This window comes from Macrobrachium rosenbergii, chromosome 13 (genome assembly GCF_040412425.1).
Source record: "Macrobrachium rosenbergii isolate ZJJX-2024 chromosome 13, ASM4041242v1, whole genome shotgun sequence".
NCBI classification, from domain to species: domain Eukaryota; kingdom Metazoa; phylum Arthropoda; class Malacostraca; order Decapoda; family Palaemonidae; genus Macrobrachium; species Macrobrachium rosenbergii.
In genome coordinates, this window is record NC_089753.1 from 54,823,552 (window position 1) to 54,947,866 (window position 124,315).

At 36.5% G+C, this 124,315-nt stretch overlaps 14 protein-coding genes and 1 long non-coding RNA gene across 23 annotated transcripts; 2 read left to right on the plus strand and 13 right to left on the minus strand.

Moving 5' to 3' along the window:
* Positions 1–4,298: 4,298 nt before the first annotated feature.
* LOC136844691 (uncharacterized) lies at positions 4,299–5,240 on the minus strand. The gene is made up of 2 exons (XR_010854970.1): positions 5,186–5,240; positions 4,299–4,640 (listed from the first exon to the last, which is right to left on the minus strand). It is a non-coding gene; the product is annotated as an uncharacterized lncRNA (long non-coding RNA).
* A 9,764-nt stretch (positions 5,241–15,004) lies between these two features.
* Positions 15,005–22,725, minus strand: LOC136845326 (keratin-associated protein 19-8-like). Of its 3 annotated transcripts, none has more exons than XM_067115551.1 (2): positions 22,685–22,708; positions 15,005–15,395 (listed from the first exon to the last, which is right to left on the minus strand). In XM_067115551.1, exons 1-2 carry the CDS (start codon positions 22,691–22,693, stop codon positions 15,165–15,167), a joined length of 240 nt encoding a protein of 79 aa, XP_066971652.1. In that variant the 5' UTR covers positions 22,694–22,708; the 3' UTR covers positions 15,005–15,164. The 3 variants fall into 3 exon arrangements, with proteins under 3 accessions (XP_066971652.1, XP_066971650.1, XP_066971651.1); XM_067115549.1 differs by lacking the exon at positions 22,685–22,708 and adding an exon at positions 15,597–15,638; XM_067115550.1 differs by lacking the exon at positions 15,005–15,395 and adding an exon at positions 21,936–22,291 and having other exon boundaries at positions 22,685–22,725.
* Positions 22,726–31,317: 8,592 nt separating this feature from the next.
* On the plus strand, positions 31,318–32,297 carry LOC136845328 (keratin-associated protein 19-8-like). The gene is made up of 2 exons (XM_067115553.1): positions 31,318–31,371; positions 31,905–32,297. The coding sequence occupies exons 1-2, from the start codon at positions 31,363–31,365 to the stop codon at positions 32,133–32,135; spliced, it is 240 nt and encodes a 79-aa protein (XP_066971654.1). The 5' UTR covers positions 31,318–31,362; the 3' UTR covers positions 32,136–32,297.
* Positions 32,298–38,282: 5,985 nt separating this feature from the next.
* On the minus strand, positions 38,283–39,035 carry LOC136844692 (keratin-associated protein 19-8-like). Its single transcript, XM_067113938.1, has 2 exons — positions 38,966–39,035; positions 38,283–38,622 (listed from the first exon to the last, which is right to left on the minus strand). Exons 1-2 carry the CDS (start codon positions 38,972–38,974, stop codon positions 38,392–38,394), a joined length of 240 nt encoding a protein of 79 aa, XP_066970039.1. The 5' UTR covers positions 38,975–39,035; the 3' UTR covers positions 38,283–38,391.
* A 4,948-nt stretch (positions 39,036–43,983) lies between these two features.
* On the minus strand, positions 43,984–44,730 carry LOC136844693 (keratin-associated protein 19-8-like). Its single transcript, XM_067113939.1, has 2 exons — positions 44,689–44,730; positions 43,984–44,351 (listed from the first exon to the last, which is right to left on the minus strand). Exons 1-2 carry the CDS (start codon positions 44,695–44,697, stop codon positions 44,121–44,123), a joined length of 240 nt encoding a protein of 79 aa, XP_066970040.1. The 5' UTR covers positions 44,698–44,730; the 3' UTR covers positions 43,984–44,120.
* A 4,450-nt stretch (positions 44,731–49,180) lies between these two features.
* On the minus strand, positions 49,181–93,590 carry LOC136845321 (keratin-associated protein 19-8-like). 4 transcript variants are annotated; one of them, XM_067115542.1, is made up of 2 exons: positions 93,550–93,590; positions 49,181–49,571 (listed from the first exon to the last, which is right to left on the minus strand). In XM_067115542.1, exons 1-2 carry the CDS (start codon positions 93,556–93,558, stop codon positions 49,341–49,343), a joined length of 240 nt encoding a protein of 79 aa, XP_066971643.1. In that variant the 5' UTR covers positions 93,559–93,590; the 3' UTR covers positions 49,181–49,340. The 4 variants fall into 4 exon arrangements, with proteins under 4 accessions (XP_066971643.1, XP_066971642.1, XP_066971641.1 ...); XM_067115541.1 differs by lacking the exon at positions 93,550–93,590 and adding an exon at positions 60,144–60,180; XM_067115540.1 differs by lacking the exon at positions 93,550–93,590 and adding an exon at positions 49,935–50,066.
* Positions 53,443–54,206, minus strand: LOC136845327 (keratin-associated protein 19-8-like). The gene is made up of 2 exons (XM_067115552.1): positions 54,165–54,206; positions 53,443–53,800 (listed from the first exon to the last, which is right to left on the minus strand). The coding sequence occupies exons 1-2, from the start codon at positions 54,171–54,173 to the stop codon at positions 53,570–53,572; spliced, it is 240 nt and encodes a 79-aa protein (XP_066971653.1). The 5' UTR covers positions 54,174–54,206; the 3' UTR covers positions 53,443–53,569.
* On the plus strand, positions 65,356–86,437 carry LOC136845325 (neuropeptide-like protein 33). 3 transcript variants are annotated; one of them, XM_067115547.1, is made up of 2 exons: positions 65,356–65,410; positions 86,030–86,437. In XM_067115547.1, the coding sequence occupies exons 1-2, from the start codon at positions 65,402–65,404 to the stop codon at positions 86,258–86,260; spliced, it is 240 nt and encodes a 79-aa protein (XP_066971648.1). In that variant the 5' UTR covers positions 65,356–65,401; the 3' UTR covers positions 86,261–86,437. The 3 variants fall into 3 exon arrangements, with proteins under 3 accessions (XP_066971648.1, XP_066971647.1, XP_066971646.1); XM_067115546.1 differs by lacking the exon at positions 86,030–86,437 and adding an exon at positions 66,046–66,445; XM_067115545.1 differs by lacking the exon at positions 65,356–65,410 and adding an exon at positions 85,242–85,350 and having other exon boundaries at positions 86,030–86,435.
* Positions 70,234–71,048, minus strand: LOC136844694 (keratin-associated protein 19-8-like). Its single transcript, XM_067113940.1, has 2 exons — positions 70,961–71,048; positions 70,234–70,593 (listed from the first exon to the last, which is right to left on the minus strand). The coding sequence occupies exons 1-2, from the start codon at positions 70,967–70,969 to the stop codon at positions 70,363–70,365; spliced, it is 240 nt and encodes a 79-aa protein (XP_066970041.1). The 5' UTR covers positions 70,970–71,048; the 3' UTR covers positions 70,234–70,362.
* On the minus strand, positions 73,792–74,596 carry LOC136844695 (keratin-associated protein 19-8-like). The gene is made up of 2 exons (XM_067113941.1): positions 74,548–74,596; positions 73,792–74,185 (listed from the first exon to the last, which is right to left on the minus strand). The coding sequence occupies exons 1-2, from the start codon at positions 74,554–74,556 to the stop codon at positions 73,955–73,957; spliced, it is 240 nt and encodes a 79-aa protein (XP_066970042.1). The 5' UTR covers positions 74,557–74,596; the 3' UTR covers positions 73,792–73,954.
* On the minus strand, positions 79,759–80,525 carry LOC136845324 (keratin-associated protein 19-8-like). Its single transcript, XM_067115544.1, has 2 exons — positions 80,476–80,525; positions 79,759–80,149 (listed from the first exon to the last, which is right to left on the minus strand). Exons 1-2 carry the CDS (start codon positions 80,482–80,484, stop codon positions 79,919–79,921), a joined length of 240 nt encoding a protein of 79 aa, XP_066971645.1. The 5' UTR covers positions 80,485–80,525; the 3' UTR covers positions 79,759–79,918.
* LOC136845322 (keratin-associated protein 19-8-like) lies at positions 88,937–89,832 on the minus strand. Its single transcript, XM_067115543.1, has 2 exons — positions 89,694–89,832; positions 88,937–89,327 (listed from the first exon to the last, which is right to left on the minus strand). The coding sequence occupies exons 1-2, from the start codon at positions 89,700–89,702 to the stop codon at positions 89,097–89,099; spliced, it is 240 nt and encodes a 79-aa protein (XP_066971644.1). The 5' UTR covers positions 89,703–89,832; the 3' UTR covers positions 88,937–89,096.
* A 7,089-nt stretch (positions 93,591–100,679) lies between the features above and the next one.
* LOC136844816 (trichohyalin-like) lies at positions 100,680–101,720 on the minus strand. Its single transcript, XM_067114053.1, has one exon. The coding sequence runs from the start codon at positions 101,718–101,720 to the stop codon at positions 100,680–100,682; it is 1,041 nt and encodes a 346-aa protein (XP_066970154.1).
* Positions 101,721–106,660: 4,940 nt separating this feature from the next.
* LOC136844697 (keratin-associated protein 19-8-like) lies at positions 106,661–117,431 on the minus strand. Of its 2 annotated transcripts, XM_067113944.1 has the most exons (3): positions 117,340–117,381; positions 107,393–107,531; positions 106,661–107,022 (listed from the first exon to the last, which is right to left on the minus strand). In XM_067113944.1, exons 2-3 carry the CDS (start codon positions 107,399–107,401, stop codon positions 106,792–106,794), a joined length of 240 nt encoding a protein of 79 aa, XP_066970045.1. In that variant the 5' UTR covers positions 107,402–107,531; positions 117,340–117,381; the 3' UTR covers positions 106,661–106,791. The 2 variants fall into 2 exon arrangements, with proteins under 2 accessions (XP_066970045.1, XP_066970044.1); XM_067113943.1 differs by lacking the exons at positions 106,661–107,022; positions 107,393–107,531 and adding an exon at positions 116,517–116,968 and having other exon boundaries at positions 117,340–117,431.
* LOC136844696 (prismalin-14-like) lies at positions 111,288–111,936 on the minus strand. The gene is made up of 2 exons (XM_067113942.1): positions 111,895–111,936; positions 111,288–111,661 (listed from the first exon to the last, which is right to left on the minus strand). The coding sequence occupies exons 1-2, from the start codon at positions 111,901–111,903 to the stop codon at positions 111,410–111,412; spliced, it is 261 nt and encodes an 86-aa protein (XP_066970043.1). The 5' UTR covers positions 111,904–111,936; the 3' UTR covers positions 111,288–111,409.
* Positions 117,432–124,315: the final 6,884 nt, after the last annotated feature.

Consider the following 124,315-nt stretch of genomic DNA (forward strand, 5'->3'; position numbering starts at 1 on the left):
AGGCTTGTACTAATCACGCGGCAAAAGTGGATACATACCGGTATAAAAAAAAATCCCCAACAGGCTTGTACTAAACACGCCGCAAAAGTGGATACATACCGGTTTAAAAAAAATCACCAACGGGCTTGTACTAATCACGCGGCAAAAGTGGATACATACCAGTTTAAAAAAAATCCACAACGGGCTTGTGCTAATCACGTGGCAAAAGTGGATACATACCGGTATAGAAAAAAATCCCCAACGGGCTTGTACTAAACATGCCGCAAAAGTGGATACATACCGGTTTTAAAAAAAAATCCCAAACGGGCTTGTACTAATCACGCGGCAAAAGTAGATACATACCGGTATAAAAAAAAATCACCAATGGGCTTGTACCAAACATGAGGCAAAAGTGGGTACATACCTGTTAAAAAAAAGATCCCCAACGGGCTTGCGCCAAACACGCGGCAAAAGTGGATACATACCAGTTTAAAAAAAATCCCCAACGGGCTTGTACCAAACACGCGGCAAAAGTGGATACATACCGGTTAAAAAACAAAATCCCCAACGGGCATGTACCAAACACGTGGCAGAAGTGGATGCATACTGGTTTTAAAAAAATCCCCAACGGGCTTGTACTAAACACGCAGCAAAAGTGGATACATACCGGTTTTAAAAAAATCCCCAACGGGCTTGTACCAAACACACGGCAAAAGTGGATACATACCGGTTTAAAAAAATCCCCAACGGGCTTGTACCAAACACGCGGCAAAAGTGGATACATACCGGTTTAAAAAAATCCCTAACGGGCTTGTACCAAACACGCTGCAAAAGTGGATACATACCAGTATAAAAAAAATCCCCAACGGGCTTGTAACAAACACGCGGCAAAAGTGGATACATACCGGTTTTAAAAAAATCCCCAACGGGCTTGTACCAAACATGCCGCAAAAGTGGATACATACTGGTTTAAAAAAATCCCCAACGGGCATGTACCAAACACGCGGCAAAAGTGGATACATACCGGTTTAAAAAAAATCCCCAACGGGCTTGTACCAAACACGCGGCAAAAGTGGATACATACCAGTTAAAAAACAAAATTCCCAACGGCCTTGTACCAAGCATGCGGCAGAAGTGGATACACACCGGTTTAAAAAAATCCCTAATGGGCTTGTACCAAACACGCGGAAAAAGTGGATACATACCGGTTTAAAAAAATCCCCAACGGGCTTGTACCAAACACGCGGCAAAAGTGGATACATACCGGTTTAAAAAAAATCCCCAACGGGCTTGTACCAAACACGCGGCAAAAGTGGATACATGCCGGTTTAAAAAAAATCCCCAACAAGCTTGTACCAAACACGCGACAAAAGTGGATACATACCGGTTTAAAAAAAATCCCCAACGGGCTTGTACCAAACACGCGGCAAAAGTGGATACATACCGGTTTAAAAAAATCCCCAACGGGCTTGTACCAAACGCGCGGCAAAAGTGGATACATACCGGTTAAAAAACAAAATCCCCAACGGCTTGTACCAAACATGCGGCAGAAGTGGATACATACCGGTTTAAAAAAAATCCCCAATGGGCTTGTACCAAACACACGGCAAAAGTGGATACATACCAGTTTAAAAAAAATCCCCAACGGGCTTGTACCAAATACGCGGCAAAAGTGGATACATACCGGTTTAAAAAAAATCCCCAACGGGCTTGTACCAAACACACAGCAAAAGTGTATACATACTGGTTTTAAAAAAATCCCCAACGGGCTTGTACCAAACACGCGGCAAAAGTGGATACATACTGGATTTTAAAAAATCCCCAACGGGCTTGTATCAAACACGCGGCAAAAGTAGATACATACTGGTTTTAAAAAAAAGGCTTTGTACCAAACACGCAGCGGCAAAAGTGGATACATACTGGTTTTAAAAAAATCCCCAACGGGCTTGTACCAAACACTCGGCAAAAGTGGATACATACCGGTTTAAAAAAAATCCCCAACGGGCTTGTACCAAACACGCGGCAAAAGTGGATACATACCGGTTTAAAAAAATCCCCAACGGGCTTGTACCAAACACTTTCGGCAAAAGTGGATACATACCGGTTTAAAAAAATCCACGCAAAAGTGGATACATACCGGTTTAAAAGAAAATCCCCAACGGTCTTGTACCAAACACGCGGCAAAAGTGGATACATACTGGTTAAAAAACAAAATCCCCAATGGGCTTGTACCAAACACGCCGCAGAAGTGGATACATACCGGTTTAAAAAAAATCCCCAACGGGCTTGAGCCAAACATGCCGCAAAGGTGGATACATACCGGGTAAAAAAAAAAATCCCCAACGGGCTTGTACTAAACACGCCGCAAAGGTGGATACACACCGGTTAAACCCCTTGGGAGTCACTATCTAGGAAAGATTTTTGTGACTTTTTTCCTGTGATTTTTTCCTGTGACTTTTTTCTGTGAAGTTTTTTCCTGTAGCTGTTTTACCTGGATTTACTTATTGACAGATATGTCCATCTCAATAGAGCAATGATCGGAAGTGCTTACATACTCGCAGACCTCAGACTTGACAATAGTTGGAACATTTGTCAATATGAGGTCTAATCTATCACCGGAAATGTGCGTGGGTTCCTCAATTTGCTGGACAAAATCTGAGGATACAAAGGACCCAAGAGCAGACCGGCCATGTTGATCTGTGGAATTTGAATTAAGCCACTCTCTGTGCTTTGCACTGCAGCCTCACAAGTAACGAATGAAGCTTTTGAATCTTGTGACTGAGCCATACTAATCCTCTCCAAGAGACGGTCATATATAGAAGCGTCGGTATTTGGATTGCGGCAAACAGATTATCTAAAGTCGAAGTCGGAAGGTCTGGTTGAAAACAATTTGTTTTCTAGTTTGCAGTTTACGTACTTGTGATGCTCCTACTGAAATTCACTCTGTTGTATTGAAATTCCCAGATTCTGGTCATGGAGTTCTTGTGATTTGTCTTGACACTGATGTTGATGGAAATTAGGGGAATTTTTCTAAGCATTGCTATTGAATTTCTAACAAATAGATTACAAGGCGCAATTTGTTTATTGGCTTTATAATTACTACAGAAATGTAAATTCGAGTGCTCTGGGCCAAATAGTATTTGTATTATGAAATAATGACGTTGCCGTTCCATTAATGCACATGTAATATGAAATGTTTCATGATTCTGAATATCCTGTGCAATTAGATATTCTTAGATTATACCACCCACCACGCAGTAACAATTATGTTGTTAATTCTAATGATCTTGCCTTTCTTATATGTGATGCTCAATACCAAAGAGCTTTTAAGATTTTTCATTCCTGATCTGAATAAATTGTGGAATGACTTTCCAAATGACACGTTTCATAGTTTCATATCTTTAATCTAAATTGTTTTTCTGTCTCCTTTCTCTCACATGGTTTTTCTTTCTTTTCCATACTAGGCTATTTTCCCTGTCGGAGACACTACTAGTAGGCGTGTAGCATTCTGCTTCTCAGATTAGGGCCAGTAGGCTAACAGTAATAATACAGCGTAGATGATACTTATAGAAAATATGACTAATTTATTATCGACTGCTCTGGATAAAAGCTTTTTGATTGTCAGCAAAATCCGATACCCAAAATCCAAACTCCAAAAATCCTTAATCTTAAAAAAATTCTCAGATCATGAAGAAAACATTACCTTTTTGAAGACCTAATGATATCGTAGTTTGGAAATAACCTTCATGCATTAGAAATGAAGTAATGTTATGTCGGGTAATATTTAATCATTCAGAAGGACAACCCTCTGCTAAATATCACCAAATTTGCTTCTTCAAGGGACGGTAGAGAGATCAAAGACATATTTCATGGTTTGCATGTTACTGAAGGACTGTTGTTGTTCTTGTTCAAAATGGATTTGGAAGTTTTGAAAGCAACTGTGAAAAACCAATCTCCCTTCTTCTGGCCTCAGTGTGACATTATTTGAACATCTGGCCACCTGCTTCTTGTCCCTAAGCCTTGTTCAGTGGAAGTGGTTAGTATAATGGACGTCATTTTCGATCGAACTATTTGTGTGGAAGATAACCTTGACAACAGACATGAGTTCAGACTTGTTCTGGCTGAATTCAATTCTGCCTTCGATCTGGTCAACAATAAGCTTCTGTACTGAAGTTATGTACTTGACTCTAATTCACAATAGTCACTAGAGCAATAATTCCTAAATATAAAGTACGTTACTGCTATCCTTCTTAAGACATTTCAAACTGGATTTTTTGACTGAGAACGCTAAGTTTTGTAGAGGGATAAAGTATTGAAAATTATCTTAAGAAGTAAAAAGTTTTATTAAAATTTTAAGAAGAATTTACTTCATATTTAAAAAAAATGAGATATTTCATGAAAGATATCGATGTTCTATCTTCCCGTTATTTCGAGGAAGATATTTATTAACCAAAGAATCCTCCAAGGCCACCAAAGCCTCCTAAGCCACCGCCGTATCCGCCGAAGCCAAAGCCGTATCCGAAGGGTCTATAGCCGTAACCACCGAAGCCGTAGGGACTGTGTCCAAAGAAGGAGCGTCGGTTAGGTTCAGGTGCGGGCAGGGCTCCAGTGACCTCCATCAGGGCAAAAAGGGCCACCAACACCAACAGGGCAACACTAATCTGTAAATGGAATAAAAATCAATAGGTTTGCCAAACCTTCACATGATTTTCAAGTTGGATTCACCGCATCGAAGAAGAAGAGTTTAGAAGGAGCATGAACCATGATAACATTCTAGGAAGTAATGCTACTCCCATTTATTCGGTATAGATTTAGACTTGAATTATCTGGTAATGAAACCAATGTTTCAAAAGGGGAATAAAAGATAACTATATGCCTGTAGCGCATGTAGATGTGTGCGAATGATTTTTCATATGTCTAAGAAAAATCCATCGTTGCTTGTGCACTTTACAAACATGTTTCCATACATACAGATCCTATTAAAAGTAATTAGCTATTTGTTGGCAAAGCATTAAGTTTTCGGTTGAATATTATCGTGACTTAAAGAATAAACGCGTCTTCAATAAGAGCTAAATTATTTTAATTGTAGATTATATGTCTTTATGTTTAAATTGCAGAAGAATATATTGTCTTTGAAACACAAACCGCATACCCACCAGGTTTCTTGAAGTCTTATTAATAGCTCACCGTTTCAAATGGAACTTACCGATTTCATGATGAACTGGTTGTTCGTGGCTTCCTCAGGAGCTCCTGGAAAATGTACTTGAGATCCTTTTTGAGCTCGTATTTATACGCAGTCCGTTCTTTTGTGGAGGGTTGCCAACAACCGCTTTTAAAAACTGGATTGTGAAGTGGCCTTTTGCATAGAAAGATTGGTAAAACTTTTAGTGCTGATATCGATATTCGTTATTTATTGTAATTGTTGTTAACGTCAGTATTTCCTGTGGGATATCATTATTGAAAGAAATGAATTTTCTTCTCTGTCCATGCGCAAATAACGATATTTATATACTATATTATGGAAAATTCCTGTCGCCAAAAAGTGGAGGATAGGTAAGGCATCAGCTAACCTGCCCTGCAAGAATTGGCTGCGACACAAAGCAATTCAAAGAGGTTGGCAACCTTCCGTCCTTCAAAAAATCTGCTTTTTCTGCGTCTGTGACTTCTTATCTTGTGGGCGTGAGGCGGGTGTCTCTAGGACCACAACTCGTACTCGAATTAATGGTGTAAAGATACGAGTTAACACAGAGATACTTTTTCATGAGGTTTGGGTGCATTGGTGTGTGCACATGTGCGTGTGATGTGCAAATAAGAGAAATTCTAAAATGACTGGACACATCAATGGCAACAGGTGCTATGGCACATAGTAAAAGCAAAAGACAAAATGGGAGGAGTGGAAACAGGATAAAAGTTACAGACAGAGATATCTTCTGAAGGATATGCAGTATCGTGCTATTTCATTTTGTTGCTTATATAAATTTGATTTTCAAATATATTGATGATTTTCACTTACTTTGTCACTGTTCACCCTGTCCATCCTCCTGAACAGCCCTGTTGATTATCTCCACTGTTCTGCAACTAAACTTCTAATAAAACACTTTTCATTATCTCGTAATTGACCGTTTTTGGTTCCTTTATCCAGTGTATTTCAGCCCTATAGGATTCCCTGCTGGCCTAGTGACCCCAAACTTGCATGTTGAGTACTCCTCATAAACTCCTTTCATTTATTCTGATATTCGCTTCGCTCACCCTTAACTTAATTATATGTACACTCAGTTGATAAAGTTCAACGACCATAAACAGATTTATTATATTGATTTCTCGTTATTTTAATTCTAGATCGGTATTACCCCGTCGCTGTTGGCGACGCTTTTGTCCCATTTGAAGGGGTTGTTGCTAGGCCAGCACCTGAAACTATCGAGTATATCTTGTTTGGGCACGGGTCCTATGGTTTCGGCGGTTATGGCTACAGCGAATAAACCCTTTAGATATGGATGCATTGGCCACTTCAGAGGTTAAGGTAACCATAGTAGATTCATGGATGATGAAATATTCCATGCTATTTCATCATTACTTTTATGAACAACATCCTGTTAGAAGACATCTAGAGAATTAGAAATTACATAAGTGCTTTGAAGAGCAAATAAAGTCTGTTGTAACATATAGAAAAAATTACATTTTCACATAACCCCCTCTGTATTATTTATCTAAGTCAGATGGTTTGTAAACTACCATGAAGTTAACTTTTTCTAGGTCTAAGGTTCGCACCTGGCCTACCACCCACTAGTCCACCTAGCTGTAAATAGGCACAGGTGTTTGTTGGATTCAATGAAAAAAGAGGATGTAATAGTAGCTGCTTCATCCCAAAAGACTTGCTGAGATTTGGAAAGCTTTACCCTTTTGAAGACACTTCCTCCAAATGGGTAAATGGCACTTGGAAAAAAAATGATTAATATTATTTATCAACATATTTCTTTCTAACAACCCTAAAAGGCAATTAAATTACATAATAAATATACAATAAACAGAATGCCAATAAAAGACAGAGAAAATCAGAATAATAAAAACACAAGTACGTAGGTAAACACCAACAAATCTGTAAATTGCAATAAAATATACTTCAGCTGTTGCTGATACAAGAACAAAAAAAAAAAAAAAAAAATTAAGGTCATGAACTTCGACATTAAAAAGGAGCATTACAGCGTTCCATAATCCTTTGTACATCACGAATGATATTGCCAGGAAGACTGTTCACTAATCTCCAGTTTTTCAGTATAGAGAATAAAAGAGCTTCGATATTCCTCTGTATGAAATCATGATACCTTAACAAAATACGAATGCTGATGTCCTGCTGAATGCTGAACCTTTGGCATACACAAATTCCTTTTGGCCCAGACATTAAAGTATTCGAAAGTGGTAAAATACGTAGGTTTCGTGTTGAGAAATAAAGTCCTCAAAGCAAGCTGAAGTAAAAGCAAGAGGTCTGTGGTCCACAGAGCTTACCTCAGTCATCCAAATCTTCTTCGGTTTATATGACATGAGGATTTTTGCTCATGAAGCCCACAATTTATAGACTTATTTTACTTAAGAAGGTGATTTGTAATGATTTTTCAAGTGAAATTCAACGTACGGATTTCGGACTTACATTGGTGTATCCTGTCAAAGGAGCTTAAGTTTCAACAAGCTAAAGTCTACCACTTGTCCTACAAAGATACCTTCATGCAAGTTTTGGAATTTTAGAGAAAAATGACATTTTAATAATATAAATTCTTTATTGATTCTGAATTACCTCGTCTTGCTAGCATGCGTGGGGGTTCATATAATTAAATTTTTGTGCACTCTTTATCCAAAATGGAAAAAGACTCTGTGAGTCTTGAGAATTTTTAAAATGTGGACAGAGAGACAACAGATAAATATGAGAAAGACAGACACAATCAGATGGATGACGGACAAGTATTTATCAGAAAAGCTCATGCTCGTTTGGTTCAGTTGAACTAAAATAAAGGATCAAATAAAATCTGAGGAGAAAGAGACTCAGATGAGCATCTTTAGGTGGAAATTGCACTGTATATGTAGGGAAGCTGCCGCAAGAGGACATGAAATTCCGGTTCCTCTCGTGGAAATTCAACGCGTTTTGGCTTGCATGACCACCAGGCTCCAGTTCTTGTCAGGACGATTGCCCTCAAGAACGACAACTATTTGCCTGTTATCTTCGGCTTATTTTCATCTTTGATTTTGCTTGAATTTGCAGTCTTCTTGTAATCTTTATCATTCAGACGTAAATTCTTGCATGCAACCTTGATTTTGAGGAGGGAAGAGCCAATAGGAATGCAAGGTTGTCTGCTACTTATTCAGTATGTGGTTTCTTATACATAGGTGAGTGAATTTGTACAGCTTCTTTAATAGGATGAAGACCTGTGCGAAAAACTTCCTCTGACTCACAGATAGTTTTTGAAAGTACAGATCATTTCAAAAGTCAGATGCATGAAACTGCTTTTATTAAGAGGTCTGATATCATGAACCAGACCCGATGGACTATATACCTGTTCGGATGTATAACTAAATTCCTTGTAGAGTAGAAACAAGTCACACACGCTGCCTATAAAGTCCTTTTCTAGAATATGAGCTGGTGCTCGGTAGCAGGATTTGTGTAGTAACATTAATATAGCTTTAGGTTTTAGTCTTTCCACACTTGCCAATGACATAATTGTATATTTAGGGAAGGTTCATGTTAAGACGTTACCTTTGGTTAGATAAGGTAATTGTTGTCACACAGAGGAAATATTTTCTTTTGCTAAGAACTGATGCCAAAATAAATCGCTATACGCCATTTGTAGATGATGCGGTCCTCATTCTTGTGAAAAGAAAACATTCTGATTATTTTCTTTCTGGCTTTACCTCCCGTTATGCAAAAAATACCTTTAGTTCAAAAGTTATAACTGAAAGTGATTTTTGCCACGATGTCCCACAACTTGTTAGGAATAAGAAGAGGATTAAGAAGAGGACTCAAGGAAAATGACATCTTAAAATAGAAGGCAGACGGAGATTTAAAGTTTGTCTTGGCTATTTAAGAGCAGCATTCGTATCACACGAATGATCATTCAGACAATGAATGATCCTTTTGCCCTGTCATCTACAAACAAGTTGCCATAACAACAGGAGAGGTTCATAAATGGAAACATAAAATTTCGACAAATTTCTTTATTGCTCATCTTATGGAGAATTGTTCAGGAAAAGGAATTATAGGGTATTTAAGGAAACCAGTTAGAACAGAGAATCACTGACCTTAACCACGAATCTCTTACACATTCACACGTGTTCAAAAATACAGACACACACATATATTTACATATACTGTATACACGTATATATATATATATATATTAACTTTATCACATACACAATTGTTCTGTGCATTAGAATTACTAAAAAGGACCTCATTCAAACTGGATGGTATTTAATGGAGTTTTTATTCAAAAAAGTTACAAGCTTTTTGGACAAACAGTCCATATTATCAAGTATCCGTACAATGAGCAAACGCATAGTCCGGCTGTATTTATATGGGTACTTTTAATCCTATTTAGCTCTTCCTGTGTGACCTCCACCTCTCTTGACCTTGGTCTTTCTCTGATCCTGGTTCCAGATGTCCGTTTTCCGTGCGTTCTCTTGCGTTTTTTCTTCGTTTCCTTGCTACTGTGGAGTATATGATTTTTCTAGATATGCTGTCTTCAAAGCCGTTTCCGGTGTTCCTGCCATAGTTATAGGCGTTCTCTACAACCAGTCTAGATACAGAAACTATATTTTCCCAGTCTATTCTGTGATCATTTTCCCAACAGTGTTTGGCAACTGCCGATGATTATAATGCCTTATGTTCTGCAGATGTTGTTTGTTTCTGCTCTTTACATGATTTGCCAGTTTCGCCATAGTACCCTTCTTCACAGTCTAGACATGCCATATAAACCCCCTCCTGACTTTTTTTGTTTCTAACTATTTTATTCCTAATGGTGTTTTTGTATTATCAATTTGAAATTATTTAGCTTCCTGTTGAATAATAGAGTTGTTGTCCGGAACTGTAATTATTTTCTTTCCTACCAAATGTTCCTTTTCAATCCTTTCCCTCTCCCCAAAATAGTTTTTCCTTGCTTTGATATGTGCCCACTCCCACCAATACTTAGGGTAGCCTAATCTCCTAAAACTCTCCCTCAGGTAATCCAACTCTTTAAAAATTCGGGACTGCAAATCCTATAAGCCCTGATGGCCAACCCTGTCATTAATCCTATTTTTATTTCTTTCCTATGACTGAGAATAAGAAACATTATGAATCTTCCTATATACCTTGAATTTTATTTACCTTCTTGATATACATCCAAGAAAGGAATTTCTCCTTCCTTCTTCTTCTTCTAATGTGAACTTGATGTGTTCATTTTAGTTTATTTATGTTTTCTAAAAATAGATCTTCTCCTTTCTCCCTTGTAAATGATCAAGAATCAACGTATCTTACCCATTTTGATATTTAAGTTCTTTATTTACTTTTGCCCACCTCTTCCTTTTCAAACCATTCCATAAAGATATTGGCTAGAATTGGTGAAAGACTTGAACCCATACGCCATTTTTTTGTATATAATGGTTTGCCCCACTTGAAAACATTAACGCTGAGGGCCGCTGTTAGCATTTTTATTAAAACGTCATATATCGCATGTATAGACCCTCCTCCATATTCTTTTTATTATTTCCATCGTCGTCTTTACTGGTATGATGAACAGGGAAGTTACATCAAACTTGCAAACAGTCTTTTTACGTTATATAATTGTCTATCAGGTTCATGTTATGTTTTAAATGTGTCGGATACTAAGCCTACCCATTTTCCCATTATACAAAGAAATTTCTCCAGCCTCCTCTGCGGTGATCTCGTCGAACGATCGGTCTTAGCGGGCACCCTTCCTTGTGGATCTTAGGGCTACCATAAATATATGGGATCTCTGAATTGTATGTTCGATTACAACGCTTCCCTTACTTCTTTATACGCCCCTAATGTATTGATGTTTTCATACAGTTGTTCTAACTTATTCTCGTATTCTGTCCATTACTACAACCGCCCCCTTTGTCTGCCTTACAAATCTTTATGTCCTTGTATTTTCCTAACCTATCAAGGGCCTTAAACCTCTCCGGAAACACGAATGTTCGACCTAAACATGGCCCTGCAAAAAAGCTGCTTCATATTTTTGTTCTTATCTAGTTCCTTAAGATACGTTGATGACATCTTGTCATTTACAAAGGTGAAAGGAAGATCTGCACAAGTTTTTAGAAAACATAAATAAACTAAATGGTTCACATTTAAGGAGAAACTTTCTTGGATGTCCTGTCAAGAGGGTAGGGAGAATTTAAAATCACACACCTCATACATACATAGGTTCTCCAGTCATAGGAAAGAAATAAAAATAGGATTAATGACAGGGTTGGAAATCAGGGCTTATAGGACAGTCCTGAGGAATTTTTGACGAAGAATTATGAGGGATTGAGTTTTAGGAATTATACATATGTTCTAATATTGGTGGGAGTGGGCTACATATCAAACAAGGAAAAACTATTTTGGGGAGAGGGAAAAAATTTTAGGAAAAAAAGAAAATAATTACGTTGCACCCATCAACAGGAAGCTAAATAATTTCAAATTGATAGGCAGCTACAAAAACACCATTAGGAATAAAATTTAGAAACAAAAGTCGGTAGAGGGGGAAGAGATTAGAGGGGTTTTATATGGCAGCGTGTCTAGACTGTGAAGAAGGGTAAAGAGCGAAGCAAACAACATCTGCAGAACATAAGGCATTATAATCAGACGTCGGCAGTTGCCAAACACTGTTGGGAAAATGATCACAGAATAGACTGGGAAAATATGAGTTTTCTGTACAGGAACACCAACAAAACATCTAGACTGGTTCCAGAGAACGCCTTCATAACTTGCGCCAACAACACGATGGCAGGGAACACCGGAAACGGCTTTGAAGACAGCATATCTAGAAAAATCATATACCCACAGTAGCAAGGAAACGAAGAAAAAACGCAAGAGAAACGGAAAACGGACATCTGGAACCAGGGATTGAATATGGCGATTAGGATTAAAAGTATAAGATATAAAATTCATGTTTGCTCACAAGTGATAATATACTTGTAAGTATAAATACCATCCAGTTTATAGGTCCTTTTAGTATATATATATATATATATATATATATATATATATATATATATATATATATATACACATATATATATATACATACACATATACAGAATAATATAAGAAATTCATGTTTGTATTATATATATATATATATATATATATATATTTATATATATACACATATACAGTATATATATATATATATATATATATATATATATATATATATATATATATATATATATATATATATATATATATGTATATATGTGTGTGTGTGTGTGTGTGTGTGTGTGTGTGTGTGTGTGCGTGTGTTGTGTTTGTGTACATATATATATAGATCGGGTTATATATATACATATATGTATATATATATGCGTATGTACGCGTATGTATAATCGTGTTTGTGTGGTTGCTGGTGGGTATGTGATCATTCCATAGGTTGAACATGATTCCGTACGGACAGGAGCTAAAATTTGTATGAATCGTTGCAAAACGTAAGAAACGACTTGATAATAAGGATGAAAATCGTGTGGGAAGAATATGAGGAAGAACCAGTAACCGTGCCAATCTTAAGAAACAGTTCACTGTCGGGTTTTGCCCGATGTCATCATCGGTTCGCCCGAAGTTTTTCAACAATATGAATGTCCTTGAGACAAAATAATATTCCATGGGCAACAGTAAAAATCTACAGGAAAGATGTTATTAATACGAATAAAATTTTTTGTTTAATTACCATTAAACAGCGGCTTTTTACGCTTTTTCAGCGCGTTTTTCCTAATATGGTTTTAAACTAGAAATCGTTGGCAACCTAAGATAGGTTGCATATAAAAGGAAGATGAACAGTTTTTCAGAACCCACGGAGTCAACATTTCCCTCTTCGCCATACAAAAGGTAAGAGTAATATAAGATACACCTTACATAAAAGTCAGAGAATATTACTGCAAATTAACGTGTTTATGATGTGTACTTTAACTTCCATGAAACTGTGTGTATTCGCATACGTTATGAGAAATGCATTTCTTTCTCTCAAACACACGCACCCACCAACCGCATATTCCATAACCTAAGTACATTTATACATTAGGCAGAGTAAGCTGCATAAGACCGTTTCATAACAAAATACCTGAATGTATGAACAGAACAATTCTAGTACTGACTGCCGCCTGTATACATACAAGATTCTGGATCATACTTGTTAGCAACAAAACTTGTTCTTCCGTCCAGTTCTGAAGGTTTTGCCAGTTATAACTTCTTTGATGATCCCCTTTGCAGATGGGTGTTGCCCTGTCGGTGTTGGTGGCCCTTTTTGCCCTGATGGAGGTCACTGGAGCCCTGCCAGCACCTGAACCTAACCTACCCTTCTTCTTTGGACAGAGTCCCTACGGCTTCGGCGGTTACGGCTTTAGACCCTTCGGATACGGCTTCGGCTACGGCGGATACGGGGGAGGATTTGGAGGTCTTGGTGGCCTTGGTAGATTTTATGGCTGACAAACTTCTTCAGTGAAGACAATAACAACACCGGTGACCTCCTTAAATTCTTTTCTGACAGAAAATGTAAATTGTGGTCAAAATGAAAAGTTGAGGTATATTTATAATAAAATGTTCTACCCCTTGAAAAAATTTTTCTCTGCTTTTTCTTCTTTCTGTGGTGTAAATCAAAATAAAATTAATTTTTAAATGTCTTGTGAAGTGTAGCAATTTCGGCATTTTGTATGAACGAGTAATACTACTTGAGTAGCTCAATGCCATTACTGCCGTTGTCGAGGAAATCGAGTACAGAGGCTCAATATGAAGGAGCTTTTGGAGAAATAACTCTAAAACAGAGCTCAAAATAATATGATTGAGCATAACATCATATCCATTCTCAAGGATATTTTGTATATAAACATTTTGACCGAAGATTGCGGCCTATTACTTAGCTACCCTCTTTCAAGCAGACGGTCTGGCAGAAAGGTGTCTAGATTCTAAAGACTTGCACAGAAACTTAAAATTAAAATTTTTCACTAATATTATAAAATACTAGAAGAATGCAGATAGGCCCTAAAATACAGCAATCAGACCCTGCAAATCTTTTTGAACAAGAACATTGTTGCATAATACCGTTCCTAGACTTCAATATCATTGCTGAAGAGTAATGTCAGGAAAAGGTCTCTTAGGTTGCTTCGTCTGTTCCCTGTCCCTGTTCTCGACGTTTACGTTTTTTTTTTTTATTTGAAATCCAAAATGACTTTCCTCCTCTATATGACGTGGTAGCCCTGGAGGGCGTTTTTGGCTTCCATAGTGCGCTTACTTCATCATTTCGTCTTGATAACGTCAGGATTCTTAAAGATCACATTTATAAGGTCTTTTCGGTTTTTATTTTTAACAAGAGCTTATCATGTTTATGTTGAATTTACTATTGTTGCCTGTATTTTATGGGTTGTTTCTATTCTGAAAGGGTTTAACTTATTTTGCTGCACGTTATTAAGCTCTTAATTATTTCTGGAGATCTTTAATTGTACCCCGACCTTACAGCATATTTTGATGCCAAGAAATGTAATGTATGATCTAATACACATATCAGCAAGTGAAAGACAGTTTTTCTATTGCCACAGGTTCATAGTGGGCCTGTTTATTGTAGACCAGGACCTCCCATGTATAGTAAAACATTGTGAGTGTGATTGCCCAGTTTTATGCTATAAATCTTCAGCCATTAATACTAATATTTTTGGTTAAAGAACATTACCCAAATTTGTTTGGATCTAGGGTCAAAAAATGTTACCTAGATTGCTACAAATTAAAAGACAATTGAAACTGAATTTTACTTCAGTTTGCGTCACAGGTAGAGGCGTAAAATATCAAAAGTTATTTTAAGGGGTAGAAAATTTATTATAATTTATAGAAAAATAAATCCTTCATCTTTCCATTTGCATAAATCTGTCAGGTTTACAATTTTCAAACAAAATATTTCATGGAGGTCATTGATGGTCTAGCCTCTGGTACCTTCATGGAAAAAAGGTGTTTATCAACCGAAGAAACCACCACCATATCCTCCAAATCCACCTCCAAAGCCTCCAAAGCCACCGCCGTATCCTCCGTAGCCAAAGCCGTATCCGAAGGGTCTATAGCCGTAACCGCCGAAGCCATAGGGACTTTGTCCAAAGAAGAAGCGTCGGTTAGGCTCAGGTGCTGGCAGGGCTCCAGTGACCTCCATCAGGGCAAAAAGGGCCACCAACGCCAACAGGGCAACGCCGATCTGTAAACGGAGCAAAGAAAATTAATTTTCAAAATTTCAGTTAGAAGCTTGAGAACTTAATTTATTGGAGTTATGTGGTATGTTATTGTTGTGTATGCACTGCAGATTGAAATATATAACAAAACATTGTTCGTACATTTACTGAATATCTTAGAATCTAGTTACGTCTTTAAATGATGAAATTCCTTATTTTATACTTACAGTTTTCATGGTGAATAATAGGTGTGCTTCTTCCTCAGCTGGTTCTGGAAGTGTATGTCAGTGTGCCTTGCGACCTTCCATTTATAGGAGACTCGTTCCAGAGTGGAGAGTTGCCAGCGATCTATTTTGAAACTGGATTGTCAAGCGATTTGCGTAGAAATCCTTGAAAGACGCTCGCATCTAATACCGACAATTGTCATCTAATGTAATTATTGATCATATTATTCTTCTGCCTTATTGACACGATAATTACCAATACAATAATCATCTCCTCGGTAAATCTATGGAATATGAAAAGTTCTGAGCGCTATCGAGGGAAGCACGGGGTAAAACCCGTTGCAAAACGTCCCTGCAAGGTTTAGCAACGTCCATCGCAGCTCCCTCCCCTCTCTACCTCCCATGCGAGAGAATCTTCTATTTAGGCGACAAGTACTATTAGTCTCTGACTCAACAGATGTCTTGGGGCATCGGAACTTTGATGGGGTTTCCAGGTCCATGCCTCTCTGATATGTTGCAAAATAAAGGCAAAGAAGAAGATAACTATTTTCGGGATTTTGAAACCGAGTGTGCAGTGCACAAGTATAACTTAACTAAGAAATGTTCATAGCGTAAACTCTCGATGCTTTTTACGTTCTTTGCAAACGAAATAAAATGTATCAAAGTTCGTTTGTTCGGAAAATAGACTACTAATTTAGAAGAATGTAGGCAAACAAAGAGAGCGTTGCATGAAAGACAGAGGAATAGGGGAAAGGAAATGGAATGCTTAAGAAAATAAATAAATAATGAGCGAATGTATTATGCAGAAGGAAAGAGGAAGCAAACTGAAAAGGGAACGAGAGGATTATGGTGTATTACGTTATTTCATATTTTTACCGAATGCAGTTATTAAAAGAAAAGCAGAATTTGGTGAAGAGGTTAATAATTTTTTTTGTGAATATCTGCAAAACATGTTGAAGCGATTATGTACAATCAAAGGACAGTGATGGCAGAAAACGTTGTAAAAGGGAAAACTGATACGAGTGAGAATGTACTACCTTTATTGGATAACAAGGCAATTAATTAAGCTATTCAGAGGAAGCACGAAAAAAGTGATCGTTTGTAACGAGTAAAAGGTGAAGGAGGCTCTTCTAAGAAATGCACGGTCATAATATTGATTCGTTTGCTTAAAAATATGTCAGGAAGTGACTGATCGAGCAATGCAGACAAATGGCAAAAGTGTTCTGTCAGAATAAGACGATAAACATAAAGTTGATGAAAGAATGCAAAGGTGGGAGGAGGATTAGCCCCGTGTAAAGGTATGTCTGAGACTGAAACGTCTTCCATAATTTTATGGGTGTACGGAATTGTTTGAAAATTTAGAAAACAAGAGAAATAAATATAGGGAACTATATATAGCTTCTATAAGGAGGTTTCTATGTCCTAATCATACATAAGAGACTTTCAAGAAAAGAAAAAGGTATACACATTAATTTTCTTCAGTAGCAAATGTATGCTAGAAGTTCATTGTTTAAAATATTATTTAGACAATTTTTGTAGGTCTCTTAGTTTAACTGCACACACTGAGGAAACGAAAATTTCTTTTTATAACAGCTTTACCTAAATACAAAATAAATGCAGCATTACTATACAATTTATATATATATATATATATATATATATATATATATATATATATATATATATATATAATATATATATATACTGTATATATATATTTATATATATATATATATATATATATATATATATATATATATATATATATATATATATATATATATATATATATATATATATATATATATATATATATATATATATATATATATATATATATATACATACATCAAATATGCGGGAGGCCATAGAAACGCCAAAATGTGGAAAATAAAGGCTATATTTCAGAGACCAAGCTGTTTCTCTCCTCAGGCAAGTAGTGAACAAGAAAAAGTTACAGAAGAGCGGTATTTATACCAGAAAATCCATAGGTCAACCGTTAACTTACTCCAGTTGACAATTTCTCTTTAATCCTCTTAATCGCTGGTTGGAGGAAGATTTTATCTATAATATCTGAATCCCAGGCACCTTTTGAGAGATTCATTGCATCTGGCTTTTGAACCGACAGTTGCTGCTATAAATTATACGAGACATATTCCAGTTTATTCTGTGGTTATGGTTATTTATGTGGTTAAAAATGGCTGAGCTCTGTTGTCTGTACCTAACTGAACGTTTATGCTGTATTAATCTTTGGGGGAGTGATTTGCCTGTGAAACCGATATAAGATTGGTCACAATCGAGGCAAGGGATTTTCGTAAATTCCTTTGTCTTTGGGGACTGGTTTTTGTTGGACGTTAATCAGGGATTTGGCCAAGGTATTTGGGTATGTAAATGCAAAAGGGTTAGTTTCTAAGTGTCTGTGTCAACGTCTTAGTCCTTTCCAGGTGTGGGATTTTTATCTTATTGTTGGGCATCTCTCTGGCCTTGTTATGGGGTTTTGGGGATGGTAGAAAATAGTGTTTGCTTTGTGGATCAATTTCTCAATTAAATGGTCAGGGTACTTTAAAGATGGCAGCTGCTTACGAATTAGTTCAATTTCCTTTTCCAGGAGATCCGGGGGGAAAATCCTCCGTAAGGCTCTTAAGAATAAAATTGCCGTCCACCTCGACCTCATGAAATTCTCACAGAAACAGAACACTTCTCCATCGAACGGGTAATCTGCCTCCTTGAACAAAGAAATATTCTTCATCTAACTAATATAACCTACCAACCAATGGTTCTGGCCATAATGTATCTATAATCAGCATAACATAGCACCATATGGTCTCCATAGCCTGGTGCTTGATTGAGTGATGTTAATTCAGTTAATACATATTGGCTCTATCGCAGGTGAAAAGAACTTGAAGTTATGCATAATTAAAAATTAAGAAATATTGAAGTTAAGGTACATGGTTAAATATAGGATTTAACACAGGTGAAAAGAATTTTAAGTCACAGATTATAAAAAAAAATTCTTGTTAAAGTATTGCGCGACTTTTTAATGAGGGGGTGGGGAGAGTAGAGGTCGTTTGGCAAACAAATCTGGTTAACCACATAAAACTTTGAGATGCAAAGTTTCTTTTACCAAAAACATTTAATAATTTGTTTTAACGATTTCCGTTTAGTAGGTCACTTCGATTCGATCTGAATAACCTCATAGGTCCCAGCTTTTTGCTTTTTGCCTAAATTTCATACTCCATTCAATTTAATACATCACTAGTATAGGATAATGACCATTTATTTTCACAACTATCCACGAAACCCCCGTAGGGTGGTAGTGCCGTAAGTGCACCTCATGCGGTGTACTGTAGGCATTACTTAAGGCTCTTTGCAGCGTCCCTTCGTCCCCTAGCTACAACCCCTTTCATTCCTTTTACTGTACCTGCGTTCGTATTCTCTTATATCTTTCTTTCCACCTTGAATATTGTTTCATAGTGCAACTGCCAGGTCTTCCTCCTGTTACACTTTTTAACCCTTTCTACTCTCAATTTCCCTTTCAGCGTTGAATGACCTCATAGGTCCCAGCGCTTGGCCTTAGGCTTGAATGCTATATCTATTTTATTCTATCTATGAAACCAATTTAAAGATTAATAATTCTCAGGGCTGGTTGTTTGAGATAGTAAATATTACGGATACTGTTGGCTTAGTGAGTTTGTGAATTTGACTCCGAATAGGAGATAAATGAGCAAAATAGTCGAACTTAGTAATCAAAGGCGTTTGGCGGATTTTAACATGACTGCCGTTAGAGATGGGATGCTTCATGTGGTTGTATCATAAGAAATGGTATTTGCGTTGATGGGTTTCTTTAATTGCTATCGTTTCTGTTTATAACTGAAATGAAAATTGTAAGCTACAGAAGGAATTTGTTAAATAGTGAATGACGTAAAATACAGGTTATAAAAAACTTATTGGTACATAGGCCCCATATTTTACAAATGAATTCTCAATACTGATTTTAATTGTTTAGTTAATTGTGAAGAAACGAATCTGGGAAACTGGTACCAGGCACGAACAATAAGCATTAAAGTGAAAGAAGCAACTTTAAAATTATGGAGGTTACTTACCAGGATGACTAACTTAGTTTATTTGGAAAAAGGTAAACGCCATTAAGGGTTATTTACGAAGACACAACTCGTGATGCTGCTAAGTCTGTTCTTACGCCAAGTTATGCAGTCGTTAAATATGGGTCGTTCTATAAAGGCCAATAGATTTGCTAAGCGAGCTTCATCATTACATTCTGTGAAGGGAAAAGCCGGAAGGGAAAGAAAGCGTTGAGGAATTGGAATATAGAATTTAGGCTAAAAGTCAAGCGCTTAGACCTATAAGGTCATTCAGCGCTGAAAGGGAAATTGACAGTAAGAAGGTTTGAAACATATAAAAAAAGTTAAGTATACCTTAGTTTAACCAGACCACTGAGCTGATTAACAGCTCTCCTAGAGAGGGCTGGCCCGAAGGATTAGACTTATTCTACGTGACTAAGAACCAATTGGTTACCTAGCAACGGGATCTACAGCTTATTGTGGAATCATTGCATATGCACTGTGAAACAGTTGTTAAAGAGGGTAGAAAGTTAAACGGAAGAAAGAGAATATGAAGGGAAGTAGAGGAAAGACATGAAAGAGGTTGCAGCTAAGAGCCAAAGGGACTCTGCAAAGAATGCCTACAGTGCACCACGTGAGGTGCGCTAACGGCACTACCCACCTACGAGAGAGTTGAGGAATTGCTTAATCAGTAACAAGCTCTGTCCACTAGGAAGTAATTAGGTCAATGCGCATATTATGATTATCTTTAGAGGGGATGTGTTTTAGACCCTTGCTACTTTCGCTTATGACCTTCTTATTTTCTGTGTCCATTTATTTGGTTTTCGCTTATTCTTAATCACTTTCTGTCTTTTCTCTCTACAGTGAGGCATTAGTAGAAAATCAGGAAATGCAATAACTATGTAAAACATGACTAAATAAAGAACGGGTCAGTTTTTCATTAGTGAAACATTACAACGCATTTCTGTCCCAACATTTGCACGGGATACTTAAATAATGTCAGTATTAGTCCTGGGTATTTGTGTTTGTTCAGTCACCTGTCATAGAGGATATGGTCACGAAGTTACTGCGATTTGTAGCCAAGAAGTGGACAAGTTAATGGTTTGTTAAATCTTTCTTATTTAGTGACGAACGTAATCATAGAAATTCATTTGGAAAAAAAAAAAAAGAGGACTGGGAAACGGAAATCTACGCCGTGAACGAGCTGAATTATGATCAACGTAATTATGGGTTGCAGGAGGCTCTCAGCGTTCCCTTGTTTCATACAGTCGATGTAATTTTCAATCAGTGGTTATTTTTGTCACCTTTGTCTTCACAGCCGCCTAATTTACGCGTTTCTGTGCCCTGTCGTGACAAAAGCATCAAGGTCTTGTGCTGATGTGTAGTGTACACTCAGAAGTGTCTTCCATTGCTTTGACATTTTTATGTTCCTTGAGAGATCTTTTAAACCGTTGTAATTTAGAAGCAAAAGTTGCCTGGAGTAACATTACGAAGGTTTCTCTCACGCTACTTCGTATGTTCCCTGTACTAGAAGTTTGAATTTTTAATTGGATATCTATCATTACTGTTCTCCACCACGCGACGAGTGGTACCAAAGGGCGCTTTTACCTTGAATAGTACACTTGCTTCATCATATCATATCCTCTTTAAGATTTAAGGATTTTCACATATAATTTTTAAGGGACTTTTTGGTTTTGTGTTCTCATTAAGTTGGTGTAATGTTGCCGGCAAATTTACCTGTTTGCTGGTCTTTGGTTGTTTTAATCTGAAAACGTTTTAACGTATTTTGTTGCGTGGTGTTTATGCATTTAGTTATTTCTGGTAATTTGCAATTGAACTTCGACCCTGAGACGTGTTTTGACAGCAAGATATGCAAGTTATTTTCTAAAGCACACATCAGTAAGTGAAGGCGGACCACTTAATTTCATTGCTCAACAAAGCCCCCTCCCTTTTCTGTTGCCACATAGCACAAGTTCAAAAAACTTGTCAGCGTGATGGCCTAGTTTCATAACTTGCTATTTATTAGTGCCGTAACATTTTTGGTTGCGAAGTTTATGGGATCTTTAGCAAATTTGTTTTAAAAATTTGTTTAACACAATCCCTTCATTGCACAGTGTTTTGGAATCTAAGGCCAATAAATCTTAAATGATTTCATACACATCACAAGGCATTTGAAACTTAGTGTTACTTCATTTTTCATCACAGGAAGAGGAATAAAATATCAAAAGTTAAGTAGAGAGGTAGAAAATATATTTTAATTTATAGAAAAATAAACTCTTCATCTTTTCATTTGCATAAATTTGTCGGTCTTAATGTTTCCGAATAAAAAATAATTCGTGGAGGTCGCTGGCGTTCTAACTACCGGTTTCTTGGAAGATAAGATGCTTATCAACCGAAGAAACCACCACCATATCCACCAAATCCACCTCCAAAGCCTCCAAAGGAACCTCCATATCCACCATAGCCGAAGCCGTATCCGAAGGGTCTGTAGCCGTAGCCGCCGAAGCCATAAGGACTTTGTCCAAAGAAGAAGCGTCGGTTAGGTTCAGGTGCTGGCAGGGCTCCAGTGACCTCCATCAGGGCAAAAAGGGCCACCAACACCAACAGGGCAACACTGATCTGCGAGGGGAATCAAGGAAATTAAATAACAAGGCGTAAAAGTACTAACCAACGTTATTATCATGAATAGTTACAAATATAAATAAGTTATATGACCGACATATAGAAGGGAAATAGATCTTAATTTATGGTATGTGGGTACTGCTGTTTGTCTGCACATTTACAAGAGCTAGTGTTTGCATATGCATTTTTTATATATATATATATATATACAGTATATATATATATATATATGTATATATATATATATATATATATATATATATATATATATATATATATATATATATATATATATATATATATATAATATTATATCAAATTAATATTCGTTAATTCCCTTAGTATCTTAGAATTTATGTCTATAAATAATAAATTTTTTTTTATACTCACAGTTTTCATGGTGAACAGGTCTTCTTCTTCCTGAGCTGACTCTGAATGTGTATGACAATGCGCCTTGGGAACCTTCCATTTATAGGAGGCTCGTTCCAGAGTGCAGAGTTGCCAACGATCTATTTGAAACTGGATTGTCAAGCGATCTGCGTAGAAATCCTTGAAATCTAATATCGACAATTGTCATTAGATGCAATTATTAACCATATTATTCTTCTATCTTCTTGACACGATAATTACAAATACAATAATCATCTCCTCGGTAAACCTACAGATTAGGAAATTTTCTTTTGCGTAATCGGGGGAAGAACGGGGTAAAACCCGTTGCAAAACTGCCCTGCAAGATTTAGTAGCGTCCATCGCAGCTCCCTCCCCCCCCTACCTCCCATGCGAGAGATTCTTCTTTTTAGACGACTGATACTGCTAGTTTGTGACTCAAAGGAAGTCTGGGGCATCGGAACTTTGATGGGGTTTCCAGGTCCATACCTCTCTGGTATGTTGCAAAAATATAGGCAAGAAAGAAAAGAACTACTTTCTGGATTTTAAGAGCATATTATGTGCGGTGGACAGGTAAAACTTAACTAAAATAGAAAATATCCGCAAAACTTGTTGATGAGATTATGGACAATCAAAGGAAGGCAGTAATAAGAAGACATTGTAAATGCAATAATTGACACGAGTGGGAATATACCACATCTATTTGATAATAAGGTCATCAATTGCGTATATTCACGAAAACGATGAAAGTTTGAAAGATGCTATTCTACAGAAATGCATGACATAACATTGATTCAATGACTTAAAATTATGTCTAGAAGTGAGTGATCATGCAATACATAAAAATGACAAAATGGTTGATAAGTGGAGAGTTTTGTAGGAATAAGACGATAAACATAAAGTTGATATAAGAATGCAAAGGAGGCAGGAGAATTATTTGATTGAAAAGTCTTTCATACTTTAATGGAAGAACGGAATTGTTTGGAAATTTAGAAAACAAGAGAAATATAGATAGGTAAATGAGAATATAGCTTCTATAAGGAGATTTCTATGACCTAATCACAAATAAGAGATTTTAGCAAATGTATACAATAAGTTCATTGTTTAAGATTTCATTTAGATAATCTTTGTAGGTCTCTCTTAGTGTGGCAACAAAAGATATAAAATTTAACAGGACACATTGTGGATACGTAAATGTCTTTTTATAGCACCTTGGCCTAAGTACAAAAATAAGAAAGCATACCTAAAATATCTGATGAAAATTGTTGACACAAAAAATAAGCTGCAGAATAATATACAGTAGTTTTGAGAAATGTCCCTCAGTTAATTCAATAACTAGTTTAACCCTGAAACCAGCAAATCATTCCAACAGTCGAATATATCTTTAGAACCTTTAGCCCCACTTCGGTATGAATAAAGACGAAGTAAGGCGACTTTTACCGATTTCCTGTTATTATTTATTAAAAACCGTTTCTATAGGATGATAACTGTGGACTACCTTCTAAATCTGCGATGTTCATCGATGCTAAAAATGATTTATGAAATTCAATTTTAAATAATTCTCTATAATTGATTAAAACAGTCATTGGCAACTCATTTGTACGTGAAGGGACAATAGGGTTTAACTATTTTCATAGGCCAAGAGACGCCCTGAAACTTGGTGTGTATCATTTGCTTTATAATTCCCAACGACCCTTACATAAAACCTCGTCTCAGGATAAATCAAAAGTGAACTGACTCACTATTGCGGTAAGTTCGTAGGTGTTTCAGTTTAATATATTCAACCACAATTTTCTACTTCATAAAAAGTGAAGATTCTATTTCTGGGAATAACAGGATTGAATTTATTTTAATGATATGCCTTTTGTTGTTGTTTAATTTTGCTGTAAGTAAGAACTGATGTGATTTGATTGTGTTTTTTTGTGAGACCTTGTAAATATCAGAAACATCAAGCTACAAGATACTCCCCTGAAAAGAGGATGCATGTTTTAAAAATATATAACGCTAATGAATATGCATCTAAATAAAAATGTAGAATTATATTTATAATCATAGGCACATGTACATAACTTTCTGGACACTAGAACACGATATTTGGCAGTCATCAAATTCTCTTTTATTCAACTCATTTGGATGAAAGCAATATCTTTAATAATTCAGAGTGTTTAAAGTGCTTCTGAGCTGATCATCCAAGCCTTCCTGTCGTGAAGGAAGGACGAGAGATAAAGAGAGTTTTTCATAATTGTCAACACATATCTTGCATGGGGCCCACATGCCCCTGAGGAAGGGTTTACAAAAAAAAAGTATACCTTAGTTTAACCAGCCTACTGAGCTGATTAACAGCTCTCCTAGGGCTGGCCCGAAGGATTAGACTTATTTTACGTGGCTAAGAACCAACTGGTTACCTAGCAACTGGACCTACAGCTTATTGTGGAATCCGAACCATATTTTAGCGAGAAATGAATTTCTATCACCAGAAATAAATTCCTCTAATTCTCCATTGGCCGGCCGGAGACTTGAACTCGGGCCTAGCAGAGTGCTAGCCGAGAACTCTACCGCCTCGTCCAACGAGGAACTGAAAGGTTTACAAAAAGGATGACATGGACACAACCAGAACTATCCACTGACTGTAAGATTTTATTCCTTATGACAAAGGAGGATTTCGCCCATCTTTTATAAGGAATAAAGGTAAAGAGATTATCCGTCTCATATTTGGCATACCATTTTTTCTATTGATCCTCCGAAGGGCTGATCTTTGGTCTTTGCGTTTATGGACCTCTGTAGTTCAAGCGATTCCTCCCTCAGGTTGTGCAACCGCAGAGGGAGCAGAGTCGCCATCACTAGGACTTTACTAATATTCTTATTTGAGTGTCCACCAAGAACTAGTAACAGTCTTTATGGATATTATAATGCCATCCATATAAAGGAAATAATTGGTTGTATTCATCAGTTTGTTGCTAGTTATATTGTGTATGCAATGTGCAGTGGCTGAATTGATATTGAAAAAGATAGAGTGCAGAACGATTTAGGGCATCTAAGCCAGCACCATACAGTTAATGGAGGAACAATTTATAAATAATCCAGATTCAGGCTTTTGTGTTTTTATATAGAAAAATGAGAATAATCTGATAATATTTCATTAGAGGAATAGTATTAAAAGTTTCTTCTAAATTACAAAAAATTATTACATATAAAAATAGGTCCTATATTTTCATTAAAATTATATGAGCGTGAAATCATTCCGATGAGTTCCTGAGAGAAAGTCGGTTATGGTCAATAATTCTTCATCCTTAAACATCTTCAAGGAAGCAGGTTATCAACCGTGAAAACCTCCAGATCCACCGAGGCCACCAAAACCTCCAAAGCCTCCGAAGCCACCGCCGTATCCGCCGTAGCCAAAGCCGTATCCGAAGGGTCTACAGCCGTAACCGCCGAAGCCATAGGGACTTTGTCCAAAGAAGAAGCGTCGGTTAGGTTCAGGTGCTGGCAGGGCTCCAGTGACCTCCATCAGGGCAAATAGGGCCACCAACACCAACAGGGCAACGCCGATCTGCAAAGGGAATCGAGGAATCAATTTAAGAAACCTAACAATGATTATCAAATTGGGTTCACTATATCGAAGACTAATCTTCATTGAGAACGGTCATGAATAAGAATAAATTGCAATGAATGTACTTCAAAATACTTTGACTGAGGGAAACCAAGTACTAGTGTGAGCATTTATTCATTAGATTTTATAAATGGAATGTTCGTTTGGGAAAAAAAAAACCCAATACTGTTTGAAAGGGAATCTGAGATATATACATGTTAGGGTGAACCTGTTCTTGTAAAATCCACAGAAAATTCACTAAAGCTGATGTACATAATGATGTGCTTTAACGTTTCAGATTTTTGTATTATAAAACATCTCGTATTAATCTTGCCTTTTGCTTGATGAATAGTATGTGTTGTTTCCTTTGTGAGTTCTGGAAATCTGTTCATCTTCGTATTTTGAATCCTTCATTGTATAAGCAGTCTCTGGTGGAGAACCGTTGAAAAATGTCGAAAGCAGCTTTTCATTGTCATTATCTAAAGCACCTTTTATTGATATTAATTCCATCTTCCTTGTAGATTATGATTATTATTCATGGAATATTATTTTATCTCAAAGACAATGATGTTGAGGAAAAACTTCGAGGGTTTCGATGAAGACATCTGGCAAAACCCTCAAGGTCAACAAACGTTGCTGGTTCTTCCTCACATTCCTTCCTCACTATTATTACCATAAAGAGCCTTTCTTCTGTTTGGCAGCAGGGATTCGCACCTGGCCTCACAGGATCATGAGCATCATATGGAATATTTTTATAGTCTCTCTCATACACCTGCATACAGTGCATATGCAATATATATATATATATATATATATATATATATATATATATATATATATATATATATATATATATATATATATATACACACACATGTATATACATATATATATTATATATATGTATATATGTGTGTGTGTGTGTGTTTGTGCTTGTGTCTGTGTCTCCACCTGTGTACACTGCGCACCCGTGCGTGGGAAGTAGTAAGAAATTTTTGATTTCCTTAAACATTATATTCTATAGAGCAATTTCCTTTTCTATTGTTATGAATTATTCTCCTCGTGAAGAGTAATGAAGAATTGTCTCTGAAATTAATATTTCCATTTATGAAAGTCTCTTGCTGTTGTGGCAACTTGTTTGCAAATGACAGAGCAGAGGGACCATCGGTATCTGAGGCATCAACGCTAATGCTGGTGCTCTTTAAGAATGGAAGCGAACTTCAAATCACTTCCTGCCTGATCGTTTATGGTCCAATTTCCTTCAGTCCCTTTGTTGTTCTCAACAAGCCTTCAGTTAAGCTCCTGGCAAAATGAAGGTTAACTAAGTAATTATTCGATGAAGTTCAAAGATATGAAATATTTCATTTTGATAACGTAAATGAATAAGCTCTTGCTTGTTTGTGTTAAATGAAGATTGTATTATCGTGAACTATAAAGTTTTAGTCTTTTCGTATCAACGAAGTTTTATAGGGCCGGACGTAAAGTCCCCCACTCCTCCAAACAAGTTTTTATTTCGAATAAGGCTCACAATAACAGTCTTACCGGTAATGGGAAACTCAAGTGATTTTGGGAATTCAGGATGTAAGATGGAATGGAAATTTCTGATCCAGTTTATGGAATTTTCACGTAACCTTTGGACTCTAAATACACACCTACATACATACATATATATGTATGTATGTATGTATGTATGTATGTATGTATGTATGTATGTATGTATGTATGTATATCCTTACGCCTGAAGGTGGGGGGAAAGGGCACTTACCAAAAGGATGTAGCAAATCTGACTGTATCGCCTCCAAGAGTAAAAATAAGAACGAACAGGGGCTGAAGGCCCTACTTTAGAGGGATTCTGGAGACAAACTCTTAGGATAACTAAATTACATGTATTTGCAACACAACATCAGAAAATAAGGAGAAATAAGGCAAGCCACTGTCGTCCTGCTGCAGCACATAAAATGAATAATAGACGTTAACTGGTTGCCGGGAATTACACTTCAATGGCCCAGTTCATAAGGTTGCAATGGGAAATTCCTCGGTGCAACCAACAAGCACACAGTCATGGCAGAGAGATTCACAGTGGCAAGCACTCCTTTCCGTAGTAGAGAAAGGCATATGATCACTGGTGAATTAACAGTAATAGTGAGGAAAAAAGGCTAGCCTTGAGGTCGACAGAGATCCTCTTTTCATGAAACACTGCTGAATAAACTTAGGACACGAGCTTCATATGACAGGTCAGGTCTATGTAATAATTGCACTTTGAAACAGAAATGTTTAGAAGAGAAAGATACGGGACTGGGCAACATCAAATTCCTTTTACTGTACCTTAATTCTGAAGAGATATCTCTTGTAGTCGTGCCAGTGGGGGCGGGGGGACGGGGGGGGGGGGGGTGTTGGCACTTGGGTTGCAGGTACTAGGACTAAGGCATTCAGCCACAGAGGTAAGTTGGCTCTGACGGAGCGGGTAGTCAAAAGATGTGTCCTGATTGGTGTCGGCATGGTCTCGCCATGAATCTCTGCGATGTAGGCCTATTTGTTAGCTCCGAGGATTACTGGATTTTTTATTCCAGATGCATTCTTGGTATGTCCAACTCCCTCCTTGGGCGAGACTGGCCAGTTAAATGCAGTTAGATGCACATGCTGGCCGGTTAAATGCAGTTAGATGTGCCCAGCTTTCTCTTCTTGGCGAACGCTGGCTGGTTAAGCAGTGCCTGGGCCATTCAGGCTCCTCCGAAGTGGGGCCAGTATCTGGAATAAGAGGCGTAAGGCAGTCACGGATAACAAAAGAGGATTAAAGTACCAAGGGAAATCAGAATGAGATGGGAGCAGCAATTCCACGACCGATTGTTAATTAAGTTATTTTGCAGCGACACAGATATTTGGTCATGGAATTGCTGCTCCCATCTCATTCTGATTTCCCACGGTGCTTTAATCCTCTTTGATCTCCGTGACTGCCTTAAGCCTCTTATTCCAGGTACTGGCCCCAACTTGGAGGAGCCTGAATGGCCCCATGCACTGCTTAATTGCCCAGCGTTCTGTAAGAAGAGAAAGTTGGGCACATCTAACTGCATTTAACCAGCCAGCATGCACATCCATATGTATATATATATATATATATATATATATATATATATATATATATATATATATATATACATATATACATATCCATATATATACATATATATGTATATATACATATATATACATATATATATATATATATATATATATATACATATATATAAATATATATATATATATATATATATATATATATATATATATATATATATATATATATATATATATATATATATATATATATATATATATATATATATATATATATATATATATATATATATATATATATATATATATATGTAAAGGCAAATGCCACGGAGGAAAATTGGAACAACGGAATGGTTGCTAGGCCTTTCGACACACGGTCCTTCACTAGCAGACTGAAGAGAAATATAAAAGTAAGTTTAGAAAGACCGTGTGTCTAAAGGTCTAACAACCACTATGTTGTTTCTTTTTTCGCCCATGGCATTTGTCTTTATTTATACACACATAAACACACACACACACTCACACACACACACACACACACACACACACACACACACATATATATATATATATATATATATATATATATATATATATATATATATATATATAATATATATCATTTTTTTTGGAAGAAATGTTTCTTTTTTCACTTTTTACTTTCAAAACAAACGAATCCAGTAATAGGTAATTTTTTTTTATTTCCTCAGAAAACCAAATATTCATAATAAACCCCACTAGATCCATTCCAGGAGCATTGTAATATAATCCACATTGTCCCATAAAGACACCCACAGGGAGTCATCACTAGATTTCCTGTGGGATGAAAACAGATCACAGACTCTGCTGCTCTCAATGTCCTTCCTGGAATTCCGAGTCTGTTTCCAGACACAGATTTAATATTGAGCTATTTATAGAATTACTCCGGTATTAGTCTCTCCTTTGGCTTGTTAATAATACGAAGTCTGAGATCCTTATAAGCAAGCGAGCAGTTGTATAAGTCAGTGTGTGAGTGGTCCACGGTAACATTCAATTTACTAACACTAATGGCAAACCAAAGCAAGAGAAGGGAGTATTTGTACGCTGATCAGGGTGAACTATTTCTCTTTTGGAATACACTTTAGAGTTGAATTAAGACAGAAGGGATCATTCTGAAAATAATCCTCCACAAGTTGGTGATTAACAATGTATAATTGGACGATACCACATTGTTTGTCCGAAGGCATTTCTACTTACGCACCTTCTATTGTAATGTCTTATACTTTTCATTACAGACGTCACTTCTTGTAATTCTCAACAGAGCAGTTTTCGTACTAAAAAGACGCATTCTCATTTTCTTCGAGACATTTAATTTACTCCTTCCCTGTTTTCTTTCTGTATCTTTTCTTTCTCTTCCCTATTTCACTTGAGCATCTTCATCAAATACCAAATCATTTTTTTGTTATTCCATAACTTCCATGGATGAATAATTCTTATCCATTCACCGCATTCAAAGTCCTCCGAGTCTATACAGTCTTGTTAACCGATTTTTTTTGTCACTTTAATATGAGGACAAGGCTCCTATGTCACAGGGAATCTCTTGAAACACGAGGAGAATTTAATAAAAAAAGATCTCTTGGGGACGGAGAGTAGAGACAAAAATGTTGATTTGCTGAGAATGGTTTCCAAATCTTGCAGGGCAGGTTCACGTCGGGTTTTTACCCGGCACTTCCAACTGTTACGCAAACAATTTCTCAAGCGCATCAAATGTGAAATGAGAATAAGGATAAGCATTTGTAGTATTCATGTATGTTGGAACTAGTGTAATCAATAACCTTAGCATCTAACGATCAATATCTGTTCTGATAACTTTTCAAGTATCGCTAAGTAAAAGTTCTTCCAATTAAGTTTCAAAATAGATGTCGTTGGCAACTCTTCGCAAAGGAACTCGCCTTGCATAAATACGGCTGTCGATGGGCGAAGCTGCACAGAACATTTTGCAGAATCAGCTAAAGAAGAAGTCAGCAGCTTGTTCATCATGAAAACGGTGAGATTAGTATGAGATTTCCTTCTATATAAACAGTACAACTTTTCATAAACTTACTGAATAAAAGCATTTTCTGGAAATTTACAGAGTGAGACAAATAAATGATCAACAGAAAAATGCAGTTGATAATGCTGATCGACATTGTAGACAGTGCGAGATCAATGAGTGTATAGAAACAGTAAATCTCACTGGATTTTATGCTATGCAAGACAGCGGAAGAGAGATTACATAAAAATTACATGTACACATTCCCGCACGTACACCCACCACACACACACACACATATGTATATACATACATACATACATACATACATACATACATACATATATATATATATATATATATATATATATATATATATATATGTATATGTATATATATATACCAAATAAATTTCTAATATGATAAGAATCACAACATAGATTGTACATCTCATACCATTTCTATACGTTGTTGTTAATGACGTGTAATTGAGGCGATATCTGTACCTTTGAAATATTTTCCAAATAATTCCCCTGTTCCCTTTGCAGATCGGCGTTGCCCTGTTGGTGTTGGTGGCCCTTTTTGCCCTGATGGAGGTCACTGGAGCCCTGCCAGCACCTGAACCTAACCGACGCTTCTTCTTTGGACAAAGTCCCTATGGCTTCGGCGGTTACGGCTACAGACCCTTCGGATACGGCTTTGGCTACGGCGGATACGGCGGTTCCTTTGGAGGCTTTGGCGGTGGATTTGGTGGATATGGTGGTGGTTTCTTTGGTTGATGAGCGCCTTATCTTCCATGAAGATACGGGAAGTTAGAGTATCAGTGACTTCCATGAACTATTTTCTGCCGAAAATCCAATGACTGATCCTTTCAGTCGTGTTGATAAAAATATTTAGTATGTTATTTTATAGGTTGTAATAAAATTGTCTACCTGTTGAAATGACTTTTAATACATTTTCCCTTCATGTAATGCAAATCAAAATAAAATCCAATGTAAATGTCTCGTGAAGTGTAGTAAATTAGGCATTTTATATGAATAAATGTTACTGCTCCAGTGTCTTTATGTTATATCTACTAATAAAATGAAGTACAGAATGGAATATCTACCGGATTTTGGATAACACATTCTAAAGCAGTGCTGATTGCATTTGAAGTAAGTCTGGAATCATATCTAATGTCAATGGCATTTTGTCTATAAACATAGTAGCAGAAAATAATGTCGAGTTACCCAGGTACTTCTTGCTTTCATGTCGCCTGTCAGGAAGTATTAGTCTAGATTCGAAAGACTTCTACAAAGGCTTAAACTTCTTCATTAACTTTAGAAAGTACCAGAAGAATGTATATCCGACTGTAATTGTAGTAGTTAGCTCTTAAAAATTCATTTTGAGCAAGAACAAAGCACTTTTTACCTTTGTAAAACTTTTATTTTATGACGTTCTGATTAATCAGCAACAAACTGTCAGTAAGTAAGTAATTCGGTCAATGAACACGTGATCATTATCATTAAATCGTACAAATTTCTGTATCCCTTTGGTGTTTATTTATTCAATCAGCTACTTTCGAGACTTCTTCGTTAAAGGTCAATGATACATATTTCTTGTAGGTATTCATTTCACTTTAGGCCGGCTGATGACGTCAGTAATAAAATGTTTCGGGTACTTGAAGGACCTAAAGGTGTCTACGACATGGGAAAGTTCGTCCAGAAATGCGGGGTCGCATATACGAAGTGCCTATAAAGCAAAACTAGTAATAACATTCCTTTTAACTTGTTGTGAGTGGTGGGAAAATTAATTAGTAAAATTTTATTTGTTAGTAGTTTTTCTAAAACTGAAAATTTGAAAGAGTTAGGTGTATTTTCATTAAAATAATTTTGGGTAGCCGACGGCGCTCAGCATTCCCTTGTGTCACACAGTTGATGTAATTAGCTGTCAGTTGTTATTTGTGGCACCTGCGGTTTTGTGCCCTGTGGTGACAAAAGCATCAAGGTATTGTGTTGGAGTATCGTTGCCGATGAGCACACTCAAACGTGTTTTCCACTACTTTAACATTTTCTTGTTATCTTGAGAGATCTTATAAACCGCTGTAATTTGGAAGCAAAGTTGCTGGGAGTGATATCAGGAAAAGGTCTCTCGCGATACTTCATCTGTCTGTTCCCTGTTCTCGAAGTCTGAATCTTTTATTTGAATCTATCATTAGTGTTTTCAACCACGTGACGCGTGATAGCGGAGGGTGTTTTTCCCTCGCACTGTGCGCTTGCTTTATCATATCATAACCTCTTGATGACTAAAGGATTTTCAGTGGGTTTTTGTTTTTTTTTCCTCATTAAGTTGGTTTACATTTGATGGTAATTTTCAGATTTAACTGTTTGCTAGTTTTTGTTTTTTTACCTTAAAAGTTTTAACTTATTTTGTTGCTAAGTGTCTAGTTTTTTCTGACAGCAAAATATGCAAGGTATGACCTGAAACATATATCAGTAAGTGAAGACGCCGTTCTTAACATCGTGAACAAAGCTACCTACCTTTTCTGTAGCTAAATGGCACATGTTCATAGTACGTCCCATATATCATAAAAAATTGTGAGCGTGATGACCTTGTTTTATGTTATAAACCTTCTATTTATTACTTCGAAATGTTGGTTACGAAGTCTATGGTATCTTTAGCAATTTTGAACATTATTTTACTTGTTTTTAATAATGCGATTAACAAAATCCCACTTGACAAAGAAGATTCCATAGTGTTTTGGAATCTACTGCCGACAAATGTTAAATAATGTAATGCACATGACAAGACTTTTGAAACTGAGTTTTACTCCAGTTTGCATCACAAGAAGAGGAATAAAATATCAAAACTTTTTTAAGAAAAGAAAATTTCTTATAATTTTATAGAAAAATAGACTTTAATCTTTTCATTTGCATAAATCGGTCAGTCTTAATATTTTCGAACATTGAGCAATTCATGGAGGTCATTGATGTTCTAACTTCCGGTATCTTCATGGAAGATAAGATGTTTATCAGCCGAAGAAACCACCACCATATCCACCAAATCCACCTCCAAAACCTCCAAAACCGCCGCCGTATCTTTCAGCCAAAGCCGTATCCGAAGGGTCTGTAGCCGTAACCGCCGAAGCCATAGGGACTTTGTCCAAAGAAGTGGCGTCGGTTAGGTTCAGGTGCTGGCAGGGCTCCAGTGACCTCCATCAGGGCAAAAAGGGCCACCAACACCAACAGGGCAACGCTGATCTGCAAAGGGAATCAAGGGAATTACTTTGCTATATTTTAGTTAGATGCTTTAGTAAGTTTATTGTACTTTACTTGTGAATGAAAATGAATAAGGATAATATAGAGTAAACTACTAACCACCGTAAATATCTTGAATAATTACAATTAGAAATTACAAGTTACATGACTAATAAATAAAAAGGAAAATAAATTTTGATTTACTACAGTTTTATGGGATGTCGGGATGGCTGTTTCTTTGTATATTTACAAGTAACTTACTATTCGTATATACATGGCATTCATATATATCAAACTGTTATTCGTTTATTCACCGAGTATCTTAGAATTTATGTTTTAAAATCATAAAATTCCTTATTTTATACTTACAGTCTTCATGGTGAATAGGTGCGCTTCTTCCTTGGCTGATTCTGGAAGTGTATGTCAGAGTGCCTTGCAACCGTCTATTTATAGGAGGCTCGTTCCAGAGTGGAGAGTTGCCAGCGATCTATTTTGAAACTTGGGTTGTCAAACGATCTGCGTAGAAAGCCTTGAATGACGTTCACAACTAATATCGACAATTGTCATCAAATGCAATTATTAGCCATATTATTCCTCAGTCTGTTGGCACGATAATTATAAATACAATAATTATCTCCTTGGTAAATCTGTAGATTAGGAAATTTTCTTAGCGTAATCAAGGGAAGAACGGGGTAAAACCCGTCCTAAACGTCCTTGCAAGATTTAGCAACGTTCATCGTAGCTCCCTCCCCCTCTACCTCCCATGTGAGAGAATTTTTGTTTAGACGACTGATACTGTTAGTTTGTGACTCAAAGGAAGTCTGGGGCATCGGAACTTTAATGGGGTTTCCAGGTCCATACCTCCCTGGTATGTTGCAAAAATATAGACAAAGAAGAAAATAAGTACTTTCGGGATTTTGAGAACGTATGTGCTGTGGGCAGGTTTAACTTAACTAAAATAGAAGTGTACAGATCATAAAATCACGATGTTTTGTGTATATTTTGTAAACGAAATTTTATATATCAAAGTGCATTTGTTTGGTAAATGGAATGCTAATTTAGAAGAATGTAGGTAGACAAAGAGGAGTGTTGTAGGAAAGGGAGGAAGGAATAATCAAAAAAAGTAATTAATAATGAGCAAATGTGTCAAAATGAAAGAAGATTCAAACTGAGAGGCACCGAGAGGATCATTAGGCTTTATAATATTTCATACTTTTACCGAATGGAGATAATAAAATAAAAGCAGAACTTAATGATGCAGAGATTATTATTATTATTTTTTTTTGTGAATATCTGCAAAACTTGTTGAAGCCATTATGGACAATCAAAGGGAGGTTGGCAATAAGGAGAAAACATTGTAAATGGAACAATTGATACGAGTGGGAATGTGCTGCCTTTATTTGATAATAAGGTCATTAACGACGCTATTTAGCGGAAACATGTAAAAGGCGATCTTTTTAACAAGTAAAAGGTGAAGGAAGCTATTCTAAGAATGCAAGATTTTAATATTGATTTATTTGCTTAAAATCGTGTTTGGAAGTGATAGATCAAGCCATGCAGACAAATGACAGAAGGGTTTATAGGGAAGATTTGTAGTGGGATAAGACGATAAACATTAAGTTGGTGAAAGAATGCAAAGGTGATTGGAGGATTAGCTCGGTATAAAGGTATGTCTAATACTGAAACATCTTTGATACATTTACGGATGAACGGAATTACTTGAAAATTTAGAAAAGGAGAGTAATAAATATCGGGAACTGAAGATATAGCTTGTATAAGGAGCTTTCTATAACCTAAGGATTAATGGCAGACTTTAAAGAAAAGAAATAATATTTACATGTAAGTTAATTGTTTAAAACCTTACCCATATCATATTTGTAGGTCTCTCTTAATACGCCAACAAAAAAATTATAACGTTTAACTGCACTAATTGTGGACACGTAAATGTCTTTTTATAACACGTTGGCCTAAAGACAAAAAAGAGAATGCATACAGAAAGTATCTAATGAAAATGATTGTCAAAATGAAATAAGGTGTAAAACAATACGACCATTGGAAATATACCTCTTTTAATTCAGCAGCCATTTGAACCTTAAAACCTATAACCAGCAGGTTATTCCAACAGCCAAATATGTCCTCAGAACATTTACGTCTTCTTCGGTACGAATAGAATAGTGAAAAGGTCATGCGATTTTAATATAATTTACTTTTATTTGTTAAAAACCCTTTCTATAGGATGATAACTGTGGATTACCATCTGAGTCTACTCTGTTACTGGTGCGTAAGACGAATTATGAAATTCTATTTTAAATGGTTGAATATAAAACAGTCATTGGCACCTCATTTGTACTAGAAAAGGTATAAGGTTCAACTTCTTCCATGGGCCAAGAGACGCCCTGAAACCAAAGGTGAACTGACTTACTATTCTTAGGTATTTCAGTTTGATACCATTTTCAGCCACGATTTTCTTCTTCATAAAGTAAAGATTCTATTTCTTTGAGTAACAGAAATGAATTATTTTAATGATATGCCGTTTTTTGTTGTTTTGTTCTGTTGCAAGGAAGAACTACTCAGTACGACTGTGTTTTTTCTATGAGGCCTCGTAAATTTCAGAAACATAAAGCTGCAAGATACTCCTCTGGAAAGAGATCATCTAATTTAAGAATTTATAAACGCTTATGAATATATATCTGGTTGAAAATATAGAATAATAGTATTTATAATCATGAGCACATGTGCATAACTTTCTGGATACTAGAATATATTTGGCGGTCATCAAATTCTCTTTTATTTAACTCATTTGTGTTGGAATATCATTGCCAATGAATACACAGAAACATTTTTTCCATTACTTTAACATTTTCTTGTTCTCTTGAGAGATCTTTTAAACCACTTCATCTGTTCCTTGTTCTAGAAGTTTGATTTTTTAATTGGAATCTGTCATTACTGTTCTTAATCACGTAACGCTGGGTATTGGAGGGCGTTTTTACCTTGCAATGTGCACTTGCTACATCATATCATATCCTCTTGATGACTAAATGATTTTCACGTATCAACCCTCAGCGGATTTTTTCCTCATTATGTTGGTGTTATTTTGATTTGTAAGTTTCAAATTTAATTGCTTGCTAGTTTTTTTTTTTTTTTCCTTATTTTGTACCAAAGTGGTGAAGTTCTCAGTTATTTCTGGCGTTTTGCAGTTGAACCTCTATCCTGCAACGCGTTTTGACAATAAATTATGCAAGGTATGATCTGAAACATATGTCTTAATATCGTGAACAAAGCTATCTACCTTTTCTGTTGCCACACAGCACATGTTCATAGTACGCCAGTTTATTGTGGACCAAGACCTCCCAAATATCATAAAAAATTGAGTGTGATGACCTTGTTTTGTTATAAATCTTCTACATATTACTTCGTAATATTGGGTACGAATTTTATTATCTTCAGCAATTATGAACTTTGTTTAATTATTTTTAATAATGTGTTTAACAAAATTCCACTTGACAAAGAAGATTCCAGAGTGTTTTGGAATCTAGTGCCAACCAATGTTAATTAATTTAACACATGTGACAAGACATTTGAAACTGAGTTTTACTTCCGTTTACAAAACAGGAAGAGGAATAAAATATCGAAAGTTTTTTTTAAGAAGAATAAAATTTATTATAATTTATAGAAAAAATAAATTCTCATCTTTACATTTACACAAATCTGTCAGTCTTAATATTTTCGAACATTGAACAATTCATGGAGGTCATTGACGTTCTGACTTCCGGTATCTTCATGGAAGATAAGATGTTTATCAACCGAAGAATCCACCACCATATCCACCAAATCCACCTCCAAAACCTCCAAAACCGCCGCCGTATCCGCCGTAGCCAAAGCCGTATCCGAAGGGTCTATAGCCGTAACCGCCGAAGCCATAGGGACTTTGTCCAAAGAAGTGGCGTCGGTTAGGTTCAGGTGCTGGCAGGGCTCCAGTGACCTCCATCAGGGCAAAAAGGGCCACCAACACCAACAGGGCAACGCTGATCTGCAAAGGGAATCAAGGGAATTACTTTGCTATATTTCAGTTAGATGCTTTAGTAAGTTTATTGTACTTTACTTGAGAATGAGAATGAATAAGGATAATATAGAGTAAACTACCAACCACCGTAAATATCTTGAATAGTTACAAGAAGAAATTACAAGTCATATGACTGATAAATAAAAAGGAAAATAGATTTTGATTTACTACAAGTTTGATGGGATGTCGGGATGGCTGTTTATTTGTATATTTACAAGTAACTTACTATTTGTATATACATGGCATTCATACATATCAATCTGTTATTCGTTTATTCACCGAGTATCTTAGAATTTATGTTTATACTTACAGTCTTCATGGTGAATAGGAGGTGTGCTTCTTCCTTAGCTGATTCTGGAAGTGTATGTCAGTGTGCCTTGCAACCGTCTATTTATAGGAGGCTCGTTCCAGAGTGGAGAGTTGCCAGCGATCTATTTTGAAACTTGGGTTGTCAAGCGATCTACGTAGAAGGCCTTGAATGACGTTCACAACTAATATCGACAATTGTCATCAAATGCAATTATTAGCCATATTATTCCTCAGTCTATTGGCACGATAATTATAAATACAATAATTATCTCCTTGGTAAATCTGTAGATTAGTAAATTTTCTTAGCATAATCAAGGGAAGAACGGGGTAAAACCCGTCCAAAACGTCCCTGCGAGGTTTAGCAACGTCCATCGCAGCTCCCTCCCCTTCTACCTCCCAAGAGAGAGAATTTTTTTTAAATGACTGATACTGTTAGTTTATGACTCAAAGGAAGTCTGGGGCATCGGAACTTTGATGGGGTTTCCAGGTCCATACCTCGCCGGTATGTTGCAAAAATATAGACAAAGAAGAAAATAACTACTTTCGGGATTTTGAGAGTGTATGTGCGGTGGGAGGTTTAACTTAACTAAAATAGAAGTGTTCAGATCATAAAATCACGATGTTTTGTGCATATTTTATAAACGAAATTATATATATCAAAGTGCATTTGTTTGGCAAATGAAGTGCTAATTTAGAAGAATGTAGGTAGAAAAAGAGGAGTGTTGTAGGAGAGGGAGAAACAGGGAAAAGGAACTGGAATGCTTAAAAAATAATTAATAACGAGCAAATGTGTCAAAAAGAAAGAAGAAGCAATCTGAGAGGTACCGAGAGGATCATTAGGCTTTATAATATTTCATATTTTTCCGAATGCAGATAATAAAACAAAAGCAGAACTTGATGATTCAGAAATTATTTTTTTATGTGAATATCTACAAAACTTGTTGAAGTGATTATGGACAATCAAAGGGAGGTTGGTAATAAGAAGAAAATATTGTAAATGGAACAATTGATACGAGTGGGAATGTACTGCCTTTATTTGATGATAAGGTCATTAATGACGCTATTCAGCGGAAACATGTAAAAAGTGATCTTTTGTAACAAGTAAAAGGTGAAGGAGGATATTCTGAGAATGCACGGTCTTAACATTGATTTATTTGTTTAAAATTGTGCTGGAAGTGATTAATCAAGCAATGCAGACAAATGACAGGTGGGTTTATAGGGGAAGATTTGTAAAGGAATAAGACGATAAATATTAAGTCGATGTGAGAATGCAAAGGTGATTGGAGGATTAGCTCGGTATAAAGGTATGCCTAAGACTGAAACATCTTTGATACATTTACCGGTGAACGAAATTATACGAAAATTGAGAAAAGGAGAGTAATAAATATTGGGAACTGAGGATAAAGAGCTTTCTATGACCTAAGGATAAATGGCAGACTTTAAAGAAAAGAAAAAAAAATATATAGATATTTTTTCAGTAGCGAATGCATACTATGAGATTATTGTTTAAAACCTTATCTAGATAATCTTTGTAGGTCTTTCTTAGTACGTCAACAAAAAAATTCTAAAGTTTAACTACACACATTATGGATATGAAATGTCTTTTTGTAACACGTTGGCGTAGAGAAAAAACTGAAAATGCATACCGAAAATCCAACAGCCAAATATGTCCTCAGAACATTTACGTCTTCTTCGGTATGGATAGAATAATGGAGGAGTAATGTGACTTTATGATTTACTTTTATTTCTTAAAAACCCTTTCTGTAGGATGATAACTGTGGATTCCCTTTTTAAGTCTACAGTGTTTACTGGTGCGTAAGACGAATTATGAAATTCCATTTTCAATGACTGAATAAAAACAGTCATTGGCACCTCATTTGTACATGAAGGGATAATAAGGTTCGACTATTTCCATAGGCCAAGAGACGCCCTGCAACTCGGTACGTGTTACTCACTTTATGATTCTCGACAACCCTTACATAAAACTTCATCTGAGGACAAATCAAAGGTGAACTGACTTACTATTCTGGTAAGTTCATAGGCATTTCAGCTTAATACCGTTTTCATCCACAGTTTTCTGCTTCATAAAGTGAAGATTCTATTTCTTTGAGTAACAGGAACGAATTATTTTAATGATATGTCTTTTTTGTTGTTTTGTTAATTGTTGCACAGGAGAACTGCTGCGTGCGATCGTGTTTTTCAATGAGACCTCGTAACTATCAGAAACATAAAGCTACAAGATACTCTTCTGGAAAGAGATCATCTAATTCAAGAATTTATAAACGCTCATGAACATCTAAATGAAAATATAGAATTATATTTATAATCATAGGCACATGTACACAAATTTCTGAATACTAAAATATATTTAGCAGTCGTCAAATTCTCTTTTATTCAACTCATTTGTGCTGGAATATCGTTGCGGATGAGTACACTGAAACGTTTTTTTTCTATTAATTTTTTTACGTGCTTTTATTGAACTTGAATTCTGCGTCTGTCCTCTGTCTGTCTCTCTGTCTATCTTCAAATCTTGTAACTCAATTTTCAACGTGTTCCCTTCGTCTTATGGACTTAAAATTCTGCACTGTTACTCAGGGGAGGAAAGGGGTAAGGGAGAGAGGGGAAGGAGGAGGATGGGTAGGGATAGGGAGGGGAGGGAAGAGGGAAGGGGAGGTGGAAGACACAGCTAAATTAGCATTTGATTGCATGCACAGAAGGGGGAGGAGGAGGAGGGGAAGGGAGATGGAAGAGGGGAAGGAGGGGAGGAAAAGGAGTGTTAGGGAAAAGGCAGAGGGGCGGTCACAGTTAAATTACATAGATCGTGTAGTGGGGGGAAGCGGGAGGATGGGCCAGGGGAGGGTGACAAAAGATAAATTAAAATTTGATCGTGTGCTCCAGAAGGGGAGGGCGAGGGAGGGGAGGGGAGGGAATACTGACCCTACAGTGACCTCTCCCAGTATCTCAGGATTAGTATGAAACTCTTCGGATTTTTCACAGCTTCTTTGACTTGGTAGAAACTATCTTCTATATAACCCCTCCCCCTTCCTTCTTCCATCCCCTCCCCTCCCCCTCGCCCTCCCCCTTCTGGAGCACACGATCAAATTTTAATTTATCTTTGTCCTCCTCCCTTCCCTTTTCCATCCCCTTCCCTCCTTCCCCCTCCACTTCTGGAGCACACGATCTAGAGCTAATTTAACTGTGACCGCCCCTCCCCCTCCCTTTTCCCTAACAATCCATTTTCCCCCTCCTTCCCCTCTTCCATCTCCCTTCCCCTCACCCTCCCCCTTCTGTGCATGCAATCAAATGCTAATTTAGCTGTGTCTTCCACCTCCCCTTCCCTCTTCCCTCCCCTCCCTATCCCTACCCATCTCCTCCATTCCCTTCTCTTTACCCCTTTCCCCTCCTTTCCCTCCCCTGCCCTTTCCTCCTCCACCACTCCCCTCCTCTTTCCCCTCAATCTTCCCATTTTCCCCCTCCCCACTTCCTCTCCTTTTCTCCTCACCTTCCCTCTCCCTCACCTTCCACCTTCCCTCCATCTCCCCTCCCTTCCCTTCACCTCCCCTCGCCCTTCCATCCTCTTCCCTCTTCTATCTCCCCTCCCCTTCCCCACCCCTCCCCTTCCCCTTCCATCCTCTTCCTCTTCCATCTCCTTCCCCCTTTCCCCTATCCCCTTCCCTCCTCCTCTCCCTCTTCCTGCCCCTCCACTCGTCCTTCCCTTCCCCTCCCCCTTCCTTCACCCTCCCCGTAAACGGATATCAGATCTGTTAACTACAATCATAAATCTGTTACAATTTCTGTTAAAACTAAAAAGTATAAAAGAAGAAATTATGAACATTTTTTCTATAGACATGCTTTTATTAAAATGCACTAAAAAGTAAAATACAATTTTTTGAGACACCAGGATTTCCTTACAATTAATCATGACAACAAAAATAAAAGCTTGGGTCCCTAATAAGGAAGGAAATGCTTAGAGAAAAGAAATAATTTTTTTTTTCTTAAAGCATTTCCCTCAATGCTTGGGCCCACGCTTTTATTTATGTAGACATGATTAATTGTACGAAAATCCTGGTGTGTCTCAAAAATTATTTTTTACTTTTTAGTGCATTTTAATAAAAGCATGTCCATAAAAATTTTCTTTATATTGTTTTTTTATACATTTTCTTGTTCTCATGAGGGATCTTTTAACCCACTGTCATTTGGAAGCGAAGTTGCTGGGAGTAACATCAGGAAAAGGTCTCTCGAGATACTTCATCTGTTCTCTGTTCTCGAAGTCTGAATTTTTAATTGGAATCTGTCATTACTGTTCTCAACCACGTGACGCGTGGTAGTGGAGGGTGTTTTTCCCTTGCACTGTGCAATTGCTGCATCATATCATATCCCTCTTGATGACTAAAGGATTTTCACATATCAGCCAGTCAGTGGGATTTTTTTTTATTAAGTTGATGTAATTTTGATTGTGAATTTCAAATTTTATTATTTGCTCATTTTTTTTATCTTTAAAGCTTTAACTTATTTTGTTGCAAAGTGTTTAAGCTCTCAGTTATTTCTGGCGATTTGGAGTTGAAACTCGACCCTGCAACGTATTTTGACAGCAAAATGTGCAAGGTATGACCTGAAACATATATCAGTAAGTGAAGACGCCTTTCTTAATTTCATCAACAGAGGTACCTGGCTTTTCTGTTGCCACATAGCACATGTTCCTAGTACGCCTGTTTATTGTGGACCAAGACCTCCCATATATCATAAAAATTGAGTGTGATGACCTTATATTATGTTATAAACCTTCTATTTATTACTTCGTAATGTTGGTTACGGCGTTTATGGTATATATCTTCAGCAATTTTGAAATTTATATAATTGCTTTTAATAAAGTGTTTTAACACAATCCCACTTGAAAAAGAATCTGGTGCCAACAAATGTTAAATATTTGACAAGACATTTGAAGTAGCTTTACTTCAGTTTACACCACAGGAAGAGGAATAAGATATCGAAAGCTTTTTTAAGAAAAAGAAAATTTATTATAACGTATAGAAAAATAAACTCTCATCTTTTCATTTGCATAAATCCGTCAGTCCTAATATTTTCGAACATTGAACAATTCATGGAGGTCATTGGCGTTCTAACTTCTGGTATCTTCATGGAAGATAAGATGTTTATCAACCGAAGAAACCACCACCGTATCCACCAAATCCACCTCCAAAACCTCCAAAACCGCCGCCGTATCCGCCGTAGCCAAAGCCGTATCCGAAGGGTCTGTAGCCGTAACCGCCGAAGCCATAGGGACTTTGTCCAAAGAAGTGGCGTCGGCTAGGTTCAGGTGCTGGCAGGGCTCCAGTGACCTCCATCAGGGCAAAAAGGGCCACCAACACCAACAGGGCAACGCTGATCTGCAAAGGGAATCAAGGGAATTAATTTGCTAAATTTCAGTTAGATGTTTTAGTTAGTTCAGTGTACTGTACTTGTGAATGAGAGTGAATAAGTTTAATACAGAGTAAAACTATTAACCAACGTAAATATCATGAACAGTTACAAATAGAAATTACAAGTCATATGATCGATATATAAAAAAGGATATGGATCGAGATGGTTGTTAATTTTTATATTTACAAGTAACATTATTCGTATATGCATTGCATTCATACATGTCAAACTATTATTCGTTTATCCACCGAGTATCTTAGAATTTATGTCTTTAAATGATAAAATTCCTTATTTTATACTTACAGTTTTCATAGTGAATAGGAGTGTCCTTCTTCCTTAGCTGATTCTGGAAGTGTATGTCAGTGTGCCTTGCCACCTTCCTTTTATAGGAGGCTCGTTCCAGAGTGGAGAGTTGCCAGCGATCTATTTTGAAACTGGATTGTCAAGCGATCTGCGTAAAAGGCCTTGAAAGACGTTCACATCCAATATCGGCAGTTGTCATCAAATGCAACTATTAACCATATTAGTCTTTTGTCCTATTGACACGATATTAAAAATGCAATAATCATCTCGTAAATGTATTCATTAGGAAATCTTAGCGTAATCGATGGAAGAGCGGCGTAAAACCAGTCCAAAACGTCCCTGCAAGTTTTAGCAACGTCCATCACAGCTCCCTCCCCCTCTACCTCCCGTGAGAGAGAATCTTCTTTTTAGGCAACCGGCACTGTTAGCCTCTGACTCAACGGAATTTTAGGGGTACCGGAATTTGGTGGGGTTTCCAGGTCCAAACTTCCTGGTATGTTGCAGAAACATAGGGAAAGTAGAAAATAACTACTTTCGGATTTTAAGTGTGTATGTGCGGTGTGCAGGATTAACTTAACTAAAATAGAAGTGTTCAGATCATAAAATCACGATGTTTTGTGCATATTTTGTAAACGAAATTATATATATAAAAGTGCATTTGTTTGGCAAATGGAATGCTAATATAGAAGAATGTAGGTAGACAAAGAGGAGTACTGAAGGAGAGAGAGAAACAGGGAAAATTAACTGGAATGTTTAAAAAAGTAATTAATATGAGCAAATGTGTCAAAATGAAAGAAGATTCAAACTGAGAGGCACCGAGAGGATCATTAGGCTTCATAATATTTCATATTTTCATTGAATGCAGATAATAAAAAAAGCAGAATTTGACGATGCAGAGATTACTTATTTTAATGTGAATATCTGCAAAACTTGTTGAAGCGATTATGGACAATCAAAGGGAGGTTGGTAATAAGAAGAAAACATTGCAAATGGAACAATTGGTACGAATGGGAATGTACTGTCTTTATTTGATAATAAGGTAATTAATGACGCTATTCAGTGGAAACATGTAAAAGGCGATCTTTTGTAACAAGTAAAAAAGTGAAGGAAACTTTTCTAAGAATGCACGGTCTTAATATTGATTTATTTGCTTAAAATTGTGTCTGGAAGTGATTGCTCAAGCTATGCAGACAAATGACAGAAGGGTTTATAGGGGAAGATTTACTGGAGTAAGACAATAAACATTAAGTTGATGTAAGAGTGCAAAGGTGATTGGAGGATTAGCTCTGTATAAAGGTATGTCTAAGACTGAAACATCTTCGATACATTTACGGATGAACGGAATTACTTGAAAATTTAGAAAAGGAGAGTAATAAATATTGGAACTGAGGATATAGCCTGTATAAGGAGCTTTCTATGACCTAAGGATAAATGGCAGACTTTAAAGAAAAGAAATAATATATACATATTTTTTCAGTAGCAAATGAATACTATAAATTTATTGTTTAATATCTTATCCAGATAATCAGTGTAGGTCTCTCTTAGCGTCAACAAAAAATTCTAAAGTTTAACTGCGCACATTGTGGATATGAAATGTCTTTTTATAACACATTGTTCTAAAGACATAAATACCAAAAACATCTGATGAAATGAGCGACAAAATGAAATAAGGTATAAAACAATACAATCTTTGGAAATATACAGCTTTCAATTGAATAGCTATTTGGACCTTAAAACCTATAACCAGCAGGTTATTCCAACAGCCAAATATGTCCTCAGAACTTTTAGGTCTTCTCCGGTACGAATAGAATAATGGAAAATCATGTGACATATAATTTACCGTGACATTAAAAACCCTTTTATAGGATGATAACTGTGGATTCCTTCTTAAGTCTACTATGTTTACTGGTACGTAAGACGAATTATGAAATTCCATTTAAAACTGAATAAAAACAGTCATAGGCGCCTCATTTGTATGTGAAAAGGTATAAGGTTCAACTACTCCCATAGAGACGCCCTGCAACTCGGTGCCTGTCATTTCCTTTATAATTCTCGACAACCCTTACATAAAACCTCATCTCAGGACAAATCAAAGGTGAACTGACTTGCTGTTCTGGTAAGTTCATAGGTATTTTAGCTTAAGAACTTTTTCAAACACAATTTTCTGCTTCATAAAGTGAAGATTCTGTGAATTATTTTTAATGATATTCCGTTTTTTGTTGTTTTGTTTTGTTGCAAGCTAGAACTGCTGAGTTACGATCGTGTTTTTAATGAGAGGCCTCATAAATATCAGAAACATAAAGCTACAAGATACTCTTCTGGAAAGAGATAGTCCAATTTAAGAATTTAAAAACACTTATGAATATACATCTAAATAAAACTATAGATTAATAATTATAATCATAGGCACATGTACATAACTTTCTGGATACTAGAATATATTTGGCAGTCATCAAATTTTCTTTTATTCAGATCGTTTGTGTTTGAATATCGTTGCCGATGAGAACACTCAAAAGTGTTTTCCATTAAATTTTACATGCTTATATTTAACTTGATTTCTGCGTCTGTCTGTCTGTCTATACTCAAATCTTGTAACTCAATTTTCGACCTGTTCCTTTCGTCCGATGGACTTGAAATTTTGCATTGTTACTCAATCACGATGACTGCAACCTTAGATGATCAGTAGGTTAGCAGTGACCTCTAGTGACCCTACAGTGACCTCTCCCAGTATCTCAGGATTTATATGAGACTCTTCGGATTTTTCACAACTTCTTTGACTCGGTAGAATTTATCTTCTCTATAACCCCCTCCCCCTTCCCTCTTTCATCCCCCTTCCACTTCCGCTCCCAAGCACACCATCAAGTGTTAATCTAGCTTTGTCCTCCCTTCCCATTCCCTCTTCCCTCCCCCTTCCCTCTTCCATCCACTTCCCCCACCCATCCCGCTCCCCGCCGCCTTTCAAAGCACGTGATCAAGTGTTAATTTAGCTGTGTCCTCTAGTCCGCCTCCCTCTTCCCTCCCCCTCCCCACCCCTACCCATCCCCTCCCTTCCCTTCCCTCCCTTACCCTTTCCCCCTCCCCTTCCCTCCCCTGCCCCTTCCTCCTCCACCCTCCACTCATCTTTCCCTCCATCGTCCCATTTTCCTCATCTTCCCTCCCCTCCCCCCTTCCCCTTCCCCTTTCCTCTTTTCTCCTCCTCTTCCCTCAACCTCAACTTCCACCTTCCCTCCATCTCCCCTCCTCTTCCTTTCAACCTCCCCTTCCCCATCCATCCTCTTCCCTCTTCCATCCCCATTCTACCCCCCTTATCCCCTTCCTCTCACCTTACTGCTCCCACTCGCCCTTCCCTCGTCCTTCACTTTCCCCTTTCCCCTTCCTTCACCCTCCCCCGTAAACGGATATCAGATTTGTTAACTACAATCATAAATCGTTTAAAATTTCTGTCAAAACTTTTATTAAAGTGCACCATAAAGTAAAACATAATTTTTTGAGACACACCAGGATTTTCGTACAATTAATCATGTCAACAAAAATAAAAGCTTGGGCCCCTAATATGGAAGGAAATGCTACGAGAAAAGCATTTCCTTCAATGCTTGGGGCCCACGCTTTTATTTTTGTAGACATATTAATTGTACGAAAATCCTGGGGACTCAAAAATTATTTTTTTACTTTTAAGTGCATTTTAATAAAACCATGTCGAAAAATTTTTTTTATATCTTTTTATACTTTTTTTTTGTTTTCTGTAATTTGGAAGCAAAGTTGCTGGGAGTAACATCAGGAAAAGGTCTCTCGAGATAATCCATCTGTTCTCTGTTCTCGAAGTCTGAATTTTTAATTGGGATCTGTCATTACTGTTCTCCACCACGTGACGCGTGGTAGTGGAGGGTGTTTTTCCCTTGCACTATGCACCTGCTGCATCATATCATATCCTCTTCATGACTAAAGGATTTTCACATATCAGCCGTCAGTGGGATTTTTTTTTATTAAGTTGGTGTAATTTTGATGGTAAATTTCAAATTTAATTGTTTGCTAGTTTTTGGGGTTTTTAATCTTAAAAGTTTTAACTTATTTTGTTGCAAAGTGTTTAAGCTCTCAGTTATTTCTGGCGATTTGTAGTTGAAATTCGACCCTGTAACGTATTTTGACAGCAAAATGTGCAAGGTATGATCTGAAACATGTATCCGTAAGTGAAGACGCCTTTCTTAATTTCGTCAGCAAAGCTACCTACCTTTTCTGTTGCCACATACCACATGTTTATTGTGGACCAAGACCTCCCATATATCATAAAAATTGTGAGTGTGATGACCTTGTTTTATAAATTTTAAACTTTATATAATTGTTTTCAAAAAAGTGTTTAACACAATCCCACTTGAAAAAGAAGATTCCAAAGTGTTTTGGAATCTGGTGCCAACAACTGTTAAATAATTTGACAAGATATTTGAGGTAGCTTTACTTAAGTTTACACCGCAGGAAGAGGAATAAAATTTCGAAAGTTTTTTAAGAAAAAGAAAATTTATTATAATTTATAGAAAAAATAAACTCATCTTTTCATTTACATAAATCGGTCAGTCTTAATATTTTCGAATATTGAGCATTCATGGAGGTCATTAACGTTCTAACTTCCGGTATCTTCCTGGAAGATAAGATGTTCATCAACCGAAGAAACCACCACCATATCCACCAAATCCACCTCCAAAACCTCCAAAACCGCCACCGTATCCGCCGTAGCCAAAGCCGTATCCGAAGGGTCTGTAGCCGTAACCGCCGAAGCCATAGGGACTCTGTCCAAAGAAGTGGCGTCGGTTAGGTTCAGGTGCTGGCAGGGCTCCAGTGACCTCCATCAGGGCAAAAAGGGCCACCAACGCCAACAGGGCAACGCCGATCTGCAAAGGGAATCACGGGAATTAATTTGATAAATAAATAGTTAGATGCTTTAGTTAGTTCATTGTACTGTACTTGTGAATGAGAATGAATAAGGATAATATAGAGTAAAACTATTAACCAACGTAAACATCATGAACAGTTACAAATAGAAATTACAAGTTATATGATCGACAAATAAAAAGGAAAATAGATCTTAATTTACTACAGTTATATGGATTGGGATGGTTGTTTATTTATATATTTACAAGTAACATTATTCGTATATGCATTGCATTCATACATATCAAACTATTATTCGTTTATTCACCGAGTATCTTAGAATTTATGTCTTTAAATGATAAAATTCCTTATTCTATACTTACAGTTTTCATAGTGGATAGGAGGTGTGGTTCTTCCTTAGCTTATTCTGGAAGTGTATGTCAGTGTGCCTCGCGACCTTCCTTTTATAGGAGGCTCGATCCAGAGTGGAGAGTTGCCAGCGATCTATTTTGAAACTGGATTGTCAAGCGATCTGCGTAGAAGGTCTTGAAAGACGTTCACAACTAATATCGGCAATTTTCATCAAATGCAATTATTTACCGTATTATTCTTCTGTTCTATTGACACGATAATTACAAATACAATAATAATCTCTTCGGTAAATGTATTCATTAGCAAATCTTCTTAGCGTAATCGAGGGAAGAGCGGCGTAAAACCCATTGCAAAACTTCCCAGGGAATTTTAGCAACGTCCATCACAGCTCCCTCCCCCTCCACCTCTCGTGAGAGAGAATCTTCTTTTTAGGCAACCAGTACTGTTAGGCTCTGACTCAACGGATTTCTGGGGGCACCGGAATTTGATGGGGTTTCCAGGTCCAAACTTCCTGGTATGTTGCAGAAACATAGCAAAGAAGAAAATAACCACTTTCGGATTTTGAGAGCGTATGTGCGGTGGGCAGGTTTAACTTAACTAAAATAGAAGTGTTCAGATCATAAAATCACGATGCTTTGTGTATATTTTGTAAACGAAATTATAGTTATAAAAGTGCATTTGTTTGGTAAGTGGAATGCTAATTTAGAAAAATGTAGGTAGACAAAGAGGAATGTTGTAAGAAAGGGAGAAACAGGGAAAAGGAAGTGGAACGTTTAAAGAATAATTAATAACGAGCAAATGTGTCAAAATGAAAGAAGATGCAAACTGAGAGGCGGCGAGAGGACAATTAGGCTTTATAATATTTCATATTTTTACCGAATGCAGATAATGAAAGAAAAGCAGAACCTAATGATGTAGAGATTATTTTTTTGTGTGTGAATATCTGCAAAACTTGTTGAAGAGTTTATAAACAATCAAAGGAAGATTGGCAATAAGAAGAAAACATTGTAAATGGAACAATTGATACGGGTGGGAATGTACTGCCTTTATTTGATAATAAGGTCATTAACGACGCTATTCAGCGGAAACATGTAAAAGGCGATCTTTTGTAACAAGTAAAAGGTGAAGGAAGCTATTCTAAGAATGCACGGTCTTAATATTGATTTATTTGCTTAAAATCGTGTTTGGAAGTGATTGATCAAGCCATGCAGACAAATTACCAAAGTGTTTATAGGATAAGTTGATGAAAGAATGCAAAGGTGATTGGAGGATTAGCTCGGTATAAAGGTATGTCTAATACTGAAACATCTTTGATACATTTACGGATGAACGGAATTTGAAAATTTAGAAAAGGAGAGTAATAAATATGATTTAAGGGAGACTTTAAAGAAAAGAAATAATATTTACATATAAGTTTATTGTTTAAAACCTTACCCAATTAACCTTTTTAGGTCTGTCTTAGTACATAAAAAGAAAAAGAAAAAAATACGTATATATATATAAGTTTTATTATATAAAATATTACCCATATTAATGTATTCCCACAATATATATAGTACATATAAATTAAATATATAAATATATATATTGTATACATATATATATATATATATATATATATATATATATATATATATATATATATATATATATATATATATATATATATATATATATATATATATATATATATATATATATATATATATATATTTAAGTTTAACACACATTGTGGACACGTAAATGTCTTTTTATAACATGTTGGCCTAAAGACAAAAAAGAGAATGCATACAGAAAATATCTAATGAAAATGATTGTCAAAATGAAATAAGGTATAAAACAATACCATCATTGAAAATATACCTCTTTTAATTGTACAGCTATTTGAACCTTAAAACCTATAACCAGCAGGTTATTCCAACAGCCAAATATGTCCTCAGAACATTTAGGTCTTCTTCGGTACGAATAGAATAATGGAAAGGTCATATGACTTTTATATAATTTACTTTTATTTGTTAAAAACCCTTTCTATAGGATGATAACTGTGGATTCCCTTCTGAGTCTACTATGTTTACTGGTGCGTAAGACGAATTATGAAATTCTATTTTAAATGACTGAATCTAACAGTCATTGGCAACTCATTTGTACGCGAAAGGTTATAAGGTTCAACTACTTCCATGGGCCAAGAGACGCCCTGAAACTCGGTGTGTATTATTTTCTTCATAATTCTCGACAACCCTTACGTAAAACTTAATCTCAGGACAAATCAAAGGTGAACTGACTTACTATTCATAGGTATTTCAGTTTAATACCATTTTCAACCACAATTTTCTGCTTCATAAAGTAAAGATTCTATTTCTTTTAATAACAGAAATGAATTATTTTAATGATATGCCGTGTTTTGTTGTTTTGTTCTGTTGCAAGGAAGAACTACTGAGTACGACTGTGTTTTTTCTATGAGGCCTCGTAAATTTCAGAAACATAAAGCTGCAAGATACTCTTCTGGAAAGAGATCATCTAATTTAAGAATTTATAAACGTTTATGAATATATATCTGGTTGAAAATATAGAATAATAATATTCATAATCATGGGCACATGTGCATAACTTTCTGGATACTAGAATATATTTGGCAGTCATCAAATGCTCTTTTATTCAACTCATTTGTGTTGGAATATCATACCCAATGAGTACACTCAAACGTTTTTTCCATTGCTTTAACATTTTCTTGTTCTCTTGAGAGATCTTTTAAACCACTTCATCTGTTCCTTGTTCTAGAAGTTTGATTTTTTAATTGGAATCTGCCATTAGTGTTCTTAACCACGTGACGCGTGGTAGTGGAGGGTGTTTTTACCTTGCACTTTGCACTTGCTGCATCATATCATATCCTCTTGATGACTAAATGATTTTCACATATCAGCCCTCAGGGATTTTTTTTCTCATTATGTTGGTGTAATTTTGATTTGTAAATTTCAAATTATATTGCTTGCTAGTTTTTTTTTTTTTTTTAAAAGTTTGAACTTATTTTGTACCAAAGTGGTGAAGTTTTCAGTTATTTCTGGCGTTTTGCAGTTGAAACTCGACCCTGCAACGCGTTTTGACAGCAAAATGTGCAAGGTATGATCTGAAACATATCCGTAAGTGAAGACACTGTTCTTAATATCGTGAACAAAGCTATCTACCTTTTCTGTTGCCACACAGCACATGTTCATAGTACGCCTGTTTATTGTGGACCAAGGCCTCCCATATATCATAAAAAATTGTGAGTTTGATGACATTGTTTTATGTTATAAATCTTCTACATATTACTTTGTAATATTGGTTACGAATTTTATTATCTTCAGCAATTATGAAATTTGTTTAATTGTTTTTAATAATGTGTTTAACAAAATCCCACTTAAATTAATCTAACACATGTGAGAAGACATTTGAAACTGAGTTTTACTTAAGTTTACACCACAGGAAGAGGAATAAAATATAAAAATTTTTTTAAGAAAAATAAAATTTATTATAATTTATAGAAAAATAACCTCTCATCTTTTCATTTACACAAATCGGTCAGTCTTAATATTTTCGAACATTGAACAATTCATGGAGGTCATTGACGTTCTAACTTCCGGTATCTTCATGGAAGATAAGATGTTTATCAACCGAAGAATCCACCACCATATCCACCAAATCCACCTCCAAAACCTCCAAAACCGCCGCCGTATCCGCCGTAGCCAAAGCCGTATCCGAAGGGTCTGTAGCCGTAACCGCCGAAGCCATAGGGACTCTGTCCAAAGAAGTGGCGTCGGCTAGGTTCAGGTGCCGGCAGGGCTCCAGTGACCTCCATCAGGGCAAAAAGGGCCACCAACACCAACAGGGCAATGCCGATCTGCAAAGGGAATCAAGGGAATTAAGTTTGCTAAATTTCAGTTAGATGCTTTAGTTAGTTCATTGTACTTTTACTTGTGAATGAGAATGAATAAGGATAATATAGAGTAAACTACTAACCAACGTAAATTTCATGAATAGTTACAAATAGAAATTACAAGTTACATGATTGATAAATAAAAAGGAAAATAGATTTTGATTTACTACAGTTTTATGGATCGAGATGGTTGTTTATTTGTATATTTAAAAGTAACATTATTCGTATATGCATTGCATTCAAATAATATCAAACTATTATTCGTTTATCCACTGAGTATCTTAGAATTTATGTCTTTAAATGATAAAATTCCTTATTTTATACTTACAGTTTTCATAGTGAACAGGAGGTGTGCTTCTTCCTTAGCTGATTCTGGAAGTGTATGTCAGTGTGCCTCGCGACCCCCATTTATAGGAGGCTCAATCCAGAGTGGAGTTGCCAGCGATCTATTTTGAAACTGGATTGTCAAGCGATTTGCGTAGAAAGCCTTGAAAGACGTTCACAACTAATATCGATAATTGTCATTTAATGAAATTATTAAACATTATTTTTCTGTCTTATTGGCACAATAATTACAAATACAGTAATTATCTCCTTGGTAAATCTATAGATTAGGAAATTTTCTTTGCCTAATCAAGAGAAGAGCGGGGTAAAACCCGCCCAAATCGTCCTTGCAAGATTTAGCAGCGTCCATCGCAGCCCCCCCCCTTTCCTCCCATGAGAGAAAATCTTTTTTTAGACGACTGATACTGTTAGTTTGTGACTCAACGGATTTCTGGGGCACCGGAACTTGATGGGGTTTCCAGGTCCATACTTCCTGGTATGTTGCAAAAATATAGACAAAGAAGAAAATAACCACTTTCGGATTTTGAGAGCGTATGTGCGGTGGGCAGGTTTAACTTAACTAAAATAGAAGTGTTCAGATCATAAAATCACGATGTTTTTGCATATTTTGTAAACGAAATTATATATATAAAAGTGCATTTGTTTGGCTAAATGGAATGCTAATTTAGAAGAATGTAGGTAGACAAAGAGGTGTATCGAAGGAGAGAGAGAAACAGCGAAAATGAACTGGAATGTTTAAAAAATAATTAATAACGAGCAAATGTGTCAAAATGAAAGAAGATGTAAACTGAGAGGCACCGAGAGGATCATCAGGCTTCATAATATTTTATGTTTTCACCGAATGCAAATAATAAAAGCAGAATTTGAGGATCCAGAGATTACTTATTTTTACGTGAATATCTGCAAAACTTGTTGAAGCGATTATGGACAATCAAAGGGAGATTGGTAATAAGAAGAAAACATTGTAAATGGGACAACTGGTACGAGTGGGAATGTACTGCCCTTATTTGATAATAAGGTCATTAATTCATAGGAAACATGTAAATGGCGATCTTTTGTAACAAGTAAAAGATGAAGGAAACTATTCTAAGAATGCACGGTCTTAATATTGATTTATTTGCTTAAAATTGTGTCTGAAGTGATTGCTCAAGCTATGCAGACAAATGACAGAAGGGTTTATAGGGGAAGATTTGTACTGAGTAAGACGATAAACATTAAGATGATGCAAAGAATGCAAAGGTGATTGAGGATTAGCTCTGTATAAAGGTATGTCTAAGACTGAAACATCTTTGATACATTTACGGATGAACGGAATTACTTGAAAATTTTAGAAAAGGAGAGTAATAAATATTGGCAACTGAAGATATATCCTGTATAAGGAGCTTTCTATGACCTAAGGATAAATGGCAGACTTTAAAGAAAAGAAATAATATATACATATTTTTTCAGTACCAAATGTATACTGTAAGTTTATTGTTTAATATCTTATCCAGATAATCAGTGTAGGTCTCTCTTAGCGCCAACAAAAAATTCAAAAGTTTAACTGCGCACATTGTGGATATGAAATGTCTTTTTATAACACATTGGCCTAAAGACAAAAATATCGAAAATTTCTGATGAAAGGAGTGACACAATGAAATAAGGTATAAAACAATACAATCATTGGAAATATAAATCTTTTAATAGAATAGCTATTTGGACCTTAAAACCTATAACCAGCAGGTTATTCCAACAGCCAAATATGTCCTCAGAACATTTAGGTCTTCTTCGGTACGAACAGAGTAATGGAAAATCATGTGACTTTTATATAATTTACAGTGACATTAAAAACCCTTTCCATAGGATGATAACTGTGGATTCCTTCCTAAGTCTACTATGTTTACTGGTACGTAAGACGATATTATGAAATTTCATTTTAAATGATTGAATAAAAAACAGTCACTGGCACCTCATTTGTACGTGAAAAGGTATAAGGTTCCACTATTTCCATAGGCCAAGAGGCGCCTCGCAACTCGGTAAGTGTTACTTACTTTATAATTCTCGACAACCCTTACAGAAAACCTCATCTCAGGAGAAATCAAAGGCGAACTGACCTGCTATTCTGGTAAGTTCATAGGTATTTCAGCTTAATAGCATTTTCAAACACAATTTTCTACTTCATAAAGTGAAGATTCTGTGAATTATTTTAATGATATTCCGTTTTTTGTTGTTTTGTTTTGTTGCAAGCCAGAACTGCTGAGTTACGATCTTGTTTTTAATGAAATATAAAGCTACAAGATACTCTTCTGGAAAGAGATAATCTAATTTAAGAATTTATAAACGCTTATGAATATACATGTAAATAAAACTATAGATTAATAATTGTAATCAGAGGCACATGCACATAACTTTCTGGATACTAGAACATATTTGGCAGTCATCAAATTCTCTTTTATTCAACTCATTTGTGTTTGAATATCGTTGCCGATGAGAACACTCAAAAGTGTTTTCCATTAACTTTTACATGCTTATATTTAACTTGATTTCCGCGTCTGTCTGTCTGTCTGTCTATACTCAAATCTTGTAACTCAATTTTTGACCTGTTCCCTTCGTCCGATGGACTTGAAATTTTGCACTGTTACCCAGTCACGGTGACGATACAACCTTAGATGATTAGTAGGTCGGCAGTGACCTCTAGTGACCTTACAGTGACCTCTCCAAGTATCTCAGGATTTGTATGAAACTCTTCTGATTTTTCACAACTTCTTTGACTCGGTAGAATTTATCTTCTATATAAACCCCCCTTCCCTCTTCCATCCCCCTCCCACTTCCCCTCCCATGCACATGATCAAGTGTTAATTTAGCTGTGTCCTCCCCCTCCCCTTCCCTCTTCCATCCACTTCCTTCTCCCCTCCACCTTCCCTTCCGGAGCATGCGATCAAACGTTAATTAATTTAGCTGTGTCCACCTAATCCTCTTCCCTCTTCCATCCCCTCCCCTCCCCTCGCCCTTCTCTTCTGGAACACACGATAAAGTGTTAATTTATCTTTGTCCTCCCCTCCCCTTTCCTTTTCCATCCACTTCCCCAGCCCATACCCCTCCCCTCCCCTTCCAAAGCACAGGGTCAAGTGTTAATCTAGCTGTGTCCTCCCCCTCCCCTTCCCTCTTCCATCCCCTTCCCCTTCCAGTGCATACGATCAAGTGTTAATTACCTGTGTCCTCCCCTCCCTTTCCATCCTTCACCCCTCCCCTTCCCTCTTCCATCCCCTTCCCCTTGCGAAGCACCCGATCAAGTGTTAATTTAGATTTGTCTTCCCCTTCCCTTCCCGCTTCCCTTTTAGCTCCTCATTGGACGGGTGGTTATCGTCCTCGGCTAGCAGTCTGCTGGCCAAGCGTTCGAGTCTCCGAGCGGCCAATGAAGAATTAGAGGAATTTATTTCTGGTGATAGAAACTCGTTTCTCGTCATAATGTGGTTCGGATTCCGCAATAAGCTGTAGGTCCCGTTGCTAGGTAACCAGTTGGTTCTTAGCCACGTAAAATAAATCTAATCCTTCGGGCCAGCCCTCTCTAGGAGAGCTGTTAATCAGCTCAGTGGTCTGGTTAAACTGAGGTATACTTTTCCCCCTCCCCACACCTACCCATCCAGTCCCTTTCCCTTCCCTCCCTTAACCTTTCCCCCTCCCCTTTCCTCCCCTGCCCCTTTCCTCCACCCCCCCTCCTCTTTCCCTTCCATCTTCTTCCCATTTTCCTCCTCCCCCCTTCCCCTCCACCCCTCCCTTCCTCTTTCCCTTCCATCTTCCCATTTTCCTCCCCTCCCCCTTCCCCTTTCCACTCTCTTCTTTTCTCCTCCCCTTCCCCTCACCTTCCACCTTCCCTCCATCTCCCCCTTCCCTTCCCTTCCTTTCTTCCCTCTTCCATCCGCATTCCCCCTCCCCTTCCACTTCCATTTGCCTTCCCTTCACCTTCCTGCTCCCCTCCCCTTTCCTCGACCCTCCCTACCCCCTCCCCACTTCCTTCACTCTCCCCCGTAAACGGATATCAGATCTGTTAACTACAATCATAAATTGGTTACAATTTCTGTCAAAACTAAAAGGTATAAAATAAAAAAATAAATAAATAAATTTTTTTTAAACATGCTTTTGTTAAAATACAATAAAAAGTAAAAAATAATTTTTTGAGACACACCAGGATTTTCGTACAATTAATCATGTCAACAAAAATAAAAGCTTGACCCCTAACATTGAAGGAAATGCTACTAGAAAAGAAATAGATTTTTTTTTATTTCTTAAAGCATTTCCTTCCATGATTGGGGCCCACGCTTTTTTTTTTTTGTAGACATGATTAATTGTACGAAAATCCTGGTGTGTCTCAAAAAATTATTTTTTTTACTTTTAGTGCATTTAAATAAAAGCATGTCTAAAAAAATTTTATATTGTTTTTATACATTTTCTTGTTTTCTTGAGAGATCTTTTAACTGTCATTTGGAAGCCAAGTTGCTGGGAGTAACATCAGGAAAAGGTCTCGAGATACTTCATCTGTTCTCTGTTCTCGAAGTTTGAATTTTTAATTGGAATCTGTCATTACTGTTCCCCACCACGTGACGCGTGGTAGTGGAGGGTGTTTTTCCCTTGCACTGTGCAATTGCTGCATCATATCATATCCCTATTGGTGACTAAATGGATTTTCACATATCAGCCCTCAGCGGGATTTTTTTTTCCTCATTATGTTGGTGAAATTTTGATGGTAAATTTCAAATTTAATTGTTTGCTAGTTTTTGGTTTCTTACCTTAAAAGTTTTAACTTATTTTGTTGCAAAGTGTTTAAGCTCTCAGTTATTTCTGGCGATTTGTAGTTGAGAGAGCAAAATATGCAAGTATGACCTGAAACATATATCCGTACATGAAGACTCCGTTCTTATATTTAGTCAACAAAGCTATCTACATTTGCTGTTGCCGCATACCACATGTTTCTAGTACGCCTGTTGTGGACCAAGACCTCCCATATATCATAAAAATTGTGAGTGTGATGACCTTGTTTTATGTTATAAACCTTCTATTTATTACTTCGTAATATTGGTTACGGCGTTTATGTTATCTTTAGCAAGTTTGAACTTTATTTAATTGTTTTAATAATATGTTTAACACCATCCCACTTGAAAAAGAAGATTCCATAGTGTTTTGGAATATAGTGCCAACAAATGTTAAATAATGTAATATATATGACAAGACATTTCAAACAGAGTTTTACTCCAGATTACATCACAGGAAGAGTAATAAAATATCAAGGATTTTTTTAAGGAAAAGAAAATTTATTATAATTTATAGAAAAAATAAACTCTCATCTTTTCGAACATTGAACAATTCATGGAGGTCACTGACGTTCTAACTTCAGGTATCTTCATGGAAGATAAGACGTTTATCAACCGAAGAATCCACCACCATATCCACCAAATCCACCTCCAAAGCCTCCAAAACCGCCGCCGTATCCGCCGTAGCCATAGCCGTATCCGAAGGGTCTGTAGCCGTAACCGCCGAAGCCATAGGGACTCTGTCCAAAGAAGTGGCGTCGGTTAGGCTCAGGTGCTGGCAGGGCTCCAGTGACCTCCATCAGGGCAAAAAGGGCCACCAACACCAACAGGGCAACTCCGATCTGCGAAGGGAATCAAGGAAATTAATTTGCCAAATTTCAGTTAGATGCTTTGATTAGTTCATTGAACTTCACCTGTGAATGGTAAATATCATGAATAGTTATAAATAGAAATTACAAGTTGTATGAGCGACATATGAAAAGGAAAATAGATCTTAATTTACTACAGTTTTATGGAATTTCGGGATGATTGTTTATATGTACATTTACAAGTAACGTATTATTCATGTATGCATTGCATTCATATACCTGTATATCAAACTATTATTCGTTTATTCACCGAGTATCTTAGAAGTTATGTCTTAAATGATAAAATTCCTTATTTCTTATACTTACAGTTTTCATGGTGAACAGGAGATCCACTTCTTTCTTAGCTGACTCTAAACGTGTGTGTCTGTGTGCCTTGCGACCTTCCATTTATAGGAGGCTAGTTGCAGAGAGTAGAGTTGCCAACGATCTATTTTGAAACTGGATTGTCAAGCGATCTGCGTAGAAAGCATTGAAAGACGTTTGCATCTTATATCGACAATTGTCATTAAATGCAATTATTGACCATATTATTCTTCTGACTTAATGGCACGATTGTTACAACTGTAATAATTATCTTTTCGGTAAATCAAATGATTAGGAAAAATTCTTAGCGAAACCGAGGGAAGAACGGGGTAAAACCCGTTGCATAACTTCCTAGCAAGTTTTAGCAATGTCTATCGCAGCTCCCTCCACCTCCCATATGGTGGAGTCTTCTTTTCTGTCGACTGATACTCTAAGCCTGAGTCAACGAATGGCCGGGGGCATCGGAACTTTGATGGGGTTTCCAGGTTCATACCTACCCTAAATGTTGCAAGAGTACAGGTAAATAAGACGATACTTTCATTAAGGATTTTTAGGTTTTTGTTGGGGACAGGTAAAAACTAAACAAAAACGGAAATCTTCGTTTCAGAATGGTGGATGTTTTGACACTTTTTTTTCCCGAGGAGGAAGTATACTAACGTGAATTTGGTTTGTGAATGGAAGGATAATTTAGAAGTTTGTAGAAAGAAGAACAGGAATTTTGGGAATAGATAGTGAAAGGTAAATCAAAATTGGAGTTATTTAACAAAAACATCAAGGACTTCAAGGAAGTTATAAACATTATGAAAAAATGTGTTTATGAGTTTGACAAAAGAAAAGAAGATGCAACTGGAGCTAGATGATGAAGAGATATCGTACTATTTCATATTTTTATGAGAGAGAGAGAGAGAGAGAGAGAGAGAGAGAGAGAGAGAGAGAGAGAGAGAGAGAGAGAGAGAGGGAAAGAGAGAGTCCTTGTTCGTATATTCATTCATATGATTTTAAAAGTGCAAGGCTGATTTGGCAAAAAAAAAAAAAATCAGTATCCTTCGAAAGTGAACCTGAGATTCATGTTTCGTTTAGTTTGTTGTTTTTAACCCAACTAAAATTCACTGGAGTTGAACTATATATCGCAAACAGAATTTTATTAATTATTCAGACATTATATAATTTATATATTTTGTATAAATGTTACCTTTTGCTCGATGAATAGGAAATGTTGTTTCCTGGTTGATTCTAGAAAACTGTTCATCTTCGTCCATTGTGACCTTCTATTCTTACGAGACCCGGCTCCTCAGGGAGGGTTGCCGACGATCTCTATTCTGAACCTTATTAAAAAAACGATGAAAAACGTTCAAATAGCTCTTTCCCTTTATTCATATTAATTCCACTTTACCTGTCATTATGATCATTACCAATACAATGTTTTTTTGTCTCAAAGACACTGATGTTGATGAAAACCTTCGGCCGTACCGATGACGACATCGGGTAATACCCGACGATGAACTGTCCCTCAAGGTCAAACAAACGTTGCTGGTTCTTCCTCACATTCCTTCCTCATGATTATTGCTCTTACAAGGTCTTTCTTCCGTTTGGCAGTGATTCGTACCAGCTCACAACGCCTGACCGCACAAGATCTTGGTCACCCTAGGTAACATTTTTGTGCTTCTTTCTCATAACTACATATGTGCATATATATATATATATATATATATATATATATATATATATATATATATATATATATATATATATATATATATATATATATATATATATATATATATATATAATATATATATATATATATATATATATATATATATTATATATATATATATACTCATATATATATTACACATTATATATATGTATATATATATATATATATATTTATATTTATATATATATATATATATATATATATATATATCTGTTCATATATATATATATGTATATAGACTATTTTTAGTGTGTATGCACGTGTGAAGTGTATAGGAGTGTTTGTGGCTAAGGTCAAATATTTTTATGACCACTGATTTTCCTACTGATACTATGCTTTCTTTTCTGTTGTTCTAGAGAGCAATGAAGGATTTCTCGAAATGAATATTTGCATTTTTGTGTGTCTCTTGTTGCGTCATCTTGTTTGTATATGCCAGGGCATAGAGATCAATCAGTATCAGAGGCAGAAGCGCCATGGGACTCAGTGTGATAAAGAATGTTGCTCTTCAAGAATAAAAGCAAACTTTAAATTTCCATCTGCCTGACCTTTTATGATCCCATTTCTTCAAGTCCCATTCTTGCTCCCAACTAGCCATAGAGCATCAGCTCGTGGCTAAAATAAAGGTTACCTAAATAACTATTAAGTGAAATTCTAAGGAAGGAAATATTTCACCTAATAACGTAAATGAAGAACCTTTTTCTTGCCTCTGTTAACAGAAGATTCATTTTCCGTTAATTATAACGTTCCATAGTATTTTTTTCGTCTCGATACATTCTTTTTAGAGCAGGAAATAAAGCCACAAAAAAAAGTGACCGTTTCCTATCTATAATGTGGCCCAAAAAATTAGTGTGGTCAGTAATGCGGAGCTTACTTGAACCTTGGGAATTCAAACTATAAGAACGAGTGGAACTTGTCAGTCAGGTTTATGGAATTTTAATGTAATCTTTCAACTCTGATATATATATATATATATATATATATATATATATATATATATATATATATATATATATATATATATATATATATTTGAGTGTATTTTTTTCAGATGAATAATGCTATTTGCCATGGAATAAATCTTTCTGTGGTCACTGTTTATTTTCAAAAGAAATGAATCCAGCATTAAATAATTACATATAATGATCTCACAAAACAGGGTATTCAGAATAATCCCCCGCCATATTAATCCTAAAAAGACTTGCATAATCCATCGGGAGCCCATAAAGATACCCTCTTGGAGACATCACAAGATTTCCTGTGGCATGAAAATCGATAATAGACGATGCTCTCGAAGCACTTCCTGGAATTATGAACCTGCTTCCAGTTCCAGAAGCAATATTTATCTGTCTATAGAATTATTTCGGCAGTAGCCTCTTCTTTGCTTTGGTAATAAAATTAAGTGTGTGATCATCATAAGCAAAAAAGCTAGTTTCAGAGTTCAGTTGGTCAGAGGTTTATAAAGACATTATTTTAGTGTGCTCAATAACTTATCGCTGCTGGGAGAAAGGGCGCTGGTGACTAGTATAATACATGTACATACGCTACCGGGTTCTATCTAAGCGATAAGAGGCAGGGCAGCCGATCGAGACTACGGTCTACCCAAAAGCCAAATTCAGGTCCTTCAAAAGAAGGCATCGTGCTTACCCCATACAAATGGGAAAAAAAGCACGTTAAAAAAAAAGAAGTGTACTAACACTGGTGTCAAGCCAACTTAGACGTTGGTTGGTACATCCTATCTCGCATTTGGGATACACTCTGCTGTCGGCTTATAAAACCGAGGGATCTTTCAGAAATTGATCCTCCACAAATTTGGTGTAATTTAAGGAGGATATGGTCAAAGACAAAGTGATTAAAGAACGACACTTATTTTAATGGAAATATAAAGGCAAAACAAATCAACACTAAAAAATAGGACGATACTGCATTCCTTTTTCGGAAGTCATCTCTGCCTTTGCCCCTTCTGTTTCAATGTGAATGACAGCTCATGTCAATCATATGCAACTGCTTCGTGCTATAAGCAACACGCACATTTTCTTCTAAACATTTAACTTATCCCTTGATGTTTTTCTTTAACTTTTCCTTCGCTTCGCTTTACCGTTCTCGTTTTTAGTTTTCTGCAAAAGAAAACTATTGAGGTGACTTTATCTGTCCGTCCGCACTTTTTTCTTTCCGCACTTTATCTGTCCGTCCGCACTTTTTTCTTTCCGCACTTTATCTGTCCGTCCGCACTTTTTTCTTTCCGCACTTTATCTGTCCGTCCGCACTTTTTTCTTTCCGCACTTTATCTGTCCGTCCGCACTTTTTTCTTTCTGCACTTTATCTGTCCGTCCGCACTTTTTTCTTTCCGCACTTTATCTGTCCGTCCGCACTTTTTTCTTTCTGCACTTTATCTGTCCGTCCGCACTTTTTTCTTTCCGCACTTTATCTGTCCGTCCGCACTTTTTTCTTTCCGCACTTTATCTGTCCGTCCGCACTTTTTTCTTTCCGCACTTTATCTGTCCGTCTGCACTTTTTCTGTCCGCTCTTTATCTGTCCGCCTTCATATCTTAAAAACTACTGAGACTAGAGGGCTACAAATTGGTACGTTGATCATCCACCCTCCAATCATCAAACATCCCAAATTGCAGCCCTCTTGCCTCAGTAATTTTGATTTTATTTAGGGTTAAAGTTAGCCATGATCGTGTGTCCGGGAACGCTATAGGACAGACCACCAGCGGGCTGTGGCTGAAAGTTTCAAGGGCCGCGGCTCAGATAGCATTATACCGAGACCACCGAAAGATAGATCTATTTTCAGTGTCCTTGATTTTACGCTGTACAGAAAACTCGATTGCGCAGAATAAACTTCGGCGCATATTTCACTTGTTTGTAGTAGACTATCAAAATTGCAATTAAACTTCAAATAATTGTTTTTCTGAGTTCTTCAAAATGCCAAAGCATCTTACCGACCGTCCATAATTTTCATGGATGAACATTGTTATCCGCACGAGACACACTCGTATTCCAAATCCCCGAGTATTTACATATTTTGTTGCTTACCAGCGCTTTTGCAACATTGATACTAGGAAAAGGCAACCTGTGCCCAAGGCTATCTGCTGCTGACTCACCCGATAAAATCTTAGACTTAGAGGCAAAGTCTCTTGGGGACAGAATGTAAAGGCACAAATACTGGATTGCTATGAATTGTTGCCAAATCTTGCAGGGCAGGTTCCAGGCGGGTTTTACCCAGTTCTCAGAATTGTTACGCAAAGAATTCTTCAAGTGCAGTAAATACATCGAAAAGCACATAAAGGTAAGGATGTATATTAATAATTTTCACGTGGAAAGTAGAGTGTAACATTCGAATACAACAATCGATATCAATCCCGAAAGCTTTTAAAATCTGTCTACATAAAAGATTTCTTCCCCTTAAGATTTCAAAATAGACGTCTTTGGCAACTCTTCGGAAAGGAACTCGCCTTGCATAAATACCAGCTCGCGATGGACGAAGATGCACAGAACATTTAGCGAATCAGCTCAGAAAGAACTACGCAGCTTATTCATCATGAAAACGGTAAGATTGTTATATCCTATTTTATATAAACGTAAGAATTTTTCTAGAAAATAGCTAAACGGTAGCAGGTTCTGAAAATGTAACGAGAAAGATAAATGAATTATAATAGACTTCAATGTAACTTAGAGCATTAGCATTAATCTAAGCTATTACACAGCTATTATGTTGTGTAACAGGAAAAATTAATTTTGAATTTTATGTTCTGCAAGAAAGTGGTGACCACTTTACATTCAAATTATATGCATGTGAGCTTGCCACGCACACATACATACATAAATGTATTTATGTATGTAATATATATATATATACATATAATTAAATTATATATATATATATATATATATATATATATATATATATATGTGTGTGTGTGTGTGTGTGTGTGTGTGTGTGTGTGTGTGTGTATGTATAATAAATTTCGAATACGATAGAAATCATCCAATCATAAGGCATATTACGTGTGTCTTATGCCATTTTTTCTAAGTCATTATGAATGACCTGTGACAGTCAATATCTATGCCATTCCAAATGGCCTGATTGACGGTTTTCCTGGGCATAATTTATTTTTCGAAGAAGTGAAACAACTTGCGAGTCATCTGAATTCCCAAAACTAATTTCCTTTGTTCCCTTTGCAGATCGGCGTTGCCCTGTTGGCGTTGGTGGCCCTTTTTGCCCTGATGGAGGTCACTGGAGCCCTGCCAGCTCCTGAACCTAACCGACGCTTCTTCTTTGGACAAAGTCCCTATGGCTTCGGCGGCTACGGCTATAGACCCTTCGGATACGGCTTCGGCTACGGCGGATACGGCGGTGGCTTTGGAGGCTTTGGAGGTGGATTTGGAGGATATGGTGGTGGTTTCTTCGGTTGATGAACATCTTATCTTCCATGAAGAAACCGAAATTTAGAAAGTAAATGACCCCCATGAACGATGCTATATCAAAAACCTAATGATGAGATATTCAGTCGTTGTTATGAAAAGATGACTTATATTTTTCTAAAAATTACAATAAAATTGTCTACCTCTTAAAATAACTTTTAATACACTTTCCTTATTTCAATGCAAATAAAAATTGAATTCAGTTTTAAGTGTCTTGAAAAGTGTTGTAATTTAGGTAGTTTATATAAATGAATATTACTACTTCAGAGGCTTTATGTTGTTTCTGCCGATATAATAAAAACGAGAGGCTTTATATCTAAAAGACTCCAAAGCAGAGCGTTGCACAGTTTAGGTCTGAAATCATTCCTATTGTCAAGAGTATTTTGCACATAAAATGCATGATTGAAAATGGCATTCAGTTACCCAGTCTCCTCCTATAAGACTTAGACAGTCTGGATGGAAAGGACTTATATCAAGACTTTATTAACTTTAGAAAGCACCAGAAGAAAGTAGATTAGTCTTAATCAGCTTTTACAAATCCGTTTTGAATAAGAACAAAGGACTTTGTTTTGTTGTGAGACTCATATGCATGATGTTTTGATTAATCAGCAAAAAGTTCAGTCCGTTAGAAAGTGATTCAGTTAATGGACATGAAAACGTTCATGTGATCATTTTCTTTAAATCTTACAAAGGAATCTCGAAAACTATAATTATTCTTTAGGGTGATGGGTTCAGACCCTCGTTTGTTACTTTTGTCCTGCGATGTTCGTATTTTCTGTAGCCAGTTATTTTGTTTGTGTTTATTCCTTATCACTTTCTATCTTTCCCTTTACAGTGAATCATATTTATGAAATCACGGCATGCAAAATTTAAAATTATAGAAAACATGAACATAACAAGTAAAAACTACCAGAAGTTTCTTCGTCGCAATCGAGTTTTCTGTACAGCCACTACAGTGTACAATAAAGGCCACCGAAAATAGATATATCTTTCGGTGGTCTCGGTATAATGCTGTGTGAGCCTCGGCCTATGAAACTTTAACCACGGCCTGGTGGTGGCCTATCCTATATCGTTACCAGAAGCACGATTATGGGTAAATTCAACTTTAAATAAACTAAAAACTATTGAGGCTACAAGGCTGCAATTTGGGAAGTTTGGTGATTGGTGGGTGGATGATCAACATACCAATTTGCAGCCATCTAGACTTAGTAGTTTTTAAGCTCTGAGAGGGGACAGAAAAAGTGAGGGCAGAAAAAAGTGCGGACGGACAGACATAGCCGGCACAACAGTTTTCTCTTCAAAAAACTAAAAACTAAACAACCTGGTAGTTTTTCAGTAATGAAGAATTATCTGTGCTTTTCTTTTTACTAAGTTCTTGCAATTTCAGTCACAATATAGAGTCCAATCACAACCTGCCTCCATGTATGGACAAATTAATGAAATGATAAACTCTATTTAAGTTATGACAAATGTAATCATGGAAATAATCTGAAAGAAATGAGGCCCTGTAATATGGAAACCGAGGTCATTAAGAATCAGTAACATTATATCAAAATAACTGTGGGTAGCAAATGGGGGTCAGCATTCCCTTGTTTCATTCAGATGATGTAATTATCAGTTGCCATTCAAGGAACGTTATTCATCTTAGACACCTCATTTACGTGGTTTTACGCCCCGTGGTGACCAAATCATTTAGGTCTTGAGTTTAAATATCCTTGCTGAAGAGTACAGTCACAAGTATTTTCCATTACTTACCATTTTCTTGTTCTCTTGAGAAAGCGTATTGGAATTGGAATTGGAATATAGAATTTAGGCCAGAGGCCAAGCACTGAGACCTATGAGGTCATTCAGCGCTAGAAGGTAAAATGACAGAAATAAGCTTTCTATGACCTAAGGATAAAAGGCAGACTTTAAAGAAAAGAAATAACCTTTACATATAAGTTTATTGTTTAAAACCTTACCCATATAATCTTTGTAGGTCTCTCTTTGTACGTCAACAACAACAATATATATATATATATATATATATATATATATATATATATATATATATATATATATATATATATAGTGTATATATATATATATATATATATATATATATATATAATATATATATATCCGTTAACTCCACACACACATAGTGGACACGTAAATGTCTTTTATAACAATTTGACCTGAAGACAAAAAAGAGAATGCGTCCAGAAAATATCTAATGAAAATGATTGCCAAAATGAAATAAGGTATAAAACAATACCATCATTGAAAATATACCTCTTTTAACTCTACAGCTATTTGAACCTTAAAACCTGTTATCAGCAGGTTATTCCAACAGTCAAATATGTCGTCAGGACATTTACGTCTTCTTCGGTACGAATAGAGTAATGGAAAGGTCATGTGACTTTTATATAATTAACTTTTATATGTTAAAAACCCTTACTATAGGATGATAACTGTGGATTCAATTCTGAGTCTACTCTGTTTACTGGTGCGTAAGACGAATTATGAAATTCTGTTTTAAATGACTGAATATAAAACAGTCATTGGCAACTCATTTGTACTTGGAAAGGTATCAGGTTCAACTAATTCCATGGGCCAAGGGACGCCCGGAAACTCGGTGTGTATTATTCTCTTCATAATTCTCGACAACCCTTACGTAAAACTTAATCTCAGGACAAATCAAAGGTGAACTGACTTACTATTCATAGGTATTTCAGTTTACTACCATTTTCAACCACAATTTTCTGCTTCATAGAGTAGAGAGTCTATTTCTTTGAGTAACAGAAATGAATTATTTTAATGATATGCCGTTTTTTGTTGTTTTGTTCTGTTGCAAGGAAGAACTACTAAGTACGACTGTGTTTTGTCTATGAGGCCTCGTAAATTTCAGAAACATAAAGCTGCAAGATACTCCTCTGGAAAGAGATCATCTAATTTAAGAATTTATAAACGCTTATGAATATATATCTGGTTGAAAATATAGAGTAATATTTATAATCATGGGCACATGTGCATAACTTTCTGGATACTAGAATATATTTGGCAGTCATCAAATGCTCTTTTATTCAACTCATTTGTGTTGGAATATCATTGCCAATGAGTACGCAGAAACATTTTTCCCATTGCTTTAACATTTTCTTGTTCTCTTGAGAGATCTTTTAAAACACTTCATCTGTTCCTTGTTCTAGAAGTTTGATTTTTTAATTGGAATCTGTCATTACTGTTCTTAACACCTGACGCTGCGTATTGGAGGGCGTTTTTACCTTGCAATGTGCACTTGCTACATCATATCATATCTTCTTGATGACTAAATGATTTTCACATATCAACCCTCAGAGGGATTTTTTTCCTCATTATGTTGGTGTAATTTTGATTTGTAAGTTTCAAATTTAATTGCTTGCTAGTTTTTTATTTTTTTTTTCCTTATTTTGTACCAAAGTGGTGAAGTTCTCAGTTATTTCTGGCGTTTTACAGTTGAACCTCTATCCTGCAACGCGTTTTGACAGCAAAATATGCAAGGTATGATCTGAAACATATATCTTAATATCGTGAACAAAGCTATCTACCTTTTCTGTTGCCACACAGCACATGTTCATAGTACGCCTGTCTCTTGTGGACCAAGACCTCCCATATATCATAATAATTGTGAGTGTGATGACCTTGTTTTGTTATAAATCTTCTACATATTACTTCGTAATATTAGGTATGAATTTTATTATCTTCAGCAGTTATGAACTTTGTTTAATTATTTTTAATAATGTGTTTAACAAAATCCCACTTTACAAAGAAGATTCCAAAGTGTTTTGGAATCTACTGCCAACCAATGTTAATTAATTTAACACATGTGACAAGACATTTGAAACTGAGTTTTACTTCAGTTTACACCACAGGAAGAGGAATAAAATATCGAAAGTTTTTTTTAAGAAGAATAAAATTTATTATAATTTATAGAAAAAATAAAATCTCATCTTTACATTTACACAAATCTGTCAGTCTTTATATTTTCGAACATTGAACAATTCATGGAGGTCATTGACGTTCTAACTTCCGGTATCTTCATGGAAGATAAGATGTTTATCAACCGAAGAATCCACCACCATATCCACCAAATCCACCTCCAAAACCTCCAAAACCGCCGCCGTATCCGCCGTAGCCAAAACCGTATCCGAAGGGTCTGTAGCCGTAACCGCCGAAGCCATAGGGACTTTGTCCAAAGAAGTGGCGTCGGTTAGGTTCAGGTGCCGGCAGGGCTCCAGTGACCTCCATCAGGGCAAAAAGGGCCACCAACACCAACAGGGCAACGCTGATCTGCAAAGGGAATCAAGGGAATTACTTTGCTATATTTCAGTTAGACGCTTTAGTAAGTTTATTGTACTTTACTTGTGAATGAGAATGAATAAGGATAATATAGAGTAAACTACTAACCACCGTAAATATCTTGAATAGTTACAAGTAGAAATTACAAGTCATATGACTGATAAATAAAAAGGAAAATAGATTTTGATTTACTACAAGTTTTATGGGATGTTGGGATGGCTGTTTATTTGTATATTTACAAGTAACTTACTATTTGTATATACATGGCATTCATACATATCAATCTGTTATTCGTTTATTCACCGAGTATCTTAGAATTTATGTTTTAAAATCATACAATTCCTTATTTTATACTTACAGTCTTCATGGTGAATAGGAGATGTGCTTCTTCCTTGGCTGATTCTGGAAGTGTATGTCAGTGTGCCTTGCAACCGTCTATTTATAGGAGGCTTGTTTCAGAGTGGAGAGTTGCCAGCGAACTATTTTGAAACTTGGGTTGTCAAGCGATCTACGTAGAAGGCCTTGAAGGACGTTCACAACTAATATCGACAATTGTCATCAAATGCAATTATTAGCCAAATTATTCCTCAGTCTATTGGCACGATAATTATAAATACAATAATTATCTCCTTCGTAAATCTGTAGATTAGGAAGTTTTCTTGGCGTAATCAAGGGAAGAACGGGGTAAAACCCGTCCAAAACGCCCCTGCGAGGTTTAGCAACGTCCATCGCAGCTCCCTCCCCTCTACCTCCCATGAGAGAGAATTTTTTTTAAACGACTGATACTGTTAGTTTATGACTCAAAGGAAGTCTGGGGCATCGGAACTTTGATGGAGTTTCCAGGTCCATACCTCCCCGGTGTGTTGCAAAAATATAGACAAAGAAGAAAATAACTACTTTCGGGATTTTGAGTGTGTATGTGCGGTGGGCAGGTTTAACTTAACTAAAATAGAAGTGTTCAGATCATAAAATCACGACGTTTTGTGCATATTTTGTAAACGAAATTATATATATCAAAGTGCTTTTGTTTGGCAAATGAAGTGCTAATTTAGAAGAATGTAGGTAGAAAAAGAGGAGTGTTGTAGGAGAGGGAGAAAGAGGAAAAAGGAAGTGGAATGCTTAAAAAATAATTAATAACGAGCAAATGTGTCAAGAAAGAAAGAAGAAGCAATCTGAGAGGCACCGAGAGGATCATTAGGCTTTATAATATTTCATATTATAAAGTATCTCAGGATAAGTATGAAACTCTTCGGATTTTTCACAACTTCTTTGACTTGGTAGAATCTATCTTCTATATAACCCCTCCCCCTTCTCTCTTCCAACCCCTCCCCTCCCCCTCGCCCTCCCCCTTCTGGAGCACATGATCAAATTTTAATTTATCTTTGTCCACCCCCTCCCCTTCCCTCTTCCATCCCCTTCCCCTCCCGCTTACCCCTCCACTTCTGGAGCACACGATCTAGAGCTAATTTAACTGTTATCGCCCCTCCCCTCCCTTTTCCCTCCCCCTCCCTTTTCCCTCCCCTCCCTTCCCTCTTCCATCTCCCTTCCCCTCCCCTCCCCTCCCCTTTCTGTGCAAGCAATCAAATGTTAATTTAGCCATGTCTTCCACCTTCCCTTCCCTCTTCTCTCCCCTCCCTATCCCTACCATCCCCTCCCTTCTCCTTCTCTCCCTTACCCCTTCCCTCCCCTTTCCCTCCCCTGCCCTTTCCTCCTCCACCACTCCCCTCCTCTTTCCCGTCAATCTTCCCATTTTCCTCCCCACTTCCCCTCTCCTCTTTTCTCCTCACCTTCCCTCTCCCTCATCTTCCATCTTCCTCTACCTCCCCCTTCCCTTCCTCTCCCCCTCCCCTTCGCCCTTCCATCCCCTTCCCTCTTCTATCTCCCTCCCTTCCCCCACCCACTCCCCTTCCCCTTCCATTCTCTTCCCCCTTCGATCTCCCTCCCCTTCCTCTCCCCTTCCCCCCGAAAACGGATATCAGATCTGTTAACTACAATCATAAATCGGTTACAATTTCCGTTAAAACTAAAAAGTATAAAAGAAGAAATTATGAAATTTTTTTCTATAGACATGCTTTTATTAAAATGCACTAAAAAGTAAAAAATAATTTTTTGAGACACACCAGGATTTTCTTACAATTAATCATGAAAACAAAAATAAAAGCTTGGTTCTCTAATAAGGAAGGCAATGCTTCGAGAAAAGAAATAATTTTTTTATTTCTTAAAGCATTTCCTTCAATATTAGGGGTCCACGCTTTTATCAATGTAGACATGATTAATTGTACGGAAATCCTGGTGTGTCACAAAAAATTATTTTTTACTTTTTAGTGCATTTTAATAAAAGCATGTCTATAAAATTTTCTTTATATTGTTTTTTATACATTTTCTTGTTCTCTTGAGGGGTCTTTTAACCCACTGTAATTTGGAAGCGAAGTTGCTGGGAGTGACATCAGGATAAGGTCTCTCGAGATACTTCATCTGTTCTCTGTTCTCGAAGTCTGAATTTTTCATTGGAATCTCTCATTACTGTTCTCCAACATGTGACGCGTGGTAGTGGAGGGTGTTTTTCCCTTGCACTTTGCAATTGCTGCATCATATCATATCCCTCTTGGTGGCTAAAGGGTTTTCACATATCAGCCGTCAGTGGGATTTTTTTTTTTTTATTAAGTTGGTGTAATTTTGATTGTGAATTTCAAATTTTATTATTTGCTAATTTTTTTTTTATCTTTAAAACTTTAACTTATTTTGTTACTAAGTGTTTAAGCTGTCAGTTATTTCTGGCGATTTGGAGTTGAAACCTGACCCTGCAACGTATTTTAACAGCACAAATGTGGAAGGTATGATCTGAAACATATATCCGTGAGAGAAGGCGCCTTTCTTAATTTCATCAACAAAGCTACCTGCCTTTTCTGTTGCCACACAGCACATGTTCCTAGTACGCCTGTTTATTGTGGACCAAGGCCTCCCAAATATCATAAAAATTGTGAGTGTGATGACCTTCTTTTATGTTATAAACCTATTTATTACTTCGTAATAAGTAAATGAAATTTATGTAATAGTTTTTAATAAAGTGTTTAACACAATCCCACTTGAAAAAGAATCTGGTGCCAACAAATGCTAAATATTTGACAAGACATTTGAAGTAGCTTTACTTCAGTTTACAACACAGGAAAAAGAATAAAATATTGAAAGCTTTTTTAAGGAAAAGAAAATTTATTATAATTTATAGAAAAATAAACTCTCATCTTTTCATTTGAATAAATGGGACAGACTTAATATTTTCGAACATTGAACAATTCATGGAGGTGATTGGCGTTCTAACTTAGGGGTATCTTCATGGAAAATAAGGTGTTTATCAACCGAAGAAACCACCACCATATCCACCAAATCCACCTCCAAAACCTCCAAAACCACCGCCGTATCCGCCGTAGCCAAAGCCGTATCCGAAGGGTCTATAGCCGTATCCGCCAAAACCATAGGGACTCTGTCCAAAGAAGTGGCGTCGGTTAGGTTCAGGTGCTGGCAGGGCTCCAGTGACCTCCATCAGGGCAAAAAGGGCCACCAACATCAAGAGGGCAACGCTGATCTGCAAGGGGAATCAAGGGAATTAATTTGCTAAATTTCAGTTAGATCCATTAGTTAGTTGTTTGTACTTTAATTGTGAATAAAAATGAATAAGGGTAATATAGAGTAAAACCACTAACCAACGTAAATATCATGAATAGCTACAAATAGAAATTACGAGTTATAAGATCGACATATAAAAAGGAAAATAGATCTTAATTTACTACAGTTATATGGATCAAGATGGTTGATTATTTATATATTTACAAGTAACATTATTTGTATATGCATTGCATTCATATATATCAAACTATTATTCATTTATCCACCGAGTATCTTAGAATTTTTGTCTTTAAATGATAAAATTCCTTATTTTATACTTACAGTCTTCATGGTGAATATGAGGTGTGGTTCTTCCTTAGCTTATTCTGGAAGTGTATGTCAGTGTGCCTTGCGACCTTCCTTTTATAGGAGGCTCGTTCCAGAGCAGAGAGTTGCCATCGATCTATTTTGAAACTGGGTTGTCAAGCGATATGCGTAAAGACCTTGAAAGACGCTCACAACTAATATCGGCAATTGTCATCAAATGCAATTATTAACTATATTATTCTTCTGGTCTATTGACACTATAATTACAAATACAATAATCATCTCCTCGGTAAATGTATTCATTAGCAAAGCTCTTAGCGTAATCGAGGGAAGAGCGGCGTAAAACCCGTTGCAAAACTTCCCTGCAAGTTTTAGCAACGTCCATCACGGCTCCCTCCCCCTCTACCTCTCGTGAGAGAGAATCTTCTTTTTAGGCACCCAGTACTGTTAGCCTCTGACTCAACGGATTTCTGGGGGCACCGGAATTTGATGGGGTTTCCAGGTCCAAACTTCCTGGTATGTTGCAGAAATATAGCAAAGAAGAAAATAACCACTTTCGAATTATGAGAGCGTATGTGCGGTGGGAAAGTTTAACTTAACTAAAATAGAAGTGTTCAGATCATAAAATCACGATGCTTTGTGTATATTTTGTAAACGAAATTATATATATAAAAGTGCATTTGTTTGGTAAATGGAATGCTAATTTAGAAGAATGTAGGTAGACAAAAAGGAATGTTGTAAGAAAGGGAGAAGCAGGGAAAAGGAATTGGAATGTTTAAAAAATAATTAATAATGAGCAAATATTTCAAAATGAAAGAAGATGCAAACTGAGAGGCACCGAGAGGATCATTAGGCTTCATAATATTTCATATTTTCATCGAATGCAGATAATAAAATAAAAGCAGAATTTGACGATGCAGAGATTACTTATTTCAATGTGAATATCTGCAAAGCTTGTTGAAGCTACTATGGACAATCAAAGGGAGGTTGGTAATAAAAAGAAAACATTACAAATGGAACAATTGGTACGAGTGGGAATGTACTGTCTTTATTTGATAATAAGGTAATCAATGACGCTATTAAGCGGAAACATGTAAAAGGCGATCTTTTGTAACAAGTAGAAGGTGAAGGAAAATATTCTAAGAATGCACGGTCTTAATGTTGATTTAAATGCTTAAAATTGTGTGGAAGTGATTGCTCAAGCTGTGCAGACAAATGACAGAAGAGTTTATAGGGGATGATTTGTACTGGGATAAGACGATAAACATTAAGTTGATGAAAGAATGCAAAGGTGATTGGAGGATTAGCTCTGTATAAAGGTGTGTCTAAGACTGAAACATCTTTGATGCATTTACGGATGAACGGAATTACTTGAAAATTTAGAAAGGGAGAGTAATAAATATTGGCAACTCAGGATATAGCCTGTATAAGGAGCTTTCTATGACCTGAGGATAAATGGTAGACTTTGGTAGACTTTAAAGAAAAGAAATAATATATACATATTTTTTCAGTAGCAAATGTATACTGTAAGTTTATTGTTTAATATCTTATCCAGATAATCAGTGTAGGTCTCTTTTAGCGTCAACAAAAAATTCTAAAGCTTAACTGCGCAGGTTGTGGATATGAAATGTCTTTTTATAACACATTGGTCTAAAGACAAAAATATCGAAAATTTCTGATGAAATGAGTGACACAATGAAATAAAGTATAAAACAATACAATCATTGGAAATATACATCTTTTAATTTAGTAGCTATTTGGACCTTAAAACCTATAACCAGTAGGTTATTCCAACAGCCAAATATGTCCTCAGAACATTTAGGTCTTCTTCGGTACAAACAGAGTAATGGAAAATCATGTGACTTTTGTATCATTTACTGTTATATATTCAAACCCTTTCTATAGCATGATAACTGTGGATTCCTTTCTAAGTCTACTATGTTTACTGGTGCGTAAGACGAAATATGAAATTTTATTTTAAATGATTGAATAAAAAGCAGTCACTGGCACCTCATTTGTACGTTAAAAGGTATAGGGTTCCACTATTTCCACAGGCCAAGAGACGCCCTGCAACTTGGTACGTGTTACTTACTTTATAATTCTCGACAACCCTTACAGAAAACCTCATCTCAGGAGAAATCAAAGGTGAACTGACCTGCTATTCTGGTAAGTTCATAGGTATTTCAGCTTAATAGCTTTTTCAAACACCGTTTTCTACTTCATAAAGTGAAGATTCTGTGAATTATTTTAATGATATTCCGTTTTTTGTTGTTTTGTTTTGTTGCAAGCTAGAACTGCTGAGTTACGATCGTGTTTTTAATGAAACAGAAAGCTATCAGATACTCTCCTGGAAAGAGATAATCTAATTTAAGAATTTATAAACGCTTATGAATATACATCTAAATAAAACTATAGATTAATAATTGTAATCATAGGCACATGTACATAACTTTCTGGATACTAGAGCATATTTAGCAGTCGTTAAATTCTTTTATTCAACTTATTTGTGTTGGAATATCATAGCCGATGAGAACACTCAAAAGTATTTTCCATTGCATTTTATATGCTTATATTTAACTTGATTTCTGCGTCTGTCTGTCTGTCTATACCCAAATCTTGTAACTCAATTTTCGACCTGTTCCTTCGTCCGATGGACTTGAAATTTTGCATTGTTACTCAATCAAGATGACAGTGCAACCTTAGATGATCAGTAGGTTAGCAGTGACCTCTAGTGACCCTACAGTGACCTCTCCCGTCATCTAAGGATTTGTATGAAACTCTTCTGATTTTTCACAACTTTTTTTTGACTCGGCAGAATCTATCTTCTATATAACCCCTCCCCTTCCCTCTTCCATCCCCTTCCACTTCGCCTCCCAAGCTCACGATCAAGTGCTAATTTAGCTTTGTCCTCCACTCCCCTTCCCTCTTCCATCCCCTTCCTCCTCCCCTCCCCCTCCCCCTTCCGGAGCATGCGATCAAACGTTAATTTAGCTGTGTCCTCCTAATCCTCTTCCCTCTTCCATTCCCTCCCTTTCCCTCTTCCATCCCCTTCGCCTCCCGCTTCCCCCTCCCACTTCTGGAGCACATGATCAAGTGTTATTTAGCTGTGTCCTCCCCCTCCCCTTTCCTCTTCGCTCTCCCTCCCCCTTCCCTCTTCCATCCACTTCCCCCACCCATCCTCCTCCCTCCTTCCAAAGCACACGGTCAAGTGTTAATTTAGCTTGTCCTCCCCCTTCCCTTCCTTCCCTCTTCCTCCCCTTCCCACTTCAAGAGCATACGATCAAGTGTTAATTACCTGTGTCCTGCCCCCTCCCTTTCCCTCCTCCACCCCCCTCTTCCCCCTTCCCTTCAAGAGCTACCGATCAAGTGTTAATTCTGTTCGGTGCCTCCCCTCCCCCTCCCCCTTCTTGAGCCTCGCCTCCCCCTTTTGATGCAACGATCAAGTGTAACGTTCGGCTGTGTCCTCCCCCTCCCCTTTCATCTTCCTCCCCCCCCCTTCCCCTTCCATCCACTTCCTCCACCCCTACCCCTCCCCTCCCTCCTTTCAAAGCACACGGTCAGTGTTAGTTTAGCTGTCCTCCCCTCCTTTTCCCTCCTCCACCCCCTCACCTTCCCTCTTCCATCCCCTCTCCCTCCCTCCCCTTTTTACACGATCAAGTGTTAATTTAACTGTGTCCTCCTTCCCCTTCCCTTCCCTCCTCCCCACCTACCCATCAGTCCTTTCCCTTCCCTTCCTTACCCTTTCCCCTTCCCTTTCCCTCCCCTGCCCCTTCCTCCTCCACCTCCTCCTTCTCTTTCCCCTCCATCTTCCCATTTTCCTCTCCTCCTCCTTCCCCTCTCCCTCTTTTGTCCATCTCCCTTCCCTCCCCTCCCCTTCCCCTTCCCTCCATCTCTCCTTCCCCTTCCCCTCCTTCCCTTGCCCCATTCCTTCCCCTCCCCACCCCTTCCGAAAGAAAATCCTCTTCCCTCTTCCATCCACATTCCCCCTCCCTATCCTCTTCCCCTCACCTTCCTGCTCCCCCTCCCCCTTCTCTCGTCTCTCCCTTCCCCCTTTCCCCTTCCTTCACCCTCCCCCGTAAACGGATAATATAAGATTTGCTAACTACAATCATAAATCGGTTACAATTTCTGTCAAAACTAAAAAAGTATAAAATAAAAAAAATATGACAATTTTTTTACAGACATGCTTTTATTAAAATGCACTAAAAAGTAAAACATAATTTTTTGAGACACACTAGGATTTTCTTGCAATTAATCATATCTACAAAAATAAAAGCTTGGACCCCTAACATTGAAGGAAATGCTACGAGAAAAGAAATAGATTTTCTTTTATTTCTTAAAGGATATCCATCCATGTTTGGGCCCCACGGTTTTATTTTTGTAGACATGATTAATTGTACGAAAATCCTGGTGTGTCTCAAAAAATTATTTTTTACTTTTTAGTGCATTTTAATAAAAGCATGTAAAAAAAAATTTGTAAATATATTTCTTATATTGAGAGATCTTTTAACCCACTGTCATTTGGAAGAGAAGTTGCTGGGAGTAACATCAGGAAAAGGTCTCTCGAGATACTTCATCTGTTCTCTGTTCTCGAAGTTTGAATTTTTAATTGGAATCTGTCATTACTGTTTTCCACCACGTGACGCGAGGTAGTGGAGGGTGTTTTTCCCTTGCACTGTGCAATTGCTGCATCATATCATATCTCTCTTGGTGAGTAAAAGGTTTTCAGGGGTTTTTGTTTTTCTTTCTCTCAGTAAGTTGGCGTAATTTTGATGGCAAATTTCAAATTTAATTGTTTGCTAGATTTTGGTTTTCTTACGTTAAAGTTTGAACTTATTTTGTTGAAAAGTGCTTAAGCTCTCAGTTATTTCTGGCGATTTGCAGTTGAAACTCGACCCTGCAACGTATTTTGACAGCAAAATGTGCAAGGTATGATCTGAAACATATATCCGTAAGTGAAGACGCCTTTCTTATATTTCGTCAACAAAGCTACCTACCTTTTCTGTTGCCACATAGCACATGTTCCTAGTATGTACGCCTGTTTATCGTGGACCAAGACCTCCCATATATCATAAAAATTGTGAGTGTGATGACCTTGTTTTATGTTATAAACCTTCTATTTATTACTTCGCAATATTGGCTACTGTGTTTATGGTATCTTTAGCAAGTTTGAACTTTATTTTACTCCGGATTACATCACAGGAAGTGGAATAAAATATCAAAAGATTTTTAAGGAAAACTAAATTTATTATAATTTATAGAAAAATAAACTCTCATCTTTTCATTTGCATAAATCGGTCAGTCTTAATATTTTCGAACATTGAACAATTCATGGAGGTCATTGACGTTCTAATTTCCGGTATCTTCATGGAAGAAAAGATGTTTATCAACCGAAGAATCCACCACCATATCCACCAAATCCACCTCCAAAACCTCCAAAACCACCGCCGTATCCGCCATAGCCAAAGCCGTATCCGAAGGGTCTATAGCCGTAACCGCCGAAGCCATAGGGACTTTGTCCAAAGAAGTGGCGTCGGTTAGGTTCAGGTGCTGGCAGGGCTCCAGTGACCTCCATCAGGGCAAAAAGGGCCACCAACGCCAACAGGGCAACGCTGATCTGCGAAGGGAATCAAGGGAATTAATTTGCCAAATTTCAGTTAGATGCTTTAGTTAGTTCACTGAACTTCACCTGTGAATGGTAAATATCATGAATAGTTACAAATAGAAATTACAAGTTATTTGAGCGACATATAAAAAGGAAAATAGATCTTAATATACTACAGTTTTATGGAATGTCGGGTTGCTTGTTTATATATACATTTACAAGTAACATATTATTCATGTATGCATTGCATTCATATATATCAAACTATTATTCGTTTATTCACTGAGTATCTTAGAAGTTATGTCTTAAATGATAAAATTCCTTATTTTTATACTTACAGTTTTCATGGTGAACAGGAGATCTGCTTCTTTCTTAGCTGACTCTGAATGTGTGTGTCAGTGTGCCTTGCGACCTTCCATTTATAGGAGGCTCGTTCCAGAGAGTAGAGTTGCCAACGATCTATTTTGAAACTGGATTGTCAAGCGATCTGCGTAGAAAGCCTTGAAAGACGTTTGAATCTTATATCGACAATTGTCATTAAATGCAATTATTGACCATATTATTATTCTGACTTAATGGCACGACTGTTACAACTATGATAATTATCTTTTCGGTAAATCAAATGATTAGGAAAAATTCTTAGCGAAACCGAGGGAAGAACGGGGTAAAACCCGTTGCATAACTTCCTAGCAAGTTTTAGCAATGTCTATCGCAGCTCCCTCCCCCTCTGCCTCCCATATGGTGGAGTCTTCTTTTTTGTCGACCGATACTCTAAGCCTGAGTCAACAAATGGCCGGGGGCATCGGAACTTTGATGGGGTTTCCAGGTTCATACCTCGCCTGAATGTTGCAAGAATACAGGTAAACAAGACGATACTTCCTTTAAGGATTTTTAGGTTTTTGTTGGGGACAGGTAAAAACTAAAAAAAAAACGGAGATCTTCGTTTCAGAATGGTGGATGTTTTGACACTTTTTTCCCGAAGAGGAAGTATACTAACGTGAATTTGCTTTGTGAATGGAATGACAATTTAGAAGTTTGTAGAAAGAAGAACATGAATTTTGGGAATAGATAGAGAAAGGTAAATCAGAATTAGAGTTATTTAACAAAAACTTCAAGGACATCAAGGAAGATATAAGCATTATGAAAAAAATGTGTTTATGTGTTTGACAAAAGTAAAGAAGATGCAATTGGAACTAGAGGCACTTCGATGATGAAGAGATATCGTACTATTTCATATTCTTATGAGAGAGAGAGAGAGAGAGAGAGAGAGAGAGAGAGAGAGTCCTTGCTCGTACATTCATTCATATGATTTTAAAAGTGCAAGGCTGATTTGGCAGAAAAAAAAATCAGTATCATTCGAAAGTGAACCTGAGATTCATGTTTCGTTTGGTTTGTTCTTTTTAACCCAATTAAAATTCACTGGAGTTGAACTATATATCGCAAACAGAATTTTATTATTGTTATCGGACTTTAATATGATAAAATATCTCGTATAAATCTTATCTTTTGCTCGATGAATAGGATACGTTGTTTCCTGGTTGATTCTAGAAAACTGTTCAAGTTCGTCCATTGTGACCTTCTATTCCTACGAGACCCGGCTCCTCAGGGAGAGTTGCCGACCATCTCTATTCTGAACCTTATTAAAAAACGATGAAAAACGCTCAAATAGCTCTTTTCCCTTTATTCATATTAATTCCACTTTACTTGTCATTATGATCATTACTAATACTATGATTTTTCGTCTCAAAGACACTGATGTTGATGAAGACCTTCGGCCGTACCGATGACGACATCGGGTAATACCCGACGATGAACTGTCCCTCAAGGTCAAACAAACGTTGCTGGTTCTTCCTCACATTCCTTCCTCATGATTACTGCTCTTACAAGGTTTTTCTTCCGTTTGGCAGCGATTCGTACCAGCTCATAACGCCTGACCGCACAAGATCTTGGTCACCCTAAGTAACATTTTTGTGCTTCTTTCTCATAACTGTAGACACCTACATTCATGTACAATATATGTATGTATATATATATATATATATATATATATATATATATATATATATATATATATATTTATATATATATATGTGTGTGTGTGTGTGTGTGTGTGTGTACATACATGCATCGTAAATATGTACATACATGTATGTATATTATATAGACTACGTGAGTGTGTGCACTTGTGAAGGTGTAAGGGATTTATGGCTAAGGTCTAACATTTTTATGACCACTGATTTCACTAATTATACTATACTTTCTTTTCTGTTGTTCTAGGGAGCAATGAACGATTTCTCGAAAATAAATATTTCCATTTTTGTATGTATCTTGTTGCGTCATCTTGCTTGTATATGACAGGGCATCGAGATCAATCAGTATCAGAGGCAGAAGCGCCATGTTGCTCTTCAAGAATAAAAGCAAACTTTAAATTTCCATCTGCCTGACCTTTTATGATCCCATTTCTTCAAGTCCCATTCTTATTCCCAACTAGCCATACAGCATCAGCTCGTGGCTAAAATAAAGGTTACCTAAATAACTATTAAGTGAAATTCTAAGGAAGGAAATATTTCTTCTAATAACGTAAATGAAGAACCCTTTTCTTGCCTCTGTTAACAGGAGATTCATTTTCCATTAATTATAACATGCCATAGTATTTTTTTCGTCTCAATACATTAGTTTTAGAGCAGGAAATAAAGCCACAAAAAACTGACCGTTTCCTGTTTATAATGTGGCCCAAAAAATAGTGTGGTCAGTAATGCGGAGCTTACTTGAACCTTGGGAATTCAAACTATAAGAAAGAGTGGAACTTGTCAGTCAAGTTTATGGAATTTTAATGTAATCTTTCAACTCTGGATGTGTATATGTATATATGTATATATATATATATATATATATATATATATATATATATATATATATATATATATATATATTTTAGATGAATAATGCTATTTGCCATATAAATCTTTCACACTGTTTATTTTCAAAGAAATGAACAGCATTAAATAATTACATATAATGATCTACAAAACATAGTATTCAAAATAATATATTAATCCTAAAAAATATAATATAGCCCATAGGATACCCTCTACATCACAAGATTTTTTTTTAGATGAATAATGCTATTCTGCACTTGGAATAAATCTTTCAGTTGAAGCACTGTTTATTTTCTAAAGAAATGCAGTATTCAGCATTAAATAAAATTACAGTAGTAATGATCTCACAAAACAGTTTTAGTTATTCAAAATAATCCCCATTTAGATTAATCCTAGTGTCAAAAACGACGTTGGTAATAATCCATCTCATTTGGGATACACTCCCCATAAAGGAGGATCTTTCGAAGACAATTCTCACAAGATTGGGATGAAAATAGATAATCAAAGACAAATGATTAAAGAAGGCACTTATTTTAATGGAATTATAAAGGCAAAACAAGTCCCAGAAAAAAGGATTTATCTGTCTATCGGAATCATCTCTGGCAGTTGCCCCTTCTTTTCAATGTGAATTAAGCTAAAAATGCAAGCACGTGATCATAATAAGCAAGCAAATTTTCTTTTAAAATTCAGCTTATCAGATGTTTTTATAAAACATTTCCTTCGCTTGCTTACCACTCGTTTTAGTTTTTCCAAAGAAAACGTTGGTAAGTACTTTATCTATCTCGCATTTTTCTTTACACTCTATCTGTCGTCCCACTTATAAACCCGATGGATCTTTCGTAAATTTTTCTTTCCACAAATTTATCTGTAATTTAAGGAGGATATCTTTCAAAGACAAAGTGATTAAGAACGACACTTTTTTTAATGGAAATATGTCCGTCCGCAAAACTTTCAACACTTAATCTGTCCGACGATTTTGCTTTCCTTTTTTTCGCAAGTCATCTCTGCCTTTGCCCTTTCTGTTTCAATGTGAATGACAGCTCATTTCTTTCAATCTGTATGCAACTTTTTCTTTGCTATCCGCAATCTGTCCGTCCGCACTTTTTCTTTCTAAACATTTAACATATCACACTTTTTCTTTAATATTTTTCTATCCGCACTTTTTCTTTCTCACTTTATCTTCGTCCGCACTTTTTCTTTACTTTAACTTCTCGCACTTTTTCTTTTAGTTTTCTGCAAAAGAAAACTTTTTCTTTGACTTTATCTGTCCGTCCGCACTTTTTCTTTCACTTTATCTGTTCTTTTTCTGTCCGCTCTTTATCTGCCTTCATATCTTAAAACTACTGAGGACTAGAGGGCTGCAAATTGGTACGTTGATCATCCACCCTCAATCATCAAACATCCCAAATTGCAGTCCTCTGGCCTCAGTAATTTTTATTTTATTTAGGATTAAAGTTAGCCATGATCGTGTGTCTGGCAACGCTATAGGACAGACCACCACCGGGCTGTGGCTGAAAGTTTCATGCGCCGCGGCTCATATAGCATTATACCGAGACCACCGAAAGAGATCTATTTTCAGTGTCCTTGATTTTACGCTGTACAGAAAACTCGATTGCGCGGAATAAACTTCGGCGCATTTTTCACTTGTTTTTAGTAGACTATCAAAATTGCCATTAAACTTCAAATAATTGTTTTCCTGCTTTCTTCAAATGCCAAAGCATCTTACCGACCGTCCATAATTTTCATGGATGCACATTGTTATCCGTACGAGACACACTCGTATTCCAGATCCCCGAGTATTTACATATTTTGTTGCTTACCAGTGCTTTTGCAACATTGATACTAGGAAAAGGCAACCTGTGCCCAAGGTTATCTGCTGCTGACTCACCCAATAAAATCTTAGACTTAGAAGCAAAGTCTCTTGGGGACAGAATGTAAAGGCACAAATACTGGATTGCTATGAATTGTTGCCAAATCTTGCAGGGCAGGTTCCAGGCGGGTTTTACCCAGTTCTCAGAATTGTTACGCAAAGAATTTTTCAAGTGCAGTAAATACATCGAAAAGCACATAAAGATAAGGATGTGTAGTAATCATTTTCACGTGGAAAGTGGAATGTAACATTCGAATATAACAATCGATATCAATCCCGAAAGCTTTTAAAATCTGTCTACATAAAAGATTTCTTCCCATTAAGATTTCAAAATAGACGTCTTTGGCAACTCTTCGGAAAGGAACTCGCCTTGCATAAATACCAGCTCGCGATGGACGAAGATACACAGAACATTTAGCGAATCAGCTCAGAAAGAACTACGCAGCCTATTCATCATGAAAACGGTAAGATTGTTATTTGATATTTTATATAAACGTGAGAATTTTTCTAGAAAATAGCTAAAACAGTAGCAGGTTCTGAAAATGTAACGAGAAAGATAAATGAATTATAATAGACTTCAATGTAAGCTATTAGAGCATTAGCATTAAATCTAAGTGGTGACTATTTATACATTTATTAAAAGCTATTATGCTGTGTAACAGAATTTATATATATATATATATATATATATATTATATATATAAAAATCAATTTGAATTTTATATTCTGCAAGAAAGTGGTGACCACTTTACATTTAGATAACATGCATGTGAGACATACATACATACATACATACATAAATGTATTTATGTATGTATGAATATATATATATACATTTATATATATATATATATATATATATATATATATATATATATATATATATATATATATATATATATATATATATATATATATATAATAGATTTCGAATACGATAAAAATCATCCAATCATAAGACATATTATGTGTGCCTTATGCCATTTTTTCTAAGCCATTATCAATGACCTGTAACAGTCGATATCTATGCCACTCCAAATGGCCTGATTGACGGTTTTCCTGAGCATAATTTATTTTCGAAGAAGTCAAACAACTTGAGAGTCATCTGAATTTCCAAAATTAATTTCCTTTATCCCTTTGCAGATCAGCGTTGCCCTGTTGGTGTTGGTGGCCCTTTTTGCCCTGATGGAGGTCACTGGAGCCCTGCCAGCACCTGAACCTAACCGACGCTTCTTCTTTGGACAAAGTCCCTATGGCTTCGGTGGCTACGGCTATAGACCCTTCGGATACGGCTTTGGCTACGGCGGATACGGCGGTGGCTTTGGAGGCTTTGGAGGTGGATTTGGTGGATATGGTGGTGGTTTCTTCGGTTGATAAACATCTTATCTTCCATGAAGAAACCGGAAATTAGAAAGTAAATGACCCCCATGAACGATGCTGTATAAAAAAACCTAATGATGAGATATTCAGTCGTTGTTATGAAAAGATGACTTATATTTTCCTAAAAATTACAATAAAATTGTGTACCTGTTAAAATAACTTTTAATACACTTTCCTTCTTTTAATGCAAATAAAAATTGAATTCAGCTTTAAGTGTCTTGAAAAGTGTTGCAATTTAGGTAGTTTATATAAATGAATATTACTACTTCAGAGGCTTTGTGTTGTTTTTGCCGATATAAGAAAGACGAGAGGCTTTATAATGTAAATGATTCCAAAGCTGAGCTATGCACAGTTTAAGTCTGAAATCATTCCTGTTGTCAAGGGTATTTTACATATAAAATTTATGATTGAAAATGGCATTCAGTTACCCCTTCTCCTCCTATAAGACTTAGACAGTCTGGATGGAAAGGACTTATATCAAGACTTCATTAACTTTATAAAGCACTAGAAGAAAGTAGATTGGTCTTAATCAGCTTTTACAAATCCGTTTTGAATAAGAACAATGGACTTTGTTTTGTTGTCAGACGCATATGCATGATATTTTGAGTAATCAGCAACAAGTTCAGTCCGTTAGAAAGTGATTCGGTTAATGGACATGAAGACTTTCATGTGATCATTTTCTTTAACTCTTTCAAAGGAATCTCGAAAACTATAACTATTCATTAGAGTGATGGGTTCAGACCCTCGTTCGTTACTTTTGTCCTGCGATGTTCGTATTTTCTGTAGCCAGTTATTTTGTTTGCGTTTATTCCTTATCACTTTCTATCTTTCCCTGTACAGTGAATCATATTTATGAAATCACGACATGCAAAATCTTATTATAGAAAACATGACATAACAAGTAAAACTGTACCGAAGTGTCTTCGTCGCAATCGAGATTTCTATACAGCCACTACAGTGTACAATCAAGGCCACCGAAAATAGATATATCTTTCGGTGGTCTCGGTATAATGCTGTATGAGCCTCGGCCAGTGAAACTTTAACCACGGCCTGGTGGTGGCCTATCCTATATCGTTGCCAGAAGCACGATTATGGGTAAATTCAACCTTAAATAAACTAAAAACTATTGAGGCTAGAGGACTGCAATTTGGGAAGTTTGGTGATTGGAAGGTGGATGATCAACATGCCAATTTACAGCCCTCTAAACTCAGTAGTTTTTAAGATCTGAGGGGGGACAGCAAAAGTGCTGACAGAAAAAATTGCGGACGGACAGACAAAGCCGGCACAGTTTTAGTTTTCTGTTCAGACAACTAGAGACTAAAGAACCTGCTAGTTTTTCAGTAATGAATAATTATCGGTGCTTTTCTTTTTACTAAGTTCTTGCAATTTCAATCACAATATAGAGTCCAATCACACCCTGCCTCCATGTATGGACAAATTAATGAAATGATAAACCCTATTTAAATTATGACAAATGTAATCACGGAAATAATCCGAAAGAAATGAGGCCCTGGAATATGGAAACAGTGGTCATGAAGAATCAATAACATTATTTTTTATATAAAATAATTGTGGGTAGCATATGGTGGTCAGCATTCCCTTGTTTCATTCAATTGATGTAATTTTCAGTTGCCATTCAAGGAACGTTATTCATCTTAGACACCTCATTTAAGTGGTTTTACGCCCCGTGGTGACCAAATCATTTAGGTCTTGAGTTTTAATATCCTTGCTGAAAAACACAGTAATAAGTGTCTTCTATACATTAACCATTTTCTTGTTCTCTTGAGAAAGTCTATTGGAATTGGAATTGGAATATAGAATTTATGCCAGAGACCAAGTGCTGGGACCTATGAGGTCATTCAGCGCTGAAAGGGAAAATGTGACAATAAGAAAGTTTGAAAGGTGTAACAGGAGGAAAACCTCGCAGTTGCACTGTGAGACAATTGTTAGGAGAGGGTGGACAATCAGATGGAAGAAATAGAATATGAACGGAGGTGCAGTAAAAGGAGAGAGAAAGTCTATTAATCCATATCATCTGGAAGCAAAAGCTGCCTGGACTAACAGCAGGAAAACGTTTCTCGCTCGCGTTACTTCAGCTGTTACCTGTTCTCGACGTTTGTTTACGTTTTTAAAATGGAAATCTGCAATTATTGTATATCACATGAAGGTGTTTTTGCTTCATCATATCCTCTTGATTTTTAAAGATCACTTTCGTGAGGTCTTTTTGGTTGTTTATTCTTTACAAATTGTGATTTTTTTTATTTTGGTTTTTTAAAAATGTGCATTTATTTAGCTGTGCGGTATTTGTGCTGTTAAATATGACTGCAGCATATTTCAAAGATATATTTCATAATACGCCAGTTTGTTGTTGGCCAAGGCCTCCCATACATCACCACAAAAATTGTGTGAATGGCTTTTTTTATACAGTAACTCTTTCAGCCTTTAATACCGTAACATTTTGGGTTACAGAGTATTTGGTATCTTCACTAATTTTGATCTTGAATTGTTTCAAGTAATGTGCCTCACACAATTCCATTTGATCGAGAAGATTAGACAAAGGTTTTGAATCCATCGTTAACAAATGTTAAACAAATTTCCACACGACAAGACATTTGAAACTGAAATATATTTCAGTTTACATCACAGGAAGAGGATTAGTATTAAAAGTGATTTCAAAAGTTAGGAAATTTTATTATATTTTATAGAGAAATAAACTTTTCATTTTTAACTTGTATAAACCTTTCAGTCCTATAATTTTCAACCAAAAAGTAGTTCAAGGAGGTCGATGATGTTCAGAATTCCGGTATCTTCATGTAAGACAAGATGGTTATCAACCGAAGAATCCACCACCGTATCCACCAAATCCACCACCAAATCCTCCAAAACCACCGCCGTATCCGCCGTAGCCGAAGCCGTATCCGAAGGGCCTATAGCCGTAGCCGCCGAAGCCATAGGGACTTTGTCCAAAGAAGAAGCGTCGGTTAGGTTCAGGTGCTGGCAGGGCTCCAGTGACCTCCATCAGGGCAAAAATGGCCACCAACGCCAACAGGGCAACACTGATCTGCAAAGGGAATCAGAATCAATCAGCCTGCAAAGTCTCCACTTGATGCTTAAGTTATTTCACTGCAATGTAATTTTGAAAGAGAATGGCTAATATAGTGTAAAAAAGTACTAACCATGTATAGTTGCAAATTGAAATAACGTTAACAGTCATATGATCGACATCCAAAAAGGAAAACAAATCTTAATTTACTTGGTTATGTGGTAGGTGTGGATGACTGTTAATTAATGTATTTATTGATATTTGAGTTACAGTTTGTGTATACATTGCTTTTTCATATATATCAAACCATTATTCGTTTATTCTCTAAGTGTCTTGGAATCTCTTTGTGCCTCTGTACAGTGCAATTCCAAATTCAATACTTACAGTTTTCATGGTGAATAGGAGGTAGAAGGTCTGCTTCTTTCTTCGCTGATTCTGGAAGTGTATGTCGGTGTGCCTTGCGACCTACTATTTATGGGAGGCTGGTTCCAGTGTGGAGAGTTGCCAGCGATCTATTTTGCAACTGGAATATAAGGCGATGTGTGTAGATTACTTGAAGATTATTCAAAGCTGATATAAATAGCTGTCATCCAATGCCAATAACACGCATATTGTACTGTTTCCCAGTTGGTAAGATTTTTTAAAATGCAATGATTATCACGTTGGTATATCAAAGGACAAGAAAAATTCATAGCATAAGCGAGGGAAGACCGGGGTAAAACCCGTTGCTAAACTTCCCTGCAAGTTTTAGCAACGTCCATCGCAGCTCCCTCTCCCCGCCCCCACCTTACCTCCCATGTGAAAGATTTCTTTTTCTACGACTGCTACTTTTAGCCTGTGACTCATTGGAAGTCCGGGGGCATCGGAATTTTGACGGGGTTTCTGAGTCCATACCTCGCTTGAATGTTGCTAGAATGAAGTTAACAAGAGAAGACCTACTTTAGGGATTTCGGAAAAGTGGTTATGGGAAACAGATAAAAATGAGAAGAAAAAGGAAATATTCATGTCATGAAAGTCTGATGGTTTGGCACTTGTGAACCAGTAAAGGAAGTCTATTATCTTGAGGTTGCCTGATGAATTATGATACGGTTAGCCACAGCTACATGAGGACAGGTGTTCCTTTTGTTATAAGGAAAAGGCAAGAATGTTCTAAGCACTTCACAGGCCCAGTATTGCTTAATTTGCTTGGAAAGTTGCCTGGAAGCGATTTGATCAAACAATGCGGACAAATGACAGAAGGGTTGTTAGTGGAAGAGTCGTATAGGAATTATATGATAAACATAAAGTTTATATAAGAATGTAAAGTATGTGGAAGATTAACTAGGTATAAATGTATTACTTAGACTGAAACATCTCTGATACTTTTATGGACGAACGGAATTCTTTGAAAATTTAACAGAGGAAAAAAAATAAAAATAGGTAACTGAGAACGTGAATTCTGTAAAGAACAGATCAAACATATTAGAAATAATTGAGTTTCATGTGACTTACACACGAATAAAGGGATTTTTGGGAAAAATGTGATATATATGTGCTTTTTCTTTCCGAATATATCGCATATGTTTATTGCTTGAATTCTTTTCCAGTTAATCTTTATAGACCTATCTTATTACGTCATCAGTTATTAAAAAGTATTACTAAATATAGCTTTCTGCCTCAATTCCCTTTTATACGCACATTGGTCAAAGGATAAAAAACAAGAAAGCACGAGAAAATATATCCTGAACCTCTAAAATAATGTAATCTTGGGTGATTTCCCTCAGTCAATTCAGTAAGTGTTTTAATCTTCAAACTTGTAGCCAGGAGGTTGTTCCAACAGTCGAATACATCCTCAGAACATTTAAAGTTATTTCTGCAAGAAGAGAATATTGGAAATGTAATGTGACTTTCATCTTATTTATTTTCTTTATTGAAAACATTCTCCATGGAACAAAAATGTATATTTAAAACCTATAATATTAACTAATGCTAACGGCGAATTTTGGAATTTTATTTCAAGTGAGTGATTGAATCGAAAATCTCAGTCACTGGCAACCTTTGTGCATAAAGGGCAAAAGGTACACCTATTGCCAGAGGCCAAGTGACGTCATGAGATTCGGTGTGTGTTTGTTTCTTTATTATCCTCAAAAAACCAAAGATAGAAAATCATCCCATGAAACAACAAAAGTGACTGAGTGACTGTTCGGGTCAGTTAAATTTTTTGATAACCATAATTCTCACTACATATTTCATAAAATGAAGATTCATTTGTTGTGAATAAAGGGCATAGATATATTTCAATGTATGCCTTTAGTTGCTTAGTTCTGCCGTATGGTGGAGTTGTTGTGATGTAAGCGCATTCTTTCTGTCAGTCTTTGAGAATATTTGTAATGTTGAGCTACACAATACCCTTTTATTTTATTTTTTTTTGAAAGACAACAATTGTTTTCCGTTTATGAATATGTATAATTTAAGGTATACTGTTATATTTACCATCATAGGTGTTATACACCTAACTTTCCAGCCATTAGGATGTGAATTTTGGCAATGACCAAAATCACTTTTATTCAGCTAAATTGGATGAAACAATTAAAAAGATCCCGAATTTCCTAAGTACTTCTCAAAGCCTTATCAGAGTTGAAGGACGAAGTGCCTAGAGAGTGTTATCCTAACCGTCATAAACGCTTAAGCAGTTCCTCATTGCATGAGCTGGTATCGTTCTCGTCTAGCACTCTGCTGGGCCCGTCTTCGATTCTCCGACCGGCCAATGAAGAATTAGAGGAATTTATTTCTGGTGATAGAAATTCAATTCTCGCTATAATGTGGTTCGGATTCTACAAAAAGCTGTAGGTCCCGTTGCTAGGTAACCAATTGGTTCTTAGCCACGTAAAATAAATCTAATCCTTAGGGCCACTCCTAGGAGAGCTGTTAATCAGCTTAGTGGTCTGGTTAAACTAAGGTATACTTAACTTATTCCCCCCTTTGGAGGGGCATACAAAAATATGACTTGGACACAGCCAGAGCTATCCACTGATCGTAAGATTTTATTCCTGACAACAAGGGAGGATTTCGCCCATCTGTCGTAACAGACGATGTCAGAGATTATCCTTCTCTCATTTGGCAAAGCATTTCTGCTCTTGATTCTGTGAAGGGCTGATCTTAGGTCGTTGCACTTTATGGACTTCTGTAGCCTGAGCGATTTCTCCCTCAGGTTGTGCAGTTGCAGAAGGAGCGGAGTCACAGTGATTAGGACTTAATGAACTTTTTGGTGGAATGTCCACTGGAAACCAGAAACTTTTTGGATATTCACTAAGGCCATTCGCATAAGGGCCATGATTAATGGTCAAAGCCACTTTACTTCTCGTTTTATTGTTTACAAAGTGTGCAATGATAGAAATTATAATAGAAAAGATAAAGTGCAAAATGAAATTAATTGCCTACAAGCTCACACTATATTGCTAGTGGAGGAATAATTCGTAAATATTCCCGACCTATAATTTTGGGTTTTTATTTGAAAGAAACAATAATGATTCGACAGGTAATGGAATCAGAAGAATGGTGCATTAAAAGTTTGCTTGAAAATAGAGAACTTTATTTCATATAAATAATGATTCTAGATTTTATAAAGCATTTTGGAGGAGCTTCTGAGAGGCAGCAGGTTTTGGTCAATGACAATTCATCTTTAAATATCTTTAAGGAAAATGTTTATCAACCGTGAAATCCTTCTTTAAATATCTTCATCCGAAGGGGTCTATAGCCGTAACCGGAAAATAGGGACTTTATCAAGGTTCAGGTGCTGGAGGGCTCCAGTGACCTCCATCAGGGCAAAAAGGGCCACCAACGCCAACAGGGCAACGCCGATCTGCGAAGGGAACAAAGGAATCAATAGAAGAAACTTTAAATGATTATCAACTTTGGTTCATACATTGAAACCTAAGCTACGTTGAGAATGGGCTTCAATCAGTATAAATTGCAATGGCAGTACTTCAAAACATTTCTTTTTTCTGTTTGGATATTTGAATATTTATTATTTAACGCAAACAATTCTGGGCATATCCTTGTGTGTAGTACATTCATTCATTATATCTCATTAGTGCAATGCTCATTTGGGATTAAAATTTCAATACTCTTTCAAAAAAGACCTGAGATACATGTGAAATTCATAGAAAATTAACTGGAATTGAATTACACGTCTTGTACACTTTCATTTGAACGAATGTTTCGGATTTTTGTATAATAAAATATCTAATATGAATCCTACCTTTTGCATGGTGAATAGGATATGTTGTTTCCTTAGTGGATTCTGGAAAACTGTTCATCTTCGTGCATCGAGACCTTCCATTTATAGGAAACCCGTCTCTGGGAAGAGTTGTCAGCGATCTCTATTTTAAACCTTATTAAAAAGAAACCTCTGTAAAACGTTCATAGAAACTTTTCACAGTTACAATGTAAAGTACCTTTTATTCATGTACCTTACTGTTTTGTCGATTGTGAATATGCAATATTATTTTGTCTCCAAGACATTGATGTAGAAGAAAAAGTTCCGCCGTACCGAGGACGACATCGGGCAAAACCCGACGGGGAGCTGCCTCGTAAGGTTGGCAATCGTTACTGGTTGTTCCTCATATTCCTTCCGCATGATTAGTACCATAATAAGGGCTTTCTTCCGCTTTGGGTGACTCGTACTAATTCATTGCTCCTGACCGAACAAAATTATGATAATCCAGTGGATTATTTTTTTTAGATTTTCTCATATACATATATACAATATATAATATATACATACACACACATATATATACACATATACATGTATATATATATATATATATATATATATATATATATATATATATATATATATATATATATATATATATATATATATATATATATATATATATATATATATATATATATATATATATATATATATATATATATATATATATATATATATATATATGAGAAGCAATGTATTTTCGAAGGAATAGATCTTTATTTTGTCACTCTACTTTCAAGCAAACGATTCCAATATTAGACAATTTTATGTAACTTTCACAGAAAGCAGAACACTCACAATAAACCCCCACCAGATTAATCCTATATTGTTATATAATCCTTCATGACCTTATAAAGGTGCCCACTTGGAGACCTCAGTATACTTCCTGTAGGATGGAAACGGGTACTCACAGACGCTGCTCTCGAGGGCCTTCCTGGAATTATGAGCCCGCGTCTAGTTTCAGAAGTAATATTTCTTTTCAGATAAATATTTTCTTACGGTTTTATTCATTTTGACTAAAGACTACAGGAAAATTAATGATTGCATACCAGTGTACAGACAATCGTCGTAGATATTAAAAAAATTCTTTAGCTTTCTTTTTAATTTTTCTCTTTGTATTTGGGCGAAAAGTTGAAGCCAGGTTCTCTGCCCACAGGTAGCAGAACGCGTGACCTACTAGAAAAGCTAAATGCCAGAGGCACAAAATATAATTTAGCTTGTATGAATATTCCCTGTCACATATATGCATCATGAGCCCCTTGGGTCTTAGGCCTATTAGATTGTAGAGTTAAACGAAAAAATTCTTCATTTAATTAAATCCTCTGCCCTATAGGTTGAATTTTCAGTACAAATGCAAGCGCTTAAAGTCATCTGGCCCCTTGACATTTCTGAACAACGTCTAATAGAGCGTTCAGTCAGTACACGTCACATACTATTGCCCATTTTCTGTAATTTGCCCAAAGCTCCCGCAGCAGAGAAAGTATGAGAGCCTTATAAGTTACTAAGCTAGTTTTCGGAGTCAGTGTATTAGAAGTTTCAGATGCCATTTAGTTTGCCACCACAAACGTCAAACCCACTTGGGTGCGCCTTGGTACGCTGAATAGTGAAAGCTCTCTCGCATTTGGAACACACTTCGCTGTTGATCAAAGCATAAGGAATCATGCAGAAACTAAACCTGAAAAGTTATTGGAAAATAACATCCATTTTAATGAAAATATAAAGGTTAATTTTTATCTCAGATATCAAATAGGATAACACTGCTTTGTTTTTAGGTAGGCATCTCTACTATGCACCTTCCACTGTATAGTAAAATATATTTCATTGCAGACCTATTCCTACATGCAATTTCCTACAAAAGAGTTTTTGTAATACAAATAAACCTTCTCATTCTCTTCCAGATATTTAATTTACCCCTTTATGTTTTCATAGCTATTTGTTAGCATTCCTGTTTCACTTAAGTATTCTCATTATCTCATTAGATCATCAACCTGCGATTAAGCTTCAAACAACTGCTTTTGGGCTTTCATCAAATGCAAAATCATCTCACAGTCCGTCCACGATTTCCATAGTTGAATCATTCTTATCCGTATCCCACACAAAATCCCCGAGTGTTTACTCTATAGTTAATCTTGATTACCCATGATTTTGCAACACTGATACTAGGAAAAGGACACCTGAGCCCCGGTTATTGGCTTACTCACTCGACAAAGTCTCGGACTTAAAAAAAAAAACAACTTTTATGGATAGTGTCCAGACACCAACAATGAATTATTATGATCGGATGCCATATCTTGCAAGGCAGGTTCCAACCGGGTTTACCCAGTTCTTCGAACTGTTGCCACAGAATTTTTCAAGTGCGACAAATATACTGAAACGCGCATGAAGATAAGGACGTGTAGTAATCATTTTAATATGAAATATAATGTGATCGATAATAGTTTTAGAATATAATGTCTATACAAGTCCTGAAAGCTTTCCAGAATCGGTCCACATGAAAGACTACTTCACGTCAAGTTTCAAAATAGATATCGTTGGCAACTCTTTAGAGACGAACTCGCCTTGCATACAAACGAGATATTTTGCGGAATCAGCCAAGGAAGGAAAAGAAAACCTGTTCATCATGAAAACGGTAAAATTAGTATGCGATGCTCCTTTACACAAAAAATAAAATTCCAGAAACTTACTGAAAAGTGGGACCTTCTACAAATTTAGAGAAAGATGATAAATTATCTAGATATTGATATGTTTCGGAACGTTGATCTAAACTACTAGCCAGAGATGTTCATATAAGCAAATATATTTTTATTCACTCCCGTGGTCGAACGCTGGGCCGACAGCATGCTAGTCGAAAGCTCTATTCTCCAATGAAGAACCTGGGAAAGGAAGAGGAGGAGGGAGGTGGAAGGGGGTAGAGGTAGAGAGAAGCGGTTTGGGGGTTTGTGTTGACAGTCCGACTAACTGTTCTATTTTTTATGCGAAAGTTGACCCTTCGAATAGTCATGTGTGAACTGGCAGGCATTCCTGTAATGCCTGTCCCTTTCATCCAAATATCACTGTATGGCTGTCCCTTTTATCCAAATATCACTGTTATGGCTGTCCTTTATCCAAATATCACTGTTTCAGCAACGATGACCTTTAGATTATGGCCGGAAAATATGCAAACCATTTTCCAGTCCTTATTTTAAACCCTTTCACTCACACTGACTGGTTTCGCATACCGTACTGATGGTGTCATGACGCCTCTATCTGTTGACATTAACTAACACCATCTAGGTGCTTTGTTTGTGGCCTGTTGGTGACTCCTCTTTCTATTGTCACAAACACCATAGTGGTGACAAGTTTGTAAAATGCCCATAGCTTGGAGCCAGTGGTGCCAATCCCAAGTAAGACAGAGACGAGTAACAGGCCAATGGCAGCCCTTGTTGCAAACCACCTTCTTCTTCTTCTTCTTCTTTCTCTTCTTCTTCTTCTTCTTCTTCTTCTTCTTCGATGTGTATAGGAAGCAAGAGCAGATGCTGTAAGATTATGATGCACGGAGGGAAATTAAAACAACCTATGTCATCCATAGGGTACAAAATCGAGGTCTGCACTCTGCCACAGTACCTGATCTTCTTGAATCTTTTCGCGTAGGAACAGGCACGGAGATGAATTTAACAAAAATAAGTAAAAGCTCTTTCTTATATTTGAATGAATCGTAAAAGCAGGTGGTTAAAAATATTCCAGTTCAAGTTTGAAACGGTTTATTTGTACAGTAATTTAGTTTTATTTTCATCAGCTTTTTACCATACTTCCCTTTTATGTGTCTCTGTATTTTCTCTCATTCGTACACTGTTATTATTATTATTATTATTATTATTATTATTATTATTATTATTATTATTGTTATTGTTGTTGTTGTTGTGCATGAATTAACGAAATATGGTTTCAGAATATTTTTTTTATTTCTATTTGTTCAGAATATTAACAGAAAGTCATATAATGATAATAATGATGATAATAATAATAATAATAATAATAATAATAATAATAATAATAATAATAATAATATTAATATTATTATTATTATTATTATTATTATTATTATTATTATTATTATTATTATTATTATTATTTGTTTAGTGATGTGTAGGAGGTAGTTCTCGTGGGGTGCCGACTAGTTTCACCCTTCTCGTTAGGCATCATTCAGAATGATGCCCTAACAAGAAGGGCGAAACTATTCTCCCAGCAGGAAATTGCTATGACGACAGAATCCACAACTTCTTCCTGTCCATTTTCCACTGGAAAGAGTGAAGGTGACTTCATTACTCATCACCTTTTGAAGACTCCATTCAACTCGCGGAAACACCCCTCCCCCACCCCCGCCCCCTCCCACGTAAATTCCTCCCACTCAAGTGAGAGTGGAAAGAGTGAGGAAAGAGGGAAAATAGAAAAAGGATTGCCTCATGCAAGTACCGGTCGACTTAATTGAAAATGCAGGAAATAACTGAAAGGGAAAGAAAAGGTCAGATTCAAATACCTGACACTTAAAAGTAGGAAGGGAAAATAAAAAACAAGTAAAAAATGCGCCGAAGTTTCCTTCAGCGCAACCGAGTTTTCTGTACAGCGTATCATCAAGGCCACCGGAAGTAGATCTATCTTTTGGTGGTCTCGGTATAATATGCTGTATGAGCCGCGGTCCATGAAACTTTAAACACGGCACGGTGGTGGCCTAGCCTATATCGTTGCCAGACTCACGATTATGGCTAATTTTAACATTAAATAAAATAAAAACAACTGATGATAGAGGCCTGCAATTTGGTATGTTTGATTTTTGGAGGGTGGATGATCAACATACCAATTTGCAGCCCTCTAGCCTCAGTAGTTTTTAAGATATGAAGGCGGACAGAAAAAGTGCGGTCAGAAAAGTGCAGACAGAAAAAAGTGCGGACGCACAGACAGCCGGCACAATAATTTTCTTTTCAGAAAACTAAAAACTAAATCCTCTTACAGAGAAATCAAGAAGATGCTTTATTTTATTACAACAGGATAAACAAGACGATATAGAATTACCCCAGTACACCCTACACTAAAGTTTAGTGACCAGTATTCGTAAATTGTCCATCTGTATTGATGGCCTAGTTGAGTGGGCCACAGGTCCTTCAGTGATATTGAAACAACTGACCCCATCACACTGAAGGCCTGAGGAACGAGTATTTTGAGGGTGAAAATGGACAACGTTCTCTATCCACCGTCAACGAGGTAACATGTGAGATGTGGCTCCAACTTGTATATATGTTGTTTCAAGTTACGACAGAAAGTTAAAAGGAAGAGAAGTGAATAATTAGGTAAAAAACCGAGACAGATCTGCTCGCGAGAACTTCTTACAGAGCTAAAGCTCAGGATGGATAGAGAACATTGTCCATTTTCACCCTCAAAATACTCGTTCCTCAGGCCTTCAGTGTGATGGGGTCAGTCGTTTCAATATCACTGAAGGACCCGTATCTACTAAACTAGGTCATCAATACAAGTGTGTTTAGGGAGGTGTGTATATATATGTATATGAATATACATATATATACACACACAAATATATATATATATATATATATATATATATATATATATATATATATATACATATATATATATATATATATATATATATATATATATATATATATATATATATATATATATATATATATATATATATATATTAACTTTACAATTACTAACAGGACCTCATTCAAGCTGGGTGGTATCTAGTGGAGATATTTATTCAAAAAAGTTACAAGCTTTCTAGGGTACTTGAGGATGAGGACTGTTTGTCCTAGAAAGCTTGTAACTTTTTTGAATGAACATCTCCACTAGATACCATCCAGTTTGAATGAGGTCCTCTTAATAATGTATATATATATATATATATATATATATATATATATATATATGTATATATATATATATATATATATATATGTATATACATATATACATACACACACATTATCGCACACACATATATATATATATATATATAGTATATATATAGTATATATATATATATATATATAGTATATATATATATATAGTATATATCATATATATATATATATATATATATATATATATATATATATATGTATATATATATGTATAAAGAGTATATATATATATATATATATATATATATATATATATATATATTTGTGGGCCTTTAACGATCGCAAGCGATCTCACCCCTGGGGCATCCTTGCCAACAGAGCGTCTCTGAATGGGGGTTTATTTTTGCCAGGGGTGGACCCTTCCCCATTCTCAGCTCCGTCAGCTAGCCAAGGGAGATGGAATCCTCAGTCATATGACCCTACATCATGCGGCGCCTGCCGGTCAGTGAAGAACCTCCAGGTGATTTCTTGACAGTCCAAAATCCAAAAGCCATTTTTCTGCTCACTTGTTGGAAACGTCTGGTTCCACAACCCAGTCAGTCCTCTGCTACAGACAGGAAGCTTCCAATCTCCAAATCGCACGACTTTGAAATGCAGCGACTCCTGACGGTGCGCCCTTCGATGACTTACCATTGTGCCCCTGCCACATTGGGATCAGATTTTGCATATATAAAAGGCATTAAACTTACGGGTTCTTACGCCGCGCCAGAGGTTGCCACTGTAGTATATGCAAGAATTTGATCCAGTATGCATTGCACATCCCATATTTTGCATATATAATAGGCATTGAACTTACGGGGTTTTACGCCGCGCCAGAGGTTGCCACTGTAGTATATGCAAGAATGGGATCCAGTATACAATGCATAACCCAATTCACATATGAGGTAGGCATGAAACTTACGGGTTCTTACGCCGCGCCAGTGGTTGCCTTCCAAGTATATGTGATTGGGCATTGATATCCCGAGGGTATCATGTGGCAGGAGAGGGGGTGCACACAGTCCAGTCCGTGCACTTGCCGCCAGTCCCACCAGCCACTGTAGTCTCTCCATCGCGCAGAGATGCTTCCACAACTGTATCCAGGAATGATTTCTATCACAAAACTCAGCCTATCTCTGTACCATCATCAGAGATGTCCTATCTTCTTTCTTCTGCAAGTAAATCACCTGTCTTCCTAAAAATGCAGAGTCTTCAAGTGACAGAGTTTATCTTGTAGAGATTTCTTACCATTGCAGATTCTTGCTCCAGTCTTCCGAGTCTGGCTGCAGATTCCAGCCTCATTTTCTGATGCTTTTCTTCTCTACTGAGGGCCTTCTTAACTGATGGAGTTTTAACGAGGGCTTTTGAGCGTCTTTTGGTGCCAGTTGAATGATGTTCCAATGCTTCGATTTGCTTGATTCCTTCCTCGATGCTGTCCAGTCGTTGGTAGAGGGCTTTACAGTTGATCTGAGGTTTCCTCAGACATCGAGGTTTATCCAGAGTCTTTTTCTCTTCAACTTTCTTTTCTGATACAGGCAGTTCTATCGGCACCAATTTAACCAAATTCTTCTTTCTATTGTACATTTCCTTTTCCTTACTTATCAGTTCGTGTTCCTTCACTCTTTCAATCGCCTTTTCTTCTTTAAGAATCCTGAGTTTCGTTTCCAAGGATTCGATCTTCATATCCTTGGCCAGGTTCTCCTCTTGGAGTCTTTCAATTTCCACTATTGTTTCCATCTTTTCAAACTCCATTGTCTCCAGTTCCTCTTTTGTCTCAGCCAGTTCGAATTCCAGCTGTACTTTCCTCCTCGTCATTTCGTTTAGCTTGCCATTTGCCTCTTGTGCTACAATACTTTTAGTTTCTTTTAACAGACCGATGACTTCCTTTTGCCTCAGAGAGCATTCATTCTCCAATCGGAGGATCTCTCTATCCCTCAGCAAGTTCTGTTCTTTCAGTTCTTCGAGTTCCTTCTTTCTCTCTGCCATTTCTGTCCTGCATTCCTCGAGCTGTTGCAAATTATCTTCAGCCCTCTGTTTCTCAATGGTAAGAACTTCCAATTCGTGTTCTAAACTGTTAATCCTTAAGGTTTTATCTTCATTCTCCTTCTGCAGCCTTTCAAAGTGATTTTGTTTCCTTCTATTTTCTTCTCGAAGTCTGTCCAAGTCCTCATTCAGCTTGTTTAGTTGGACTTTGGTCGCATTTCTGTCACTTTCCATCTCTTTCAGATCGTGATTGAGCGTCGCCTTTTCCATCTCGAGAACTACGGCCGTACTTTCCAAAATAATTAGAGTTGACTGTTTATCCTCGTTCTCCTTTATTAGGTGTTCTGTCTGTTTCGCTTTTTCCGCTATTTTTCAGTTTCTCCATTTCGCAGGAATTGAGATGATTTGTTCTCCTTTCTAGATGGCGCGTCGTTCCAGGTCTCTATGTGTTGTTCCATTTTCATTCCTCCTTCAGTGAGCTTCTACCTCATTTTTTAATTCCTGTATCATCAGAGCCTTCTCTACGTTCTCTTTCTCAAGCCATAAGACGTTTTCATTTTCCTTAATTGATTCCTCTGTTTTTTGACTGATTAAACGAGGTATTTCTTCACAAGCTGAATTATCTGCTTCCTCAGTATCTAAAGCATCGTCTTCTTCAGTATCGGAACTATCTTCTTCCCAGTCTGAGCTATCGTCTTCACAGTCTAAGCCATCGTCTTCTTCCCAGTCTGAAGTATCGTCTTCACAATCTGGATTATCGTCTTCCATATCGTTGTCCTTTGAATTTCAGCTTCCTCCGACACTCATGGAGTGTCCAGATATGTTTTCATAAATCAACAAAGAATTGAACTAAATCCATGCATAGTCCACGAAGTATAACTACTTCCGTGAATAGCACAACAAGATTGATGTAAAACATACTCCCGCGGGGGAATTTGACCCCGGAGCCAAAGCACTGTGCGAGCACTAAAGTAAGCAAACTTAGGAACATCTTAGTTTGGTACAGATCTTCTCTCCTCGCTTTATCTCTAGCTTTCAAAACCGACACAGGTGCGCGTCAGGATTCTATGGAGGCATTTTGGTCTCCGAGGAGGGTGCTGCTTCTATCTTTGGGAGTTCTTGGGGATTCCCTGGAGAGCTGGTTATGTCCAGTGACTGGTGATATTTTGAATAATTCTTCTTCCCTCTCTAATTATATATTACATACACACGCACACACACACGTACACACACACACACACACACACACATATACATATATATATATATATATATATATATATATATATATATATATATATATATATATATATATATATATATATATATGTTTGCTTTCCTGCAAACTTCTTTATTTTTTAAACGGCTTCGAATTTTTCTAATAAACAATTCACTATTAACGTCACAAAACTCCAATAAACAATTAAATTTTTACGCCAAATTTCCCTTTTCACACGATGACTCTTTTAGAAAACGATTTATGCAAATTATCCACAAGCATTATGGTACGATTAATTTAAAATTAATTCCCAAAAATCTTCTAACGATTGGTTCATTTTTGAACTGCAAGGAACGATTAAGCCCTTTTTTATCCTCTAACATGGTGTATAAACATACTTGCCCTGGGCGTAACTCTCTAGACATATGTCGGATCCACGAGGATACATTGAGGGTCAGAATCGACTCTATCGGGGAAAAGCTTTCGTACTGGTTGTAGGCTCAATCCAGAACATTCTAATATCAGAGCTCATCTAAAATCTGCAAAACTCATATTGAAAGAAATGACTTCAGCATAATAGGCCAAACAGCAAATCCTCACGAATTGCCTATACTGAATCATTACTAGTCCTCAAAGAAGACTAAACCTCCTCTACAGTGTAGAGGAGGTTTGGGTATTTAACTGGGGGACTGTATGCTTGTGCGTTTAGAAAGTAATAAAGTGCTTATTATTTGAATAATATAGTGTTGTTGTGTTAACATTATTGTCAACAGTTTTATTCATTCTTTTTAATATTGTTTGATTTTTACCATTTTTCCTTCATGAGGTTAATTATCAGCTTTTCTCGATTTCTGGTGATATTTTTGGGTATTTATGACCTAATATAGCCCTAAAAGTTAATGATTTATAGGTCATTGGAAAGAGGTCATTAAAAGGAACATTTTGAGTGGTAAATGAGCGTTCTACGTTAATTCTCAAGGGAGATATGGGTATTTTAAGGTCAGGTACCCAGAGTTTACGGGTCGAAATTATCACCCTATAAAGCGAAATTAAGCCTAAATTTCTCAGTTGCTGCCAGGTTTCAGAAAGTCCACCCTGATTTTTCAGATAATCCGCTGCGTCTACTGTAAAAGGAAGTGGTGGGAATTAGGGTACATCTCATGCCCAAATATCACTGTTATGGCTGTCCCTTTTATCCAAATATCACTGTTATGGCTGTCCCTTTTATCCAAATATCACTGTTATGGCTGTCCCTTTTATCCAGGTATTACTGTGGTTACTGTCCCTTTTATCCAGGTATTACTGTGGTTACTGTCCCTTTTATCCAGGTATTACTGTACTGTCTGTCCCTTTAACCCAGGTATTACTGTTTTAACTGTCCCTTTTTTCCAGGTATTACTGTGATGAGTGTCCCTTTACCCAGGTATTACTGTGGTGACTGTCCCTTTCATCTAGGTATTGCTGTCATGACTGTCCCTTATATCCATGTGTTACTGTACTGTATTAATTTAATGACTGTCACTTTTATTCAGGCATTACTGCACTGCTGTTCCTTTTATCCAGGTATTATTGTGGTGACTGTCTCGTTTATCCAGGTATTACTGTGGTGTTTGTCCCTTTTATCCAGGTATTACTGAGCTGTCTGTCACCTTTAACCAGGTACTACTGTGCTGTCTGTCCCTTTTATCTAGGTATTACTGTGGTGGCTGAAAAGCATTTTCAATAATATATTTGTATGGTCTCTAGTACATGAAATGTGACATGATAAAACCGTAAATAAGTTACAAAGGGAAGGGGTAGGAGGATGGAGGAAGGGGATTGGGGCTGGTGCACGGATTTGAAACCTACCCTATTATCTAAGTTAGTCAAATGATGGCCATGTGCTAAATTTTGTTTAGCAACGTCCATCGCAGCTCCGACCTCCTCTACCTCCCTTATGAAAGATTTTTTCCTACGACTGATACTGTTATCCAGTGGCTCACTGGAAGTGTGGAGGCATCGGAAGTTTGATGGGGCTTCTAGGTCCATACCTCGCCTGAATGATGCTAGAATGCAGGTAAACAAGGCGATACCTACTTTAGGGATTTCGAAAAGTGTTTGTGGGGAACAGGCAAAGCTTATTTGAAAATGGAAATCATTATGTCAAAAAAGCTTGATATTTTGGCACTAGAGAACTCGGAAAAAGATTTATTAATGTAAAGTTGCTTGGTGAATGGAAGGTCTATTTAAAAAAAATTAAGAAAGAAGACGACGAACACTGTAGAAAAGATAAAGAAAAGAAGAATTACAATATTAAACAAGTAAAAAATATGCCGAAGTTTCTTCGGCTCAATCGAGTTTTCTGTTCAGCCGCTACAGCATATAATCAAGGCCACCGATAATAGATCTGTCTTTCGGTGGTCTCGGTATAATGCTGTATGAGCCGTGGCCTATGAAATTTTAACCATTGCCCGGTGGTGGCCTATCCTATATCATTGCCAGAAGCACGGTTATGGCTAACCTTGACTTAAATAAAATAAAAACTATTAAGGCCAGAGGGCTGCAATTTGGTATGTTTGATAATTGTAGGATGGATGATCAACATACCAATTTGTAGCCCTCTAGCCTTAGTAGTTTTTCAGATCTGAGGGCGGACAGAAAAGGTGGGAACAGAAAAAAGTGCGGACGGACAGACAAAGCCGGCACAATAGTTTTCTTTTCAGAAAACTAAAGACTAAAGAACCTGCTAGTTTTTCAGTAATGAAGAATTAACAGTGTTTTTTATTTTACTAAGTTCTTGCAATTTCAGTCACAATATAGAGTCCAATCACACCCTGTCTCCATGTATGGACAAATTAATGAAATGAAAAACCCTATTTAAGTTATGACAAATGTTATCACGGAAGTAATCTGAAAGAAATGAGGCTCTGGAATATGGAAACCGAGGGTTATGAAGAATCAACATTATATATAAAAATAATTGTGGGTAGCATATGGGGGTTAACATTCCCTTGTTTCATTCAGTTGATGTAATTATCAGTTGTCATTCAAGGAACGTTATTCATCTTAGACACCTCATTCACGTGGTTTTACGCCCCGTGGTGACCAAATCATTTAGGTCTTGAGTTTTAATATCCTTGCTGAAGAGTACAGTCACAAGTATCTTCCATTATTTACCATTTTCTTGTTCTCTTGAGAAATTCTATTGGATTTGGAATTGGAATATAGAATTTATGCCAGAGGCCAAGTGCTGGGACCTAAGAGGTCATTCAGCGCTAGAAGGGAAAATGACAGTAAGAAAGTTTGAAAGGTGTAAAAATGAGGAAAACCTCGCAGTTGCACTGTGAGACAATTGTTAGGAGAGGGTGGACAATCAGATGGAAGAAATAGAATATGAACGGAGGAACAGTAAAAGGAGAGAGAAAGTCTGTTAATCCATATCAGCAAAAGCTGCCTGGACTAACAGCAGGAAAACGTTTCTCGCTCGCGTTACTTCAGCTGTTACCTGTTTTCGACGTTTGGTTTCCTTTTTAAATTTGGAATCTGCAATTATTGTATACCACATGAAGGTGTTTTTGCTTCATCATATCCTCTTGATTTTTAAAGACCATTTTCGTGAGGTCTTTTTGGTTGTATATTCTTTTCAAATTGTGATTTTTTTATTTTGGTATATTAAAAATGTGCATTTATTTAGCTGCGCGGTATTTGTGCTCTTAAATATGACTGCAGCATATTTCAAAGACTTTTTCATAATAGGCCAGTTTGTTGTTGGCCAAGGCCTCCCATACATCACCACAAAAATTGTGTGAATGGCTTTTTTTATAATGTAACTCTTTCAGCCATTAATACTGTAAAAATTTGGGTTACAGAGTCTTTGGTATCTTCACTAATTTTGATCTTGAATTGTTTCAGGTAATGTGCCTCACACAATTCCATTTGATCGAGAAGATTAACCAAAGGAAGAGGATTAGTATTAAAAGTGATTTCAAAAGTTAGGAAATTTTATTATATTTTATAGAGAAATAAACTTTTCATTTTTAACTTGCATAAACCTTTCAGTCCCATAATTTTCAACCAAAAAGTAGTTCAAGGAGGTCGGTGATGTTCAGAATTCCGGTATCTTCATGTAAGACAAGATGTTTATCAACCGAAGAATCCACCACCGTATCCACCAAATCCACCACCAAATCCTCCAAAGCCACCGCCGTATCCGCCGTAGCCGAAGCCGTATCCGAAGGGCCTATAGCCGTAACCGCCGAAGCCATAGGGACTTTGTCCAAAGAAGAAGCGTCGGTTAGGTTCAGGTGCTGGCAGGGCTCCAGTGACCTCCATCAGGGCAAAAATGGCCACCAACGCCAACAGGGCAACACTGATCTGCAAAAGGGAATCAGAATCAATCAGTTTGCAAAGTCTCCACTTGATGCTTAAGTTATTTCACTGCAATGTAGTTGTGAAAGGGGATGACTAAGGATAATATAGTGTAAAAGTACTAACCATGTATAGTTACAAATCAAAATAACGTTATTAGTCGTATGATCGACATGCAAAAAGGAAAACAAATCTTAATTTACTTGGTTACGTGGGATGTGTGGATGACTGTTAATTTATGCATTTATTTATAATTAAGTTACAGTTTGTGTAAACATTTTTTTTCATATATATCAAATCATTAATCGTTTATTCTCTAAGTGTCTTGGAATCTTTTTGTGCCTCTATACAGTGCAATACCAGAGTCAATACTTACAGTTTTCATGGTGAATAGGAGGTAGAAGGTCTGCTTCTTTCTTCGCTGATTCTGGAAGTGGATGTCGGTGTGCCTTGCGACCTACTATTTATGGGAGGCTGGTTCCAGTGTGGAGAGTTGCCAGCGATCTATTTTGAAACTGGAATATAAAGCGATGTGTGTAGATTACTTGAAAAACATCCAAAGCTGATATAAATAGCTGTCATCTAATGTCAATAACACTCATATTATACTGCTTCCCAATTGGTAAGATTTTTTAAAATGCAATGATTATCACGTTGGTATATCAAAGGACAAGAAAAATTCATAGCGTAAGCGAGGGAAGACCGGGGTAAAACCCGTTGCTAAACTTCCCTGCAAGTTTTAGCAACGTCCATCGCAGCTCCCTCCCCCCCCCCTTACCTCCCATGTGAAAGATTTCTTTTTCTACGACTGCTACTGTTAGCCTGTGACTCATTGGAAGTCTGGGGCATCGGAATTTTGACGGGGTTTCTGGGTCCATACCTCGCCTGAATGTTGCTAGAATAGAGGTTAACAAGAGCAGACCTACTTTAGGGATTTTGGAAAAGTAGTTACGGGGAACAGATAAAAATGAGAAGAAAAGGAAATATTCATGTCATGAAAGTCTGATAGTTTGGCACTTGTGAACCAGTAAAGGAAGTGTATTATCTTGAAGTTGCTTCATGAATTATAGTACGGTTAGCCACAGATACATGAGAACAGGTGTTTTCTTTCGTCGTAATGAAAAGGTGAGAGTGTTTTAAGCACTTCACGTACCCAAAATAGCTTTATTTGCTTGGAAAGTTGCCTGGAAGAGATTTGATCAAGCAATACGGACGAATGACAGAAGGGTTGATAGTGGAAGAGTCGTATAGGAATAATATGATAAACATAAAGTTTATATAAGAATGCAAAGTATGTGGAAGATTAACAAGGTATAAACGTATGTCTTATATTGAAACGTCTCTGTTACTTTTATGGACGAACAGAATTGTTTGAAAATTTAACAGAAGAAAAAATAAATATAGGTAACTGAGAACATGACTTCTGTAAACAACAGATCAAACATGCTAGAAATAATTGAGCTTCTTGTGATTTACACTCGAATAAGAGATTTTTTGGGAAAAAACTGGTATATATACTTTTTCTTTGTGAATATGTTATGACCCTATACCCAGGTCAGATAGGGTCATAATCTCTTACTGTATCTGTTTTAAGAACAGCATTAATCATCTTACATCCCTAAGATTCTCTGGTAGCGGTGGCCGGCCCTTTGGTCAGCAAATTCCTTCTCCCTCGTCGACTTCTCTCACTGAATCTAACTTTAAACAAAGGCTCACTGGAATTAAACATTGAGATACTAAACTAAACTATATTTGCAAATTTAATGACAGTAATTCAGCAAGAGCTACGGACATGTAAATGGAAATCATAACTAAAGGAAATTCTGATACACAATCCATCGAATAAATGCTTCTAGACCAGCCAATACTAATGACTAACACCTTGGTCATCAAATAAAATAAGCAGGTCAAAAACAGATCAAAGTGTAGTATATTCCCCAATGAGTACATTCTCGACCTCTTACTCAGCGAAACATCTGAAGAAGACAAGCAAAATCTTCTTTAGTTTTCAAAGCCCAAAGAAATACAGATATGGGAATTCCTCCCACATTATTCAGCCATAAATGCTTAAACAAAATACATATTATAGAAATGGAGAAAACAATCTACAGTTTGGTAAATAGAAATGATTCTTACCTCGAAATCTCAATGTTCAAATCAGTTCTGGTATTGAGCACAACACAAGTCTCATTACTTATTGAGACTTTTCAAAAGGTTCAGTGTTGGTCTTCTAATGATTCCTTTCTCCCAGCCTAATCCCTTCACACTTGGGACTCTGCCCAAAAGACACGCACAAACACACGTTCCTCACCGGAACCTGGACACTTCCGGCAAACATACATGGAGTAACATCTCACATAATCCCATGCCTCAAAAATCCTGACGCCATCCTTACTTAACGAGGAAATGCGTCAGATGATAGCTAAACGTTCTCTCCAAGATTTTGGGAAAGTTTTCCTTCCCATTTGTTAATTCAACATCTGTTGTGTATTGTAATTCATAACATACTTCTGACCTATATGCTTTTCAGATATATCATATTAGTTTATTGCTTAAATTCTTTTCCAGCTAATCTTTATAGGTCTATCTTAATATGTCATCAATTATGTAAAAAGTATTACTGAATATATTTTTGTGCCTAAATTCCCTTTTATACTCACATTGCTTAAAGGATAAAAAACGGGAAAGCACGAGAAAATGTATCATGAACCTCTTAAATAATGTAATCTTATGTGATTTCCCTCAGTTAATTCAGTAAGTGTTTTAATCTTCAAACCTGTAGCCAGGAGGTTGTTCCAACAGTCGAATATATTCTTAGAACATTTAAAGTTAATTCTGCAAGAATTGAATATTGGAAATGTAATGTGACTTTCATCTTATTTAATTTCTTTATTGAAAACAAAAGATGTATATTTCCCTCTCAACCTATGATATTCACTAATACTGAAGACGAATTTTATTTCAAGTGAGTGATTGAATTGAAAATCTCAGTCATTGGCAACCTTTGTGCATAAAGGGGCAAAAGGTACACCTATTGCCAGAGGCCAAGTGATGTCATAAGATTCGGTGTGTGTTTGTTTCTTTAATATTCTCAAAAAAACAAACATAGAAAATCATCCCAGGAGACAACACAAGTGACTGAGTGACTGTTCGGGTCAGTTAAATTTTTTGATAACCCTAATTCTCACTACATAATTCATAAAATGAAGTTTCATTTGTTGTGAATCAAAGGCATTGATTTATTTTAATGTATGCCTTTAGAGCCTCAGTACTTCTGTATGGTGGAGTTGTTGTGACGTAAGCGTATTCTTTTTGTCAGTCCTTGAGAATATATTTTGTAATATTGAGCTACACAATACCTTTTTTTTTTTAAGATAACACTTCTTTTCCGCTTATGAATATATAAATCTAACTTAACGTATACAACTATATTCACCATCATAGGCACTGTACACCTAACTTTCCAGCCACTTGAACATGAATTTTGGCAATGACCAAAATCACTTTTATTCATCTAAATTGGATGAAACAATTTGTTTAAAAACTCCAGAATTTCCCAAGTACTTCTGAACTGATTCTCAAAGCCATATTATCAGAGATGAAGGGCGAAGCGTCTAGAGAGTGTTATCCTAACCGTCATTATACATCTTGTATGGGGTGCACATTCCCCTCCCCCTCCCTTCAGATGGGCATACAAAAGGATGAATTGGACACAACCAGAGCTATCCACTGATCGTAAGATTTTATTCCTTACAACAAAGAAGGATTTCGCCCATCTGTCATAAGAGACAGAGGTAGAGATTATCCTTCTCACATTTGGCAAAGTATTTCTTCTCTTGATCCTCTGAAGGGATGGTCTTAGGTCGTTCCATTTTGTGGACTTCTGTAGCCTGAGCGATTTCTCCCTCAGGTTGTGCAATTGCGGAGGAAGCAGCCACCGTAATTAGGATACTATGGTCTTCTTTTGTGAAATATCCACTAAAACCAGAAACGGCCTTGATGGATATTCACTAAGGCCATTCACATAAGGGCCATGATTAATGATCATCGCCACCTTTACTTCTCGTTTTACTGTTTACAAAGTGTGCAATGATGGTAATGATAATAAAAAAGATAAAGTATAGAATGAAATTAGTTGCCTATAAGCTCACATATATTACTAGTGGAGGAATAATTCGTAAATATTCCCGACCTAGAATTTTGGGCTTTTGTTTGAAAGATACAGTAATGATTCAACAGATAATGGATTCAGAAGAATGGTGTATTAAAAGTTTGCTTGAAGGTTGAGAACTTTATTTCATATAAATATAGATTCTAGATTTTATAAAGCATTTTGGGGGAGCTTCTGAGAGGCAGCAGGTTTTGGTCAATGACACTTCATCTTTAAATGTCTTCAAGAAAAATGTTTATCAACCGTGAAATCCCCAAATCCACCAAGGCCACCAAATCCACCACCAAAGCCTCCAAAGCCACCGCTGTATCCGCCGTAGCCGAAGCCGTATCCGAAGGGTCTGTAGCCATAACCTCCGAAGCCATAGGGACTCTGTCCAAAGAAGAAGCGTCGGTTAGGTTCAGGTGCTGGCAGGGCTCCAGTGACCTCCATCAGGGCAAAAAGGGCCACCAACACCAACAGGGCAACGCTGATCTGCAAATGGAACATAAAAAATTAGTTAGTAAAATCTCCACTGTAGCCTGATATCTTGATGTACTGCTGTTATAAGGAATTTATCGATGCCTTTTCCTTTGTGCTTTTACAAGTAATTTATTTTCGGGATATGCATTGCACATTCATATGTATCAAACCATTTCGTTTACTCACTATATATTTAAGAATCTTTTTGTGCCCTATATAATAAAATACCTTATTTTTATACTTACAGTTTTCATGGTGAATGGAAGGTGTGTTTCTACCTTAGCTGATTCTGGAATTGTATGTCTGTGTGCCTTGCGACCTCCTATTTATAGGAGGCTCGTTCCAGTGCGGAGTTGCCAACGAACTATTTTGAAACTGGATTATGAAAAGACTTGCGTAGAACACTTGCAAAACATTTAAAATTGACATCAATAGCTGTCATACAATGCAATCAAGGCTTATTATTCTTTTTATATATTGGTAAGGTTTCTACAAATGTAATAATTATCTCTGGTAGGGAAACTTCTTAGCGTAAGCAAGGGAAGAACGGGGTAAGACCCGTTGCAAAACTTCCCTGCAAGATTTAGCAACGTCCATCATGGCTCCTCTCCCTCTACCTCCCACATGAAAGATTTCTTTTTCTACAACTGATACTGTTATCCAGTGACTCAATGGAAGTCTGGGGGCATTGGAATTTTGAAGGTTTTTGGTCCATACCTCGCCTGAATGTTGCTAGAATACAGGTAAACAAGGCGATACCAACTTTAGGGATTTCGAAAAGTGGTTGTGGGGAACAGGTAAAGTTTATTTGAAACTGGAAATCATTACGTCAAAAAAGCTCGATATTTTGGCACTAGTGAACTCGAAAAGGTGTATAAATGTAAAGTTGCTTGGTGAATGGAAGGTATATTAAAAAAATGAAGAAGAAGAAGAAGACGAACGTTGCAGAAAAGAGAGAAAGAAAAAATAATTACAATATTGAAAAGCACCAGGAATTAAAAGGAAGCAGAAAGACAAATGAATTAAAATTATAAAACTTTTTTATAGACATGCTTTTATTAAAAAGCACTAAAAAGAAAAATATTTTTTGAGACACACCAGGATTTTCTTACAATTAATCATGTCTACAAAAACAAAAGCGTGGGTCCCAAACTTGGAATGAATTGCTACATCATTTGTTGTAGCATTTCCTTCTATGTTTGGCGCCCATGCTTTTATTTTTGTAGACACGATTAATTGTAAGAAAATCCTGGTGTCTCAAAAGTTCATTTTTCACTGTTTAGTGCATTTTAATAAAAGTGTGTTTTAAATTTTTTTATATCTTTTTATTCTATACTGTTTAGTTTTGACAGAAATTGTAACAGATTTATGATTGTAGCTAACGAAATTGATATTCTGCCGAGCCAATGAAGGTTTAAAAAAACCCGTAGAGTTATTTACCGAGTCAAAGAAGTTGTGAATAATCCGAAGAGTTTCAAACAAATCTTGAGATACTGGGAGAGGTCACTATAGGGTCACTAGAGGTCACTGCTGATCTACTGATCATGTAAGGTTGTATTGTCACCGGGATTGAGTAACCGTGCAAAATTTCAAGTCCATCGGACGAACGGGACAGGTCAAAAATTGAGTTACAAGATTTGACGATAGACAGACAGACAGACGCAGAAATCAAGTTAAATAAAATCATGTAAAAATGTTTTTGACAAAAGGAAAGAAAAAGCAAACGGTAACGGCCACTGAGAGGCTAATGAGGTATCAGAATGCTTCATAATTTCACCGAATGCAGGCAATAAATGAAAAGCAGAAATTGGTGATGCAAAATTTAAATACCTTCATGTAAATCTCCGAAAACTTGCTGAAGAGATTATTGATTTTTACTACTCATATGAGTGTAATGTTCTGTCTTCATCTGATAAGCTGGCAATTTATATATATATATATATATATATATATATATATATATATATATATATATATATATATATATATATATATATATATATATATACATATACAGTATATATATATATATATATATATATATATATATATATATATACTGTATATATATATTTATATATATATAATATACATATATATATATATATATATATATATATATAATATATATATAACTGTATAATATTATATATATATATATATATATATATATACTGTATATATATATTTATATATATATGTATAATATACATATATATATAAAATATATAATTTATATGCATATATCTATATATATACACATATGCATATACATATATATAAAAAACATTTATGATGAATATTTTATATATTGTATTTTTTTTAGCTAAACAGTTTTTCTTGGGAGATATTCTGGGCAAAGGTAAATGGAAACATTGCCTACGTATTCAGTCAGTCACGCTTTTGCTGTTCTTCCTTAGTTCAGCTAGTGACTTGGATAACGAGAGAGAGAGAGAGAGAGAGAGAGAGAGAGAGAGAGAGAGAGAGAGAGAGAGAGAGAGAGAGAGAGAATGTGCTGACCCAGTGCTCAGGCTGGCCATTGCTACTGTGGTCTTTGAGATATAGGTTAACATAACATTGATCTTAAAACAGATGTGGAAGGAGGTTATGACCCTATCTGACCTTGTATAATAGGGCATTATATATATATATATATATATATATATATATATATATATATATATATATATATATATATATATACATGATACAGTTAGCATTAGATTCATAAGCAGGGACGTTGTCTTTTGTAATAAGACAAAGGTAATAATATTCTAAGCATGTCACGGGCCCAATATTACTCCATTTGTTTGGAAATGTGGAAGCGATTTCATCAAACAGCCCGGAGAAATGACTCAAGGGTTAATAAGGGAAAGGTTGTGCAGGAATGGTACAATAAACAACGGAAACTTGATGTGAAAATGCAAAGGTGAACGGAGAGTACCTTGCTGCAAAGGTATGTCTTTGACTGAAAAGTCATGATACTTTTATGGATGAACGGAATTGTTTACAACTTTAGAAGAGGAGAGAAATAAATATAGGTAATGTTACGAGTAGGTCAGACATATTAAAAGCAATTGAGCTTTCTCTGAGTTATGTACAATTGAGAGATTTAGAGGGAAAAGAAAGTGATATAGGTACTTTTTTTAAGCAAACATGGTGTTTAAGTTTGTTGCTTCAATTCTCTTCCAGAAAATCTTTATAGGTCTCTCTTATTACGTCATCAGTTAGACATAAAAGTTTTACTGAACACATTTTGATGCGTAAATTCCCTTTTATGCGCACACTGGCTTGAAGACAAAAAAAGAGGAATGAACAAGATTTCTGATGAAAATATTGACATAAAATAATAGTTGTAAAATAATGTAAATTTAGGTGTTTTCCCTTAATCAGTTCAGTAGGTATTTTGATCTTCAAACCTATAAGCAGGAGGTTGTTCCACCGGTCGAATATATCCTCAGAACATTTAAATTTACTACTGCACGAATAGAATAGCAGAAATGTAATGTGACTTTTATCTAAATCCATCCTTTTATTGAGAACGTTCTCCATAGAACAACAAATGTATATTTCCCTATCAACCTTCTGTATTAACTAACGTTGAAGATAAACGATTAAATTTAATTTCAAATGATTGAATAGAAAATCTCAGTCACTGGCAACCCCTTTGTACATAAAGGGGCAAACGTTACACTTATTGCTCGAGGCCAAGTGTTGACATGAAACTCGTTAGGTTTCTTTATTATTCTCAAAATCCCAAACAGAAAATCATCTAAGGAAACAACAAAGGTGACTGACTAAGTGTCCGGATAAGATCACAGATATTTCAGTTTGATGACATTAATTCATTATCTGTAATTCATAAAATGAAATTCTTTTGGTGTGAATAAAAGTTATGGATTTATTCCAGTGATGTTCCTTTAGTTGTTTAATTTTTCCTTACGGCAGAGTTGTTGTGTTGTGAGCGTTTTCTTTCTTTTAGTCCTTGTAAATATTTGTAATATTCATCTACACAGTATATATATTTTTTTTTGAAAGACGACACCTGTATTCCTAACTTATAAATGCTTATGAATATGTATATCTAACTTGACGTATAACAGTTATATCATCATCTTAAATACTATACACATAACCTTCCAGCCACTGGAACATGATTTTTGGCAATGACCAAAATCAATTTTATTTAGCCCAACTGGATGTAACAAATTGTTTTAAAAAATCCTGATTTTCTTGAGGACATCTGAGATGATTCTCAGAGCTTTCCTATCAGAGTTGAAGGAGGAAGCGTCTATACTCTATAGAGTTATTATAATCGTCATTAATATCTTGTATGGGGCGCGCACATCCTCCTGATGATTGGTGTGGAAAATGAAGACATAGACACAGCCACAGCAACCCAATGATTGGAAGGTTTTATTCCTCACAGCAAGGGTGGATTTCGCCCATCTGTTACAATAGACGAAAGTACAGAGATTATTCTTCTCTCATTTGGCTTAGCATTTCTTCTCTTGATTCTGTGAAGGGCTGATCTTAGGTCGTTGCATTTTATGGACTTCTGTAGCCTGAGTGATTTCTCCCTCAGGCTGTGCAATTGCGGAGGAAGCAGCCACCGTAATTAGGACATTATGGTCTTCTTTTATGGAATGTCCACTAAAACCAGAGACTGCCTTGATGGATATTCACTAAGGCCATTCACATAAGGACCATGATTAATGATCATGGCCACTTTACTCCTCGTTTTCTTGTTTACAAAGTGTGCAGTGATGGTAATGATAATAAAAAAGATAAAATACAGAATGAAATCAGTTGCCTATAAGCTCACATATATTGCTAGTGGAGGAATAATTCGTAAATATTCCCGACCTAGAATTTTGAATTTTTATTTGGAAGAAACAATAATGATTCGACAGGTAATGAATTAGAAGAATGGTGTATTAAAAGTTTGCTTGAAAATAGAGAACTTTATTTCATATAAATATAGATTCTAGATTTTGTAAAGCATTTTGGAGAAGCTTCTGAGAGGCAGCAGGTTTTGGTCAATGACACTTCATCTTTAAACATCTTCAAGGAAAATGTTTATCAACCGTGAAATCCTCCAAATCCTCCAAGGCCACCAAATCCACCACCAAAGCCTCCAAAGCCACCGCTGTATCCGCCGTAGCCGAAGCCGTATCCGAAGGGTCTGTAGCCATAACCTCCGAAGCCATAGGGACTCTGTCCAAAGAAGAAGCGTCGGTTAGGTTCAGGTGCTGGCAGGGCTCCAGTGACCTCCATCAGGGCAAAAAGGGCCACCAACGCCAACAGGGCAACGCCGATCTGAAAAAGGAACAAAGCAATCAATAGAAGAAACTTTAAATGATTATCAAGCTAGTTGAGAATGGGCTTAAATCAGTATAAATTGCAATGGCAGTTCTTCAAAACATTTCTTTTGTCTGCTTAGTTATTTGAATATTTATTATTTAACGCAAAGAAGTCTGAGCATATCCTTGTTTGTAGTACATTCATTCATAATATCTTGTTAGTGCAATGCTCAATTAGGTAAAAATTTCAGTACTCTTTAAAAAACAGCTGAGATACATGTGAAATTCATAGAAAATTAACTGGAATTGATTTATAAATCTTAAACACTTTCTTTTGTAGATATGTTTCGAATTTTTACATAATAAAATATCTAATATGAATCCTACCTTTTGCATGGTGAATAGGATGTGTTGTTTCCTTCGTGGATCCTGGAAAACTGTTCATCTTAGTGCAGCGAGACCTTCCATTTATACGAAACCCGTCTCTGGGAAGAGACTGATGTAGATGAAAAACTTCGGGCGTACCGATGACGACATCGGGCAAAACCCGACGGGGAGCTGCCTCGTAAGGTTGGCGATCGCTACTGGTTCTTCCTCACATTCCTTCCGCGTGGTTATTACCATAACAAGGGCTTTCTTCCACTTTAAGTCACTCGTACCAATTCATTGCTCTTGAACGAACAGAATTATGATAATCCAGTGGATTATTTTTTTAGATTCTCCCATATACATATATACAATATATGTATATATATATATATATATATATATATATATATATATATATATATATATATATATATGTATATATATATATATATATATATATATATGTATATATATATATATATATATATATATATATATATATATATATATATATATATATATATATATATATATATATATATATATATATATATATATATATATATATATATATATATATATATATATATATATATATATATATATATATATATATATATATATATATATATATATACTATATATATATATATATATAATATATATATATATAATATATATATATATATATATTTATATATATATATATATATATACATACATATATATATATATATATATATATATAAATCTTTATTTTGTCATTCTACTTTCAATCAAACGATTTTCCAATAAATCTTTATTTTGTCATTCTACTTTCAATCAAACGATTCCAATATTAGACAACTTTATGAAACTTTCACAGAAAGCAGAACATTCACGATAAACCCCCACCAGATTAATCCTATAGAGATTTTTATATAATCCTTCATGACCTTATAAAGGTGCCCCCACTCGGAGACCTCACTATACTTCCTGTAGGATGGAAACAGATACTCACAGACGCTGCTCTCGAGGGCCTTCCTGGAATTATGAGCCCGAGTCTGGTTTCAGATGTAACATTTTTCTATTTATAGAAGGATTTTGTTATTTTTTGTTGGTTTCAGTGCTTCCTTATTCAACATGTGATTTGCATACATATTCACGAAGCGATCAAGTGAAGCGTTGTTGAGTTATGTCAGGTAAATATTTTCTTACGGTTATTTATTAATTTTGATTAAAGATTACAGGAAAATAAATGATTGCACTCCAGTGTACAGACAATCGTCATGGATATAAGAGAAAATGCTTTGGCTTTCTTTTTAATTTTCCTCTTTGTATTTGGGCGAAAACTTGAAGCCAGGTACTCTGCCCACAGGTAGCAGAACGCGTGACCTACTGGAAAAGCTAAATGCCAGAGGCACAAAATATAATTTAGCTTGTATGAATATTCCCTGTCACATATGCATCATGACCCCTTGGGTCTTAGGCCTTATTAGATTGTAGATTAAATCCCCGGCCCTATAGGTTGAAATTTCAGTACAAATGCAAGCGCTTAAAGTCATCTGGCCCCTGACATATTTGAACAACGTCTAATAGAGCGTTCAGTCAGTACACGTCACATACTATTACCCATTTTCTGTAATTTGCCCAAAGTTCCCGCAGCCGAGAAAGTATGAGAGCCTTATAAGTTGCTAAGCTAGTTTTCGGAGTCAGTGTATTAGCAGTTTCAGATGCCATTTACTTTGCCACCACAAACGTCAAACCCACTTGGGTGCGCGTTGGTATACGCTGAATAGTGAAAGCTCTCTCGCATTTGGAACACACTTCGCTGTTGATCGAAGCATAAGGATTTATGTATTAACTAATCCTGAAAAGTTATTGGAAAATAAGATCCATTTTAGTGAAAATACAAAGGTTGATTAGATCACAGATATCAAATAGGATGACACTGCATTGTTTTTAGGTAGGCATCTCTATTAATGCGCCTATTCCTACATGTAATTTCCTACAAAAGAATTTTTGTAATACAAATAAACCTTCTCATTTTCTTCCAGATATTTAATTTACCCCTTTATATTTTCATAGCTATTTGTTAGTATTCCTGTTTCACTTAAATATCCTCCTTTCCTCGTTAGACCACCAACCTGCGATTAAGCTTCAAACAATTGCTTTTTTGCTTTCATCAAATGCAAAACCATCTCACTGTCCGTCCATGATTTCCATAGTTGAATCATCCTTATCCGTACCCCGCACACTCGCAATCAAAATTCCCGAGTATTTATAGCTGATCTTGATTACCCGTGATTTTGCAACATTAATACTAGGAAAAGGACACCTGAGCCCCAGTTATCGGTTTACTCACTCGACAAAGTCTCAGAAAAAAAATATGGTTAGTGTACAGACACCAACAATGAGTTATTATGATCGGTTTCCAGATCTTGCAGGGCAGGTTCAAGTCAGGTTTTACCCAACTCTGCGAACTGTTGCCACAGAATTTTTCAAGGGCAGTTAATATACCGAAGCGCGCATATCATTTTCATATGAAAAATAGTGTGATCAATAATAGCTTTGGAATATAATATCCATATCAGTCGTGAAAGCTTTTCAGAATGTGTCCACATGAAAGATTCCTTCACGTCAATTTTCAAAACAGATATCGTTGGCAACTGTTCAGAGACGAACTTGCCTTGCATACAAACGAGTCATTTTGCGGAATCAGCCAAGGAAGGAAAAGAAAACTTGTTAACCAATGAAACGGTAAAATTAGCATGTGGTGCTCCTTTACATAAAAAAAAAAATTCTAGAAACTTATTGAAAAGTGGGATCTTCTACAAATTTAAAGAGAAAGATAAATAAATTATCTAGATATTAATATATTTCGGAACGTTGATCTAAACTACTAGGAAGAGATAGTTCATATACTATGCAATGATAATAAACAAATACATTTTTATTCATTTTATGCCAGCAAATGGATTATTCTTTACATTAAAATTATACATCTCCATTCGAGCACACTCACTCACATACACATACACACACACACACACACACACACATATATATATATATATATATATATATATATATATATATATATATATATATATATATATATATATATATATATTAATTAACTGACCAACCCAGCACTGCCTGGGATACTCTAACCGACTGACAGTTCTACTTTTTTTCATGCGAACGTTCACCCTTCGAACACTGTGTGTGAACTGACAGGTATTACTGTGGTGACTGTACCTTTTATCCAGATATTACTCTCCTGTCTGTCCCTTTTACCAAGGTGTTACTTTGATGACTGTCCCTTTTATCTAGAAATTTCTGTGGCAACTGTCCCTTTTATCTAGGTATTACTGTGGTGACGGTCCCTTTTATCCAATTATTGTGGTGACTGTCCCTTTTATCTAGGTATTACTGTGGTGACTGTCCCTTTTATTCAAATATTGTGGTGACTGTCACTTTTATCCAGAAATTACTGTGGTGACTGTCCCTTTTATCTGGGCATTAGTGTGGTGACTATCCCTTTTATCTAGGTATTACTGTGTTGACTGTCCCTTCTATCCATGTACTGTATTACTGTACTGTCTGACACCTTTATACAGGTATTGCTATACTGTCTGTCACCTTTAAACAGTTATTACTGTACTGTCTGTCCCTTTTATCCAGGCATTACGGTGGTGACTGTCCCTTTTATCCAGATATTACAATGCTGTCTCTCCCCTTTAACAAGGTATTGCTGTGCTGTCTATCCCTTTTATTCAGATATTACTGTGGTGGCTGTCCCTTTTATCCAGGTATCACTGTTCTGTCTGTCCCTTTTATCCAGGTATCACTGTTCTGTCAGTCCCTTTTATCCAGGTATTCCTGTGGCGATTGTCTCTTTTATCTAGGTATTACTGTGGTGACTGTCCCTTTTATCCAGAAATTAGTGTGTTGACTGTCCCTTTTATCCAGGCATTACTGTACTGTCTCCTTCTTATCCAGGAATTATTGTGGTGACTGTCCCTTTTATCCAGGTAGTACTTTAATGACTGTCGCTTTTATCCAGGTATTACTGTACTGTCTGTCCCTTTTATCCAGGTATTACTTTGGTGGCTGTCCCTTTTAGCCAGGTATTGCAATGGTGAGTGTCCCTTTTATCCAGGTATTACTGTGGTGACTGTCCCTTTTATCCAGTTTTTACTGTACTGTGTGTCCTCTTTATCCAAGCATTACTGTGGTGACTATCCCTTTTATCCAGGTTTGTGCTGTCTGTCCCTTTTGTCCAGGTATTACTGTGCTGTCTGTCCCTTTTGTCCAGGTATTACTGTGCTGTCTGTCACCTGGAACCAAGGATTACTGTGATGTCTGCCCCTTTTATTCAGATACTAGAGTGGTGACTGTCCTTTTATCCAGGTATTACTGTGGTGACTGTCCCTTTTAGCCAGGTATTACTGTGCTGTCTGTCCCTATAATCCAGGTATTACTGTGGTGACTGAAAAGCATTTTCTATAATGTGTTTCTACTAGCTAACCAACACAGCGCTGCCGGGGAAAACTGAATGACAACTGATTAACTCTCTCTCTCTCTCTCTCTCTCTCTCTCTCTCTCTCTCTTTCTTTTCCCTAACACTCCTTCTACTCTCTCTGTCACTTCCTCTCTCTCTCTCTCTCTCTCTCTCTCTCTCTTTCTCTCTCTCTCTCTCTCTCTTTCCTGTTAAGATAGTTGCTTCAATTACATTGCCAAGCATTTTTTACACTTTATATTTCACCCTTCTCACACCCAATACCTATCGGGGCTGAACTTGGACTTAAAGGGCATCGGGAGTGTCACTATTCATCTCAGCGATCACGTAAACTATGAATTAGACACTAATATCTGTCATTTTTGACATCTTATTTTTCACCCCTTCTCACCCCTGCTTCCTATCGCTCTGAACTTGGACTTAAATGGCATCTTGAGTGTCACTATTCATCCCAGCGACCTCAAAAACTTTGGATTAAACAGTATTAGCCTCATTTTTGACATTTTGTTTTTCACCCCTTCTCCAACCCTCCTTCCTATGGGAACTGAACTTGGACTGAAAGGGCATCGGGAGTGTCACTATTCATCTCAGCAACCTCGAAAAGTACGGATTAGACACTAATATCTGTCATTTCGGTTATTTTTACGTCACCCCCTTCCCACAGTTGCCCCCCTATGGTGCCAGTGATGTCTTACCCCGACAATATTCTTTCCCAGATAGTAAGTCATATCTATACCAACTTTGGTTAAAATTGCGCAATTCGTCTTAGAGTTATGCTGGAACATACACACATACTGTACATACATTCATTTTTATACATACTGTACACAGTAGATAGATGGTCTTGAAATGAGGCATGCTAAAACCGTAGAGTTTATTTATTACTACAAATGTAAGGGGGATGGGGGGAAGGGGAAGGGGAAGGAGGTGGGGTACGGGTTTGAATCCTGCCGTATTATCTAAGTTGGGTTAAATGATGGCCATGTGACAAATTTTGTCTAGATCTGTCAAGTGGTTCGGATTTGCATACAAACATATATAAATTATATATCTCACTATACATTTTCAGTACGATACGATGAGAACCTTCCAAACATAACATACACTTCAGATTTCTTTTGCACTTTTTATACGTCATAATCAATAACATGTGTCCGAGTCGATATCTGCCCTGATTATCCTGATTCATCCTGATTGTAAACATTATTTTTCAGAGAAGTGAACCAACTTGAGAATCATCTGAAGGTTTTGGAAATGAATTTCCTTTGTTCCCTTTGCTGATCGACGTTGCCCTGTTGGTGTTGGTGGCCCTTTTTGTCCTGATGGAGGTCACTGGAGCCATTCCAGCATCCGAACCTAACCGATGCTTCTTCTTTGGACACAGTCCCTATGGCTGCGGCGGTTACGACTATAGACCCTTCGGATACAAGGTCTAGAGAATACATGTATTCTTTAGACCTTGTTCGGATAGTTCTATGGCTACGGAGAATACGGCGGTGGCTTCGGAGGCTATGGAAGATTTGTTGGTGGATTTGGTGGATATGGTGGTACTGTTCACTGCTGAAAAGAAAATTCTTCGATGACAAAACGTTAGATTAAAATACTTGTGACCTTCAAGCATTATATTATCTCCTGTCAGAAAACTATCGCATGATTAAATGGTTTAGAAGATATGTTAAGGATTCTTTTATGATAAATGTTTCTGATTTCAAAGATTTTTTACACTTTCTTTTTCCCCTTAATATCTATTAGAATAGTATTCAATTTCAACTTTCATGATAAGTGTTGCTGTGTTTATAGTAGGCACACAACAATTCATTATGCCATCTGTTTCATTCAAACATGCCTCATGGAGAGGGTAATGCCCTTTCATATTCGTACAGACGTTATTTTCCTCTGAATGACGTCTATGCCAAAAGGGCCCTATTTTGTAGATAAAAGTCTTATCATTTATTATTTCTGTGGTTGTATAATACTACCACATTTCTTCTATTTTTCCTGCTATTAGGATTTACTTTGTCCGATAATTTTCTATTTTTCGCTTCTTTTTATCTGTTTTTTCTTGTTATCAAAAAAATCTCAGTAATGAATAAAAATGTTGTCTAAAAGCTGAACCTAAAATCTACGTTTTATCAGTAAAAGTAAAAGCAGAAGGGTGATTTATTACGTCGTAGATCGATCGATAGATCAAAAATTCTCTTGTGTCGTGACCTCAGAGTTAAGAGACGTAGGAGCTAAGTGGTGGAAGATGCTCTTCACGGTTCTTACCAGAACGGCAAAAGTAAGTTTGCAGCTTCATAATTATCTCATTCAAAATAAATCGCACGACTGGAAAACAGGTTCAAGGTGCATTGCAAGCTTTGAGTTTGACTATCATTGATTGATTAATTAACAAAGAGCCATTGAGATTAAATCTAAACTACAGAAAATGTTTGAAGGTTACAAGGAGGGGTCATAAGATGAATTTCACATACGAATAAAAGAATATAA

Excerpts from the sequence above, each read along its gene's own strand:
- LOC136845321 (XM_067115539.1), bottom strand. The coding sequence starts at position 60,224 with ATGGAAGGTCGCAAGGCACACAGACACACACGTTTAGAGTCAGCTAAG. Across the intron at positions 59,811-60,143 it reads TCCTGTTCACCATGAAAACT|ATCGGAGTTGCCCTGTTGGT; the intron begins GTAAGTATAAGA and ends TTCCCTTCGCAG.
- LOC136844816 (XM_067114053.1), bottom strand. The coding sequence starts at position 101,720 with ATGGAAAAGGCGACGCTCAATCACGATCTGAAAGAGATGGAAAGTGAC.